Source organism: Scardinius erythrophthalmus (assembly GCF_964197995.2).
Source record: "Scardinius erythrophthalmus genome assembly, chromosome: 1".
Lineage (NCBI taxonomy): Eukaryota > Metazoa > Chordata > Actinopteri > Cypriniformes > Leuciscidae > Scardinius > Scardinius erythrophthalmus.
The window spans coordinates 63,432,712-63,576,890 of NC_138221.1; the positions used below are offsets into that span (position 1 = coordinate 63,432,712).

General features: G+C 39.6%; 2 protein-coding genes across 8 annotated transcripts in view; both read left to right on the forward strand.

Annotated features, from left to right (window-relative positions):
* The first annotated feature begins 32,075 nt into the window (after window positions 1-32,075).
* Window positions 32,076-88,257, forward strand: LOC308698346 (NACHT, LRR and PYD domains-containing protein 3-like). Of its 2 annotated transcripts, none has more exons than XM_081378344.1 (12): window positions 32,076-32,158; window positions 40,950-41,046; window positions 45,907-46,117; window positions 48,566-48,682; window positions 59,217-59,342; window positions 60,300-62,219; window positions 71,007-71,177; window positions 71,654-71,821; window positions 72,278-72,451; window positions 83,448-83,579; window positions 86,767-86,798; window positions 86,882-88,257. In XM_081378344.1, the coding sequence occupies exons 2-12, from the start codon at window positions 41,040-41,042 to the stop codon at window positions 87,409-87,411; spliced, it is 3,588 nt and encodes a 1,195-aa protein (XP_081234470.1). In that variant the 5' UTR covers window positions 32,076-32,158; window positions 40,950-41,039; the 3' UTR covers window positions 87,412-88,257. The 2 variants fall into 2 exon arrangements, with proteins under 2 accessions (XP_081234470.1, XP_081234471.1); XM_081378345.1 differs by having other exon boundaries at window positions 32,091-32,158; window positions 45,932-46,117.
* A 28,705-nt stretch (window positions 88,258-116,962) lies between these two features.
* LOC308698359 (protein NLRC3-like) overlaps window positions 116,963-144,179 on the forward strand; it is a 111,742-nt gene continuing 84,525 nt past the window's right edge. For 5 of the 6 annotated variants that reach the window (XR_014031051.1, XR_014031052.1, XR_014031053.1 and 2 more), the window contains exons 1-4: window positions 116,963-117,051; window positions 136,104-136,601; window positions 137,792-137,914; window positions 144,133-144,179. The exon at window positions 144,133-144,179 is cut by the window's right edge and continues 1,891 nt beyond it. Coding sequence is in view for 2 of the 6 variants with exons in the window: in XM_081378365.1 (XP_081234491.1) it covers window positions 136,159-136,601; window positions 137,792-137,914; window positions 144,133-144,179 (613 nt within the window). In the remaining 4 variants the exon portion in view is untranslated. The remainder of the gene's footprint in view (window positions 117,052-136,103; window positions 136,602-137,791; window positions 137,915-144,132) is intronic. The other variant, XM_081378364.1, reaches the window with a different exon arrangement.

Genomic DNA, 144,179 nt, shown 5'->3' on the forward strand with positions numbered 1-144,179 from the left:
ACGCTCAACATGTATGTCTCTGATTGGCCATTGCATTCACACACTCAACATATGTGTCTCTGATTGGCCATTGTGTTCACACACTCAACATATGTTTGTGATTGGCTACTATGCTTTAACAACATGTCTTCACCGAGCGCTTGGATACACCCGGGAGCGTTTTAAAGCAGGCTTCTTTCAGCGGATCCGTCTATCAGTGGATATATTAGGGATCCTCTGAAAGACGGCAGCTTTCAAATGCTCCCATGTGTATCTGTGCAAGCGCTCAGTGAAGCCAGTGAATGCCAACGTGTGTGGATGTGCAGTCGTCAAATCTGCAGCAACTGTGTGACATGCCATCATGTCGATTTAGACTAAAATATCTGAAGAATGTTTCCAGCATCTTGCCATGAAGAATTAAAGCAGTTATGAAGGCAAAATGGGGTCAAATAAAGTGTCCGGTAAGTGTATAAATCTTATGACGACATTTGAATTCAGAACAGCAATGTTCATATTGATCTCTGTTTCATATTTGATATTTATCCATCTCTCATTATCTTACTATTTCTTTGAAGCAATTGGAGAACGCTATACTTTTAAAGATGAACTTGGCAAGACATATGGGAAACATCAAATATAGTGCCAGACGGTTATTTTGAGGTTTTATTTTTGAAAAATAAATTGATTATTTAACTATTAATGTTTTAGGGCTAAAGAAAACCAACATCAGGTGTGTTTCCCAAAAGCATCATTATCCAACTATGATCACAAGGTCATTTAACTAACGCCAAAACTAATGATGGAACTTGCGACCATAGTTTTGATGTGCCACACTTTAGTACAAATCATTTTTTTTTTTTTTTTTTTTTTTTTTTTTTTATCCTGGTACATAAACTGCATGCCAACTTGGTCTTTGAATTGGTGGAATCTATAAGGTTTTTTTTTATTTTTTTATGCTGTAATGTAACCAAAATGCAATGTTGTCAAATGTCACAAAAGTTTGGAACTTTACGCTAGAGAGCACAATGGAAAACAATCTAACAATAAAACAAAGCTTTGAGAAAAAGCATCTGTTGGAATCAGAATTAGCTCTGAGCTCCTGCTGCTTGTCTGATTGAGAGTCAACGAGCACATTTAGACTGGGGCAAACTGAAGTGTCAAGGTGTAGTGCTCTATGTAGATGAGGGAAAGAGAGAAGGCTGTTTGCATGTCTGCAGGGATGAGAGTAGTATTCACAGAGCATCTGTCACGCATACTCACAGCTAATCACCAACATACGGCCTTCTCTGTAGTCAAACACAAGCACACAGATTGATCACTGTGAAACACACACCAGTACACACACATATATGAATCAGAAACACAACACATTAATAGAAAAGAAAGCTTGTTTGCTGAGTATTCATGATTTGTCAGGTGGATTTTATTCAAAACCCATCTGAGAGAAAATCACAAACGAGTTTGTTTTAATTTCTCAGTTGCTTCTAGACAGCGATAAGATTGAATAATAAATAAAGACATTTTCTGAAATCTCCTCCTCTTTAGAGTTTTGTTTTTCCTGAGAAACACCCAGTAATCTCACTGGCTCCCTTTCAGAGGAGATCTCAACTACATCTAAAAACTGAAGATCTCAACACTCTAAGCTGTAAAAAAATAGGGTCCAAAGGATTGTCCAATGTTAATGACCTAATTTTCTGAATTGATTTTCACAGCTATTTCCACATATTTTGAATTATGCATTGTATTGTGATGTACTAGGGTTTGAGGAAATTGCCAGTTCCTTCTGTTTTTGTGCGTTTTTTTTCACTCTCAGAAAAAAACCCCAAGACTCAATTTTAAAGAAAACTTTATGCCAAAAAGGTTCCATATAAGGGGATATATGTCTTAAATGATTGCATAATGCTGTTATGTTTAAAGTATGTTGTTCTCGAGCTGATGAATTAATACAATTGAATTATAATTAAAAATAAATTACAACTGAATTAAAACTAAATCCATTAAATGATCCCATGATGGGAACCCCTAAAAGTTTCTTCTACATGAAAGCCTCTGACAGAACACTTTAAGATTATACTGCAGAACCTTTTCTTAAAGGGTTAGTTCACCGAAAAATGAAAATTCTGTCAGTAATTACTCACCCTTATGTTGTTTCAACCCTGTAAGACTTTCGTTCATCTTCGGATCACAAATTAAGATATTTTTTTATGAAATCTGAGAGCTGGATCACTCCTCCTGTAGGCTTATGGACACCTTAACTTGCTGGCCCAGAAAATGTATTAAATACATTGTTAATATAGTCCAAGTGGCTCAATCTTAAGTTTATAAGCGACGAGAATACTTTTTGTGCGCAAAAACAAACAAAAATAACGACTTTATTCCACTTTTCATTTCCTTCAACAGACGCGCTACGCTTAAACACTACGTGAAAAGACTCGAGGTCCAGAGAGAAGGAAATGAAAAGTGGAATAAAGTCGTTATTTTTGTTTGTTTTTGTCAGAGATTTTAATATGAAAACTACTTCGAAGACAAAATAATTTGAACTACTGTACACATTTATTCATATCTTTACACACTTAATTTATCCCAGCAATACTAATTTATGCTTATATCCAATGGTATTTTGAGAACAAAAGTGTCAAATAACAATTTTGACACAAATAAAATGGTCAGATGAATATCAGCTTGCATAAAAAGCCTGTAGCATATGGTCAAGATGATTTTCCTTTACTGTAGGTTTAGGAAACAGTTACTTTTGTCGTTACAGTTGTAAGAATAGTTGCTTCTAATCTGTTAAAAAAATATGCGATGTGTGTGTAAAATCTTTGGTTGTAATGGAAACCTTGTCGTCATTATCCCATAACGAGTGTCCTGAATTCGCCTTCTGCTTGGCAGAAATCCGTCTTTTGCTGTCCTCAGCCTCACCTCCTAATTCCATTACTGCATTACAGCTAAAGCACATGGGTCACGGAAAAACATTGCCACGGGATCAATCAGAGTCTACATGATGTCCATCTTCCTGCCGCCCCCCGTTTCCCCCTCTATCAGTGTGTTACTCCATATCCGGAGTAATATTCTTCACTATTCTTGAGTAGCTTGAGTTGGTAGAATGACTGAATGAGGAAGCAAGTGATGGTTTTTAGATCAACACAAGGCCGCTCAAACAGAGCAGGGGATGCTTAAGCCTGTGACTGTAAACATACGAGGACACAAGGTACAAGCTTGAGTTAATCACTGGGAATGAGCAAACCACTGGAAATGACAGGAACCATAGTTTTAAAGACGATGATTAATAATTAATCAGATTTTTGGGGGAAATTCAGCGTGACTGAATAGAGGGGGCGTTAACATGAAACTCTTTTAAACTAAAAACGGAAAACTTTTTATGTGTTTAGGTCGTTCATTTGCACAACAACAGGCCTAAAAAACAACTAGGGGGCCTGAAAACGGCATTTGAAAATGGGTTTCATAGTGCAATTTTTTTAAATCTATAGCAATATCTTCTCTGTGTAAACTACAAAACCGTGAATTTGTGCAAACGGTGATATCTTGCGCATGCTTATTACATGTTCAGTCTATTAGTAGGGAGGTTAAGTGACTTTTGACTTCAAGTCATGATGCAAAGGTCCCCTTTGGTATGGAAGTACCTTAGGGCCATAGAAATAAATTTATCCTAAGACACACGTGAGATCACATTTTGTATCTTATATACGCACATTTTTTAAAAATGGACGCCAACCATACTTGAGAGGCCCATATCTTTGCTTCTGTTATAGCTATAATGACAAATTTGGTATCAACGTGTACATTTTTGGGGTCAAGGAGTCCAATAAAATAGGTTCCAAGACTAAAAAACAATAATGTTGTCCTTACCATGACAATTGGAGGTGAAGTATGCATTTTTTTATTAAAAAACACATGCCAAACACACAGTGTTTTTTTCCTAAAATGTTCGATTTTGACATCTTAATTTCAAAAGGCTATATCTTAAAAGTGATAAAAGATAGAGACTTTCTGTAAATTAGAGAAATATTAAGGATGACCCAAAGTGTATGTAGGGATTACATTTTCCCATCTAATTTGCATATTATGACGTCATTATGGTGGCGGCCATCTTGGATTATAGAATTTTCATGAAAAGTCACGTTTAAATGATAAAATGATCAAATGCAGCACTTCTTTCCCCCCAAAATGTCCCTCACCTTCTGTATGCTATATTGCACAATACTGAATGCTCAGGTATATAGTAAGTAGTAAACAAACTGTGTAAATCATTACTAATAAATGGTAGAAACAAACCGAATGCAAGTAGCGGTTGGCCTTTTGCTGTTGAGATTTTCTATTTACTACATATAGTAAATCATCCTCATTGGCCAAGTACTCAAAAGCCGGCATTCCCATCAGCTTGCGATAGACTATGCATAATAGCCCCTCTGCCCCGTGTCACACCGTCTCTGCTCCTGCTGGGAGCAGCGCGGCCAGATCTGCCGCGCGCGCCAAGTGTGCACAGCTCGGACTACTGTCATTGTCATTGCGACTCCCCACCCTGCCTCCACGTTTCCCCCTAACTGTCCTATGAAAACTTCGACCTTGTCTAACATACCCAGTGGCATTAGACAAACAAAGTCTCCACCACAATACTGTCGCCGCGATTGTGGAGAGGCACACACGGTAAAAATCTCCCGCCTCGTTCCCCACAACACTAACACGCCTGCTAACATCGCGATGAACACTCCGACCCCGAGAAACATTGTTCCCACCACTGACATTGGGTAAAGGACCATCTAAATTGGGCAAAGGATTCACCGTTTGTGCTTGGTGTAGGGCTATACTTTCACTTTCAGAATCAGGCAGATATTCCCCTTCATAATCAGGGTCCACGAATAGAAGACCCAACACTTCATTGCGGGTAAGCTTTATTGATGCCATTAGATATAATAATAATAATAATAATAATAATAATCTGATGCAAATACTCGCTGACGTTGACAATATTGCTCTGATAAAATGGCTCACTCGCACACTAGCTCCGCTTTTGTTCGCACTGATTCAATGCACTCTAGCTTGAAGATTTTGTATAGAGGCATGACGTTTTTTTGAGTCGCGGATGAAGTATGACATGTCTGCCATCTAATGGAGGGTAGGTTGAACGAAATTTGACACCCTATTTGACAAAATCGGCCGTTTTATTCAGTGGACTGCCTGAGGTGGGACCACCACACCAATCTGCTCCTAGTGACTGATCACTGAATTCGCTATATCTATGCTAAATGTTTTCAAGCGGTCATATGACACACATTCCTCTTTTATGCAATGCGCTCGTCATAGAGGGCTGTCAAGTCAGACATTGCCAGTGATTCCCCTGAGCAACGATAGTCCTCGATGTATTCGAGCAACTCATTGAGGACATGTGCTCTGATGACCTGAGTTGCATTACTTTCAGTTGAGTCACATCCAACAGTTTCTGCTTTTCTATAGAGCCTAGTCAGGCATGCACAATGATAAACAGCATTAATAGCAACCATGTCACCAGCAGCTAGTTCAGCCAATAGATGCCTGTCACCCACCACCTGAGCACATTCTTTCACTTTTCTATCCAAGCCAAGGGTGGCAGCCCTCCTCAGTTCCTTTTTTTTGCCCACTTCACCACAGAAGAGACACAGTTTATCAAATGATTCACATGATGATGTTGAGGGTCTGGGTAAAGCGAGTGTGTTGGACTTGTCACTCATGCGCCATGTTTTTACTGGACTTACAGACTCTTCATGCTTTTTTCTTTTTCTTGCTCTCTCAACTTTTTGTTTATCAATCGCATTTCTGCAGCTTTTGTGCCACACCATAGGATTTTGAATCATCAGCTGAACTACATCCTGACTACCACCACTAATGTCCACTGTAAACTCAGGCAGATCCCCTAATGCCTTCAGCTCCTGGATGTTATCTAAAGCTTCTTTGTAACATGATTGCCTCTTTCAGGATTGTTTCTCAGTTTGAATGATGAAGAGGGATCTATCCATCCATCCATCCATCCATCTTCTTCCGCTTATCCGGGGCCGGGTCGCGGGGGCAGCAGTCTAAGCAGAGATGCCCAGACTTCCCTCTCTCTAGACACTTCCTCCAGCTCTTCCGGGGGGACACCGAGGCGTTCCCAGGCCAGCCGGGAGACATAGTGACTCCATAGTCTGTCCTAGGTCTTCCCGGGGGTCTCCTCCCAGTGGGACGCGCCCGGAACACCTTCCCGGGAAGGCGTCCAGGAGGCATCCGGAACAGATGCCCGAGCCACCTCAGCTGACCCCTCTCGATGTGGAGGAGCAGCGGCTCTACTCTGAGCTCCTCCCGAGTGACCGAGCTTCTCACCCTATCTCTAAGGGATCGCCCAGCCACCCTGCGGAGAAAGCTCATTTCGGCCGCCTGTATCTGGGATCTTGTCCTTTCGGTCATGACCCAAAGCTCATGACCATAGGTGAGAATAGGAACGTAGATTGACCGGTAAATCGAGAGCTTCGCCTTGCGGCTCAGCTCTTTCTTCACCATGACAGACCAGTACATCGACCGCATTACTGCAAAAGCTGCACCGATCCGTCTGTCAATCTCCCGTTCCATCCATCCCTCACTCGTGAACAAAACCCCAAGATACTTAAACTCCTCCACTTGAGGCAGGAACTCTCCACCAACCTGAAGTGGGCAAGCCACCCTTTTCTGGCCTCGGATTTGGAGGTGTTGATTCTCATCCCAGCCGCTTCACACTCGGCTGCAAACCGTCCCAGTGCATGCTGAAGGTCCTGGTTTGATGAGGCCAACACGACATCATCTGCAAAGAGCAGAGACGAAATCGTGTTGTCACCAAACCTGACACCCTCCGGCCCCTGGCTGCGCCTAGAAATTCTGTCCATAAAAATTATGAACAGAACCGGCGACAAAGGGCAGCCCTGCCGGAGTCCAACATGCACCGGGAGTCCCGCAAGCCAACCAGGCCCGATAGGACTCCTTCTTCAGCTTGACGGCATCCCTTACTTCCGGTGTCCACCACCGGGTTCGGGGATTGCCGCCTCGACAGGCACCGGAGACCTTACGGCCACAGCTCCGAGCGGCCGCTTCGACAATGGAGGTGGAAAACATGGTCCACTCGGACTCAATATCTCCAGCCTGCCTCGGGATCCGGTCGAAGCTCCACCGGAGGTGGGAGTTGAAGATCTCTCTGACAGGAGACTCGGTCAAACGTTCCCAGCAGACCCTCACAGTACGCTTGGGTCTGCCGAGTCTGTCTAGCTTCCTCCCCCACCATCGGATCCAACTCACCACCAGGTGGTGATCAGTTGACAGCTCCACCCCTCTCTTTACCCGAGTGTCCAAGACATACGGCCACAGGTCAGATGAAACGACCACAAAGTCAATCATCGACCTACGGCCTAGGGTGTCCTGGTGCCACATGCACTGATGGACACCCTTATGCTTGAACATGGTGTTCGTTATGGACAAACTGTAACTAGCACAGAAGTCCAATAACTTAACACCGCTCGGGTTCAGATCAGGGGGGCCGTTCCTCCCAATCACGCCCCTCCAGGTGTCACTGCCACTGCCCACGTGGGCATTGAAGTCCCCCAGTAGAACGACGGAGTCCCCAGTTGGAGCACTTTCCAGCACCCCTCCCAGAGACCCCAAGAAGGCCGGGTACTTTGCACTGCCGTTTGGCCCGTAGGCACACACGACAGTGAGAGACCTACCCCCGACCTGAAGGCGCAGGGAAACGACCCTCTCGTTCACCGGGGTGAACTCCAACACATGGCGGCTGAGCTGGGGGGCTATAAGCAAACCCACACCAGCCCGCCACCTCTCACCATGGGCAACTCCAGAGTAGTGAAGAGTCCATCCTCTCTCGAGGAGTGTGGTTCCAGAGCCCAAGCCGTGCGTAGAGGTGATCCCGACTATCTCTAGTCGGAACCTCTCAACCTCACGCACAATCTCAGGCTCCTTCCCCGCCAGCGAGGTGGCGTTCCACGTCCCTAGAGCTAGCTTCCGTGTCCAGGGATCGGGTTGTCGAGGCCCCCGCCTTCGACTGCCGCCCGATCCTCTCAGCACTGACCCCCTTACGGTCCCTCCTGCAGGTGGTGAGCCCACGCCGGGAAGGCGGCCCCACGTCGCTCCTTCGGGTTGAGCCCGGCCGGACCCCGTGGGGGGAGGCCCGGCCACCAGGCGCTCGCATACGAGCCCCGGGCCTGGCTCCAGGGTGGGGCCCCGGCTGCGCCATACCGTGCGACGTCATGGTCCTCGGTTTAAGAGGGATCTAATGTTTTTTCAATCTTTAGGGCGGACTGACATAGGAAGCATAAACTCCAGTCACGGCATTCCATTATGGCTAATCTGAAAAAAGAAATGAAGTTGCTTTAACATCATAAGAGAGATAATATGAGTATTAACAAGCATTCGCAAAAGTAAAAAAATATCAAATAATGAAGCTAACTAACTAGCTAGCAACATGTAGGCTATGTGCTTGCTTCAATAAAAATGACACTAACTAGTCACTAGCTAGTTATGATGAAGCTAACTAGTTACTAGCGACCTAGTTATAATGAAGCTAACTAGTTACTAGCTAGCTAGTTACTAGTTATCTAACATTAAAAGCATTTTTCTATTTAATGAGGAAGTCATACGAACCTCAAAGTGTTTACCTGTCACCTCTGACCTTCAACAGCTGTCACAGCTCCTGGTGCATATACTGTAGGATGTGTTGTTGCAGGAACTGATTTGCTATAGGCTATTCCTGACTGGTCGAAATCTCATGCTACTTAGGACAAATGTAATGTACAGAAGTAGCTGCACTGCTTAAATACAAAATTAAAGTTTTTGAAGGAAAAGATAAGTAAAGTCACTCTGATGACACAATTTTTATGTGAAATGTGCATATTTACCCCCAATTGTCATGGTATGGGAAAATGTTTTGTTTTTTTAAACTTCAAACCAATTTTATTGGATTTCTTGACCCCAAAAATGTACACTTTGACACCAAATTTGTCATTATAGTGATAACAGAAGCAAAGATATGGGCTCTAGAGTATTTTCGGCACATTGGCGGCCATTTTTGAAAAAAACTGTTTATTTCTGATACAAAGTGTGATCTCACTTGTGTCTTAGGATAAATTTATTTGTATGACCCTAAGGTACTTCCATACCAAAGACGACCTTTGCATCATGACTTGAAGTCAAAGGCCTATTTTTTGGGCTTAACCTCCCTACTATATAGGCGTGTAATGTTTCTTTACAAAGTGACATCGCCAACTACTGGCCTGACATGAATAATATAGCATATTTAATCGTTTCCGCGGATCCGTTGTGAATGCCACAAGCATTAGCAAAAACAGGTTACAATGAGGTAATATTATTCTCCTCACTCCTCAACCATCGAACATCAAAAGGAAACTTGAAAGTGTAAAATTATATATATAAAAAAAAAAAAACTTTCAGCAGACCATGAATAACCTCAAAAGCTCAGATGATATTCCACTTCACCTTTACGGACTAAATGCAAGTCTAAACTAAATGCAAGTGTATATAATGTTAATCTAAAAAGTTAATTAACTGGAACACTGATGGATATTTCAAAGTGCTTTCTGTCATTTTGACAGATATTGTATTTTCCTATATTAGTAAATATTTATAGTAAGGATTAGAAGTGAAAAAAGAAGAAAATTATCTTTTAAATCACCCATGTGGAAAAATAACTGGGAAAGAGAAATGAGCAAAGATTTGAAAAGGATTGATGAGAAAAACAAGATTATTAGTGCATTTCGGTGAATTATTCATGAGACATCATTTATTAAATCTGGGGATAGCAAACTACAAATATGCAGGATATGTTGTCCTTTTCATAAAACATTAGAAATCAAAGAAAAGAGAAAATAATCAGGAGGAACAGAACACAGTGGAAAGAAAAGAGCTCTTGCCACAGTTACTTTTGATACCAATGTAACATTAAAATACCAAGTGTTACATCATTTTCATGATGGATAAAAAAAAGAGCATGAATGAAAATGTCCGACTCATTCAGTCAAAACAACGAATAAGGATTATTTGTAGTGCAACCTTAATATTTCAGTCCTTTTGGGTGGAAGTTCCCCATTCACCAAAAATGCCACCTATATTTTAAAACCCAGTTGGTGTAGTAAAGTGGATAGTGAAAGGGTATGGATTTATTTATTTATGTATTTATTTATTTATTTAATCAAGCAATCTCCAGCCCATCGTAGATGACCCTTAGTAGGAGACATGAGTTTAAGGGCTCAGTTCATCTGACCTGAAGTCCGACTCATTTATCGCAGGGCAGAATCCATAAATCAGAGTGATTTGATGAATCTGAGCTTAGTGTTATTTGAAACACATTTAGAAGTTGTAATGAACCATTCTGACACTGTTTAAGAAGAACAAAAGTTCATGACTGGGTGGAAAAACTGGGAGGAATTGGTCTGCCCTCAAATAATTCTTCAAACAAACTTTGCCTAGAGTTAGGTGATGATCCAAAATCTGGTCACATGTACTTATTTGTGAGGGTGTAACAATAGCCTCATGTCACGATTCGATACATATCACAATACGATATATTGTGATACTCCAAGACATATGATAACAGGTTAAATGCTATGTTAATTAAAATGCTGAATTAGAAATTACATTGTGGGTGTAAATTATTAGGCTTGTACTGGAAATTCAATGCACAGAACAATAGTGACACCAGAATAAAAATATTCATGATTCTGAAGCTGAAAATACAGAAATATTTTAGAGAAATATGCTTGCACTGTCACTGACTAGATATATTTAAAATAATGTAGGCCACTTTTTTGCTGGTAACATAAGACATTTGGCATTATCAGGACCCACAAATATTTCCCCATTGCATAAGTATACATTATATTCAACATTATATATATAGTAGTTTAATGTAGTATTGACACTAAAACTCTGAAAACGTCATTTTTATTTTGGATGAACTATACACAATATACAGTATATTGTCACTATCCATGATACATATTGTTGCATTTTTGTATTGCGTTATATTGTGACACGATATATATTGTTACGTATAAAATGTCTGATTATTCAGTGGTGAACCTTTTGACACTAATCTCAACTGAAACATAATGGAAAAGGAACAGGGACTCGGGGCCCAGATGGAATTGGTGGACTTTTTTTTTCACATTGTAAAATTAGCCAAAATATTTTATAAATGAACACACAAGGGGCAGGGGACACTGTATGTACAGTATATCTTTGTGAATAATGGACATTCAGAATCCATGGGAATCTGTGGAGTTCTGCAGGCGTGTAGTGGTGTGAGTAGTGGACTACATGTGACTGATTCCTAGAGTAAAATCTGGCATCAGCTGATGTCCGGCTGCCAGTGATCAGGCTTTAGTAGCCTTTGGCTCTGTTTCACTACCTTTGAATCTGAGCCAACATGCTATGAGTGCTGTGATGTCATCCATTCATCACACCTCTGACCGCTGGTCAACCGATCGGATATCTGCCAGACCTTCAGTATCAGCACTGGCCAATAATATGATAATAATAATTGGGCAATCAATTGGCCACAACAACTTTAAATCCCAGATTGAACATGCCAGAGTAACCCACCACTTCCATTTTGACAGAGTATTCAGGATGCTGTTGAATATAACTTGTTTTCACTGATAGATGATGAATCACTCATGGAACACTGGACTAATCAGGCTATGAGTGATTTGCTTTCATCCCTGTTTATCCTCTTCCTCCTCTCTTTGTAGATGTGATAGCTAGATGAGCCAATCCGTCATGGTTAATTATAAACAAATGACAGGAACGAGACTTGTGTCTTGGATGCTCATTTGACTAAAACTGCTTGTACATCATGCATATTATAAACAAGAGCATAATAAACAGGCCTTTGTTATTTCACTTTTCTGGGAGAAATGCAAAAACTTGCTGTAGCTAAACCCAAACTTTAGTTTACCGTATGTAAAGTAACCCGTGTCTCCACATTAAACCTCAATCGGAACTAAAAGAAACCTAAATGCTTTGCTTAGTACTGTGTAACTACATTATGAAGAGGAGACACATGACTTGCTTGAATATTGGACAAAGAGCTCTAACGGTTACAGGCACACAGGACTCGCAGCTCTCCAAAAGTAGTTACGGAAAAATTACATTTGAGGTGTACTGTATCCCTTTTGGAAATATTACAATCAAATTTGGGACATTTTTCACCTACGCCTTAGGCAGCACAAATAATGAATTTTTATTGTTCTGCACAGACAATCCGTTCTGAATCTAGTGGAGGCTGGAAGCTTTTTAATCTCTGGCTTCATTTCCTATCACAGCAACTATTTAGAAAAGTTCCTCGCAGCCTTGCGATCATGTTACAACCCTGGGGAAGTGAGCAAGCGATAGCACCATGCTGTAATAATGGATTATTATTTCAAGAATGTGCATTTATGCGCAGTAAGTAGACATTTTCAGGGTAACAAAGGGGTTTTTACTTCAGATAATTTGGTTTTCCTCTTTGCTCGGCTTTGGAAAACGTTCCCCAGACTAATCAGGTTAAGTAAGGAAAATCCCGCCTTGGCAACACCTACAGCCTCTGATCCTTCTTGAAAACATTCTTGAACTGCTGAGCCACAGTCACTGGCCTTTGATCTGCAAAGCAAACTGCAAATGCAATCTGAAATTTAGATTCACCTGTGTTTGATCTGACTCCAGCAACTACTGATGTGACTGACACTATGCGAGATTGGAGTGAGAGGTCCTAAGATTGGCCTGTATAAGTTAAGAAGACACAGCTAGAATTCATACTCTTAGGTGGGTTCCTGAGAGAGAATGTTGACTAAAATACTTTCATGGCTCCAGTAAAGGGCGCCCCACTGTCCAACTCGAAACAACTTGTTTTTGATCTGGGGTATCAAACCTACCAACCACGTTTGCTGAAATCTTGCTCTCCTCTGCCAGTACTCTCTCACTAATCAATTAAGAAAGAAAGATGAAAGACTAACACCTGCTACAGAATTCACAATATCGGCAACCCTATAAAATCATTACAAATCAGACAGCGACATGGATCTATTAAAGTTGGGTATGTAGACTGTACGATGATGAAACCTGTTGAATCGTAGGCTACGACGCAAGTTAGTATAGAGTGGTAACCAAATCACTAGTGGTAAACAAATAAAGCAAGACAAATCGCAATTTGGCAATTGTTGCTTTTATGTGCGCTGAAAAAAGATGAGGAAGTGAAAGAAGAGAATATGGACGTGGTTATGGCTAGACAAAATAGGCCAACTTACCCTGCCAATATTGTGTGTGTAAGTTGTATTGTGTAAGTGGAGCTTGAGGTAAGTAGTTTTGAGTTTTAGCACCATTTGACTGATCAATACGCTATTTAATGTTGCTTACATTGGTTACTCAGTAGATACATTTCTGTTAGAAATTTATGTCACACTGTCAGAAAATTATAGCTATCTCTGACAATGGCCCACTTTGAACCTCTCCCACTGTATGATGTAGGACCACCGTTTAGGAGCCATGACCACAGAAATCGCCACGATTAGTAATTTTTTGCCTGGGACAGCCCAAAAATCATACAATGTGTACCAGGCATAAATCTGACCTTTCTCCCCATTTTCCCTCTCAGACTGCAATTGTCTCATTTGCCAGCAAATCCGTGTGAAGCTCACCGCAATAAGAACAGGAGCACCATGCAAAAATAATTGTATGAAAGAGGTATGATTCATGAAGTAACTTTACTGTAGAAAGAATGTCAAAACTTCTGTGAACAAGACCTAAATAAACAGTTCTGCTTCTGAAAATTGACTAACATAACGCCGACCAAAAAGCAATGCTCTTTTGACTTTTTGTTCAAATCAAGATCCAAAAAAAATGGTGTAGGACATAACATGAAGATATACAATTGTCAGCTCAAGTCTGTTTACAGCACATTAAAAAGGATTCAAAACCCATTTTACTCTGTATACATAATGCATAATTCAGGGTGAAAGATGACATTCAATGAGAAAAAAAGTAGGATTTCATTTTATCCAGTTGTATTCCAAAATGATGGTTAGAAGTTAGCTGTGTGTAAGTGAATGTTCAGAACAGCCTCCCATATGTGTGTATACTGTACAGTGAAACAGTGCAACCAGGTGGCAGAAGCTTATCCAACATGCATTAAACTGATTATATTTACTGGCTGAAAACTGTCAATAAATACAGTACATCTGGGGGTTCAATTAAAAGGATAGTTCACCTAAAAAAAAATTATTGGGTCATTTACTAATTTCATGTAGTTTCCAAATCTGTATGGCTTTCTTCTGTAGAACACAATAAGACTGTCTTTCAAGCTTTAAAAAGAATACATAGACAGTAAGAGACCATCATAAAAGTGGTCCAAATGACTACATTCCAAATCAATTTGAATCATTTTTGTTAACAGGCTCATTAAACAGATTTCACTCAAAAGAATAATGTGTTCATGAATCAGACATTGCTGCTTCTCTCATGAATGTGTTAAGGTGAGCTAAGGTATATGTCAAGATTTTAGTTTAAAAATATTACATTTCTGTCTGTTGCTGATACTAAGCTATTGCATGACTTTCAAAATTTAAATATAAAATATGTGTCATATGGATAACTTCAGCCTCAATTGCATGGCGGCCAGTGACTAAACAATGAGATAATTTTAATTTTAGCGTAATTTATTCCTTTAGGATTTTGATGACAGTGATGTACCAATGTTTGGAGGAGATCTTGGTTCTTCAGTGACTGGAGCATTTACATATAGAAAGGAGTGATTGATAAACAAACTGCAGGTGGTATTTCCTTCTCAAAGGTGTCAAAATGCCATTTTCCCAGACCAATTTTGATTACCATCATTGCTTTTGAGTGAATAAGACTCTCACAAGTTGAATAAAGACCACTGATATTTGCTGAATAACAATTCTGATCGTTATGTTCTGTATGCAAATGATATGGTTGATGCAACTGGTTATGCTTCAAGGCACAGAGTTTTACATTAGGCATGAAGTGGCGACCCAATACAGTCCCAAAATTGTTGTTGGCCTTGCATAGACCCTACAATATGCTTCTTTTTCTTTTCTTTTTTTCAAATGACACAGGCCAAATATAGAATTTCTGCATAATTCACCACCCAAAAATACACAAAACAATTATAAACATGGATTCATTTTCACAGCAAGTATTTGATTTTTAGTAGTTTTGTTCATGGTTTTAGAGGACAAGGATATGTCTGTCAGCATGCACATATTGGCATATGCCTACTATTTACAGTTAGTCAAATTTGTGCCCAAAGTACTGTTGAGTTTATTTGGACAGACAGCGTTTTACATTATGTCAGTAAGAGATATTGGAAGTGTTTTCTCCTCCAATTGTGGGTCGTGACCCACCAGTTCTAATGGAGGCTATTTAATAAAGTACAGCTGATCATTTTCTGTTTATTGATGGTATTTACAGCAATGGATTCCAAAGCGGTGTTTCTATTCTCAAGGTCAATTCTGTGCCTCCCACACCTGAGTTTAATATGCCTTTAAATGGGACATTGAATCAGTAACCCTCCTCTGCAAGTATAAATCACAGACATCAGATGTCAAGACTATGCATTTGCTCTGCCATCATCCCCCAAATCCTGAACACATTTAGCTGGCTGGCTGTAAATAGGGTCAAATAAAAGGGCTATATTCCGAACGACAACAAGGCAGAGAGAGTTACAGCCATTTGGTTAATGAACTCCTTTCAGAGTGAGCTACTGTCGTACTGACGATGATAGAAAGACAGAAATCTGCCTATTTCCGCTGAAACTTCCCACGTTTCAAGGGTGTGGAATGAAATGAGATTTTAATTGAACAACCATAAAAAGAGGAAGAGTAGTTAATATAAATTACTCATCCCTTGCTCTCCAAGTGCTTGTTGCTGCTAATATGGCTGTGAAGTGGACGAATGATTGGAGTGACTCTAGTGACAGTTAAAGTGAAGCTGTAACATTTGATCGCCTTCAAATCTTAGTTTCAGAGTTATTTTTGGGCTTTTGGATCATTCGATAGATAGCCAAAGTATAGAATGACAAGAAACTGTTTGGAAGAGAGGAGGAAAATGGGATCAGGACACATGACAAAACCAGATTTGACCTTGTGTCACCCATATGAGCACCACAACTCAATATGTCAAGAGGACACTCATAACTTGTTCATAACGGCACTTCACAAAGACTATAACTACTAAAAAAGGCTCTAAAAACATAAAACCACCATATAAATAATAATAATATGACTGATGCACTATATAACTCTTATACCTAGTAACATAATAACTTGAAATAAAAACCAAGTTGATTAAAGCTGACAAGTTGAAGGTAAACTTTGTTGCACTTGCCAACAGTCGCTGCTGCTCATGTCACTGAAAAATCACCAGCTCCCTCTTTATATACTGTAAATTTCAATTTGTTAACTTTACTCGAAAAAATCTTGCAAACTTATTGCCTCAGAGAAATCTAGTACAGTTTATCAATATATTATTCAAGTTTTCATAACTTTGCTTTTGAGTTTTACAGACTATTTATGAGTAACAGCGCACTCCCAGAGTGCATTGTGGCATGAATAAATTAAGCCATTGCCTTGTTTTACTGTTTTTTAGCTTTATTTAACCATTTTATTTGCTGTCTTGTGTCATTATTAGCACAATAAAGACAGCAAATAAAATTGTTTAGTGTTATTAATTAAAGAAATTCATTTAATGGTTACCATTGTTGTGTTTTTGTCTGCTGAATGTCTGTGTCACTCAAACAGGGTTGATTGCATGATATTGGCACAATTAGAGGGGAATCAACACCTTAAATGTTTAATGTTTCACAATAGTATGTGGTGTTTATGACTTGGGTATTAGCAATGCAATTTTTAATAGACTACAATTCAACATGAAACGCAGATTTATTGAAAAGTTTGGTCATTAGTAAAAGCAACCTATTTATTACTTATCTTCCTCTGAAACCACAAATAACTGTGATTTCTTGTTGCATTACTGCCTGCATCAATAGAAAGAGAGTTAAAATAATTTTAGTTCCAAGTACCCGACCAAAGGGAACACTGATTACCATAATGGTGACAACCCATTTTAGGAAATCAACATCAATTTAAATTGTATTAAACATATGTGATGTTCTCTCAATATTTTCAGTTGTATTGACAATTCTACATTCAAGATGACCTTGGAAAATGAGCGAAGGCAACTAAGAAGAAAGATAACTGCTGAAAATGAGTGGAAAGAATTTCCCCACCTCAAAAACTCATTTTTTGCTTTACAAAATGGTACTCAAACCCATCAAGTAATCTTAACTTGGGTTTTCTGAGTACCAATGTCATATTATGTGAATAGTACAGATTACTAGATTTTTACAATTAAGTTCAACAAATTGTAAATAAGCAAAGATAACTAAAAACTTAGTTAGAACAACTGTTAGAATACTATGCCACAGAAAGTCCTTTTGTGTTCATCTGCAAAAATAACAACAATATACAGATTCTGGAATGATATGAAAGTAAGTAGATGCTGATAGATTTTTGGGTCAATGATTCCTTTAAGGCAAGTCAGTTCATTCGGCAGCCATCTTGGCTTTCTTTTTGTTCATCAAATATACATGTTTGTACTACAGTGCTGTTGAATGCTTGATTCTGATTGATGAACATTCTACGGTGTGCAATTATTTCTTCAGAAAACATTACAGTTCAGTTATGTCAGTTATTCCAAAGGTCCTTAACAGCATAGCTTACAACAGCAAAATAACCAAGACCCAAAATACACTGACAAAGCAAACAAATATACAAAAAGTATAAAATGACAAACAGTTTCCATGTTTTCACACATTACCTTTTATTATCTATTGAAAGAGAAAGTCCTACACACAAGAGTGTTTTAAAGACAGAAACCTGACAAATGTCTTAAAATAAAACATTTGAACAATGTTTTGAGGTGTGGTAATAGAAGTATAAGCAGAATAATTGACTGTTGAATTATGCTTTGCATCATGGCCTCAATGCCACCTCAGGTGTGCATTATTTTCTAATAATATCCCGATTATTCTTACATATTATATTTCTTAAATGACAAAGTCGTTGTCCAAAAATGGCATAGGGACTTTTTTGTATAAGTCCTTACTTTGCTACTTTAAAAAGTATGTTCTATATAGTTTGAATGTGTGTAGTATGAATGTAATCTGGACAACATCTTATATTAATCATGTTGTTATTGTCATGTGACCTATAGCGTCAGAAGCGTGACTCTCCTGTGGCCTCGTGGGATAGAATTGTGCCTGAAGTTGTAGGTAATCCGGGTACTTTTTACTTACTTTTTTATGAATTCTATGAATGCTACTCTTCTCACATAAATGTTTTTTTGTCTATCATAGGGAAGTATGTGTTTCGGATGCTGCCAAGGTGCTGTCTTTATACATAAAATAGTCACTGGAAATACTGCAACTGAAAAAAATTGGTTCAGGGTCTGGTTTGCTTCAGCATCTGCTGGACAGAAAGAAAAAAAAGCATCTTTCTCTGTTGATGGTCATTTAAAAGTAACCATCTATTTTGATGATTTTTATTTTTTGTGTGTGTGCAAGCAAAAAACAGGCCTAAATGAAGAAAAGAAAGAAAAAAAAAAGAAAAAGGTTTAGGGAAAAAGTCTTTCCAGAACTGATGACAGCAAAGATGACAGCATCCAGGTGGCACACTTCTGGGGTGGGTTGCACCAGACGGGCAATTGCCATGGCAATGAATGGCAATGCTAACGTCTAGCAGGTACTAGAGGTCATCGGAAAAGTGTTGTTAAGGTTGTTTCAGGTCAGTAGACTGATCGAGCTTCATTTTCTCCATCCGTTACATCATAGGCACCGGTCCCATGGGTGCTCAGGGACTCGAACATCCATGAAAAAACATGAGATATTCTCCATTCATTTTATCCAATCAAAAAAATAATAAAAACATTGAGATTTGGAAACCTCTCTGATTGTTTGATGTCACATCGGGTCCCGTCAGCTCATAAATACACACAATTACTGTTATATTGTTCATTATAACATAACCTGACACGCAAGCTTTTCTATAAATTTTTTTTGCACAATGATAAATTGCATTTTAACTCCAAAATCATCAAAAAGTATATTAGCGAGAGAGCAACTCGCAACAAAGCAAGCATACTGTATGAGGCGTGGGCAACCACCTCAACACCCCACAATCCCTCCCACATATAAACGGTGTAGATCACGTTGTGCTCAGAAAAATCTGATCATGTAGGCCTATGTGTTTATGTAAGTGTGTCTTCATTTCACAAGTGACCTACACCAATGCAAAAGTTCATTTAAGGACAACAAAGCCGTTTTCTGTGGTGCAAGTATACTTACCCATGCAGCTATCAGACAGGATTGTCTAACACATAACAAGTGCATAAAAGGATTAGAAGATCTGCACAGCTTAAAGAGTGCAGATCCATGGTCTTATCCTTCACTTAAGGGCTAATGCTTGGGCCCATTTAGACAAACACTCTTAAATTGGCCCATCCATGACATTCCAACCATGTGGGTGTCCACAATCCTTGAATCAAAGCGTTTCGCATCCATTGCAACTTTTGCAGCTAGTGTCTTTTTTTTTCACCTTTGACAGTGATTTATTCACACTTGTCTGTAGAGTATGTAACCACAGCAACCGATATTTGAAGGTTGCAGAAAAAGCATACCTTACAATGTCACACAAGCCCAGGATAATGGATACCAACTAATTCGGTCAAATTAGAATAGTCTGGCGCTTGTACAATGACAATCATGATGCAATGTGTCCTTGATTTCTAAGTATGTTTGAGAACTATATGTAAATGAATAACATTAGACTTTCATTCTTGATTGTTCATTCTTCATTCTTGACAGTTGATGTGAATATTCTGATATTTTGGTTTGTGTCCATTCAGTTATGAATGAAAAGTAAATAATCAAATGAGATTAACTATCTATCTAATTCAATGTATTGTCCATAAATCAGCATTACTTGAATAACGCATGAAAATAATTGTATAATGATATATTGTTGACATGGGGCATGCAAAATCATGTTTATTCACTTAATGCTGACACATTTTTCAGGTTAAATAAAACAAACATTACTTACACTATTAAGAAAACAACAACAACGGAATTTTGTATTTTTACATTAACAATGTAATTAATGATCTATTTGTTAAAAAGAAGTATGATGCACAGTGCACACAAAAACAAATGCAGACAAAAAGAAATGATCACGTGATCAGTGCCAAACTTCCAAGAACAAACAAGAGAACAGGTCTTATCGTATGTGCTTTTCGGAGAAAGTGTTAATGAACTGATGGTAATCAGCTAACCAAGCTGTACAATCTAATTAGTTGGACTTACTTAAAAAAAGCATGCAAACCAATTGCCTAAAAAAATAAATAAAAAGTAAAGTGAGATAGGAATAGTATGTGGTACTGACAAATACTTAGTTAGTATAGTTCACTTACAGTTCTAGTAACTAAAAAATAACTGTAGAGTACTTGATAATTTACTTTAAATAAAATATAATTGTTACCATTGTTGTGTATTGCAGGCTGAATGTTGAAGTCTGTATGATCAATTGCAAGACTGTCACAAATATAGAGGGATTATATTAACCCAATTAAAAGTTTCACAAGGTTTTTAGGACATAAGTGTTAGCAACAAAATTATACAAGATCATTAATTGACATGCCATTAAGATTTTCCCCGCCTCAAAAACCACACTCAAACCAATCAATTAACCTTAACTTGAGTTTTCTTAGTAAACAAAACATAGTATGTGAATAGTGCAGATTACTAGATTTTTACAATTAAGTTAAGACATTAAGTCAAGTTAACTAAAAAGTGTTAGTTAGAATCACTGTTGGATTTTACAGTGTTATATTTATTGTTGGCTTTTTATTAGATTTTTTGTGCCCCCGATCAAAGTCATTGAATATTAAGTATCTGTCGATACCAAGTCCCAATCCGATACTTGTATTCTCCTAGTGGTTAAGGTCAAGGTATTGTCTCCCATAGGAGAAATTTGTCTTGGATGGGAGAACTCCTACAGCATCAACCCACAACAACCTACATCATACAAACATTAACAAACCATCACACTTACAAATAATCTTCCCTATAAAAAAAACAAAACAAATTCCTATAAAACAATACCATTTGAATTCATAAATTACTTAGATAACACACAACACCCCTAGCTGCATGACATACAATACAGCACATGCGAAGAGTCCACTAAAATCTTGGCCTGGTGGATCATGGACAGCTCAAACAAATATTGTAAGGTACTGAGTGTCTGCATTCCCATGATATTCCCTGCCACTCTCACCAGGTAACGTATTTGAGCTTTCATTTTTACTACTAGGCTCCCAAAACAAATGATTATAATGGTTATCATAATATTGCTACTCACTCTGAATAATCGTAATCCTCTTAAAAAGTGCAGAGTGGTGAACTCTTGTGCAATATCACTCGACACGTGTATGCCACTTAAGCTCAATATCGATATGGACCCCCCCAAGCACTAGTAACCTGTTTAATGAACTACAACAGAGCTCCGATCCCCCACTGGTCTGGGGTCTATGATGATCCCAGATCAGTTTAATTGACATTAATCTGCAAGTGGTCGATAAAGCAAGGTCATCATTAGAGAGTGTATATTTGTGGCTCATGTACAAAACATGTGCAGCAGACACACATGGAAAAATTAAGCGAGCGTGCCATTGTTACATATTCTAAGTGTCTACAAGCCATGCAATGGATTAGGTATAAAAGTACAGAGAATAAACAAGTAATAAGATCCTGGTTGATGAGCGATGACCTTGCAGCGCAGTTTCAGCTGTGCACTCCAATTCTATCCTATGGTAAACCAAGACCTGTCAATCAGAGCGATCAAACCAATCCAAGCGCGCTCCAGCAGTAAAAAAGTGTCCGATTGGTCTCTAGACATCGTCCCTAGCCACTATACCTACACACCACACCCGAGATCCAGTTTCCATTGGTTGAACCTTCAAATGACATTGGAAAACACTGCGTTATGATCGCGACACGATGCCGGAAGCTTTAGCCAAGCAGCATGTCGTCACTTCGCGATCTATGGAGTTTCTTATGTTGTGTTTTGGACTCGTTTGAAACCATATGTCCAGCAGTGAGCAATGTAGCCATTCACAGACATAGTTGTGGATCTCTTAAACACAACGGCCAATCAGAGCTGTTTAAATTAGTCAGAATTTATTCACTGCTCAAAACACCAGAGATTTTATTCAGAATCAGTGCTGACATATGCAGGCACGCAAAACCTCTCGTTAACAAAAAGCGTAGACACGATGTAAGTAAGAGATTTATTGTGCATTGTTGGCAGCTTCACTGAACATTGTGAGATCGTGTTGAACTGACACAGCGTTTAGTGATTTTAAACACTAAACAAGTTTAGTGATTGTAAAGAGAGCAGTCTTGGCTCCCTTTCGAGGCTACAGACTATATAATCCATTGAATAAAACTTGTTTTTCATGCTGCTAACAGGACTGATGGCCAATTGCATGCTGCAAAGTTTCGGAAGTGACTATGATCTACACATAAATGTTGGATTCACTCTGCACAGGACAGAAATATGCAAGGACAACTTCAAGTAAATGCAGTGCAGGAAAACTTCAAGTAAATTCTTAAATAATACAGCACTGTAGATTAAACAGATCTAAGTTGAGAGCAATAATAATACAAATTGAAAGCATATTGAATTGGCTCTTACAATTCCGTCTTATCCCATTGCTTTGTTGGAATGTAAAGTTGTTGTTTTTTTAAAAAACTTGGATTTATTAACTCTTTCCTCGCCACTGATGAAAATTTCCATCATTAATGAGACAACGCTTCCCCGCCATTGACAGAAATTTCCGGCTTTCTGTGTTTTCACTGTTATTCGGTAGGGGGCGCAATTACTCATCTTCTGAAAGAGTGCAGAATCTCCTGATCAAAACACAGGCGAAGATGCAGAAACAAGCAATATCATACAGTATGCAAGCAGAAGATGCATATGTAAAATAACGCAATCATCAACATTAAACAGAATATAAATCAAAATTGCCTAATGTTACTGAATGAAATGTCAACCCAGGATGAGCTATATGACTGTTAAGTTTTGGAGTGTTAATGGACTCGATCTACTCCATCTGTGTTTTGATCATCATTCTGAATCCGATCCAGATGTTTGACAAAAACGCGATTTTCTCAGCTTATTGCTCAAAATGTTTTTTTTTTTTTTTTTTTATGAAACTTATCCACATTCAAGTGTTGATAAAAAAATAAGAATGCATCAAGCTAGAACAAAACAGTTTTTTTTTTGTTTTTTTTTAAGCTGAGGGGCTGTTCTTTCTTTTGATATATTGCATATTCAGATATTCATAAAACAAAATATTTTAAAATAGTTCAGTTCATTTGCTCTATCAGATTTATTGCAGGCAAACACTAGCTTCCTTTTTCGGGGTCATGTCAGGCGTTCCCCGGATTGAGTTCCACAGCTCTTTTGTATCTGATATTGACAAATGTTGTTCAGCCCGTTCTTTATATTGTATCTGTGATGTCCTCAGTTTCTGGTTAAGATCCTTTTGTGCTGACCTAAGTTCCACAATGTCCCCCAGCCTAAAAGCTATGTTATTCCTTTTAATGCAGTCTTTAATTCCCTGCTATATACGGTTTGCTGTTCGGGTACCTCTAAACGACTCTCTGAAGTATAATTAAATCCACACAAATGAAATGTACATAGTAATTGATTTAGTAATGTCTATGTTTGCATCCTGATAAAAAATGTCCCAGTCCGTGCAGAGAAAACATCTTTTCAGCTCTTCAAAACAGTCACTGGACCACACATTAACAACAACCAAGGGAGTTGGTTTACTTGACCGGTAGAGAGTCTCTCTCTCTCTCTCTCTCTCTCTCTCTCTCTCTCTCTAGTAGAGAAGAAAAAATGTATTAGAGCAACTTAATAACTATTATGTGTTAAGTATGTTGCTGTGGATGAAAAGTAATGCAGATAAGAGGAGAGGTGCTCATCAAATGCGGAGGGGAAAATATAAGACAGGGCTTTTTAAAGGGGGCGTTCCCAGTCTGGATGACCTCATTTGGAGAGGTCACTAATTTATCTTTAAATATCCGTGACGAAGACACTGACATCAGATGCTGCTTCATGACCACCTAAAGAGCTTCTCCAGAGCCACCGCTAATATTGCCTTGATTGAAAAACTTGTGATGCCTTAAAATAGCTTGAATGTAACTCTACACCCTTGCCTCATTTAGTATACGCAGTTCTATGAATATGCAAATTAGCCCCGCCTCCACTCACACCAGCTCAGAGATCGTTCACATGTTGACAATCACACGCTGACCTGATTGGTTACAAGGTAGTTTGTAACTAGAGCTGAACGATTAATTTGCGATAATATCGCGATATGATGAAACGTGATTTTTTAACCGCAAAATCTGCGATAACACTCTGGTCACGTGACACACGAGAGTAAAGCAGTCTGCACTGCAGATGAAGCATGAACTTGGCACGCTAAGCAGCATATAGGCCTGGCATACAGGAAAGCACAGTTTGTGTTTAATTTATGTGATATTGTGCTATAGATTCTCTCTCCAACGATTCTGGATCGATTCAGAGAATTTCAGAATCGAGTCTGAGCTTAAGTTTTTAAATGCAGATGCGCAATGACTTTTTAAACGCAGTTTAGTTTTTAAACGCAGATGCGTGATGCCGCTGCATGTGCTTTAAACAACCGTATTATCTACGTATCTATCTATTAGATAGATAGATAGATAGATAGATAGATAGATAGATAGATAGATAGATAGATAGATAGATAGATAGATAGATAGATAGATAGATAGATAGATAGATAGATAGATAGCACTTTATTGTCCGTGTACACGAAAATTTGTCTTGCAATACAAGCTCCAACAATTACGACACAACGACCTAAAAAAGCTAAAAACATAAATATATAGATGAAAGTGAAATTAGGGGGGAACTATCACTTCTTTACTCTCCTGTATTGATTTAGCAGAGATATTGACAGAGGAACAAATGAGTGTTTATATTTGTTCTTTCTGCATTCTGGGACCCTGTATCACCTCCCGGAGGGCAGGAGTTGATACTCCCGTGCTGTGTAATTATTTTTAAAAGTACTTTTAATTACATATGTAATTAAATAAATATTTTAAGTTTTATTAATAAGATTAATTAATACGTAAACAAAGTAGATCGGATCATGAGATATTGCTTGTCTTTGTTGAATAATACAGAAGATAAATAGCTTAAAAAAATGTTTTCGCATATGAAATTGCAATCGCAATATTGCTAAAATAAAATAAAATTTCGCAATTAGATTATTTTCCAAAATCATTAAGCCCTTTAAGTGATGTCAGAAACACCAGCGATTTCAAACTGTGTTTTTGAGACTGTCTTTGGTTCACTGCAGTTTTAAATATGCTGAGAAAATATTCAGCAATGGTGTCGACTTATTAATCTACACATGGTTTGACTTAAAGCATATTAAAAACATAACACAGACATATAAACAACATTAAAAACTTGATTTGCATCACAGGGGGACTAAAAAAAAAAAAAGATTAATCTACCCCGATACCAATCCTTGAGATCGGCTTGGGACATCACTGTGTTTGTACAATGTAGGGTCGCAAAAAAGAAAATCCTGTTTACAAATTTATTTTCATAAATGTATTCAATTACTGTTGAGATTTATTCTGATCTGAGGAAGCGACCTACTTTCCAGCAAAGACTGAGAATGAGAGAGAAGCCCGAGTCACTCAGGAACACGTGCGGATGGGGAAGAATAGGGATTCGCACTGGGAGTGCTCCAGGCACAGACGTCGCCTCAGGCTACGACAGCAGGAGCTGGAAACTCACTAGAGACTGGCGTCTGTTTCATCAAACTCAGAGACTCCAAAAGGTTGTGTTCCAGAGGGACAATGATCCCCAGAGGACCGCTCACAGCAGCAGATTCAACACAATCCTTTACCTCCTCCTCACCGTTAATCTGTCATCATCTATGTACAGTAATCTCAAGATGTGGTTTGCAGCAGTAGGTTGAGCTAAGGGGAAATAGATGCTAATACCTACATGTGGCTGATTAACCGGTTAAATAAACCGGAAATGTTTCAGTCAGTTGAAATTCAAGCATCGTTCATTTGAGTTTGCAACGTGAATCAGCTGCACTTCATTTCAATAATCCGCTTTAGACATTCTACTAACTATAAGTAACTTTGCAACTACATGTCAACTAACTTTGATTAATTTGCAATGACATGTCAACTAACTCAGAGTATTAGTAGACTGTTAGGATTAGGGTTAGTAGAATTAGTTGACGTAGTTTCAAAGTTACTTATAGTCAGTATAATGTCTTTTGGGGAGCATCAAAATAAAGAGTTAGCAGATATTAAGCAGACAGTCTACTTACTCTAATGAGAGTTAGTTGACGTATAGTTGCAAAGTTACTTTTGGTCAGTAGAATGTCTTAAATGTCAAAATAAAGTGTTACCATTTAATATTTATATTGAGTTATCAAGAGCTGAATGCAAAAATAAAAACATGCATAGTCAATGGTAATACAATACAAAAAGAAACAGCAACACTATTTTAGGGTTCAATTCTCACTATTAAGATTCATTACTGGTCTTATATAGAGTAAAGGCGCTTGCTGTTAAACAATTTTTACAACATTTTAGCATTTTTACACGCTTTTACTATTAAAATTAAGATCATTTTTTTAAAGCATGCCTCTATGATTTACAATGGGATCTGTTTCATGGAATCAGCATTCTACCCACTGTTTCCCAGGTTTATAATCTTCAGCTGGCAGTAATAGAGATATTCAGGAAACTGCTGCAAGCTCTTTGAATGGCACAGACCGTGATTACAATTCAAACACAGGGATAATTGAAATGTGTCTGGATAGCAGTTAGGGTAAAACTTATGCCCTCTTTGTTATTCGAGTGTCAAGGTATGGGAAGAATTTTCAATTAAACTGTGTGGATTGCGGCCAACAAACAGGAGAAGAGTGCAAGGCTGACTACTGGCCTGACACTTGTCTGAGGTGGGAAGATTGATGGCGGCATTTTTAACATTTTAGAAGGGGCTCACCCTCTGTTAAAAAGGGAGCACTGAGGGAAATGTCAGCGAATGAAAGCAGTCAGCTCGGAAATCCTCAGTGGAACAACAGCAACATCGATCCGACTAATTCAGGAAAACAAGAGTGGGTTTGGAAAAGCCAAAGACAAACACAAGGGACCCTAAGACTCTGGATTAAATTGAGGTTCAAATAATAATGCTTTTACAGCCTTAAACACTGAGCTACGGATGACACTACAGCTCTGTTCCAAAACCTGCTCGTGTGTAGCCAAAACTAAACAGCAAAAGGTCAACATTGCAGCTTGTTCTGGCCAAAAACCACCCACTTCAACAGAAAGAGACCGCCTGACCAAGATATAAAGCTAAAAACCACAGTGCAACTGTGTATTGCCAGAAATAAGTACACTTTAGCATATTTTACACTTATTACAGAAATAATATACTTTAAAATGAACTGAATGGACACTTAATTGCAACTGAATGAAAAGGTATTTTAGTTTAAATGTATTTGAAATTAGTTGAAATTAAGAGTTCTTTTTGACCCACTTAATTGGGACTTAAGTTCATATTTATATGTAGTTTTATAATTATGTCTTTGAAAGTGTACTGATGGATGTACTGACGACAAACATTTATGGTAAACTAAAATATACTTTAAAGGGTTAGTTCATCCAAAAATGGAAATTATCCCATTATTTACTCACCCTCATGAGTGATAGGTGTATTTGACTTCTTTCAGCCAAACACAATCTGAGTTATTAAAAAATACCCTGTCTCTTCCCAGATTTATAATGGGAATGAATAGAGCCTGAGCTTTTGAAGTTCAAAAAAGAGCATCCATGATGAATCTTTGTAAAAAAAACATATGTATAACTTTATAAACTACAATCACTGATTTCCAGTAAAACATGAGTTATCAGGCTGACATTTCACAGTTGATCCCAAAATTAAGTTAGCACGTTGCTAAGCAAACCACCCAACATGTGCAAATACACATAAATATTCAGTTTTGTAATTTATGCTATTTTTAAACAATACCCTGAAGCAGTGTATATATAAATTAAACAATACATTTTGTGAGTGCCTTCATGAGTGACTTTAGACAAATCAAAGTATTTTTGAAGGATGCATAATTTTGCAGAAATTATTATTATTTTTTTTTGCATCACACAACCTCTTAAATGTGCTCATTCTGAACCAGGTGAAAGTACAATTTTCAAACTAACAGCAACTTTAGAAACTAGCACAAAACTAGATAACTTTTATATGGATTATTACCAAATCATTCAACTAATCAAGCACCCAATGCAGTGCCTCACTGTCAGAGAGGCTCATAGATCCTGGCCGAGCAACAGTAACGGCAATATTTTGGTGGTAAAAGTGTAACTGTGTTTGTGCAACAGGGCTACAGTGCAGAGATGCTGTTTACCAGCATTTGACGACCTGAACTACATTCTCAAGACAGATCCGAGATATACAGACTACGACACCAGGGACAAGTGCATGATCCGGCATCAGTCTCCTCTCAGCACAACACTCATTAAACAGCCACAAATCAATAGCAATGGATTCTGGAGGTTTGGCTGGAGACCAGGGTCACCCTGCGTGTCAGGGGCAGTCGTCCCCAATTACCTTCTCTTTACTTCATTCCTGTTAAATGTCATCTCATATATCCCACTGCCGATGCAACAGTGCCTTATTTCACAATTACTATTAGTAGCCAGTGATATCCTGGCGATCCAATGGCAACTGATAAGACTAATAAGTATAATGTGCATTATAATGCAAAGTTTCCCTTTTTACTTTATGCACCAGTGTCGTTTTACTCGAGAGTGGACAAGGACTCAAGGTTGTCTAATTTTCGACTCCATATTTTTTATGACTAATTGAGACCAAGTCCAGGCCAAAATCCAAATACTCTTGAAAATATGATCTTGGACTACATTGCATGTCTATTTATGATGTGTTTACATGTACACAGTAGTCAACATTTGAAGTGGATCAAAAAATTTCATCAAAGTTGTCATCAAAGACAAGAACGCGTATTGTTCAAAATTCATGTAGAACTTTGATGAAAGGTTTTGATCCACTTCTGTAGAAAGAATTGGCCAGGAAAGTGTCAGTGTCTTGGTAGACTAATATATATTTTAAAATGTATTTATTTAAATGTTTTTTTTTTAAATACATTTTTGTCATTTATTTAATATAATTTAATATTTTTTTTAAATATTTTTGTAAATATAATAAATAATTACAACAAGACATACAGTAAATATTGTTCAAAATGTATTTCATAATATATGTATTTCATATTATATATATATATATATATATATATATTCAAAATATATTTAATTGAAATGATTTGTAAAACACATTTTATCCAACTTGATCCAACCAATATTCAATATCCAATTAAACAATTAATTTTTTTTTTTGAGTTAAAAAAAATCCTGATATTGTCAGAATTGAGAATAAGCACTGAAATGATATTCAGTATGGCATTTATAAGAAACATTAAAGTATGCCATGGCATTGACATGGTAAATGTTAAAAAAAAAATGGTATAATGATGATACTATTTCCAAAAACCATACTAATAACCATGTTTTGGTGGCAATTCACCAGCACTGTTTGGCATGTTATAACTGCACACTACAAATAGCTTTCTGTCATACCTACATGTTCATATATACTCCAACAGCACAAGCATCCTTTAGCTGATGAGTTTATGGAAATGACACTTTATGTAAATCAGTCTGCAGTTCTCATTGCTGAATGAAGATGAGAGACACACAGAACATCCAATTTGAGCACAAGATAACTCACAGATGCCACAGTTGAGACTTCATTATCATAACTTATTACTTTATCTTTGCAGATAATTCACAAAGTGTAAACCAGAGTTGAAGAGTGGATATGCAGTCACCACAAGATGAAGATCAGGGCCTACCTGAGAGATGCTTTCATCCCCACAACACAGTAAAATGAATTTGTAGATTCAGGATTAGATTAGGTCTCGTGTATTTTCATGAGGCGTGCAAAGTAACCCCTCAAAACAGAAGCACAGTCCAAACCTCACACGTGTTGAAATCTGCTACACTCTCGTCGATGGTTTTGGGTTGAATCGCTGACTGAAATGAGTGACTCCAAAGTAACGTGGCTCCATCTAGTGGAGAACATACGAGCACTTCAGCAAAACAACGACTAACTCACCCAAAACCAAGCATATATTTAGTGACAAGAATACTAATTTCTCGCTAGAAATGAAATGACAGTTGAAAAATATTAGGAAAAATCTACATCTTAAAACTGACTCTGAACTTCAACTTGCCTTTTTACCCTTTAACATGTCACAAAACCTTACACACAGGATAGTGGGATCATAGGCGGCGAAAGAGGTCTCAATCTGGAGGATCCTTGGAAATCAGCTTTCGTTCTGTGGCCTTCATTTTTTATCATCCAATCACCCAAAATCCTTTACACACCCTCTGTCTCAAAACATGTTTGCTTGCCTGTTTAGCATTTTTGGCCATTCCTAACTTGCTATCACCCAGCGCAATATAAACCCAATACACTGTGACACCAACAAAAGTGAAAGACTAAAACACAATGCATAGTACATCACACAATGTTTATGAAAGGATGAACAGAGGAGTCACCTCCCTTGTAAAGAAAATATAAATGAACAAATAAACGCATGAACCATTAAATTATTCAAATGTTCATAAATGTTAGTAATTCCAAGTTTGTAAAAAGGACATTCAATTTTATCTCATTGCAGAAGGATAGGCCTACATATGCAATAGCCATTTTGTGTACAGACATAAAACAAATAACATACAGCCTAACAATGCCTAACTCTAATGTAAAAAAAAAAGTTGGGTCAACTTAAAATAATATGACAACTTATCGGGCAACTAACTCCACGAACAGGGACTGAAGTCCACGCAACTCAAAATATTACGTTAAAATCATAAGTTGCCACAACATAAATATTCATGTTTACCTAATGAATTAAAGAACAAAGTAGCCTATGTTTAGTTGGCTGAACACAATAGGGCATATTTTCTATAGGCCTATTGATTCATTATATATTATTTAAATAGTTTAATGAAATAAGAGATAGACCACAGCACGAGTCAGATAACTTTTCTTTTTTTATTATTATTTAAACAATTTGTGTCCTATGCACAACATTGAAATTATAGTACCAAGTCTTGAATTTGTTAACTCAATGCATGATAAATAGAACATTAGCCTGAAGGTTTAGTTCACCATTTTAGTTTAGTTTAGTTAGTTTAGTTCATCATTTATTTACCCTTAAATTGAACACAAAATAAGATATTTTGAAGAATGCTGGTAACTAAACAGTTGACGGCATCCGTACAATATAGCGACTACTCAAAACAAGCAACTGACAGACAATTTTATAATGTGTAGGTCTATTAGGCCAATTTTTATTTGATTAAATGTAGCTCATATGGAGAGAGTTAGCTAGTTGTCATAATTTTACTCCACGATCCTTGTTCTACAAAGATGTACAGTATATTTGTGTAGTTATTTACAATCAAGACAAAAATATTTTTCCCCAGCATGAATCATGGTTCATGTTAAGGCCACTGTGGATTATTTCTGTTGTATTTCCAGGATTTTAATCATATGTAACAATATATAACAATAATATAAAATATCCTCATAATTGTGAATCTAGAATTTAATAACTATACTGTGAAAGACTATCTCCAGAAATCCCTAGTTATTTTCTTCATCTGAAACGCATAGATGATTGTGCCCAAAACCATACTGTCCATCACGTTCAGCCTGAGTCGCGCGGTGTGTTTTTAGCGGGAATTGAGTCTCATAAAGTGAAACCGGAAGCAGTCTGTGACTGTGTGTATTCACATATCCAAAGCAGCGCAGTATTCAGAGTCAGAAAACAACTTCACGTTACGGTAAGTTCGTTTTAACGTTTCATAGCTGTAATAATGATCTTTTGCGTCTAAATAGACTTTGTCAAACTCAAAGGACGTGTTGATGTCACTACTCGATACTTTACGGTGGAAACTGACACTCATAAAACGGTTACACTTCAGCAGTTTTTCTTTCCTCCAACAGGATAATATAGATACCATTTTATTTTAAACCCTGGCAGGGCTGGACTGGGACAGAAAATCGGCCCTGGCATTTTGGCCCAGACTGGCCCACTACATATGATTATAAACACCACCCATCTTTGCACGCCCTTGAATATGTTTTTGTTCAACTCCTATTCATTAAAACCACTAATGCCGTGTAATGAGTGAGTATAAACGAGTGAGAGTTAACAGATGAAATAAGTACAAAATTGTAATTTATTAATACAATTGAACTATACTACACAGTGATGCATCCAAAAAACAAGATATAAGCTGCATTGGCATAGCAATACCAGTGTTTCTCACAGGAATTTTGTTAAAAATGTGGTGGCGGACCTCAGTCTTTCTAGGGGGGTTCGGGGGCATGCCCCCCCCTTAGAAAATTTTGTGCATTTTAATGTTAAATTCATTAATCTGGTGCAGTTTGAGGGTTCAAAATTAAAAGCTCCAACCCATGTTCAGTGTGCAAATATATATATAAAAAAATTCAAACTGCTTTTAGTAACAGTGTCTGTCTATATTACTACATAATAATAGTTATAATATTAATCTCATGACAGTAGCCTAATAGCCATATATTGTAAAACAAATGCACTGAAAAATAAAGAAAACTTTATATTTAGTTTTGTACTAATTTCTATACTTGAAAGAGATCAGCACATGATCTTTTATTTTGATGGAAACTGCATCAAGCTTTTATTTTGGCGGAAAACATGGATAAAAACGTGTCTCCTTAAACTTCTAGTAAATTTCTGTAATCGTCAACTATGCAGATGTGGAAATAATGCGTAACTGGGTTATGGGTTCCTACACTCATGAGTCATGACATAGCCTAAGTGTTTTGAAAGTAGTTCTGCTTCCCGCGGATTGGACTCTACACTTTCTCATCTCTCTCTCCTGATCCTCCTCACTATCCTCCTCATCAGCCACTAGAGCTGATGAAGGTCCTGCTGCTGCAGAAAACATTTATATTTTGACACATTTTACAGCGTCTGCTATTTCTATTACACAGTATTTCTCTGCACATTCCTTGCGTTTCTCTCAGACTATTTTTTTGACAGATACACACTTGACACTGCACGCTCATTCAAAGCCCAAAGAGGGAGGTTTTTAAAGCTGTGATTAGGCCAGCCCAGTGTCAATCAAGAAAACAACCAATGGGCCGCTGATCTACGCGTTTCATGGGCCGGTCTGTCAGTGGAAAAAAAAATAACGCTTACTTTTTTTGACCAATGCATTACACCAACACTAACCCAGCGCCGCCTATTAAACAAAACAAAACGAATGGGCCGATGTACGAGTTTTACTCGATGTACGAGGGCCGTTAAAAAAAAAAACAACAACTATAAGATGTATTGGCCCAAAAAGCACGTCGGCCCACCGGGCATTTGCCCGGTATGCCAGATTACCAGTCCAGCCCTGTACACAGGGCAACTTTTTGAGCAATGTTGCTGGGCAATCTTGCCGAGCGATTGTTGCTTGGGCACTTTCCCATTGAAAATGGGCAATTAATTGCTATATGGATAATTTAGATCGGTCGTGGGCCCTGTGTCTCATCTGGTTGCCCGCTGACAGCAACGTGAACGTTGCCCAGCAATATTGTTAAAAAAGTTGCCCTGTGTATCATCACCTTAAGGGCCTGTTTATTTAAGTATGCGTTTTGCGAAATCACATTTATGTGACCAGGTGTAAATGGAATCGTTTTGATAAATCTGGTAGCTATCAGATCAGAAAAAAACGCATGAAGTGACCAGCTGTAAACATTTAAAGGGCCTGTCTGGGACTGTCATCGCCAGTGGCCCATGCATATGGACTGTCTGTCACTAATAATCAGTGGTAACGTGAGGAAATGCTAGATTATTTTTTTTTTATTATTATTACTGGCAAAGTTAAAGTCTAATGAAATACAGGGACACCTTATTTTTGTCCTTTCAAAAGTAACTGAATGCCCTGCTACATATATTAGCCTACAGTAATCATAATTGTATTTAAAACATATAAATTGTTTCTAAACACACTATAAATGCACATATTTGAAAATAATAAATTTTTTCGCTTAAAAAAAAACATTCCGTACATAGCCTAGATCTACGCGCCCCCTAAACCCACATTATAAAGATGGACAGTGACAGAAATTTTCACAAATTAAGCATAGGCTACGTTCCATACACTTGAGGTATTAGGCTATCGAAATATCTAAATTTTGATAACGAGTGATTATTTAGCAAAAGGCAAATAAAACAGTCAGGGTTACATTTTAGACACACACAAACACACACCTCTGAAGCGATAGAAAAGTCCTCGGTACCACATCACTAGACACAACCTGCATTGGTGTACAAGGCCAAAGTCCACCATTCTCCCGTTGAATGGTTGCTACACACACATAGTTTAGATGTGACCGTGGTTGATGGCCAACCAACCGCTCGCAGCCGGAGTCTAGCCCGGGCAGCATCGCGGGGAAAGATGCACTGGAACTTTTGCACCACGAAAACAAACGCGCGTCCCATCATTGCTCTCTCATCTACTAGGGTAAACGTACCTATTAAGCTCAAGTACCCATTAAGCACACTACCATCTTGGAGCTCAGATTATAAAAAGAAACAGCAATGTATTATCCTATTTGATGTATTAACCAATTGATGTGTTTGTTACTATTTACCTCCTGTAATTTTAAACCAATCAGACCATTGCACACTGAGATATGTGTGTCCATGTGTTCACACTGTCTGGCGGCTATTTTCAAAGCTGTCTGAAAACTTTCACCAGAAGAGGAGCCCCTCAGATGTGCATTTTTTATATGTTTAAACATTTATTTTGAAGAAGTACATCTTCTTATTGCAAAATTAAGAGATTAATGTTTAGACTTTTGAATATTATAACCTGGAACCTGGATGTGGGAAATAATTACAGTTAGATCTAAAAGGTAGTTTTAGCAACATAGCCCAGATGCTACAAACATAGCTAGCTTACTAGCTGTATAAGATTGTGTGCTACATTAATATATTACTTCACAGGAATTAATGGCTTGTACTTTTAAATCCATAATATTATAATTTTACATTTTATTGATAGTCTGTGGTTTTAAACTGCTGTAATTTTTAAAGAATTCATATTATTGTTAGGTGAGCTTAAAGGGTGCACTACTATGACAATCACACAGCTTCAGTGTGACATCAATTAGAAAAAGCATAATTTCATAGATATTGTCTATAATAGTTGTTCATATTAAAATTGGTATAAACTTAATACATTACCTAGATTATTAATTTAGCTAAATATTTTCCTTTAAATTTTAATTTAATATTTATTAATTAAAAAATGTTTTTGCTCCAATTAAGCACAGTGTGTGCTCCCTTTAAGCTCACCCACATTAAACGTCTATGTAAATACTTAATAATCAGAATTTAAATATTAACTGATGGTTGTCACCATGTTAATCTTCAAAAAAATGATTAATAAACTTATTTTCACAGTCTTAAGATGACAAAAGCTAGATGAAACTATAGTGTATGCCCAAAGATGAAAGAGGCATGTCATACAAAGAAGGAGCCATCAGAAACCTGTCGTATCTGTCCAAGAAGTTTGGAGTAGACAGGAAAGCTCTGACCCAGAGAGTTAAAGGGATACTCCACTTTTTTTGGAAATAGGCTCATTTTACAACTCCCCCAGAGTTAAACAGTTGAGTTTTACCGTTTTCGAATCCATTCAGCCGATCTCCGGGTCTGGCGGTACCACTTTTAGCATAGCTTAGCATAATGAATTGAACCGGACAAGACCATTAGCATCTCTCTCAAAAAAATGACCAAAGAGTTTCGATATTTTTCCTATTTAAAACTCGACTCTTCTGTAGTTACATCGTGTACTAAGACGGACGGAAAATGAAAAGGTGCGATTTTGAGAGTATAGTTCCTAGCCATATCAGCCTAGAAAATTGAAACTTTACATTTTCCGTCGGTCTTATTACACGATGTAACTACAGAAGAGTCGAGTTTTAAATAGGAAAAATATCGAAACTCTTTGGTCATTTTTTTGAGAGAGATGCTAATGGTCTTGTCCGGTTCAATTCATTATGCTAAGCTATGCTAAAAGTGGTACCGGCAGACCCGGAGATCGGCTGAATGGATTCGAAAACGGTAAAACTCAACTGTTTAACTCTGGGGGAGTTGTAAAATGAGCCTATTTCCAAAAAAAGTGGAGTATCCCTTTAAGGAGCTCATTGGTTTGTTTTGTTATTTGATTTTTCAATATGGGTTACATAGCTGAACGTGGACTAGTCTAGATGTTGCAATGAGTTTGAATGACACGTCACTATGAATAGGATAGGCTACCTGATCAAATTGAATGCCTTGTTGCTTGATTTTAGTGTTCTGTTTTTTTGTGATTGACTCTGTACCTTCAAATAAAACTTTTTTCAATTATTCCTTAAAAAGGTTGTTTAAAATAAACAAGAATTTTTAATAAAACTTGTTGTGAGCTTATTGGGAACAGGGGTGTGCTTAAAGGGTACAAAACGTACCCATTAAGCACAGCCAGACTTTTTATATTTAATGATGTACATCTTAATTGAAATACTTTTGTCATTTAAAATAAAATGAAATATTATAGTGTGAGAGATTAATATTTTATTTTAAAATAACTTCTTGTACTAAAACCAATATCTTGTGCACTAAAAATGTCTCAATGTAGATTTTGGTGAGCTTAATAGGTACGTTTACCCTACGCGATATCACAGTTTTACATGTCTGTCATTGGAAAGTTCCATGTGGTGTCATGAATAATTAAGAGCAAGTGTTTACTGTTACTGTGTTTGTGGATATCTGCTCAAACGTAGATATGTATATGTAGGGCTGGGCGATATGGGCAAAAAAAAATACAGTCGATATCGATAATTATCACGATAAAATTCAAATCTTTATTCCTTTCAAGTTTAAAGGCATATTTTTGCTCCTAAGTAAAAGCGTTAACTGTGGTTTTAAACTACTCTTTATTGTCAGAACATATCATGACAAACACTTGCCAAACAGGTGATCATTTCACAAATCTGAGGTAGAACATTCAAACATTTGTCATTTTTCCTTAACAAAATAAAAATATATTTATTGGACAATTTCTTAGTTTCTGCATGTGCTCATTTTTTTTTTTTTTTTTTTTTTTTTGGTAAAATGTAACATTCTGACTGTTTGAGTTTTATTAAACTTAACTATTGGTCATCCAGTATCATGTATTTAGATCATGACAACCACAGATGAAACCAGGCATAGCCTGTAGCACCTCACTATCATGGCAAAGTGTAACTTTATGGTTTCTATGGTATTTGTATGAAAAACAGCAGCCTAAATACATTATTAAATACTGTAATTATATTCCATTAGTCCATACATTGTCTACATTAATAATGTAATACAATTCAATATGTATATCCCACATTTCATGGTGCAGTTGATATTACTAGGCTAACGTTACGTTACAGTAAATCCATGGTAAATGATGGGAATTTGTAGACGGAAAAGCCTTCAGACTGTATCGCTGCGCACAGTGTTTCTCCTGTTTGTCAGTGCTGTTTCATCTGCCTTTAAACTGGTTCAAATCACGGAGACATTTGTGTTCTTCGCTGAACTCAAGCGCTTCTCACTGGATTTCGTGACCGAGACCGATCAGTTAACGCATCTGCTCTAGTGAGCTCGTGCTCGCGCTGCTGTTTGGACTTTGAGCCGAGCGGATAAATGGTCCGTGTGGCGAGCGGTTCAAATGAGTTTCGTTCCGCTTTTGGCGCATAAACATTATCGAACATTTATCGACCTCTTGATATCGTTTTATCGAGAAAAATTATATCGCGATAATTATCGTTTTAGAGCCCAGCCCTATGTATATGGTAACCATAATGTTTTATATTTCAGCGCGATCGCGTTTGAATGTAGGCTATCATATTTTGGATCGCGATCGCGTTTGCAAAGCAAAACGCACCAAATGGCTTCATGTTTTTACTATTATCTCATTTCATATCATCATAACGAATGGAAACATTTGAAGTAACATGGTAATCAATATATTTTTCTCTAGCTTAGTTGTTACTGAAATCTTTTGGAAGATTTATACTGCTATAGGTTATGTTATTATTATTTTACTTTATGCAGCACTGTGCATAGCCTATGCTTACAAGGCACAACAAACCTGGTGTTCATTATATTATATATTGTTGGAAACATTTGTGTGTGTGTGTGTATTCTGTTAATTTTAAAAAGCAATTTTAACCAGAAAAATCTAAAATTTATTCCCAATAAATTTTAGAACTATATTCCCTATAGTTTCTCTTAGGGCTGGGACGGTTACCGCATTACCGCAATACCGCGGTCATGTGACGCCTACCGAGGGTCTGAGCTCGTCACCGTCATCACCGCAAAAAAAAAAATAATAATAATAATAATAATAATAATGTAAAATTAACACTGGCCTTCACATGTGTTCACGTTGTGTCTAATGACATGGATTCATTGATTCTAATGACATGGATTGTGTCTAATAACATTGTGTCTTGCATGGATTCAAGGGTTTCTAAACAAAACTTATCATCAAAAGATGGAGCAAAACCGACCTTTCGCAAGTTGTTCCATGACACATAATAACATTCCATTCGTAGGCTATTGACTATAACCCCTTATTTTCACTCTGTGGCGCGTTACGGCTGCGACACGGCTACCGGAGCTGATCGCGCCCACTCTAGTCAATGCTTGTGTTTACAACAGCAGCGACGCGGCGCGTTTCAGAAGCGTCTCTCCGCGCCGCTTCGCTAAAGATAGGCGCCTAGTCTATTTTCGACGGACGCCGCGTCCAAGCCGCACCGTAAATAAAAGAAAAGTAAGAGCAGGACCTCAGCTTTTAATTGCACGTGCTTATTTAAAACAATTCTCTCACGTGAAGACCGCATTTGTCAACCCTCGCGGAGTCACGGCAAGTGCACACTCACAGCACCAGAGAGTAATCTTGACGGCACTTGAAAGAAAATGGACAAGTAGGCTACATAATCAAATTCACAAATATTACACCATTTAAACATTATCAGGGCTCCAGACTAACTTTTTTTATTAGGAGCGCTGTAGCCCCTGACTTAAAATTTTAGGAGCGCAAGCAGAAAATTTAGGGGCACACCTTCACATTTTCCCCCTAAATAACTATTACAGACAAATGCTTTGATAATAAATAGATTAAGCGTACAGAAATTATGGTGCAGTTTTATTTTAAGATCACAGGGCTCCAGACTAACATCTGAGGGCCACGGCTCTTAAGTTCTACAGAAAGTATTTGGTAGCACTGTGGGATGACAAAGCACTGAGCTAAATTTGAGGTGTATAGATAAAGTTAAATTTAATTATTATCCTTCATAATGTCTTAATATTATTTCAAAAGCAAAATGAGTGACAAAATAGATATTAGGGAGTGAAAATAGCCAATAAGCACCCTCAGCAGCTGTTTACAATGGTAATTTAGTCTTCTTTAAAAAAAAAATAAGTGTGAGTTTTCCTACTTCTTGAAACTTTCAGTTTTATAAATAGAGACAATCTTTAAAGGATGAACAAAAATGTTTTGGTCGACACATAAAAAAAAAAATATTTTAATAGGATATAGTTTTGAAGTGCTGTAAAAAGATGTGTAGGCTACTTTCATAACCACAGTATACCATAGTTATAGTTATGTCTGGTTCAGAATACGCAATTTTTTTGTCTGTTACTACAGTCAATGTATCAGATTACACGATTTCGAGTCTCGACTCCTAAAAATCTTGTCATGTCCTGGACAAGAAACATTGTCAGACTACACATTGCTTTACGACCAGTCATCTCGAGCCGTCTCACACACATATTCACTCGCACATGTACACACGCACGCACACACTCTCTCACTCTCTCTCGCTCGCTCGCTCGCTCACTCACTCACTCGCGCGCGGGCGCACACACACACACACACTCATTCACTCGGAACCCTTCATGGAGGACCGTTAAAAAATGAATTGTCGTGATGTCGTAAACAAAGCATCGCAGACGCGACGTCGGTTGTCGCCCACTATGAACGAGATGAAATTTACTGGTCGCACATGTGCGACTGGATGTAAAATTTAGTCGCACACTCTCAAATTTTGGTCGCAAAATGCGACCATTTGGTCGCAGTCTGGAGCCCTGATTATTAAAAATACATAGGCTACTGAGTTACTAAAAAAAATATTTGTCAAAGAATACACTTGTATGTTCACAGTTTGAATGTTCTTGTTTCCATTTGTTTAATTTCAAGATCTGAGGTGAATTATCCATTGTTGCTTTTACAGCTACAAAGCTGGAGCACTAAACGATATTCAAATACACATTGCATGCTTTTAACATTAAATAAGATTATCATTGCCACACTTTGTTTGTTGTTCCAGCCGCAACGTCGCAGAAAAAAAAAAAAACTGGGGGAGGGTGGGAAGGGGGGTTTAGGTTTAAAGCGGTTTACCGCAATACCACGGGAATTTCTTGCTTTTCAACCGCGGTAAGAAAAAATCCATACCGTCCCAGCCCTAGTTTCTCTTGATATCAGTATGATATCAGTATGTTCACTTTTTTATTTATTTCAGGGACCAGATGCCACTGAGTCCTGCTGACTTCAACGTTCACATGAGTCTCTGTATATGAACATGGTAAAGTGAAAATCAAACACCTTGGAAATGAAAGGTATGTACAATGTTTTTAGGAATGGCACAAAGGTCTCTGTCTTTTGGATCACTGTTTTCAATAGTGTGCTTTTTTGTCATTTGTTGTGTATATTTGGATTATGTTTTGTTGTAAATAAATCCAAACAATCAAAAAGCCATTCTTTTTTAAACCTCCTCATTCTTTGTGCAAGGTTGCTCAGAATGATAGGGCCTGATAGCTCCTAAAATAGGGCCATTAGGGAGTGTCTTTGTCTTTCTCAGGTGTGAAAAGCTTACATAAAGCTTTCTTACACAAAACACGTCTTACAATTTTTAAATCAATATATTGTCTTATCTGAATGAGCAGTCAGGGTGATTTTCACATAGTTTTGAAGCAAATATTCTAAGCTACGTGATACAATTTTCAAGTCTTGTGAATAAATAATCAGTATGGGTTTCATGGCCTTATTTCAGTGAGAATTTTTTTTTGGTATTTTCACAAACCACGCATAGGGTAAACGTACCTATTAAGCTCAAGTACCCATTAAGCACACTACCATCTTGGAGCTCAGATTATAAAAAGAAACAGCAATGTATTATCCTATTTGATGTATTAACCAATTGATGTGTTTGTTACTATATACCTCCTGTAATTTTAAACCAATCAGACCATTGCACACTGAGATATGTGTGTCCATGTGTTCACACTGTCTGGCGGCTATTTTCAAAGCTGTCTGAAAACTTTCACCAGAAGAGGAGCCCCTCAGATGTGCATTTTTTATATGTTTAAGCCTTTATTTTGAAGAAGTACATCTTCTTATTGCAAAATTAAGAGATTAATGTTTAGACTTTTGAATATTATAACCTGGAACCTGGATGTGGGAAATAATTACAGTTAGATCTAAAAGATAGTTTTAGCAACATAGCCCAGATGCTACGAACATAGCTAGCTTACTAGCTGTATAAGATTGTGTGCTACATTAATATATTACTTCACAGGAATTAATGGCTTGTACTTTTAAATCCATAATATTATAATTTTACATTTTATTGATAGTCTGTGGTTTTAAACTGCTGTAATTTTTAAAGAATTCATATTATTGTTAGGTGAGCTTAAAGGGTGCACTACTATGACAATCACACAGCTTCAGTGTGACATCAATTAGAAAAAGCATAATTTCATAGATATTGTCTATAATAGTTGTTCATATTAAAATTGGTATAAACTTAATACATTACCTAGATTATTAATTTAGCTAAATATTTTCCTTTAAATATTAATTTAATATTTATTAATTAAAAAATGTTTTTGCTCCAATTAAGCACAGTGTGTGCTCCCTTTAAGCTCACCCACATTAAACGTCTATGTAAATACTTAATAATCAGAATTTAAATATTAACTGATGGTTGTCACTATGTTAATCTTCAAAAAAATGATTAATAAACTTATTTTCACAGTCTTAAGATGACAAAAGCTAGACGAAACTATAGTGTATGCCCAAAGATGAAAGAGGCATGTCATACAAAGAAGGAGCCATCAGAAACCTGTCGTATCTGTCCAAGAAGTTTGGAGTAGACAGGAAAGCTCTGACCCAGAGAGTTAAAGGGATACTCCCTTTAACTCTTTTTTTGGAAATAAGCTCATTTTACAACTCCCCCAGAGTTAAATAGTTGAGTTTTACCGTTTTCGAATCCATTCAGCCGATCTCCGGGTCTGGCGGTACCACTTTTAGCATAGCTTAGCATAATGAATTGAACCGGACAAGACCATTAGCATCTCTCTCAAAAAAATTACCAAAGAGTTTCGATATTTTTCCTATTTAAAACTTGACTCTTCTGTAGTTACATCGTGTACTAAGACGGACGGAAAATGAAAAGGTGCGATTTTGAGAGTATAGTTCCTAGCCATATCAGCCTAGAAAATTTAAACTTTACATTTTCCGTCGGTACACGATGTAACTACAGAAGAGTCGAGTTTTAAATAGGAAAAATATCGAAACTCTTTGGTCATTTTTTTGAGAGAGATGCTAATGGTCTTGTCTGATTCAATGATCTATGCTAAGCTATGCTAAAAGTGGTACCGCCAGACCCGGAGATCGGCTGAATGGATTCGAAAACGGTAAAACTCAACTGTTTAACTCTGGGGGAGTTGTAAAATGAGCCAATTTCCAAAAAAAGTGGAGTATCCCTTTAAAGAGCACATTGGTTTGTTTTGTTATTTGATTTTTCAATATGGGTTACATAGCTGAACGTGTACTAGTCAAGATGTTGCAATGAGTTTGAATGACACGTCATTATGAATAGGATAGGCTACCTGATCAAATTGAATGCCTTGTTGCTTGATTTTAGTGTTCTGTTTTTTTGTGATTGACTCTGTACCTTCAAATAAAACTTTTTTCAATTATTCCTTAAAAAGGTTGTATAAAATAAACAAGAATTTTTAATAAAACTTGTTGTGAGCTTATTGGGAACAGGGGTGTGCTTAAAGGGTACAAAATGTACCCATTAAGCACAGCCAGACTTTTTATATTTAATGATGTACATCTTAATTGAAATACTTTTGTCATTTAAAATAAAATGAAATATTATAGTGTGAGAGATTAATATTTTATTTTAAAATAACTTCTTGTACTAAAACCAATATCCTGTGCACTAAAAATGTCTCAATGTAGATTTTGGTGAGCTTAATAGGTACGTTTACCCTAAATGTCATTATCTCAAAACTACAAACCTTTACATAAATGCTGCTGACATATTATTGTAGCAGAGTTTGTGCTGAATACAGTGTAATCAGACTTTAGCCATGAAAATGTCACAAGTAACAGAAATAAGCACAAATGTCAGAGCATGTCAGAACACCTCCAAGGCCAGAAAACAGCTCAGACCCCTGAGGGTTAACCCTCAGAGGTCGGAGATCATGCCGGCGTGATCTGCTCGCTTTTTTCCTTATGAGTTGAATTGAGACCCGAAATACTCTTTTGACTTTGATTTTACAAAACAAGTTTCATACATCAATCGATTCTGTTAAATGTGTATTATTTTTGTGTATACTCACAATAAAAACAAAGTGTTCAGCTTTTTGCCAAATAAAGAAAAATAAACACGTTTGAGTTCTGCCTTCTCTCTGCCAGTGTAGTCCATTCTGAAACGCGTCCGAAAATGAACAATAACTCAGCGAATACTCAGTCAATCAGGCATACAGACACACAGGCATGAAGCTTGAATTCTCTTCTTTTAAATGAAGTAATTTATATAAAAAACAAATATTCTCATCTTGTGAAATCTGTATTAAAAGAGAGCGATTCCAGTCGAGCTAATTACAGCTGATTCAGATGTAATGTGACTCCGCCCACGGAGAGCGCACGAGCGAGCTCTGTAAACCCCAACTGTCTCGTCCCACTTTTGGTTTGTTTGGCTTCCCATACATGTGTGTTGTTCATTCTACAGCGAAAGAGAACTTGATAGGCGCGCTGTCTGTACGATACTGGCGCGCGTCTATCTGTGGGTCGTGTGTGTGTATGTATGTGTGTGTCAGGAGGACATTCACTGACAGCGCGTTCTTTTTTGTCTTATCGCGCATTAATGATTTAAAAGCATTTGCATGAATAAGAGTGGGAACATGTAACACTAGCCAAAGGATGCCAAAAATTAACAGATGCTGTGTTAATTGCATTAACAGCGCTAATTTGTTTATTTAAAGGTGCATTAAGCAACTTTTCATGTTAAAAATACCCGTTTTCTAACCCAAACATGCTTAAACAATTGCCTGATGGGCTGAATGAGCCCTTTTCTGATCACTGAGATTGTCTCTATAATCCTGTAAAGTAAAATAAATAAAGAGGGATTCGGGCCGGAATTTTAGACTGGGCGTGACGGCATGCGCGTTCACGGCACGCTCACCTGGCTATGTCTGGCAGGTTTGTGTATTCGCCGCCATTCTCCGTAGAAGATGGATTCTAAGAGACCGGCTTGTAGTTCATTTCAAACACCAACGCAAACTCCACATAAGATAAAAAAAAGAAAACTTTTGTCCGTGAGCGTGCACACTTCTGGTTGCAGTTTCGCTTGCCGCCAGAGGGGGCATAGTTCTGCAAAAACTCAGAGACTTGCGCAATGCACCTTTAATATAAAATTGCAGCATTTTGCGTAATATAATCGCATAGGCTTGACATTGCGATTGCGATACGATTAATCGTGCAGCACTACTTACAGGTTGTGACTCATAAAAAAACAGCTTCTGTTTTTAAAGTTGGAACTGCTTGATCTTTCAGGACAAGCCGTTTGCGAATCCTGCATTGGACTCGCGTAGATTGAGGAAGCTTTCCTCCGGAAAATGTGCAGCACAGAGAGCGACATTTGGATTATAATTATGAGGGGCCGAGTTAAAAATAAATTGTAATCATAACTCCCTAACTCCACCGTCCTTAGGAGGACTGAACAAAGTGGACCTGCAATCTGGGTAAAAATAACAGCGTTTCGACGGCACGGCGGCAGCGATACTTTACTACCACAACAACTCTTCTCCAAAGCAACATAAAATGGCCTCGACCCCTTTGTTCCCAGAGGAGGGGTTTATGTAAATGTTGGGGTTAGTGATGTCACTAACCCTGGAGGAATGTCTTGTAGTCCCTACCGGCCGTTTGCTGTAGTCCTTAGAAATTGATTTCTTTAAAAGCAAATATCTCCCTTTGTATTGAACTTTGAGCGTTGTAACTTTGCAGATGTTGTTTATGCTCAAACAGCAACATTACACACTAGCTTAAGTTAAAAAAAGTGAAATCACATTCAACCACCCCTTTAAACTATACCCAATTAAATAGGCTTATCTAGTAAAACCCACTAATTTATTTTTAATTTCATGTCAAAATTCAGTGTATGTGTTATCTGCATCCACATACAGGCCTGAAATCAAACTTCTCATCTAGCAGGAAGAGAGAGAAGCAGAAGTTGGCCTGTGGAATGAGTGTGTGTGAGGAGAGCGAGGAGGAGGCTTCTGTTCACACTCAGAGAGCAGCTTCTCCAGAGTTCAGCTGTGTGTCTATGAAGAGTGACAACTCCATTGGTCTGCCACCTAATCTCAGCGATGGACCTGCTGTGACCTCTGACTCTGTGTGAGTAGTGGAAGTGAAATTATTGAATGAAACATGGTGAATCACTCACTGAGGTTCTTTTCTCTGAAAAGTAAATCACTTTAAAAGACAAAAAGAAAAGATGCTGGTCACCCACTGAGGGTCTAAAACTGTCTGAACTGAGTCCCAGTGAAGTTATTTAATGATCAGAGAAAGGTGTCAGGTGACTTTTATGTGAGACAATAGAGGGTTTGCACCTACGTCACGATTTGGTCAGTTACCCGGATGTGCGGCCATATTGGAGGTACTCGGATGTAAACAACGGCATGGATTGCACTGTTTATGTACGACTGAACACATTGTTACACTAATTTATGATGTCTAAACCACGGACAAAAACACATGGAAGCTGCAAAATCATATAGAGAAGGACTTGCAAGAATGCAAACCCCTCCATCAAAGCAACATCATTGCCGTATTGTCAAAGAGCTGCGTGGACACACAAATCGGATCTGAACAGTTGCGATACACAGTGTGGACATCATTTTAGATCATATTCCAATCGGATACAAAGATAATCAGATTTGGACTGACAGTGTGAATGTAGCCATAGTGAGCTACTTTACGTCAACATTTTAGCCATAGTCAACGCTTCATTTACACATGTGGCTGATGCTGTGCCTCTCTCAACCACAAATGCCATCTTTCATCAGTTTTTTGCACTCTTCTCTTTAACTTTCGGCAGTCTTTTGAACTCGAAATTTTTTTCTCTGTGCGACCGATTAGTACAGACCAAAACACTACCATTTCTCAGCAGCAATAATCGTCCAAGTGCCTCCAAAATGGCCGACTTCCAGATTGATGACGTGTAGTGAAAACCCTCTATATGTGTAGCTGTCTTCACAACAACACAGACACAGGTCGGCTCCTTGAAACAGGCATTTTCATTCTTAGGCTCGTCACTCACTGAGGTTTTCTCTGAAAAGTAAATCACTTTATAAAGACAAAAAGAAAAGATGCTGGTCACCCACTGAGGGTCTGAACTGAATCCCAGTGAAGTGATTTAATGATCAGAGGAAGGTGTCAGGTGACTTATATATGAGACAACAACACAGACACAGGTTGGTTCCTTGAAACAGGTGTTTTCATTCTTAGGCTTGTCTTGTTTACACCATGAGAACTGTTTTCATAAATGAACACATCAGCAGATATACATAGCCAATACATAGCAATACATAGTCTGCTTCCAATGCTAATCTGCTTTAGTCATGCTTTCAAGACATTCCATCTCCATCTTTTTCTTTTTTTTTTCCTCCAACTCACAACTAGCGTCTTCTCTCTCTCTGAGGCTTATTCATTTCACTTTCTTGCACCCAGCGCAATTGACTTTGTACACCAACGCATGTATCATTTCTATTTTGCACCCGCGCACAGCGGACTTTTCCCTCCACAGACGCACGTCAGAAAACTAGGAAATACATTTGCGCTCCCCGGGGCGGTTCAGTGCAAAGAGGAGGCGTGTTCTGGCGCAAACGTATTTTGCAGGTTTAGAAAACAATTCCGCCACTAACCAGGAAAAATCATTGTTGTGTCCATGAAAATGTGAAAAAATAGGCATAAATCTAGCTTACACATTTACCCAAATTATTATACATTTGTTTAACCGAAGCTAATTTGGGTGTGTTTCTCCATCCCCATACAATGTCACTTCTCTGTCTTTTACGGCCCTGACGAGAACGTCGGTCTCCTTGGCTGTGAACCGCTCCTGGCGCATGCTTGACAAATCCGCCGTTATAATAGCAATCCGCAATGGAACAAGCGCGTCTGCTCTTAAAGGGAATGTGAGATGTCGCTCTGATTGGTTTATTTCACGTTACACCCAAACCACACCTATGAATAATGAAGCTACTTCAGACCAACCCATTTTAGATTTGTGTCGGGCGCAAGAGTAATTTATCCCATCGGTATAATAGCAACAGCGCCCAAGACCCGCCCACAAAGTTACTTGTGTTTTGTGCTTGATACTTGCGTTTCAGATTGTTAAAATAGGGCCCATAGTGTGAAAATGCCTTTACATTAGCCAAAAATGAAAATATAAAACATGTTTTTTTTGTATCAATTTTCGAAACATAAATTATGATTTTTTCAGTCTTAATCGAAGGTCCAACCAAGACTTTGCATATCCAAAAAAGTAAAAGGACTTTTAATACAGATGAATTTTTAGGATTTGGAGTAATATTCACATAATACACATATTATGCTGCTGCAGGAGCCTAATCAGCTTCTTGGAACGTCTTTAGAAGAGACTGATGAGAACAGTAAAAAATACGTGTCAGTTGTGGCCAATTAATGCTTCCCCGCCATTGACGGAATACGCCATCATTTAAGTGTTCATTGTTCATTTAATAGAGCATACAGATACACTTTAAAGAAGCAATTTGAAATATGAATGTCCTTTTCAGCCTTTTTGTCTTATGTCTTTTTCATCAGCAAGCAGAGAAAGAGAGCTGCATCTCCGATATCTAGCTGTGTTTCTATGAAGAGTAACAACTCCATTGGTCTGCCGCCTAATCTCAGTGATGGACCTGCCTTGACCTCTGACCCTGTGTGAGTATCATGTGCAACTCTGTATTTCAGTCCCCTGAATTCAGAAATTGAGAAGTGCCCTTTGACAGTCTCTGAGTATAATCATTTAGGGTGGAACATTAACCCTCTGAGGTCGGCAATCACGCCGGTGTGATTTGCTTGGTTTTTTTCTTATCAGTTCAAACGAGAGTCCAAATACTCTGTTGACTTTGATCTTACAAACCAGTTTCATACATCAATCTCTCATGTTAAGTGTGTATTATTTTTGTGTATACTCACAATAAACACAAAGTGTTGTGCTTTTTGCCAAATAAAGAAAAGTAAACATGATGCGAGTTCTGCTTTATCTCTGTTAGTGAAGTCAATTCTGAAACGCGTCCGAAAATGAACCATAACTCAGCGAATACTCAGTCAAACAGGCATACAGACACACAAGCTTGAAGCTTAAATTCTCTTCTTTTAAATTAAGTAATTTTTATAAAAAAACAAATATTCTCAGTTTAGCTGTGTTTCTATGAAGAGTAACAACTCCATTGGTCTGCCGCCTAATCTCAGTGATGGACCTGCTGTGACCTCTGACCCTGTGTGAGTATCATGTGCAACTCTGTATTTCAGTCCCCTGAATTCAGAAATTGAGAAGTGCCCTTTGACAGTCTCTGAGTATAATCATGTAGGGTGGAACATTAACCCTCTGAGATCGGCAATCACGCCGGCGTGATTTGCTCGGTTTTTTTTCTAAAAAACAAATATTCTCAGTTTATGTAATCTGTATGAAAAGAGCGAGATGTCAGTCGTTCTCATCTCAGCTAATTATTTTGAATGTGACCCCGCCCACGGACAGCGCGCGCTATTCAAACGCAATATGCATTCAAATGCAGAGGCAATACACGCAAACCTGTGAACGCCCCCATATCAGCTCGAGAAAACACATCAAGCTTATTCAGATCATTGTGGCGCTGTGAGGAATAATAATAATAATGGAAAATGTACCTCAGAAGTGCTTCGAGGAGCAACGGATCGAGAATACTGTAGTAAGTTTTATTCATTCTCAAGTGAATCGCTTCTGTGTGTGAATGAATGAATGAATGGCAGAGATGCGCGCTGTTTACCACAACTCGCAAAAACACGGTTTGAATTTGAATCGCATTTCTGTGTGTGAATTAATGATCCGCTTTTAGCAAACTATATTGCTATACTGAGATGAGTAAAAATCGACTGAAAATTATGTTGAAATAAAATGTATTTGTATATGCAACATATTAAACTGCAAATTAACATTTATATTTCTTATATAAACGAAAGACCTATGTTACAGACATGTGAAAGACAACATTTCGTTGACTAGTTTTGGATAGATTATACATTTTTACTGTAAAATAGACTGCCACCTCAAATAAGCTTTTGTTTGCCAATTTTTGCTCATATGTTAAATATAGTATGTTTTGTCAAAAATAAAGTAATCAAATAATCAATCAAATCCTTAACTTTGAAATATGTATGATAAAATGTATAGCCTACTTTAGTTTTTACAAAGAAAGATTACACTTGAATTGTTGTTGTAATTGTAACCAAATATATTTACAAGGTAGATGTAAACAAACTATTAAAAGGTAAATATAAGCCTTTTCTGTAAATATTTTTTATTATGTTTTATTAGTGACAAATTTGGGGAGAGGATACATATTCCAAAACTGAAAATACAGTGGAAACTTTGTGTTCATATATACAATGAGTGAGTGCATCATGAACTTATCCTGAATTACTACGTTAAGCCTGCAATAAGCGTTTATACTCGGACTATAGGCTACTTTAGACTGGCGGATCGCAGCCGATGCGGAGTAGCCCAGTGCCTGCGTGACTCGTCATAGACATAAATAGAGAGAAGTAGCTCCGGTAACAACGTTCTTCCGCAAGACACATGCAGTTCTGTTTATTAACTGCTAGCGCTGATTTATCCAGTAATGAAACAAGTAAAGTCTTTATGAATGAATCATTCAAAACGATTTTAAAAATAATCTATTCTACACACATCTTACATGGGTGTTCAAGCATATTCTACCCCTTCTGAGAGGGTATTCTCCACTGCTGGAGATTATACAATAAGCTCTGAGAGGTCCCAAATTATTCTAGAGAATAAGGCCCCCCCAAACCCAAAAAATGCAGTTTTTCCTAAATAACTACCTGAACCGTGGCACCGAAGATGAAGAAAGTTTTATGGTATGTTGGTCTTAAGGGCCCACATCAACCTAGCCCATAATCACTCATTTGTGATTTGCGCCCCTTCCCATAAAAAATGAAAATGCAATATTATTCTGCTTTAATCGCCCCTATCTTGAGTTGAGATGTTCAGAACTGCACCATATTTCATGTGTATCATTCACGAGTTCACACTTACAAATAAGTCAGATAGAATAAATGCGTATTTGGCGTGCTGTCCGAGGAGAGGGCTCCGGGCTCGGTATTCGGCCCGAACCCAGAGTACTCCCCCGTATTCCTGGCTGTAAAAGATTGAGCCAAGAGTGAGGAGTCGGGGTGGTGGAGGGATGCTGAAAACGGTCAAGGAAGTTAGATGAGTTGACAGAGTGAATATATATATGCTTCCTCTCATGCTGATAGGGTAGACATGGTAATTGTTTGATGAGTTGATTGATTACTTGATTATTTGAACGTGCTCCTCCCGAACTTTGTTAATAAAACATAATTTAACTTGACATCCTCTGGGGGTATGCTAAGTTTCGTAGAATTTCATCCATGGGGGGGTATAAAATAAATTCATTTATGTGCACATTTAGTGACTGTACACTCATCGGCCTGTAGATGGTGCTGTTGAGCGAAGGGTTGCTGGTTTAGGATGATACTGTCACACACACACATGCAGGAATACAAACAAACGCAAGCATGCACACACACTGACATCCACACGCACGGACACACACCCATACACACACATACAAATCCACATGCACAGACACACACACACAAACACACACACGCACACACATGTACGCATGCATACATACACGCACAGACACACACACACACACACACACACACACACACACACACACACACACACACAGACACACACATACACAAACACACACACACACATACACACACACACAGACAGACATGCACATACTACTACTTTTTTTAGGTATCAGCCATATACCCGATTTACCAATACCCAATGTGTTATGCTTGGGCAGTATACTAATGAGGTGGGTGGGACATGTTTCATGCCATGTTAGATCACATCCTGAGAGTCTACGCTTTAAGAAAATATATAGTTTATATAGTTGAATCAGTTTTCTCTTCATGGTACAGACCAAAATGTATTATGTGTACACTTTCTTCACCTAAATCCATAAAATCCCACTAATTTCTTCACCTAAATCCATAAAATCCCATTAATTTCAATGGGACATTTACTTAAGTGTTCTACTAGGTACAGTGGGAATGAGTTTAATTTTGTTAACATTGTTTTTCTAAAACTCTGGGACCAGGGCTACAAGATAAAACCACTTTTTTGGGGAAAAAAATGTTTTTTATTTCAGTAAAACACAACAAACCCATGCCAAAGTCAGATAACTGACTTTTACCATCAACAGGCACTTCAACCGTTTGGTAGAGGTTTGTAGAAATTGTCTGTGAATTATTAAACAAACTGCCGATGTAGCATGAAAAAGACTTGCTTGAACACAATAAGTGTGTTTTTGAAACTCATTTTTGTAATACATTATGTAGGGAAAACCACTGTTATGGATGTGACGTTTTCACATTATGGATGTTAAAGGTATAGCGGAGGATCTTTCCGAATTTTAGATAAGAACCGCCCTCTCCACTTTTTGCAAAAATGCACATGCACAACACTCTACCTGCTCCCGAGACGGAACGCCTATTAAACGTGTGCGAGGTTCTCCTCGAGCACACTCTGTTTACAAGTTGCTGTCGGCATCGCTCATTCAAGATTACTTTCCAAAAGAAGATTTGCACTTTTTCTCCAAATAGCATGCCAAACTTTACCTGTCGAGTAGAAACTTCGCGACTGAGGCATCAGTGGGAAGCCCAACCTGTGTTTTCAGCGCACGCCATCGTGTGAAACAATCTCCCAAAAACACTCTGATCTTGTTTCTCTCTTCTGATGCCTTTCTCTTCTTCTCATACAGTTCGTACAAACTTTTTCTCTTGCGACCCTCAGACATTTTCAAAGGACCCGGTGAAACGGCGAGCTTCTATGAATGGCTTAGCTCTAGCTCACCACACACAAACACCTGAAAGTGCGCATGTGCAGAAAGCGAAAACTAAGGGACGAGCACGTACGACGGCCTTACGTAAACATATCACCAGAATGATTGACACTTAGGTGGACCAATAGTTTAGACTACCCACCCGGAAAAAGAAAATCCTCCGCTATACCTTTAAATAGTAATGGCAAATAATTACAAAACTCTAAATTATCCATGATCCACAGGAATACTCCAGACAGTCTTTTAAAATATACAGCCAATACAGCCAAATTGCTCCACGTCATTTATTTTTGTGGAAAGCCAGTGCAGGCCTGAGCGGCGGTCATATTTTGTACCGCCATGCGGTACATCTAGTTTTTCCCCAAAAATGCAATAAATTCATGACACTTTTTTTTTTTTTTTTTCAAAATGCAATTAATCCATTGAATCAATATAAAAGTTATTTTTCATATTGAAACTGTTTAAAATACACAACAAAGTAAGTTGATCCACATATGACAGCCTCTGAACTCGGTCAATACTAATCTTTTATACAGGCACGTACTGGACTAAACATAGGCTACATTCAATCAGCCTCAGCCATCGTGACAAAATACTTCCTGAACTTTTTTGATGGCGATCAGCTGTAAAATGGCTTGGTCCTGCTCGGTTTTCGTTGACTTGAGTACAAGAATTGAACGTTTTTTAAAAGATCCCCTGGGGTTAATGTGTCAGCATTCGACAGAAGTTTGACGCTGTCGTGTGAGAACAAGCAACAGTTGGCATTCCTCTTCCTCCCGCGTGCCTCATCTTCTTAATCTCCTCACATCAATGATTAGATTTCGATGGCTTACGTTTCTTCCCTACGGCAGAAATCACCACAGGTTCATCAATGCCGTCAAATGTTTTAATTTTTTTGTCTGTTTGTTGATCAAAAAGTACAAAGTAGATAAGGAAAACTAGGATGCCGGGTGTATTCAAAGCGCCGCCGTTAATGTTTACAATGCGTGAAATGGTGCGCTGTGAATGGTTGAGTGGATTTATCCCATTCTGCAGAGAAAGGAGAAAGGCGTTTGTTGAGGTTTGGAAAGAAAGGGAGAAAACATGACAGAATAACACGGCGGGCAGTGTGTGTGGCGAGCTGTACCTCTGGGAATGGTGCCAAAAAAATAAATAAATAAAGAAGCGTTGACGCAAAAAATATGACTCTGGGTTCGGGCCGAACTCCGGTTAGTTCCGAATAGTTGGTTAAAGTATGCATTTTAAGGCAATACTGTTAACAATGGTAAATGTTACTGTTAACAGTTGTTAAATACCTATGTTTTGTTGTTAAATATCTATGTTTTCATAGGTCAAGTCAAGTCAAGTCATCTTCATTTATATAGCGCTTTTAACAATGTAGATTGTCTCAAAGCAGCTTTACAGAGATAAGCGTATAATTTAAGGTAACAGAGATTGTTTCGGCTTTACAGCAGAGTTAAGTTATTTCCATCTAAAGTTAGTTTTAATTGATTTGCTTCCGTCGCAATGATCATTTGTTATTAAATTAGGGGCCGCTAAGACGACACCATTCTCTCTACACAGACTTTAAACGCGAACCTGTGAGAAACGCTGATGGCGTTCACATGCGCATTTAGAATGGGTTCTATAGTTATGTGCGTTTGAATATACGCAGGTTTGGAAGTCCCTACAAGCCAAGCCTAAACAAAATACTTGTCTTTCCTTATAAATTTTGATAAGGAATTTTATTTTATTTGTTGCTTTGGGGTAGGACCGCGAGACGAATTTTCCCGACAACGCCTTATCTGTAGAGTGGTAGTGGGATCCTCCATAGGGAGAGACTAGTTGGCACTTCAGCACTGCGTTGTCATCGGTCCAGGCGAAGGTCCTTCGTCAGATCTGGATACGGCCTGGATCCAGCAGGCTGCAGGAAAACCTCGGGATAAACACAGACACTAAAATTAGCGTAGATGCCATTCTTCTCATGATGTAACGAGTACATCAGGATTTTTGGGAAGTGTTCCCGGTTCCAGCTGACCTACTATATGCAGCCTAACATTAAATTATAGAAGTCTATAATGTATTATGTGAAAGCTAGGTCAAAGAGATGTGTCTTTAATCTGGCTTTGAACTGACAGAGTGTGTCTGCTTCCCGGACAATGGTAGGAAGACTGTTCCAGAGTTTTGGTGCTAAATAGGAAAAGGATCTACCGCCAGCAGTCGATTTTGATATTCTAGGTATTATCAACTGGCCGGAATTTTGAGATCGTAATAGACGTGACGGACTATAATGCGTTAAGAGCTCGCTCAACTACTGCGGAGCTAAACCATTCAGTGCTTTGTAAGTAATCAGCAATATTTTAAAATTGATGCGATGTTTAATAGGGAGCCAATGCAGTTTTGACAGAAATGAGCTAATATGGTCACACCCAGGTTCATAACCGACGACGAAGACTTAACAGAGCAGCCATACAGTATAAGTGTTATACAGTATTCTAGATTATTACGTGAGGAAGTTTTTTGTCCAATAATTAGAAACTCTGTTTTTTCAGAATTACAAAGTAGGAAATTACAAGTCATCCAATTTTTTATATCCGCTATGCATTCCGTTAATTTTGTGAATTGATAAGTTTCGTTAGGTTTTGAAGAAATATACAGCTGAGTGTCATCGGCATAACAGTGAAAGCTAATGCCATGTTTCCTAATGATATCTCCTAAGGGTAGCATGTACAGAGTGAACTGCAGTGGTCCTAGTACTGAGCCTTGTGGTACGCCATACTGAACTTGTGATCGATGAGACATCTCATCATTTACTGCTACAAACTGATAACGGTCAGATAAGTATGATTTAAACCATGCTAGTGCATTTCCCGTAATGCCAACATAATATTCTAATATATTTAAAAGAACGTTGTGGTCGATGGTGTCAAATGCAGCACTAAGATCGAGTAACACTAATAGAGAGATACAACCACGATCGGATGATAAGAGCAAATCATTTGTGACTCTAACGAGAGCTGTTTCGGTACTATGGTACGGTCTAAATCCTGACTGGAAATTCTCGCAGATATCATTTCTTTCAAGAAAGGAACACAGTTGTGAGGATACTGCCTTTTCTAATATCTTTGACAGAAAAGGTAGATTCGAGATCGGCCTGTAATTGACTAATTCTGAAGGATCAAGTTGCGTTTTTTTAACAAGCGGTTTAATCATAGCCAGCTTAAAGTTTTTTGGTACGTATCGAGACAAAGACGAATTAATGATATTAAGAAGAGGATCTATGACCTCTGGAAGTATTTCTTTCAGTAGCTTAGTCGGTATAGGGTCTAACATACATGTTGTAGATTTAGATGATTTAATGAGTTTAGTAAATTCTTCCTCTCCTATAGCAACGAACGAATCAAATTTTTCCTCAGGGAGACTACAATGCACTGCCTGATGTGATACTGTAGTAGACGGTTGCATAGTTATAATTTTTTCCCTGATATTATCAATCTTATAAGTGAAGAAGTTCATAAAGTCATTACTGCTGTGTTGCTTGGAAACTTCGGTGCTTGAAGCTTTATTTTTCGTTAGTTTAGCCACCGTTTCAAATAAATACCTAGGATTATGTTTATTTTCTTCTAATAGGGTTGAAAAATAAGCAGATCTAGCAGCTTTTAAAGCCTCTCTGTAAGTAATTGAGCTCTCTTTCAATGAAATGCGAAATACCTCTAGTTTTGTTTTCTTCCAGTTGCGCTCCATTTTTCTGGCTGCTCTCTTAAGGGCCCGAGTGTGCTCGTTGTACCACGGCGTTGGACTGTTTTCTTTAATCTTCTTTAAGCACAACGGAGCAACTGTGTCTAAAGTGCTGGAAAAGAGAGAGTTAAACGTTTCTGTTGTAATATCTAGTTCTTCTAAGCTATCTGAGATGCTGAGATGATGAAACTGATTAGGAAGATTATTAATAAAGCAATCTTTAGTAGCAGAAGTGATAGGTCTCACATATTTGTAACACGGAGTCGGCTTTGCAGCCTTGGCTAAATGCAAATTACACGAGACTAGGTAATGATCTGAGATGTCATCGCTCTGCTGCAGAATTTCAACGGCATCCACATCTATTCTGTGTGATAATATTAGATCTAGAGTATGATTACGATGATGAGTAGGTCCTGACACGTGTTGTCTAACTCCAATTGAATTTACAATGTCTTTAAATGCCAATCCCAATGCATCTTTTTCATTATCGATGTGTATATTAAAATCACCAACAATTAGTACTTTATCTGCAGTCAATATTAATTCTGATAGAAAGTCCGCAAATTCTTTGATAAAGTCTGTATGGTGCCCTGGTGGCCTGTATACAGTAGCCAGCACAAATCTCAAACGTGATTTATCGTTTACACTATATATTTTTACATTAAGCACCAATGCTTCAAAAGAATTATATTTAAAACTTGATTTCTTAGTGGTTTTGAAACTATTACTATAAATTACAGCAACACCACCCCCTTTGCGTTTCAGACGAGGCTCATGTTTATAACAGTAATCTTGCGGGGTTGATTCATTTAAAGTAATGTAATCGTTTGGTTTTAGCCAGGTTTCTGTCAAACACAGCACATCTAGGTTATTATCTGAAATCATATCGTTAACAACGAGTGCTTATGAAGTAAGCGATCGAATATTCATCAACCCAAGCTTTAGCATTTGCTCATCTGTATTATAGCTGTTTTTTATTTGTTGAACATCAATTAAATTTTTAACCTTAGTTGGGTTTAAACGTTTTTTTGGATTTCCAAATTCGGGGAACAGACACAGTCTCTATATGATGATAGCTAGGTGAAAGAGGTTCTATGTGATGGGATTTATCTGATTTATCTGACCTTGGTGATGCGAGGCCGCTAGCAGACAGTCGGTTAAGCCAGTCTGTCTGCTTCCTGACCTGAGCCCCAGATTGTCATGTTTGAGCTCTAAGACTATGAGCCATATTACTAGAGAGAAGAGCAGCACCATCCCAGGAGGGATGAATACCATTCTCTTTTCAACAGGTCAGGTTTGCCCCAAAAACTTTTCCAATTGTCTATGAATTCTATATTATTAAGCGGACACCACCGAGACAGCCAACCGTTAAGCGAACATAATCTACTGACTATCTCATCACTCCTGCGAACAGGAAGGGGGCCAGAGCAAATTACAGTCCTTGACATCGTACTTGCAAGTTCACACACCTCTTTAATATTAATTTTGGTGATCTCCGACTGGCGGAGTCGAACATCATTAGTGCCGACATGAATAATGATCTTAGAGAATTTACGATTAGCATTAGCCAGCACTTTTAAATTTGCTTTGATGTCAGGTGCTCTGGCTCCCGGCAAACATGTGACTATGGTGGTTGGTGTCTCTGTTTTCACGTTCCGTGTGATAGAATCGCCAATTACTAGGGCACAATCATTCTCAGTGGGTGTTTCACTGAGCGGGGCAAATCGATTTGTTATGGTAATCGGAACGGAAGAGTGGTTTTTAGATCTGCGACTAGAGCGATCCCTCACTGTCACCCATTTGCCCGGCTGCACAGGCTCTACTTCAGCCGGAACCACGCCATGTAAAGTGTTCACTATTCTATGCGCATCCAAAACATCTAAAGCACTAGCACTCTTACTATCCTCAATTAAAGTTTGGATGCGTGTTTCTAATTCTGAAATCTTCTCTGTCAACCTAACTGTCTCCTTACATTTATCACATATAAATCCTATATTGTCGACAGAGAAGCCTATACTAAACATGTGACATGAAGTGCAAGTGGAAATAACAGGACAAGACATTACTCACCGTGTTTGTTGAGTGATTCTTACTCACCTGAGCTTTTTATGAACTCAAAGGTGCGGACGCGCGAGAGAAAAATAAATAAATAAAATAGCTGAGCGCACGGGTGGCGCGATAACAGGCTAGCGAATTACTAGCGTTTTGTGCTAGTAGTACTAATAACAAAAGCTAGCGATGTCAGGTTAATCTGAGATGTTGGGTAAAATGTAGTAGTATAAACAACTAGAAATGGTAGTAAAATGATGGCTCAAAACAAAGAAATATAAGGCTAAGATGGAGCTTACTGCACCGAATCAAACAAACACACTCACAGCAGGCAGCGAGGCAGACAGGAGCAATCGATCAACAGCAATCTGTTTGATTGCTTTCAAAGAAGGTGTGTTATGTTATTTACCTATGTAAATACCTATGTTTTCTTTTTAAAAATATGTTATACAAATTCTAGCATTGACAGGTGTTCATTTAATAGAGCATACAGATAAACTTTAAAGAAGCAATATGAAATATGAATGTCCTTTTCTCAGTATCATCAGCAAGAAGAGAAAGAGAGCAGCATCTCCGATATCTAGCTGTGTTTCTATGAAGAGTAACAACTCCATTGGTCTGCCGCCTAATCTCAGTGATGGACCTGCTGTGACCTCTGGCCATGTGTGAGTATCATGTGCAACTCTGTATTTCAGTCCCCTGAATTCAGAAATTGAGAAGTGCCCTTTGACCCTCTCTGAGTGTAATCATGTAGGGTGGAACATTTTACACAAGAACCAAAGTTGTACATTAAGATTACGATATATTATCTCTGCATTACAGTTCTTTAGCTAGACCGAATAAATCAACTGATGTTTTTTTTTTTTTTTCAAATAACAAGTACATCACAGTAATAATAATCATTATGTAAAAAAAACTCAACTTTAAAGAAATTTTCAGCAAGGCCTTGATAAAAACATTGTTTTTCTTTTTTTTGTTAGTGCTTAAATATAAAGGTAAAAATATACAGGTCATTATTTGCCTTTAAATTCCTGCTGTGCATTATTAATCTACAGTATATAATAAACAATATTGGTTTTAGAACAGAACCTTGAGAAACTCAAGAACACAGAATTGGGTTACATTTTATTTTGATGGTCTGCTTTAGACATTCTGTTGACTATAGTAACGTTGCACTTACATGTCAACTAACTCTCATTAGAATATTAGTAGACTGGTAGGGATACTTTTCAGGTTGGTTGAATAAATTGATGTACTTGCAAAGTTACTTATAGTCAGTAGAATGTCTGTTGGGGAGCATCAAAATAAAGTGTTAGCAGATATTAAGCAGACACTCTAATAATACTATAATGACTGATAGTTGACATGTAGGTACAATGTTGCTTACAGTCAATAGAATATCTGAAGGGACCAACAAAATAAAGTGTTACCATAAATTAGCTGCAAAAGATAAACTCTTAAATGGACACTTCTTTCTAAATGTTGCATGTTTTTAAATAAGATTCAATACGTTTTCCAATATGACAGACAAATATTTTCTCTAATTTTATAAAGATCTGTCCTATTTGTTTTTGTCTCTGTGTTCATCTTAAATGTAAATGCAGTCAATAATGTCTTTTCAGTGGTGGGAGAGCTGACCAGATCTGTCAGACCAGTACATCCTCCACCTGTCAGAAACACATCAGTCATCATGACACAGAAGCAGCCTCGCAGCTCAATTCTCACCAGCCAGTGCATGATGATCTTCAGAGAGTCAAAGACCAGCACAAAACCAGCATGAAGAACAGATATGAGAGGATTTTTGAGGGAATCAAACTACAAAAGAATCAAACCCTCCTGAACAGGATTTACACACAGCTGTATATCATAGAGGGAGAGAGTGAAGGAGTGAATGAAGAACATGAGGTGCTACAGATGGAGAAAAGTTACAAGACACTCCAAGACACTCCAATCCACTGCAATGACATCTTTGATCCTTCACCTGAACCTGGATATGAGGAGAAGAGAAGAGAGAAGAAAGACCAAATCAAGACTGTTCTTACTAAAGGCATCGCTGGAATTGGAAAAACAGTCTCTGTGCAGAAGTTCATTCTGGACTGGGTTGAGGGAAAAGCCAATCAGGATGTAGATTTCATGTTTGTGCTTCCATTTAGAGAGCTGAACTTGATTAAAGATCATCAGTACAGTCTTCACAGACTTCTGCTGGACTTTCATCCTGAACTTCGAGATCTGGATTCAGAGATGTATGATGAATGTACAGTTGTGTTGATCTTTGATGGTCTGGATGAAAGCAGATTGACACTGAAGTTTTCAGACAGTGAGAAAGTGTCTGATGTGACTGAGTCTTCATCTGTGGGTGTGTTGATGTCAAACCTCATGAAAGGAGATCTGCTTCCCTCGGCTCTCATCTGGATCACCACCAGACCAGCAGCAGCCAATCAGATCCCATCGAACTACATCAACCGTGTGACAGAAATTAAAGGATTCAATGACCTTCAGAAGGAGGAATATTTCAGGAAGAGAATCAGTGACAAGCGTAAAGCCAGCAGAATCATCTCACACATTAAAAAAGCAAAAAGCCTCCACATCATGTGCCACATACCCGTCTTCTGCTGGATCTCAGCCGCAGTGCTTCAAAACATCCTGAAACAAAATCTTAGAGTAGAAATCCCTCAAACTCTGACTGAAATGTACATCCACTTCCTCCTCATTCAAACTCATATGAGGAACCAGAAGTATGAAGAGAGAGATCCAGAGAAAATCCTGCAGTCCAACAGAGACGTGATTGTGAAACTTGCTGAACTGGCTTTCAATCAGTTGATGAAGGGCAATGTGATGTTCTATGAGGAGGACCTGAGAGAGAGCGGCATAGACGTCACTGATGCCTCAGTGTATTCTGGAATTTGCACTGAGATCTTCAGAGAGGAATCTGTGATTTATCACAGGAAGGTTTACAGCTTTGTACATCTGAGCTTTCAGGAGTTTTTTGCAGCACTGTATGTGTTTTTCTGCTATTTACACAAGAAGAGTGAAGTTCTGAAAATGTTCCTCACAGGAAAGTCCAGAACTCAATGTGAGAATATTCCTCTGGATGTGTTTCTGAATGGAGTAATGAATAAAGCTTTGAAGAGTAAAAATGGACACCTGGATCTTTTCCTTCGATTTCTTCATGGTGTCTCACTGGAGTCCAATCAGAGACTTTTACAGGATGTGCTGATTCACACAGAGAACAACCCAGAGAGCAGAGAGAAGATAATCTACAGCCTCAAACGAGGTCAAAAAAACAATGTCAGTCCTGAAAGATGGATGAATCTGTCACACTGCTTGATTGAGATGAAGGATAATTCTGTTACTAAAGAAATGCAGAGGTTTTTAAAGTCTACAACGAAAAGCAAAAATCTTTCTCTTGCACAATGTTCTACTTTGGCAAACCTGATGTCAGAGGAGGTGCTGGATGAGCTTGACCTTAAAAAGTACAAATTCAAATCAAAAGAGGGTCGATGGAGACTGTTACCTGCTGTGAGGAACTGCAGAAAAGCTCTGTAAGTGTGAAAATATGAACATACAGTAGTTACATTTGACATGTTGATGATGTATTATGATGAGTATTATCTGGGTTTGTGTTCACAAACATAAAATATACATTATTGCAGTGGTAGAAGTATGCATTAGTGCAGAAGTATTGTATTCATTCTCTACCAAATTAATATACATTATTGCAGTTAATCTGAAATAAATATCTCTTATCTCCATAATACAAAAATACCTCAATACTAAATCAGTAAAAGTAATAGAAAAATTTGACAGAACTTACAAATCATTTTTTATAAATCATATTTTTTTAAATAAACTCACTTGACCAGCATGTTCCTGCCCTGCTTTTACATCCTTACTGAGATGTTTGCAACATTGATATTATTATCAATCATGTTAAAATAATTTAATATCTTTTTAAATGTAATTTTATAATTACAATATAGATAATTCATTTAATTTTATGTCTGTTATTAAAAATAAGCAAAATAGAAAATTACAAACAATATGTGACAAATACTATGAGACAAATAAAATAAACAGTGCTTCATTTCTTTTTTGAATGCTACTGTTAAATAGACCTACTGCAGCTGAACAAATAAAGTATTCACTCTATAAATTAACTATTGACTGATTATTAATAAATAGATACAATTTATTCAGTCAAACATTGGGTGACTGTCTATTTTCCTTTGTTGTTGGATTGACATTAATCGTGCATTTTTACATAGAATTTTGAATATTCAAACCTTATAATCAGCAAAAGAGAACTGAAGTTTCGATCGCATGCTATCTGAAAGGTGTATGCGCGTGCTTCAGGTCTGAGCCCAGCAGCGTGAGCATGTCCCACGTTTGTTTTTTTTTGTTTTTTTTTGTCATTCATGCATGTTTCTTTGTCAAGCGCTGCGTGTATATATATTTTACTGTTCTGCTGTATATTATGTGACATGAAGAGCTAAAACAGCCCGTCTCTCAATAAGCTCTGTCTCTCCTCTTTCTGATTTGCGTCAGAATAACTCATTGCGCATTCATTCGTTCTCTACTACTAAGGGTGTAATGATATTCAAACCGAACCACCACCCACGATACGTATCGTGATACTCTCAAGGCATACCGAAAAAAAAACACCCCCTGCTGCCTTGGCCAGCCCAGGCTCATTGGATCTCATGTCTGTGTACACAACAAATACAGCATTAGCCTTAACCACCAATAATTGTAATAAGCTCTGCGTTTTGTTACTTTCGATAAGAAAGTAATCCCTCAATCAGTGTTTCAACCACGAAAGGCAATGAAACATCTTGTAAACAATGTCATGTAGCATATTACCTAGACAAGTCATTCAGTGTCCACAGCTTATTAGTTCGCCAGAGAAATTAACTCTTTTGCTAAATATGTACACTATGGACCCTATCTTGCACCCAGCGCAATTGACTTTGTGCACCAACGCATGTATCATTCCTATTTTGCACTTGTGCACAGTGGACTTTTCCCTCCACAGACGCACGTCGGTAAATTAGGGAATGAACTTGCACTCCCGGGGGTGGTTCAGCGCAAAGAGGAGGCATGTTCTGGCGCAAACGTTCCCTGGTGCTATTTTGCAGGTCAAGAAAACAATTCCGCCACTGACCAGGAAAAACCTAGTCAAAAAAGTGGTGCGTTATTCAAATGCTATTTTAAGGGCGTATTCTTGGCCATAATGTAGCATGTGCACAACGCGCATACACTTTGATTCTCTCATCTACACAGAAGCAGCAGTTTTCATTTTTGCAAATCATAGGCTACATTATTACAAGGAAAAATATTAACACACGAGGGAAATCATTGTTGTGTCCATGAAGATGTAAAAAAATAGGCATAAATCTAGCTACACATTTACCCAAATTATTACAGGCCTGTTTAACCGAAGCTAATTTGGGTGTGTATGCAATACAATGTTTGGGTGTGTATGTCATTCAATGTCACTTCTCTCTGTTTTATGGCCCTGACCAGAACGTCGGTCTCCTCGGCTATGAACCGCTCCTGGCGTGCGCCTGGCAAATCCGCCATTATAATAGCAACCCGCAATGGAACAAGCACGCCTGGTCTTAAAGGGAATGTGAGATGTCGCTCTGATTGGTTTATTTCACGTTACACCCAAACCACACCTATGAATAATGAAGCTGCTTCAGACCAACCAATTTTAGATTTGCGTCGGGCGCAAGAGTCATTTATCCCGCCGGTATAATAGCAACAGAAAGTTACTTGTGTTTCGTGTTTGATACTTAAGATTCAGATAGTTAAAATAGGGCCCTATATATCATTATATTTACTTAACCTATTAGTGATGTCTTGATTACTTATTGTATGTTTGAATAAATCTCTCATGAAAACAGAACTCGCACTGCATCGATAACGACACTATTGGGAACGAATACCCATTATGCAACAAACCTGCCTGTCCTAGTGTGAAGCTGTCTCAGGCACAACTTAGGACGAGAGCACTCGTGCGCCTGGTGTAGAAGGGAACAATTCAAGTTCCTAAGGGACAAACAACACCAAATAGACAGACAACACAACAGACAGTGCTTGCTGAACAGCGAAAGCTAATGCTGTTGTGTGCCGGCGTCCCTTTGTAGCTTCCGTGTATATCGTCACACGTTACGTCCTCACGCAGCACCAATAGAATTGGAGCTATTGACATTTGCTGTACAATAATGAAACAACCTAATATTTGATGTAGTTGAAACTGCATGTTATAGTAATAGGCAAATTTTATTATTAAATAAAGAAATTAGGGCTGGGCGATATGGACCAAAAGTCATATCGCGATATATTTAGGCTGAATATCGATATACGATATATATCCCAATATTTTTTTCCTCGAAGTGAGAGCAAATGTTCAGTCAAAGTCAAAGCCAAATATGACATGTCACAAGTAGTTTTATTGAAACCAACTATTTCAGTGAACAGTTGCAAAATCAAATGAACAAATAATAAACAGGTTTCTTCACCTAAGTTAGGGCTGCACGATTATGACAAAAATCATAATTGCCGATTATTCTCTTCGAATTGTAATTGCGATTTATTAATTATGATTATCAAAGTTTACATTGAATATATATAGGCTATAAAAATGTTTGTGTAAACATGTTATAATTTGCCTATATATATACATACATACATACATACATACATACATACATGCATACATACATACATACATATACATATGTATAACATAAATTGTAAGAATATGACTATAGTAAAGACTAGTACTAATAAATCAACATTAGGCCTATGCTAAAGTTATTAAATGGCAGTCCCAAACTAGTTTTTGTTAATACAATGTTGGTATGAGCCACTACAGTCATTTAAAAATATAAAAAAATAACTCAAAGAAAAATAGTGGCATTTTGGGTTTAATATGGAAACGACTGTTACCATGGTTGAATACACGATATTAACAATAACTGTTAATGAAACATGGAAACTGCTCCTGGTGAATAGAATGAAAATCATACCTGCATTACTTTTATTTCGAGTAATTTACAACGTAACTGCGTTGCATGCTCGTAGTTTCTTTTGCACTTGATCAGTGAGGCGATACAGCGCGCGCCGCCGCATTTGCGCGTGCAATTGAAGAGTGTGCGCTACGAGAAGAGGATAACGGAGATGGCGCGAGGAGCAAGGATCACAGCGCAAATTTGAACTATATCGATATATGCAATATGGCCTAATTCCATATCGCATTTAAAAAATATATCGATATATTTTTTATATCGATATATCGCCCAGCCCTAAAAGAAATACAATTTGGTTAATGTTGTTTAACCCCCTGAGGTCGTCTGTCGCGCCGGCGCGATAGGCTCGTTTTTTTCGTATGAGTGCAAAAAAAAAAAAAAAAAATAAAATAATAATAATTTTTATCTTATATGCTTGTGTTATACATCAATCGATCCTGTTTAGTGTGTATTTTTTTTGTGTATGCTCATAATAAAAACAAAGTGTTGTGCTTTTTGCCAAATAAAGAAAAATAAACATGATGCGAGTTCTGCCTACTCTCCGTCAGTGAAGTCAATTCTGAAACGCGTCCGAAAATGAACTGTAACTCAGCGAATACTCAGTCAAACAGGCATACAGTCACACAGGCATGAAGCTTGAATTTTCTTCTTTTAAATGAAGTAATTTTTATGAAAAACAAATATTCACAGTTTATGTAATATGTATGCAAAGAGAGAGATGTCAGTCGTTCTCATCTCAGCTAATTAAGTTTTAATGTGCTCCGCCCACGGAGAGCGCGCGCTATTCAAACGCAAATGTGAGGCGATCCAAACAAACCTGTGAAACGCCCACATCAGCTGGATAACACACACCGCGAGTTCACTTTCAGACTTATGTACTTTACGATGAGGAATACTACTATCTTGATAATAATCCTGCAAAAATTTACCTCAGAAGTTCTGGAAGTATCATTTTGAGGAGCAAACGGATCCCGCTGAGGAATTAGGTCAGTTCTGTTTGCTTTGTTCTAATCTGAATGAATGAACGCAAAGATGCGTGCTGTTGTGGAGCTACTACAGCTGGCAAAAATACTGTTTAAATATGAATTGCGTTTCTGTGTATGAATGAATGAACGAACGAACGCACAGATGCGTGCTGTTGTGGAGCTACTACAGCTGGCAAAAATACTGTTTAAATAATATGAATCGCGTTTGAATGAATGAACGCACAGATGCGCGCTGTTGTGGAGCTACTACAGCTGGCAAAAATACTGTTTAAATAATATGAATCGCGTTTGAATGAATGAACGCACAGATGCGCGCTGTTGTGGAGCTACTACAGCTGGCAAAAATACTGTTTAAATAATATGAATCGCGTTTGAATGAATGAACGCAAAGATGCGTGCTGTTGTGGAGCTACTACAGCTGGCAAAAATACTGTTTAAATATGAATTGCGTTTCTGTGTATGAATGAATGAACGAACGAATGAATGCACAGATGCGCGCTGTTGTGGAGCTACTACAGCTGGCAAAAATACTGTTTTAATATGAATCGCGAATACAAAGAAAGATTACACTGGAAATATTGTTACAATTTTAAATGTTGTTGTAATTGTATAACCTTAATTGTATATAAAAAAAAAATATATATATATATAAGGATAGATGTAAACAAAATCTTAAAAGGTCATTATAAGCCTTCTCTTTAAATAATTTTATTATGCTTTATTAGTGACACATTTGGGAAGAGAATATATTCCAAATCTGAAAATACAGTATGAGAACAATTAACTGCACAATTACTAGAAATGTTTACCTTGGATATTGTACAATTTGCAAGCAAAATTTGTGGAAAAAAACAACAAACCAGTTATATATTGTCCTTGCATTCTTGTGGCTCATTCACACACCTGAATGAAAGGCTCATTACGTATGCAGCCTCATTATGCGGGCCCCATTGACTCCACAGGTGTGAATCACGCCCACCCGCATATGGCCTTTCCAAACAAAAAGTGTTTTACAAGATTTAAATCAATGTATTGTGTTATGTGAATGATTAGGCAGGATGATTTTCACATAATTTTGAAGAAAAAATTCTAGGCAACGTCATCCATTTGTCAAAAGTCTTATTTACATATATTTAGAATGTGTTTTATGGTCTTATTTCAGAAACTTTAGTTTTTTGTTTTTGAAAAAACCATGCATAAACATTATTCTATCAAAAATACAAACATGTACATGCAAGTTGTTCATATATTATGGTAGCCCTGTTTGTGCTAAATAGAGTGAATTTACACCTTTGCCATTAATATGTTTATAAGCAACTGAAAAAAGCACAAATGTCAGGGCATGTCAGAACATCTCAAGGACCCCAAAAACCCCTCAGACCCCAGAGGGTTAAACAAAGGATACATACATATAGGGCCCTATATTACGCCCGGCGCAATGCAGAGCCAAGCATGACGCAAGTGTTTTTTTTTTTCTAGTTTCAGTCCGACGCAGTTATCATTTTCACGTCCTGTGCCACGTTGTTTAACCTTCTAGGGTCTGAGGTGTTTTCTGGGCCCTAGAGGTGTTCTGACATGCTCTGACATTTATGCTTATTTCTGTAACTTATGACATTTTCATGGCTAAAATCTGATTACACTGTATTCAGCACAAACTCAATAAATTTAATTGTCAATTGTCAATGAAATAAGATCATGAAACCCATACAGATTAGAGTAGAGAGAAGGTATAGAGGATGAGGAGATTATGAAATAGGCAGAAGAACCCAGGGCGGTGATGATGGTGATGGGGTCCAGGGAGGAGCCTTGAGCCAGAAGCGGCAGATGGTGACCCAGGCCACAGCCAGGATGGTGGACCACGGCGGTGGCACTGGAGGGAGGAGCCATGGTGGTGAAGGCGACCGAGGGTGGAGGTGGAGCCCGAGGGAGGGCGGAGCGAGCCGGAGCCATAGGGGTGGAGGGCCGGAGGGCATATGATGGCCCGCAGGTCTGTGGCGAAGGTGACGTGATGTCCGACTCGGGTGAAGTCGACGGTCTGATGGAGCTCAGCTAAACTGAATACTCTACGGTCACAGCAGACATCGAGGAAGGGAGGAGTGCAGGTGCAGGTGGAGGAGTCAGCCGACGGGTCGAGGTTGAATGACACGAGAGGGAGGCTGGGTGGGACCAGTGAATCCAATATATAAATTATCAGACAGATTAAGGGTTAACTCTAAATTATAGTCCAGAAACTCACTCTCAGTGACGGGAGGGTGGTGGGGATGGGGGGGTGCCTAACCAAACCCTCAACTTCCACACATACTCCCTCAGTGCAGGATGGGACAGCTGGCTCACACACCTCATTTGATGGGCTCCCCTCAGGCTCCGGTGTGATATCAGGCCCGATCGCTCCACCTAGCGCGGGCTCCAACATCGCGGCAGGCTCATGCTGTCTCCTCTCACTGTCAGTGGGTCTCTGGCTGGGCACTGGTTTAGTTTCGGACCGGGACGCGGCGCTTTCCAGACACCGAATTAAGGTTTCCTCCTGTCCATTTGATTCACAGCTTATTTAGAGTTTTGACCTCGACAACCCAACTGCATTTACCGCAAACAGTCTAAACTAAAAGATTATTTTGGTAATTGTTCTACACATTGTCATATAGATAACCTGAAAATACAGTAGTTTATCAAGGTTAAATCTTGCTAACCACTCTTACAAAAAAAAATGGGGTAAGCACACTTACATTCTCATTTTAAGAGGTGTTAATGTGGTTTGATTTGTTTACATTAATGTATTAGACTAACATGAACCATGAGCAATACATTTGTTACTGTATTTATTCATCATTGTTAATCTTAGTTGAACAAACAATGAACAGCTGTATTTTTATTATGTTTCTTCACACAGTGCATTAGGCTAACTAATGTTAACAAGTACAACTTTTGATTTAAATAATGTAGGCTACTAATAAATGGTGAAATTACCATTAATAAAGATTAATAAATGCTGTAGAAGTGCAGTTTATTTAATGTTAACTGATGTAGTAAACTAGAGTTCAATAAAGGGAACCTTATTGTAAAGTGTTACTGATTTGTTATATACCAGGTCAGTGTTGGACAGATCAGTTGTTTTAACTATTCATTACATGGAATCGGTTCAAAGGAGCCATTAGTTCGCGAATCGGATTGTCATTAGCGTACCACGACATAGCCTAGGCCATCGCACAAGATTTGTGTCACAGAAAACATTTCATATTTGGATAGGTTGTGTATTGTTTATTGAAAGTGTTTTTTTTATGTCATCTGACTCCTGAATGGGCAGAACATTGTTTTTTAAATGTTTTTCAGCACAATTCACATCCAGCGGTAATTCAGAAAAAAAAATCCAAATGCTCCACGTAAAACTTTGGTCTTCTGATCTTTTACCATTGTGTCAATTCTCAATTGCACCGCTACAAATTATTCTATGTGTGGGAAACACTGGATTTGATGCAGCAGATATGCTGATTTTTGTTCAGAAAACCTACCTGCTTGGCTATTGGTTATTGTTAGTTTTTTAACATTGTTTATTGCTTTTGTTTTTAGGTGGTTTAAAGTAGCCATGCAAGTAGCTCACCATTTTTTTTTATTCATGTATTTTTTTATTCATGTGTTTCCCTTCCCCCTTGAAAATGAATCTCTTCTCTGATGGCGTGAACACCAGTTTAGTAGCGAAACAATAAGTATGTCTAATAGTCAGAAGAGTTTCAGTCCTTCCCCTCCAGCAACCTGTCACATGTGAAAGGATCACAGCAATGAGTTAATGACAACAGTCTAATCCAATCAATCCCTGATGAACGAAACCAAGTCCTGCCCTACTTTTTTTTTTTTTTTTTCTCATTTGAGTCTAACAGTAACAGTCCTATTCAGGTAGGGAATATTGAATAGTCAAAAATAAAATAACACTGCATGGTCTTTTACTGTATAAATTAAATATAGATTACTCCTTATTAATGCTAAAAAAGCTATTCAGTCTAGTGCAGTAAGTTTTTTATTTTGTTTTTTAATTAACATTAAGGGCACAGACTGCAGCAGGTATATTAGATGGTTGTCACGTTAAGACCTGATGTACATGATGCAGATCTGACATGCATCCATTGTTCTCCCAACTCTTTACGTTAATTTAAGACTTTTTTTTAAGTAATTTAAGCTGTGCTTAAAGGACACGGCCATTTCAACATGATTTTGTTTTATGTAAGGTCGGCTAGAGAGGGAAGTCTTAAGTCTTGTAATCTTTTGGAGACACCTGCTCAATAACATACCTTTTCACCTAAGTCCTCTCTGTTTTCAGATTGGCAGACAGTAAACTCACTGTTCAGCACTGTGAAATTTTGGCTTCAGCTCTACAATCATCAAACTCCCCACTGAGAGAGCTGGACTTGAGTAACAATGACCTACATTCTGGACTGAAGCTGCTATGTGCTGGACTGAAGAGTCCAAACTGTCAACTCAACATACTGAGGTTTGACTTAAACATTGATTTTTAAAAAAAAGAATAATGTGTGATGTACTCTTTTAATAAATGTACTCTATATATTCCAGAGAATATAGAATATTATTTCATGTGTTTTTGCTTGTACAGCATACAGTGCAAGATTTATTTCACCTGTAATTGCTTTCTCAGATTCATAAATCTTTTATAAAAAGGATGAAAAAGACATGATGATAATGTGGCCATTGATTAATTATTTATTTTCAGTTACTCTATATATGATGTTGTCATCGTTACTTTCAGATAACTAACTAACCAGTTAATTATTTATATTAAGCTACTCTATATAAAATGTTGTCTATTACTTTCAGATAACTTTTGATGCAAATATTTACATTCATGTTCTATGCAGACACCTTATCAGAAACATGAAATGATGCACACTGTGCTCTCAAACATCAATGTCTATCTATAAAGTGTGTAATTATTATTTTTTCCCATATTAGATTGGCTGGCTGTAATCTCGCTGATCAGCACTGTGAAACTGTGGCTTCAGCTCTACAATCATTAAACTCCCCGCTGAGAGAGCTGGACCTGAGTGACAATAAACTGCATGATTCAGGAGTGAAGCTGCTCTCTGCTGGACTGACAATCTGTCAACTCAACATACTGAGGTTTGACTTTACACATTGATTTTATATATTTTTTTTATAATAATGTGTGATGTACTCTATTAATAAATGTACTCTATAAATATTCCAGTATTATAAAAACAGCTAGAATATATTCTTCTTTCATGTGTTTTTGTATTTATAGTTTATAGTGCAAGTTTTCTTTCACATGTAATTGCTTACTCATTCATAAATATTTTATACTCAAGAGTTATTGCAAGAAAATAGTATGAAAACAAACTTGATGATAATGTTGCAATTGATTAATTATTTATTTTCAGTTACTCTATAGATGATGTTGTCATCAGATAACTTACATATTTATAAATATTTACATTCATGTTCTATGCAGACACCATATCAGAAACATGAGACAAAGCACACAGTTCTCTCAAACATCAGTTTCTATCTAAATAGAGTGTATGTAATTAATTATTTTTATTTTTTTACTGTATTTAGATTGGCTGGCTGTAATCTCACTGATCAGTGCTGTGAAATTGTGGCTTCACTTCTACAATCATCAAACTCCTTCCTCAGAGATCTGGATCTGAGTAACAATAAACTGCAGGATTCAGGAGTGAAGCTGCTGTTTGATGCGCTCCTGACTCCAAACTGTCAACTCAATATACTGAGGTATTTAGGGGGGTATTTTACTGTTCTGTGTAAATTCTACATGGATTATATAAATGTTGCATGTAATACTGACATATTAAATAATATATTTTTTAAAAATGTCTGTTTTATAGAGATGAATTGAGTATCAGAGCACTGAATAGACACATCTAAATATATTTGTGATTGCAATAAGTTTTGACCTGCTTCTAAAAAGAAAAATACCTGAAACGCTAAGCCCCGGGATTGCAGAAGTTTTTTTAAAGAAACCCTACCATTCCACATGAAGGTTTGCTTTGAAGCTGCAATTTTGTTTCCAGACTCTGTTTAATTATTGCACAGAAAAAAGACATCCGAACAGTTATCTAGATAGCATTGTTGGCCAACTATGATCACAATTTCCATTGAAATCTATTGGTAACGACGAAACTTGCAACCATAGTTGGCTTTGGGAAACGCACCCCTGATTGGTTGAAGCTCTGATCTTCTTAATCCGATCACGATGATCACATGTTAATGTCAATAAACACTAAACATAGCCACAGACTCATGCTCAGCTCACAAAAGGCTGCAAATAGTCACTGATGCTCAGGGAGAAAAAACACTTTATATAAAGAATCATGAGTATTTTCTTTTCAAACGGGATAATTTGTGTAAAATAAAGATATTATTTTGTCTTGTGGAATACAGGCAAATATATGTGACCTGATCCAGCAAAATGAGTCACAGTGACCCAAATTTCAAAATTGAGATTTTGGTATTAATGGAAAGAGGCTTTCCATAAGCTTTCAAATGATATCCTAGTCAAAGTCATACCTTGAATGGTTGTAATGATATATACATTTGAATTATGGTCGTCTGTCCTCTTTTTCCAACTGAAAACCTGAGAAAATCGCTTTTAAAGTTTTTTGCCCGTTTTTTGTTGATATCTTTCAAAATCCATTGCATTTAAAGGGATATTTTATGGGAACTATTTATTGTAGTATTGTAGAGAGAGAGAGAGAGAGAGAGAGAGAGATGCAGAGAGACAAAGAAACAGAGAACAAATAATGTTAGCCTATGCAATCATATCTTTGTGTAGGCTAGTTGACAATAACAGTGTAACATATTCATAACGGAGATACCAACAGTTAAATATTGGGTTAAAATAAATCAAACACATTGTAATGGATTTTCCTTGCAGATAAATACACTCACAGAATAATTGCACTCACTCACATCCATACACGTTAAATACCACAGGGCTGTCACTTTCGCTGTCACTGTCATCAGAGGATGACACGTCTCCAGATCCAAAAAAATCACTGACTAGCCTTAGCCACTCTTGATGACCAGCATCAGAACTTAGGTTAGAAGCCTCCAGTGAGTTCAACGCTTTTGGCGACTTTTTGGCGACTTTGCTCTCTTTTGACAGCGACATTTCGCAAATTAATAATATTTAATCTTTCTGAGGAGATCTGCTAGCTTCTTTACACAGAGCGCTGCGAGTCTGACAGGAGGATGGCTGGACCAATCACGTGCCGGTCAGTCGAAACGGGGCTTCCCATTGACAAATGATCAGCGTTTGTGTTCATTTCTAAGCTTTTTGATTGGTTCTATACAACGTGTAACACCATATTTGGAGAGCAGAGACGTTTGAGGGGATTCCTGGGAAATGCTCAGAGGTGACAAGAGGAGTTGAGAAAAGCAATATTCATTTCCAGCGAATTTAGTAAAACTTTGTAAACTGTAATAGTCATTTAAATACCTTTACTCAATTATCTGGACTACGAAACTTTAGGAGATTATTTTTGAATGTCTGTTCTTTGAAATTTAGCACATAAAAAAAAAAAAAAAATTATTTCATTGGTTTTCCACATAATCGGCCCATATCTTAAAATGGAACGTTGCGACTTCCGACTCATTTCGCCAGATCGGGTCACATATGTTTATACATAGCTTCATTACGGCAGTACTAAATCTTTTTTTCACCAATTTTGCATGGTAAATGCATGAACTCAACTGTACATTAAAATAGTCAGGGGTTAAACTCTATTTTGTCCCAGCTACTGTATAAATTCAAAAGGTCTTGAGATAAAATATCAAAACATGACCTCACACTCTAAACCAGAGGTCTTCAATCCTGCTCCTGGAGAGCCACTGTCCTGCAAAGTTTAGTTCCAACCCTAATCAAACACACCTGAATCAGCTCATCAAGCACTTCAGAATCACTTGAGTATTCAAAGGCAGGTGTGCTGAAGCAGGTTGGAACTAAACTCTGCAGGACAGTGGCTCTCCAGGAGCAGGATTGAAGGCCTCTGCTCTAAACTAACAAATATGTTATAATACACTTAATAAACTTGTATTCAACTTTGAAAACAAAAAGATAATGACAATTTTAACATGAACTGCTGTTGTTAAATCTGTTAATCTTAATTTTCTAAACTGTTTCAGTATTTCAATATTTCAGCTTATATAGGCCTACCTGCTTATTTACAAACCACCTACAATCCAGTTTAGTAGGTGCAGTGAAATTACACCTATGTAAATGAGGCTGATTATAGATTATCACTCATTGACAAAAATTGCATATTAGCGTCAAACAAAACGGTTAAAGGGTCATGAAACCCTAGAACTCATTTTTTGAAATGTTAACAGATCTGTACAGGAAAAGTGTTTTTTATTTGTTTTTGTTTTGTTTTGTATTGTTTTTTTTAGCTATTTTGTTCTTCTGGATTAAAAAGCACAGTTAAGAAAAGTGATATCTAGTAAATGTGTTAGTTCGGAGTGGTGATTGGCTGCTGTGTCTATGTCATCAGTTTCTGAGCTTTTCTCTGCATTATTCATGAGAATGAGCTCTTTTAATCCAATCCCTAGGCTGTATTTTGCATGAAAAAACATTACAGTGGATAATTTAAATGTTACTAAAGACTGTTTTACTGTTCCTTCACTTCTACCTCTTCAGCCTCTTCTTCTGTTGGGATACATGTGTCATAAGTGTATGCTTACTCAGTACTAGGGGTGTGACACGAGATCTCGCAAGACTAAAATGTGATGAGATTTCTCGTTGAGTGAAAAGGTGTCTCATGATATTGCCATGACGGCACATGAGGCAGAGGGTGAAATTAGCATAGAATATGCCAACACTATTTTTACATTACATTATGGTGGCCACCGCGGTGACACCGCCTCCACTGTCGTTTAGCTGTTTTTATAAAAAATAAAAACCATTGTAAACGTCAGTCCTGTTTATCCAGCAAGAATTGCAGTCACACACAGTGCAACATGAATCACAGTTCACTGATCGCGTGACGATGGCAGAGGATTTGTTGCGCAACAGAGCCTAAGCGTCTGATAAATGTCTTATCTTGTAGAATGCGCGCTCAGCACCGCCACTCCTTGTTCACAGTATGTGCGATTGTGAATCCGAAAGCGAAAGTAAAACACGAGCCCCCTGATGGGCACAAATTAGGCTGTGTTGCTCTTTCAGGAAATGGGACCCATCACCAGTTCCAGAGCACAGGGAAATGACCGTGGCAACATTGAACAGTGAACTGAAACTGAAGCACTCACTTTTCCGCCCTCTAACCAGCCGTCAACAAACACAGAAATTCGATGCTGTTAAAACAGCAGCTGAGAGCTTAAAGCTCGCCATCACCGCTGCACTTGCGCTGTAGAACCACCAGCACTGAGAGAGTCTTCCTAGAATAACACCGACACACTCGCTCATTGTAAACAACAGCACTCATCAGAGACATCGACGCCGATCAGCTCCGAAGTGAAAGACAAGTAGTTTGTGCATCCGCTTCCGTTTTTATACCCGCGCTGCGGAGCCGAGCGCGAGATGCAATTCACGGATGCCAATCTGCATTGGCTCGTTTTAACAATACTCGAAGATGACAGGCTCCCTAAGCGTGATCCCAATCAGTCGACACGTCGACTACGTCGAACGTGAGCAACTGAAAGGGAACCACCATCTGTAGGCATTGCAGCGAAAATAACAGGCTCCAGCTAGCATTCTAAGGTTTACAACCGCTGTAGGCATCATTTTAAAGTGTTAAGAATACTAAATGTTCCCGTTGTCTATTGAAAAGATATAAAATTTACAGAGCAGCTCCCAGACGCGCCTCACTCACTCAACTGCATGCCGGAAGTCTCGATGGTTTGTAAATGTATACAGCTTTTAGGACTGCTTAAAGTTACTGACACAAGCGATAAAAAAAGAATGAATGGATGAATAAGAAAATCACGAGCTTGACATGTTTGATATTAAAAGGAAATAAGCCCGAAAGAGGCCGACGCCAACTGCAATCTGACGGCACTGTGGTCAGCAGTCGAATGGCACACTGTAGCGACACCAGCTCAATGAAGGGAATGTACAATTATTGATTATTAATCATCAATTATTAATTTTTAATAATCATACTGGCTATCACTTACACACTTTAAATCGCCCAAAAAGGGAATGCAAAGCCCATATAGTTGTATATCTATATATAAATAATTAACCACAACGAATTACAATTAATTATGAATATACAGATGGGCTATATATCAAATTTGTGAAATCCTACAAAATTACAAGACTTAAAGTATTCCGGCGGGGGACCAGATTTCCGGCTTGAGGGCAGGTCCGGCCTCCAGCGCAGGCAAAATTTATTTATCAGGCTGCAAATTACAGTCGGAGGCTTGAATGACTTGAATAACACACCGCTCCCCTTCAACCTACCTGTCACCACTATTGCCACCCAGCCTCGCTCTAACGTGCTTCTCTCTGAAACCAAAACAATGACTACGCGGATGCTGTAGCTAGTGTTAATGGCTTATTTACAACTTTAAACATCTAAAAGAAGCGCCGATCGATGGCGCAGGGCAGGTGGAAGACAGGCCTGTTGTTGTGGATTATGCAAAAGAAGTTTTGCAAAATGATCGACCAGACAAGTCATCGGATAAAGAGACGAAGAGCAGCAAGTTCTACGACTGATCCAACGTGAGTGTAGAGTTTATATGCTTATTCTGTGGAGTAAAGTCGGGCGAACGGGGTCGCTGCGTTGCCGCGCTTATCACCGGCGCTAAAATAAGCACTAAAAGGCTCTGTTGCTCTCATGAATTCATTCGCTGCATCGGATCTGTCCATCCCAGGTACCCCGCACGAGAGCACGATGTCGGACCATCCCCGCTCCGCTACGTGCCTCCTTTCTGCAGCCGTGCGCGTGGTGAGACAGGTGTGCACGGGAAAAACATGCGGTGTAACACATGCGCACACGTGTGCACGCTCCCACATGCACGTCAGTTCGAGCCGGTATTGACCCACTGGACACATGGTGAAAGTGGCAGAAAACAGACTGTGGCTCTAGTTCATTATATTACAGCTCTAAATTTTCATTTGGGCTCAGTCCCACAGCTACAGCCAAATCTAACCAACAGCCTGATTAACATAACATGTATGAGACTTAATCCTTTATTTACTAGATAATTTTGAAAAATATTAACTTCACATTTTGGTCTATACTTGTATTTTACCTCCCATATATTAAGTGTTTGCACAAATTGGAAATAAATTAGGTCCAAATATAGAGTAAATGTGTAATAAAAAGTGTAATAAAAAATAAATATAGGCCTAGGCTACATTGCCTATATACAGTAGTCTCTATCTAACTTTTTTTTTTTCCTTTTAAAGTACCGGATCGATAAGGAGTATCGATAAGAGGAGTAGTATCGATAAATACTTAACGATACCCATCCCTAACAGTGACAGTATCATATTACTTAGTTTGAGGTTGAACTGGAGTGACAGACTGTGAAAAACTTGCTTTTCTACAGTATGTGGGCTCTTCGACTTGCTCTTTGTGTAACCCGATTTGGCAAACCTTATCAATAGAGGATGATGTAGCTGCAATTTGTTGCTGTCAAGTGCAGCTACAATATGCTAATGAGACTACATGAGAAGTAGGACATATTATTTATTATTGTATCAATATGAACAGTTTAGATGCCCTTCAGACTTGCAGTGTAGAGATGTAGGCCAGGACTATATAAGATTTTATAGAGCTGTGCTTCCAAAACAGTGGACCAAGCCCAAAACATGTAGTTGACAGTTATTTAAAAATTTGGTTTGGCTTATTAAAAGTGGTCAAGAACCAACCTCACCCCCTGCCGCCTCAAGTTGCCATCCCACTCTGGGTAGTGCCACCCCTTTAAAAAAAATCCTTGCTCCGCCACTGTGCTGGAGACCACTGTATTGTGTGTTTTAGGTTATCTTTGCCAATAAAATGTATTCAAATCTGAATTACATAACATTGTATTGGCTGTCAATCACGATGGGTGAGTAGACGAGTTACAGCATGTCCACAATATCTTGTGGGGGTTTTGCATTAAGCCATTTGTGGTGCCCTTACCACATTGTGCCTCATATACTGTGAATGTTAGACCCAGTGACAGGCTGGCATGAAATGGCTTGCATAATACTAAGTAAGGAGGCCATAATATTTTTGACTCATGGCTGAAGTTAAGTTTCTCCAGCTCTCCCAAGGTTGGCAAAAAAAAATGCATCTCAAAATGCATCAGATTGATGCTTTAAAATATGGAATTTTCAACATTTTCTTCCTGGGGATCATGCCCCCGGACCCCCCTAAAGGGGTAATATCCTTCTCACCTTTTTCACCCCTGACCCGTTTTCATGCCTGAAACGGGCTTGGTAAAAGTCCTGGTTGAGCCACAGAAAGTTCAGGCTCAGGATTTTTTTTCACTTTAAGCCCTGAAATTAATATCACATCAAATAATTTGTTTGTCTGCCAAACGAATCATGCGATTTCTTATCGACTCTCAAGGAGGATTCTTATAAACTGTCAAGAAAGGCTATTCCTCTGGCCATGAGGAAGAACTTTCTTGTTTTACAAAATGATTAACTTGTAGTCTGATCACAATTACAGCTTGTAGCTAAAGATCGTACACATTTAAGAGGCTTTTGTTCTGTGAGCAGCAAACAGAGACAATCAAGCGTATCATTGTTTTTTAATAAATTAAACTATAAACTTACAACTACATCTAACAAAGAATACATATATGAATAGTATAATGAAAGTAAATAAAGAAAGACAGGAAAAGCAGATCACAGAATGGCAAACAAATAACAAACAATGAACCTTTGAGAACCAGCAAAGAAAATCAAAATCACCTTAAGCAGGGGCAGACAATCTTAAGCATTTAAATCTTTGTAAAAGAATACTTGCATTGATCTTTTGTTGCTGATGCGTGTGTGTGAGTGTCCGTTCTCGGTGTGTCAGTTAGTTGGACGCGTTCTTTCGTTTCTTCCGGAGCTTGCGTCGTTCGCGGGAAGTTCAAACAGTTTACTTGTAAGAGTTACCAGAAACTTAGTTTAAAGTCTGTTTCACTCGTAGGTAGAAATGAATGAACACGAGACTAAACAAGACAAGAACGTAAAACAAAACGGAGATAGTACAAACTTTAGATAACGAAACCAACTTGAAGAAAACAAAAGCTTAAAGAAGCAAAACGAAGAGCGACGAAAACATGAAGAGACAAAACGTGAAGACGAGAAGAGCTACAGAACGAAGAAAAAGCAACCAGCTATGGTGTGTGTCTCCTTCTTTAAGCATTTCAAAGTCCACCCCTTTTTTGAGTAGTTAGACTAATCGGATCAAGACATTCTGAGCGCGAAAAAGTTTCTTTGTCTCAGCTCGCAGCTTAATTTGCATTTTTTATGATAGTGTTAGGATTTTGTCAGTTCTACTCCAAATGAGGGTAAACACAGTATAATACATTTTATCATAACCCTAATACATATATTTAGCCTAAGCACCCCGAGAGGTTTAATTAGAGACCAAGATTGATATAACTGGAAGATACAACATAGAGATACATTCTTATTCTTTAAAATAGGCATTTAAAAGTTCAACTAACAACTAGGAATAACACAACTATGTCCATATAAGGGCAAATAATACATGCATACTTTAATACATCATATACAGATTTTGAATCCCTTATATTCTGAATTAAATGCAAGGAATCTTTGTGTGTGTGTGTGTGTGTGTGTGTGTGTGTGTGTGTGTGTGTGTGTGTGTTAGTGTTGTCAAAAGACCCGGTACTTCGGTACCAAGTCGGTACTATTTTTTTTTTAAACGTCACGGTACCAGGTTTTCTCAAACCCGGTACTTGATGCGCGTGCATGCCCGAAGCGTGTGCGGTTGCGTCCTCTTTATAAAAGCGCTGATGCCGATCGGCGGTGCTGCTGCTGTTGTGGTGCTGATGTTTTTGCGCGTGCAGATACGTTATTTCAAATGGCGCGCGGCAAGCGCGCTCATAATAGAAGCGGCGCGCTCGTTTTTCCATGTGCGCCTGTGTTCATGAATGCATAGCAACGACAGACGCCACAGGAGTACAAACGCTTGTGCGATCTGCGCTCTCCATGACGACGAGGAACTCTTAGCAGGTTTAAAAAGCCCTTTAAAAGTTAAATATGAATGCAGTTTTGGATTAAATAAAAGTATAGTCAAGTCAAATAAAACATAAAGTATCTCCTGTATAGTTTGGTAATGCTACAATAAGATACCATTCATTAACATTACTTAATGCGTTATCTAACATAACACATTGAGTGAACAATATATTTTTACAACATTAATTAATGTTTGTGAATGTTATTTAATACAAACACTTGATTGGTCATGTTTGTTCACTTCATTCATTGTGCATTAAATAATGTTAACAGAAATAATGTTAACTTTTGATTTTAAAAATGTATTTTAAAATTAACCCCTAAAGGAGAATAATTGCGACAGTATATAACTATTGTTTTTTTTGTTAGGTCATTTTATCTAATGTTATCTAACAAATGGAATCTTGTTTTAAAGTGTTTTTAATACTACAGTTTCCATCTTTGTAACTGTGATATACACTTTAATATAATTATGTAAATTTAATCTAAATTAAGCTTTGGTACCGAAATTGGTACCGAGAACCGTGGATTTTCACTGGTATCGGTACCGAATACTGAAATTTTGGTACCGTGACAACACTAGTGTGTGTGTGTGTGTGTGTGTGTGTGTGTGTGTGTGTGTGTGTGTGTGTGTGTGTGTGTGTGTGTGTGTGTGTGTGTGTGTGGAATGACATCTCTGAGGTCTTCTGGCTTGCCCGGATTTCTTCCTCACAGAGAGAGAGGGGGAGAATAGATAACGGCTCTCTTTGAAACTGCAAGAGAAAAGCTTGAAAAGGGTTCTGTTCAACTTTACTAGGTAACCAACAAGTCAAAAGGGCAATTTGATCCCGACTCATCGGCGCTAAGCTGTGATTTACATTTTAAAAGGTTAATGGTTAAAAGCTTTTCTGAATCTTAATTTGACAAGTCACTGTGAGGTTGTCCATATGCTACAGCACATATCACACAAATTACTTATTACTTATCATTTTACACATACACTATATGACTTGAGGAAAATAAAACTATTGGCTGCCATTTGATAATTATGTGGTAACTGGGAAAACACAATCAAGAAACTAATGAATGCACAAACTAATGGTTCTACAAAACTTCATACTGGGTCCTAAAGCAAAACTTTGAAATTTGTGAGGATGAACATCTGTTTTTCCTCTTGGGAATGATATTTGTTTCGGTCTTCAGCAACAACTGGTTCTGCTCCGCTCGCTTTCCCATGCATCGGCACTTTTAGATTTGGATAGATTGACTGAGCACAATTAAATATGTTCGGTGAATATACATTTTTAAGTGAAGACCTTAAGCTCTGATTCGTACAATGCATCTTTTTGCATTGGGGTAATTATTTGAAAGTGATTTATTTAGCCAATATTTAATTGTCAATTTCCCAACAAATTATATATATATATTTTTTTTTAATTACAGTGTACTTCATTCTCCGTTTTAAGGAAATCTGCATTTTAAAGACAATAGCAGATGCACAATGTGAAAATAATGACAAATCAAAAACTATTGTGATATTAAAAACTGGCATAAATGAGTTTGAAATTCAGCCAGAAAAAAAAAAATGGTGCATTAGCGCAGGCACAGTTAGGCCGTGTGTCTACCAAAGCGTTTTTACCAAGCTGAAAACGCTAGGCGCTCTGCTGAAAATGCCTAGCTGTGAGCGCTTGAGAGTGTTTTGGCAGCGTTGCGTTTTTTTTTTTTCAGTTGAGACACGTTGCTCGTTATGATGCGGAATATCCGCGAAAGTGTTACTAGTATCTCATTTTGTTTCTGTGTTGAATGTTGATTCTATATTAAAATGTCTATACAATGTAATGTATTTTCTCTGTCTCTTGTTTTAAATGATTTTGTTCCGTTATTATGCTTGTTGTTGTCATCTGTTGACGTTGTACAAGCAGAATGTGGCGGTTGGTCAGTGTGGTTTTAGTCCCGTCCCTCCTCCATTGTGAATGGATGGTTGGGTAAAAAGTGACAGTGATGAGCGGAGCGTTTTACCCAAAGTTGAACATTCTTCAACTCTCGGCGACCTGTAAAATACGCCGAGCGTTCGGCGCTTCAGTGTGAAAAAAACGCTCAGCGCCTCGCTACGCTCATGGCGTTTTAAAAAGCGTGAAAAAACGCTTTGGTGGACACACGGCCTTAGAGTGCAGAGTGATGTCTATTATCTAATTTCCTTACATGTGGCACATACATTTTCAAGCAGCACTGATTTAAGTTTGTATGTACATTAACATTAACATGAGTGGCATGAGTAATTGTAGTCGGTGTGTACAATGAGTTTGTCTTTTGAAAAGGTGACGTGGCGTGACATGGTGACATCTTCTCTTTTGTTTGACTCCTTTGCCAATGCCAGTACGAGGACTTCTAATGGATATACTGTATAAGTAACTGCATTTCTGTGTGGGCAATTCTGCAACTGCATTAGATTTCAGTTACTTTGACTTTGAGACGCCTGGAATGATCAGACGGGCCATTTGCGTTCTATAGGCTGTATGGTTTGCACCCTTGGTGTATTGTATATTTTATATCTCTTAAAATGAAGCATAGTAACATGAAGACCTCCTGTTGTTGTAGAATATCTGGCTGTATGGTGACAGAAGAAGGGTGTGCTGCTCTGGCATCAGCTCTGAGATCAAATCCTACACACCTGAGAGAGCTGGGTCTGATCTACAATCACTCTGGACCTGGGACTCTGGACAAACTCAAGTATGTTGAGCATAATTATGTCTGCTGTGTGTGTGAGAGAATTTGTCATTGGTTTTGTGTTTGTCAAGAGATGCTTCCTTGGTTCTCAAAAAAAGATTGCAACAAAAAAAAAAAAAAAAATAGGCAATGCATTTATATGAAAGTAAAATGTTGTGCTTCACTGGGGGTCTATGAGAGGATTCTGAATGTTATTTGCATTTAAAAAAATAAATAACATCAACGGCCATCTGAATATCTTTGGATATTGAGCTTTAAATTATATATTTTTGTCCCATATGGAAGCTCATCTTCTCTATGATGATTGGATGAGCTTTCAGATTAACAGGACTTTTCAACAAACAGAAATGTATTGTAAAGTAATGTACTGTAAAAAAGTTTGTACTTCTGAATATTCACAAAATATATTCCTCAGTGTTCTCAGGCTCCCTGGCCCACAAAAATTACAGTAAGGGTGGGTGATAAACACATAACATGTCGTATGCATGTGGTTAATTATGCTCTGTGGATAATTTTAAAGTGGATGAAAAGATGATTAGGATCCATGGATGCATGGAATGTATTGTCCCAAGATAGCTGCAGAAAAGGTTGTCCGGAAAGTAAAAAAGCTGAAAGCTGAAAGCTTTCAGGGGAGCCCAGGTCCTTTTCAGGGGAGCCAAGCTCCCCTTAGCTCCCCCGTAATTCGAACCCTGATCTTACATATAAGTGTACATCATTCGATCCTGTTAAGTGTCCTGTTAAGTGTTAAGTGTTTTTTGTGTATACTCACGATAAAAACAAAGTGTTGTGCTTTTCGCCAAATAAAGAAAAATAAACATGATGTGAGTTCTGCCTTCTCTCTGTCAGTGAAGTCCATTCTGAAACGCGTCCGAAAATGAACTGTAACTCAGCGAAAACTCAGTCACACAGGCACGAGAGATATGTCTTTATAAAGCTTGAATTCTGTGTGTGAATGAATGAACGGCACAGGGACACGCTGTTGTTTACTACAGCTGTAGTAAACAACAGCGTGCAGCTGTGTCGTTCATTCATACTCACATTTAACTTGCATTAGTAAAAATGTTATTTTTACATGAACACATCTACTAGTTTAGCTTTTACCAAACTATATTGCTATACTGAGATGAGAAAAAATCGACTGAAATATGTTGAAATAAAATGTCTTTGTATAAGCAATGTATTAAACTGCAAATTATATTACATTGATATGCTAATACAGTATATCATAAAAACGATATGTTACAGACGAAATATGAATGTTTAGACAAGATTTTGTTGACTAGTTTTGGATAGATTATAAAGTTTTTACTGTAAAAAAACAACTGCCACATCAAATAAGCTTTTGTTTGCCAATTTCTGCTCATATGTTAGTTATATAGTATGTATGTTATATGTTAATATATAGTATGTGATATTTTGTCAAAAATAAAAGTAGGTATATTGAATTATCAACTAAGATGTTATTATAGTGTTTGTTCCAATATTCAAACTAATGTATCCTTAAAGGACAAGTTCAGTATTTGAAGTATTTGAAGTATTACACTTAAAGCCCTGTTTTCAGATAGTTTCTGATGAAATACAATGGTTAAGATTGAAATTTAGACAAATGCTGCTGGCCCGAGAATTTTCAGTTTTTGTGGTAGCAACCCCCCCCCCCTCCACCTCCACCTCCACCTCCACAATGGCTGCATAGGTGCACTGGAACAATACTTCCTAAAACGCATTAAACTTTCGTTTGCAAAGACGTGAAACTCACCGAGTGGTCAGGGGTGTTCACTGATACTTATACACTGATGCTTTCCAACAGGTGTTTTACCATTCGTTGTAAAACTGTGGACCTATTTTTCCAAACGCCTCACACCCGAACATTCTTCCGTTGAGAGCTTGAATAATAGACACTCCAGCCGGCAGTGGAGTAATACCGTACTTCACGGCACATCCAATACAAGTCAATGGAGTTGGACAAAAACTATGATAAAACCTGTTGGAAAGCATCTTTTGCAGCGATTTTTGTGTGAGCATATCAGTGAACACCCGTTTGTTTGCAACACTTGATTATCTACTCAAAATAACAATAGGTATTACAGTGATAAAAAAATAATAGAATCAAATGCGTTTCTGATTTGTTTATGTTTCTGTCGGCTGCATTAACATATCAATGTTGAATGAAAGCAATCTCGTCAGCAACTTTAAATATGCAACTTCGCTGGCTAATGAATGCATAAAAGTGACTAGATATAAACTAATGCAAATAGATGGTAACAACTGCAACATTAAACATTTGGGTCAGGTTTGCGTGTGTTTTTGTCACTTTGTTTTAACCGCTTGAGGTAAGCTATTAATGTGAGTCCTCTTAGCCTCGACGGCAAACATACTTCTGTTCTTTCTATTTTTTCCTGTGATCAAAGCTGAATTTATCACTTTCAAGCCCCAAAAAGCTAGTATAGACATCATAAATGTAATCCATGTGACCAGCATATCAACCTTAATTTTATGAAGCGACACAAGTGCTTTATTTGTGCAATACATAATTTACCACTTTATTTACAAAATATGAATCTCCAAAGTGTTTATGAGAGCACCCTGACTTATGCGTGTTGTGTTGACGTGAAAGCAGACGTTGTTGCATGAACCTGCGTTGGAGATTAATATTTTCTAAATAAAGTGGTAAATTGTTTTTTTGTGCAAACAAGGCACAAAACAACTGAAGTTGCATGGATTACTTTAATGACTGGTATAATTAAATAATGGTAGTAATTACTTTACTACCTTTTTGGGGATTGAAAGTAGTATTTGCATAGGCTGTCAATGGAGGGACAGAAAGCTCTAAGCCTTTATTAAATACATATTAATTTGTGTTCCGAAGATGAACGAAAGATTTACTTGTTTGCAATGACACAAGGATGAGTAATTAATGACAGAATTTTCATTTTTTGGTGAACTAACCCTTTAAAGGGACTTTGGTACTGTTGGGCACCCTTACTTGACAAAGGCAGTGTCACAGTAATACATAATTAACCCTACTCAAAATAACTTACCTACAAGAAAGAATGAAAGCAAGAAAGAAAGAGATAAAGTTTATGTTCACAATATGATAAACTGGGTACATAACAGACACCCTCTCTCTCTCTCTCTCTCTCTCTCTCTCTCTCTCTCTCTCTCTCTCTGTATTTTCTATTGTGGATCACAGAGGAGGGATCATGATTTCAAGACTACACAAATGTAAGTCCTCAAAGACACAGTTTTAGTATTTGTTGTTTTGTGGTTGTAAATGTTGGTGTTGTAATGTGTGTTCTTGTGTTCAGATGCCGTTGATCTCACACTGGATCCAAACACAGCAAACTCTCAACTCATTCTGTCTGAGGAGAACAGAAAGGTGACGTGTGTGAATAAGCAGCAGTCGTATCCTGATCATCCAGAGAGATTTGACAAGTGTTTGCAGGTCCTGTGTCAAGAGAGTCTGACTGGACGCTGTTACTGGGAGGCTGAATGGAGTAGAACTATTTATATATCAGTGTCATATAAAGGAATTGAGAGGAAAGGATGGAGTGCTGACTCTATGTTTGGACAGAATGAGAAGTCCTGGAGTCTGAAGTGCTCTGATGACAGATTCACTGTCTATCACAATAAGAAGGAAACTGTTGTTTCTGCTGGTTCAGGATCCTGTAAGAGAGCAGGAGTGTGTGTGGACGTGTCGGCCGGCACTCTGTCCTTCTACAGCATCTCTGACACACACACACTCACACACTTACACACATTCAACACCACATTCACTGAACCACTCTATGCTGGATTTAGACTTCATTACAACTCTTCAGTGTTTCTGTCACATTAAACACACACACACACACACACACACACACACAAAATCATGGGTTAAGACAAATGGGGGTGTCACTGATACAACACACAGTGCATGCGTGCAATGAAAATACCGTAATACATGTGAACAAGGTTGCACCAATATACCAAACTCCTCCCTTTTTAAACTGGAACCTAACATAGACCAAACTTAATATGGTCTAACCTAAAACACATGCATTATTTTAAAATTTAAAGTGACCAACAAATTGAACTATTATGTTGTCTTGCACAATATTTATCTATTACTTAGACCTAAAGATTTAAAGATTTTCCACTTAGAGCTTTACGTTGCCTTTGTAGATTGCGACGTTCTGTTTGCTTCCTGAATTTGATCAGGTTGACCTTCTGGGTCAGACGGTTCCAGCTCTCTGCATTCCACCAACTGGCAAGCAATCAAAGATGTCATAATTGATCCCTTTTGGTTGCTGTTCTGAAAACCTTGATGGTAGCATGTGATCGACATCCACTTTAACATGTTGATGGCCTTGCACATAGTAAGTCAGAGGTATTGTACAATGCAGAATAGTGCCTAGTATTCAGACAGTGCCTGTCTGAAGTCTCGTCCCAACACCATCTCCCCCAAACTGAATGTCCGGAGTAACTTTTGATTTATTATGCCCTTTCTGCTGTTGCATCTGGTGCTTGGATATTTTGTGGCGGAAACAAGCTTCCATAGGTTTCAAAAGTAAAAAGGGATATTAAATAAAACATTACAAATATACCAAAAATACAAACAAAAACATTACCTCAGGAGGTGGGCCTAAACAAAAGAAAAAAAATACCTCTAAAGGGGAAATTAACATTAACTTACCTATACATAAAAGAAAGAAAACAAAACAACTTATACCTTCCCTCACTCCCTGACTATCCATTAAACAGGAGAAACGACACAGGTATCCTCCTGGCATACAAGTGTATCCTTGCATGCAAGTTCAAGGCCAAGAGCAATTTTACAGGCTTGTCTGAAAGTCAAATTCCTCTCGGATAATGGTAAGCTTCATCTGATAACCACAGACAAGCTGATCCCTCTGAGCATCATTGAGGAATTGGCCAAACTTGCATGTGCTAGCAAGTCTTTTCAAGTCAACTATGTAGTCTGTTAACGTTTTACCTTCTGTCTGATATCGTCTGTGAAATCTGAAGCGTTCAGCATATTGTTTTTGGCTTAAAATGTTTCAATCATATCTTTATAAGTCAGTTCTATCACCATCCTTGGTGGTTCAAATTCTTCAGTAGCCCATACTCTGTGGGACACAAGACACTCGGGAACATATCAGCTTTTATTTCTGCTGCAAAGTCATTTGCTGCCAGCCATCTTTCAAATCATTCTAAGTAAAAAAATTGTTCTTTCAAATTCAGGAATGCGGCCAATCACTGCCATTTTGCAGTCACTTTCATTTCCATTTATCACCTCCATATAAATCTGAATTATTATTTTTTTTTTTACTCCAGTTTATTTTCTCCCATATCTGTTTTCTTGTACTTGTGATTTCTCCATGAAGTACTAAACATGCCAACTAGATGTCAGTCTTTTCTGGAGTTGGTTCAAATCCCTCTCGGAGCTTTACAAGTTGGACTGAAGGGGTTACATATACACTACAAGAGCGGGAAAATTAGGAACTGTGTGACTGAGAAATATCAGACGTTTCTCTGTTTCAGAGCATCAAGCGGATGTTTCTCCAGATGTTTCTTGTGTCTCAATAAAGAGGGCAATTAGTTGTCTTCTGCTCTCACTACATATTCAACTTTGAGGAAAATCCTTGAGTTTCTTCATCTAGCATGTGTTGAAAGCTGATTCTTCCAACATCCTGGACATACTGGATGAACTCATGTGCTTAAATGTGTTTGAACACACTAGACTCGTCCTTCATCAGTGGGGGTTTTATAGCACTAATGAAAATGATCTTGTAACGACAAACTGATAGGAAACAAGTGCGAGTGCACAATAAGTTTATTTTGTAATAAACACTCAGGGTAAATGACAGATACAGTATTCTTCTTGATGAGATCGTCAGTGCACAGCCAACAGGAGATCGCCAGGAACACAGCAAACAGGAGAGCGTGACACAGGGGCTGAGACAGGCGATCCTCAGTGAGTGGGTGAGTGAAGAATCCGTAGTGAGATCGACCGTGAAGAATCCGTGGTGACATCGACAATGAAGAATCCGTGGTGAGATCGACAATGAAGAATCCGTGGTGAGATCAGCAGTGAGGAATCCAATCCAGCACAGTGCAGGCGAAACACGAGGAAAACAAACAGGAGCAGGCACGCATACGGGGATTCATCAACAACGATCTGACAAACATGGGACGAAAGACAGGGCATTAAATAGGCTGTGATAATTACAATCAGCTGTCGCAGATCAGGGTGATAGGGAGATCAGTGACAACGCCCACATGAAACAATGAATGAACTGAGACACACCCACACACTCACACACACACACGTAAACACACAGACTAGAATGAGACAGCGGATCTACCAACCGTGACAGTACCCTCTCCCCTAGGAACGCCTCCTGGCGTTCCCAGACAACCCTACCTGTCGATTGAAATCATCGATGAGGGAGTGATCCAGGATGTCTCGAGCAGGTACCCAACTCCTCTCCTCCGGACCGTAACCCTCCCAGTCCACCAAGTACTGAAACCCGCGTCCCCTCCGTCTCGAGTCCAGGATACGATGTACCGAATAAGTAGGTTCCCCATCTACGAGTCGCGGCGGGGGAGGAACCGGGGCAGGCGGATTAAGATGAGAACGAAACACGGGTTTTATTTTGGATACATGAAAGGCGGGATGAATTCTCCTGTACGCTGGAGGAAGTTTGAGGCGGACTGTCACCGGACTAATAATCTTGGTGACAGTGAACGGGCCAATGAATTTGGGGGCAAGCTTATTAGACACGGAGCGGAGAGGAATGTTCTTAGTAGAAAGCCACACTTTTTGACCAGCGACGTATACGGGTGGCTTACACCGGTGGCGATCGGCTTTAGCCTTGGTGCGCGCCCCCACATGGAGCAGAGTCTCACGGGCTCTAGTCCATGTGCGGTGACACCTCTGGACGAAGGCGTGAGCGGAGGGGACCGCGACTTCGGGTTCCAGACTCGGAAAGATAGGTGGCTGGTATCCTAAGCTACACTTAAACGGAGAAAGGCCCGTGGATGACACTGGCAACGAGTTATGTGCGTACTCAACCATAGAGAGTTGTTGGCTCCAGGACGAAGGATTCTTATAGACCAAACATCGCAACATTCTCTCCAGGTCTTGGTTGGCTCGCTCAGATTGACCATTGCTCTGGGGATGATAACCCGAAGACAGACTGACTGTGGCCCCTAATAATCTACAAAACTCTCGCCAGAATTTGGACACAAACTGGGAACCTCTGTCAGAAACCACGTCCATCGGGAGGCCATGTAACCGAAAGACGTGATCAATGACCGTGACCGCTGTCTCCTTGGCTGATGGTAGTTTGGGCAAGGGAATGAAATGTGCCGCCTTCGAGAACCGGTCCACTACGGTTAAAACAACCGTCATGCCATTAGAGGGCGGGAGGGCGGTGACAAAATCTAGCGCTATGTGGGACCAGGGTCTAGAAGGGACAGACAGCGGTCGAAGTAACCCATCAGGAGGTCGGTTAGACGTCTTAGCAGTGGCACAAACTGAACAAGCCAAAACAAAATCGTGAATGTCGCGAGCCATTAATGGCCACCAGAATCGTTGCTTTATTAAGTAGCTAGTACGACTTACTCCTGGATGACAAGCCACGTTGGAGCAATGACCCCATCGAATAACGTCGGACCGCGACCCCTCCGGCACAAACAAACGATTCGGTGGGCAACCGGGCGGAGGCGTTACCCCTTCTAAGGCCGTCTTGACCTTCGACTCGACCTCCCATACGAGTGTGGAGATAACTACTTTCTCGGGTAAAATACACTCGGGAGTAACCGGGCGTTCGGATGGATCAAAAATACGAGATAATGAATCGGGTTTGATGTTCTTGGAACCCGGGCGGTACGAGAGAGTAAAGTCAAAACGTCCGAAAAAAAGTGCCCACCGAGCCTGTCTGGAGTTGAGTCTTTTGGCAGATCTAATATATTCAAGGTTCTTGTGATCGGTCCAAACGATAAAAGGTACCCCCGACCCCTCTAACCAATGACGCCACTCCTCCAACGCTAACTTGACGGCCAACAACTCTCTGTTACCAATGTCATAGTTACGTTCGGCAGGTGATAAACGATGGGAGAAAAACGCGCAAGGATGCATCTTGTCATCTGAGGACGCGCGCTGGGATAGAACTGCTCCTACCCCCACCTCTGACGCGTCGACCTCCACCACGAACTGACGTGTGGAATCAGGGGCGACGAGGATGGGAGCCGAAACGAAGCGACTCTTGAGGTTGGAGAACACAGCCTCAGCTGTGTCCGACCACCTGAACGTCGTTCTGGGGGAGGTCAAGGCAGTCAGAGGCGCGGCTAGCTGGCTGAAATTGCGAATGAAACGCCGATAGAAATTGGCGAACCCCAGAAACCGCTGTAGGGCCTTACGGGAATCTGGACTTGGCCAATCCATCACAGTCTTAACCTTGTCAGGATCCATGCGCATTCCCTCAGAAGAGACGATGTATCCTAAAAAAGAGACAGACTGTGCATGAAATTCGCATTTCTCCGCCTTGACAAAAAGCCCATTCTCTAGCAGCCTCTGAAGCACTCGTCTGACGTGCTGAACGTGTTCCTGGAGAGACGAAGAAAAAATCAATATGTCATCCAGGTAGACATATATGAACTGATCAACCATGTCTCTCAACACGTCATTGACGAGTGCCTGGAAAACCGCTGGGGAGTTGGAAAGCCCAAAAGGCATAACCAAATATTCAAAGTGTCCCCTGGGGGTATTGAAAGCGGTTTTCCATTCATCCCCCTTCCTGATGCGAACCAAATGATAGGCATTACGTAAATCCAATTTTGTGAAAATGGATGCTCCCTGCAACCTCTCGAAAGCTGAAGACATCAACGGCAAAGGATAAGTATTCTTTACCGTGATGTTATTCAGCTCCCGGTAATCAATACAAGGCCGCAGAGAACCATCCTTCTTACCCACAAAAAAGAATCCCGCCCCCGCGGGAGAAGAGGAAGGTCGGATGAATCCGGCTGCTAAAGAATCAGAAATATATTTCTCCATGGCCTCCCTCTCAGGAACCGAAAGAGAGTAAAGTTTGCCCTTAGACGGAGACTTACCTGACACTAGATCTATTGCACAGTCATAGGGACGATGCGGAGGGAGAGAAGCAGCCCGAGACTTACTGAACACTTCCTTCAGGTCCAGATACTCCGCAGGCACGTTTGATACATCCACCGCCTTCTCCTGTAACACAGAAACAGACACAGACGGACAGGCAGAAACAAGACAGGACTCATGACAGGACACGCTCCACATAGAAATAGTGTTGGAGCCCCAATCCACACGAGGATTGTGTCTGACGAGCCAAGGGTGACCCAACACCACCGGGGCGACAGGAGAGTCCATAAGGAGGAAGGGAATAGTCTCAACGTGGTTGCCAGAGGTGATGAGGGTTATGGGACCAGTGGAGAGAGAGATGTTGGGGAGCTGTTGACCATTTAGAGCACTGACCGAAATCTGATGGGGAAGAGACAAGATGGGAAGGTGTAACTTGTGAGCTAACTGAATGTCCATGAAGTTCCCCTCGGCCCCGGAGTCCAAAAGTGCCTGGCAAGTGTGCGTGCTGTTGGCCCATCTCAGCCTTACCGGCAGGAGAGTGGATGGTGAGGACTTCCCGGCGGAGATCCCACCCGATAGTAGCCTCAACTTTACTATCGGGCTTGCTCCTTTTACCGGGCAAGAGTGTAAGAAGTGTCCATGGCCGCCGCAGTAAAGGCAGAGTCCCTGGGATCTCCGCCTTTCTCTCTCCTGCCGGGAAAGCCGGGCTCTCCCTACCTGCATGGGCTCGGGATCGTTGGTGGGTCCGACCGTGCTCTCCTCCAGGCTGCCCCTCGGCTCGACTCCGCCATGGATGCGGCGGGGAGGGAGGTGTTGGTCCAGCTGGTTGATGCGGGCATCCACCCGCAGAGCCAGGTCGATGAGTCCGTTGAGCCGAGGAGGCAGGTCCAGCAGGTAGATCTCGCGTTGAACACGGTCGGACAGCCCATGCAGGAACATATCCCACTGTGCCTCCTCGTTCCACTTGCACTCCGCCGCCAGGGTCCGAAACTCAATCGAGTAATCCGCCACCGAAGAGCTTCCCTGTTTCAGGTCGGCTAGTCTTCTGGCCGCCTCCCGGCCGGCCACCGCACGGTCGAAGACCCTCTTCATCTCTGTGGAGAGTGCGTGGAACGAGGCGCAGCATTGGTCCTGGTTCTCCCACACCGCTGTTCCCCACAACGCTGCTCTCCCCTTCAGCAACGTAAGGACGAAGGCCACCTTGGAATTCTCAGTCTCAAACGTCTTCGGCTGTAGAGCAAAATGCATAGAACACTTTGTGAGAAACGCTCTGCAAAAGTTTGGCTCACCAGCATAGCTCTCAGGAACAGGTAGTCGTGGTTCTGGACGATCTCTGACGTCTGGCACGACGGGGGGAACAGGCGGTGTGGGCGGCACAGTGGGAGGGCTCAGCAGTTGGATTTGCTGAGTGAGCCCGGACACCTGTGTCACGAGCGCTTGAACCGCGCGTCCGGTGTTAGAGATACTCTCCTGTTGCTGATCCATCCTGGCGATACTGTGGTCCACAAAATCCTTGAAGGACTCCGCGCTCGCTGCTTCCATGGTGGTCAGATCGTTCTGTAACGACAAACTGATAGGAAACAAGTGCGAGTGCACAATAAGTTTATTTTGTAATAAACACTCAGGGTAAATGACAGATACAGTATTCTTCTTGATGAGATCGTCAGTGCACAGCCAACAGGAGATCGCCAGGAACACAGCAAACAGGAGAGCGTGACACAGGGGCTGAGACAGGCGATCCTCAGTGAGTGGGTGAGTGAAGAATCCGTAGTGAGATCGACCGTGAAGAATCCGTGGTGACATCGACAATGAAGAATCCGTGGTGAGATCGACAATGAAGAATCCGTGGTGAGATCAGCAGTGAGGAATCCAATCCAGCACAGTGCAGGCGAAACACGAGGAAAACAAACAGGAGCATACGGGGATTCATCAACAACGATCTGACAAACATGGGACGAAAGACAGGGCATTAAATAGGCTGTGATAATTACAATCAGCTGTCGCAGATCAGGGTGATAGGGAGATCAGTGACAACGCCCACATGAAACAATGAATGAACTGAGACACACCCACACACTCACACACACACACGTAAACACACAGACTAGAATGAGACAGCGGATCTACCAACCGTGACAGATCTTTGGGACGGTTGTCTTCACTGCGGGTCTGAGCGGCTCTGCTCAGTTTCATCCTTGCCACTGAACACTGATACATTATACATGTGGAATCCAGATGTTTCTCATGGTGTTTTTGCTTTTCAGAAGATAATCTCATTTTAGTTATAAAATTCTCAAAAATGTTTATAATTTAATGGGGTCATTAGATGTTTGAAAAAGATATTACACATTACTGCTAGAGAAAAGAAGTATTTATGAAAATAGACTTCAGAATGCATTACCTTTTAGTTTAAACCATATTTGTTTGATTACATTTGATTCTTAATTTTTGTTATCTGTCAGATAGGCCTACTGTAAATGATTTTGATGTAATCATATATTGTGTTTTATCAGTTTTAAACTTAATAATAAATTGTACTTTATAAAAGTTGTATAATTGTTCTTGCCTTACCTTTAAAGAATTAATAAAATCATGAACAAGTCTTTACACAGACCCCACGCTCCCTGGAGATTCAATGATTTATGTGTAAAACCACATTATCAGAGGAAGAACTACCTTCACATACAATCATACATCAATAAAACTATATTTTATTGTGATATTTTAATGACTACCAACTAGGGATGCACCGATTGGGAAATTCTGGGCCGATACCGATACCGATGTTTAACATAACAACTTGGCCGATGGCCGATGCCGATGCCGATGTTTTTTCTTTTTGTTATTTATTCCTTCTTTTGTGCCACTGAAACATACAAGTCTTTCAGCTCTTGATCACACTATCCTAGAATGAGCACAAATTCAATCAGACCAAGCAATTTATGAAACAAAAAAAACCTTTAATGTCACTTTCTGGTTGACAGTTATAACCTTATTTATAAGTTCTTTTTCAGTTGTTATGAGGAGCAATATGAGAGAGAAATTTGGTAATCATTGTCTGACCCAACAAAAAAAACATTATAATATTCATTTTATTTTTCGTGTTCGCATTTATGAGGGAAAAAACACGGGTGAATGTTCATATTAAATTTTAAACGCGCACGCGCTCTTCTGCGAGAGAGAGAGAGAGCCCCGACCGCGCGCGCGCTCTCACTCACTATTCAGAGCGGTCAAGCTTCCCCGTACTTTTTGACAAGCGTCCTTGACAGGGAGGCCAGAGCTTCTTTGCAGCTCAAGTCGGCGGCGGTGTGTACAGTTAACGCTCTATCTGTTGACGGCGCTGAGGGAAAAGCTCCCGCCACTGGAAGAAGCGGTCGCCGCCCATTTGTGTCCTCCTGCGCACCCATCAAAGCCGTGCAGAACGTCTTCAGCACTCGCGGATCGTGCATACTCCGCCGCTTCTTCTGCTACACACCATGGTCGTTCTTTTCTCGAGAAAAGGAGTTTTCTCATAGAAAAATAAATAAATAAATGCGTCATTGTACCCAGCACTTCTGAAAATGCACTTCCGAATGCGTCTCTGTCCCCAGCATATCAAACCAAACTGACGCCCATGTGACATCGGCGAATGTCATTTTTATTTCCCGATGGCCGATGGCAGTTAACGAGGCAAATATCGGCCGTTACCGATGTTCAGCCGATGCATCGGTGTATCCCTACTACCAACCTTTTCACACCCAGTAGCCCAAATAATAAAGGTTTAGTTCACACAAAAATGTCATTATTTACTCGCCCTCATGTCATTGTATAATCAATTTGTATCAATACTTTGTGCACTTCCTGTAACAAATGCCAAAAAATAAACAATCTTGCAAGTTTATTGGTGAAAAAAAAAACTTTTTCTATGTGTTTCCATGAAGACTGTGAACAAGGATTAAATCATTTCAGGACTGAGATCAGACACTACTTCATATCTATCATATCATATCTATGTCTAATTTAAAGCAGAATGCAAGATTTAACGACCTTGATTTAACGATTTAACGATATGATTAGTATGGCTGGATTGAGTTATCTGAGATAATTGCGCGTTCATGCGCTGGTTTAAAAGGGGATATGTATAGTAGAAACATTGATCAGCAACGCTGCTATTGGCTGTTCAGCATGACCAAAGAGCGCGCACAGGTTTTCTCCGCAGCAGAGCAAGAACCATAGACCATATATAAACTGGACACAGCGACCCCATAGGTTTCAACGGAGAAAAGTGAAGCAAATTAGAAGCACTCACTTCCTGATGGCTGAGCGTACTGCGCAGACTCAAACTGAGCTTGACGACGTAGATGTGACGTGAGCAACCCGTCCTCTAGTAACTGTGCCAAGAGAAATCTGAATCATTCCCTTCCGAATCTTGCAGAGACGGAGAGCGTGAGTAGGAGCTGTCCATGAGCTATAGGAGCAGGAGCAACGTCATGACTCTCTATGGGCTTCTGCCTTGACTTTATCGGACTTTATGCCTCCACGTCCCCCCGATTGACTGCAAGCTTCTCCTCCTGTCTATACGGTAATTTCCAGAGAGTCGCGTGGTTATGACGCAATCGTTAGCCTACTTTTACGGAATTCGAGCACTGGATTGACCCCCTGGCAAGAACTAATAGTCGAAGTTTATTCGGAATTTTAATGTTTAATCAAAACGCCAGGGAACACCTCAAAGTCTGCAAAAGCCAGGAGAGAGGGCTGGCAACAAGTAGCAGACAATTTAAATCTGTTAGAAGTGGCAAGTGTAGAAGTGTAGTTTAATAATTGCATAATTACTTTGTGCATTGTAATGTCAGAGTCACCACACTAGAACATGGGAACAAATAAAAGTGAAGTACAAAAATATTCTACATAATGGTAATTTTTAGTTTTATTATAGTCTCTTTTATAAAAGGTACTGTTAAATAAATGCTTGTCTGTTTATAAAAGCAACCAAGAAAAAGGCTGAGAAAAAAAGAAAAGATCTTAGTAGCCTACACTGTAAAATAATTTTTGCTGCATTAAATTAAGGCCATATAGTCATTTCAACTGTTAAATCTTGAGTAATGATGAATTGCTTTGACTTGTGAAAGTGAAAACTGATAAACTTATGTTAATGTAAAAATATTTTGCCATGCATCACTGATAACAATATCCCCCTGTGTGTCTGTGGTGTGAGCAGGAGCAGCGAGTAGTGCAGTGCTGAAGTACACTATCACACATGATCAGATACCAGGCTCATATTGAAGATAAATAAAGGGCGAATTAACCAGATTCTACTTCTGTGTTTTATTTAATGATTAATTTCTATAAGTTTTTACATAGATACATCAACCATATAAGTGACCACACAGCAAAATCCCCAGAGTAAAATTAACTCTGTTCAGAGAACATTTGGTCCCTCTCTACAGAGAGTTAAAATAACTCTGAATCAGAGTTAAAGTTAATGAGATACTTAAGTGATTAATTAAGTGATGATTGGGCATTAATGATGAACATCTGCTGTTAACAAGTTCTCAGCAGAGGAGGATTCAACAACTCCACAAACAGCATTACCAGCTTCACTTATTACTAACCAGGGGTGCGTTTCCCGAAAGCATCGTTGGCCAACTATGGTCGCAAGTTGATCGCAATGTCCATTGAACTCTATTGGTAACGACGGAACTTGCGACCATAGTTGGCCAACGATGCTTTCGGGAAACGCACCCCAGACTGACTTTATTTCTGTCAGACGTCTACAGAAGGTCTTATTAAGAATTAACAGAGGTTTAGATGTTGATGATTTATTGAAAATGTATGATTACCATTATAGTGATGAGTGTTTCCTTCAGTTGGGCAGTTTGACTCTTCTTGAGAGTTTAAGGTGTTTGTAACAGCTTTTATCAAAACACGTAATTTGTTACAAAGAAAACCAAAAAAAGATGATTGCGTGATTTAGTGTTTAACAGCAGATAGTAAAAAAAATGTGCTTATATCATCACTGTCCAAAAGTGGTCATTTGATGTTAATAGATTATATCCACTAACAATACTCTCTTGCTACAGATTGGACATTTTGAATTTTTAAAATACATAATAGGGGAATATTTTTTTTTAAAACAAAGACATCAATAATCAGCTTATGAATCTCAACAATGGTGACATGCTTCATGCTGCAATGCATGCTGGGAGCCACAATAGTATAAAACTCATGGCTCCCAGGATGCATTGCGGCATGAAACATGTTACCATTGTTGAGATTCATAAGCTGATTCTTGATGTCTGTGTCTTAGGAAAAAAAAAATCCCCTATTATGTATTTAAAAAAATTCAAAATGTCCAATTTGTGGCAAGAGAGTATTGTTAGTGAACATAACCTATTAACATCCAATGACCACTTTTGGACAGTGATGATATAAGCGCATCATTCTACTTTTTGTTGATGAAAACTAGATCACCTGAACATCTTTGCATATGGCATTCTTTGCAACAAATTACATGTTTTGGTAAAAGCTGTTACAAAAACCATAAACACTCAAAAATATAAGCTAGAGTCAAACTGCCCAACTGAAGGAAACATTTATCACGATAATGGTGATCATACATTTTCAATAAATCGTCAACATCTAAACCTCAATGCTCAATACGAACTTCTGTAAACGTATGACAGAAATAAAGTTAGTCTGGTTAGTAATAAGTGAAGCTGGTAATGCTGTTTATGGAGTTGTTTAATCCTCCTCTGCTGAGAACTTGTTAACAGCAGGTGTTCATCATTAATTCCCAATCATCACTTAATTAATCACTTAAGTATCTCATTAACTTTTACTCTGTTTCAGAGTTTTTTTAACTCTCTTTAGAGAGGGACCAAATGTTCTCTGAACAGAGTTAATTTTACTCTGGGGATTTTGCTGTGCACTATATTGCTTAGCAACAGCCCAGCAACCACCCAGAAAACCCTAGTAACCACTCAGCAACTGCCGGACAATTCCATAGTTACTATACAAAACGCCTAGCAACCGCCTGGAACACACTAGCAGATGGCAAACAATTAGGCTATATTTTTATTTTTTTATTAATGTACACTATACAAGTCAGACGTTTGGAATAATCAAGATTACAGTACAAACAGTAATGTTGTAAAAAAAAAAATTCTTACAATATACTGCAATAGAAAATCTGTTAAAAATTAAAATGTAAATGTATTATACTGTAAATGTAATTTATTCCTCAAAGCTGAATTTCAGCATCATTACCCGGGTCTCCAGTGTTGCATCATCCTTCTTATATGATGATCAGTTATTAATAAATGTTTGTATTATTATCAATGTTGAAAACTTGAAAGCTTAATATTTTTGTGGAAATTGTGGTACATTATTTTTTCCAGGATTCTTTGATGAATATGTGACAGGTTGTGTGTCTCTAATATTTTCTCTGGCTCTTGGTTCGTTAGTTTTTCTATCTTGTTTGTGTTTGTGCTCTTGCCACATTTGTATTTCAGGTGCGTTACTGTACAGTATCTGTGATGTGAAGTGTTTGATATACAGTATCTGTGATGAGAAGTGCTTCATATACAGTATCTGTGATGAGAAGTGTTGATATACAGTATCTGTGATGAGAAGTGCTTCATATACAGTATCTGTGATGAGAAGTGCTTCATATACAGTATCTGTGATGAGAAGTGTTTGATATACAGTATCTGTGATGAGAAGTGCTTCATATACAGTATCTGTAACGGAAAGCAGATGATCAGGTCTGCCTTTGTGTTGATCAATCAAATCTAATCAACAAACAAAAGGTACTGATTAACCCCTCAAAACAAAACAACAGTGTTAGCAGATGCTCGGTCAGGTCCCCTGAGTTAATCTCATCAACTCAAGAAGATATTCACACTGAAAACGAAGGACAAAGTTCGCCACGCGGTTCCACGTGTGCACGACTCTGCATACACACACACAAAACACAGACTCCTTATCATGCCCGACCACTTGTGGTCAAAATTACCTTTTTAAAATGTTTAAAATGTATTTCTTGCTGTGCTTATGATACTTATACCCGAAATACGATATCTATAAGCTTTATTGATATGTAATCAGTTTAATATGCATGTAATCACGAGAAATCCTGTTTCTTTGTGTTGTTGACTAACAGAATTGTCATTCGCGGTATTGTTTTGTTCAGAAGAACACAACGGTGTTGAATATTTAGCACAGAATATTAGAGGATGCATTATTTGATTAATACCAGTTTTATAAATGTTTATGAACGAAGTTTATTCCGCCAGCATTAGTTAGAAGAGGCGTGTACCTTTCCAAATGAAAGGACATGACCACAATACGTCCTCCCAGGCGATTGGGTCACGCACGCAAGGGGGCGTGACTTGAGCTCCTTCAAAACACAGCGGGCTCTCTCACCTCTCTCTCTCTCACCTCGCTCTCATCCTTCCTCCTCTTCTACCGGCGCGACGCTTCCCCGAGGAACATCCCGGAAGGCCTCGGACAAACACATGTTCGAGTCGTAGCAGCCGTTCCTTTGCAACTAAGTTATATTTGCCTCTTCCTTCACGGAAGATGAAGACGAACTTTCTCGGTAACGTTACATTTCAGTGAGCCTTTTCAAGCTTCCCGCGACACCGGAAGACGCAGTCGAAACAGGACCTCGTCCGCGCTTTCAGCATCAACCAAACAGAGAACAGACTTGCAAGTATATTTATCTGATAATAGCTGCTTTTCTGGGGTCCGGCTTTTAGGTTTCTGTATGTAACAATTACTAGCTTTCTTTCTTTCTTTCTTTCATTTCATTTTATTCTTATCACGTATGTTATTATTGTTTAAATGTTTGTTTGTGTTTATTGTTTGCATTTTTACGTACGTTTCTATTCGTAGCTCATATAATTTTTAGTCACATTTATTAAAATCCATTTATACTTTTCACTGTCTCTGTGTTTGAAAACCCACCATTCTAAAGTCAATGAAACAAAAGATCCAGCTACAAGCTCGATATTAGACTACATTCAGTAGTTTTAATTAATAAACTCAGAAGATTTGATGTCCGTGGCCAGGAGATCAAACTTTCTTGGAGTTTGTAAAGAGATAACCCTTCTTAACTGTGATAATCTCACCTTTATTCGCTGGACGAATAACGATTAGATCAGTTACAGAACCAGTTAATCTCTATAATTGATAAAATAAAGGTACATGCGACTTATGAATTATTAATACTTATTAATATTTCCACAATTCCCTATATTCTTGAGCTAATTCAAATTTACCCAAAGTCGTATTCGCTACATTTTGGTGGAGAATGCGGGCAGTTTCAAACTTTATTTGGTGGGCAAAATTCAGTTTCAGTGAATGTGTATTATTGGTATTAATATTTGTAACGTTACACGCGCGTTTTGAATTGTGAGGTAAAGTCTAAGCATTTTTAATCACTGTTAAGAGCTAAAACTGCAGTTCATGACATTACATTGTGTCTCTGTAAAGACGAAGCAAAACTCTTTACAGTTAGTACATGTAATATGATTTAAACCGACTAAATGAAGACGAAGGATCTCTTTTAGGACGAGGACGTAAACCTGATCTGAACAGTGCTTCAGTTTTCAGTCGTAATAGGCCTTATACAAAACGTTAACGATAAACTCCTGGTTAGACATTGGCGTCGCGAACCAATTTTGAAAAACCTACGCATAAAATCATAAAAGGGCTATTTTGATTAATGCTTATGGGAGATGAGTAGATGATAATTCCTGCTCATAGCTGTTTGATGCATGTGTGCTCACGGCTTAAATTCACAGATGTCTAATTCCTGTCGTGCTCATAGCTCTAATTAAGTAAAACAGAAGAATAATCCCTGTTCCTGTAATGAACAGAAGATAATACCTGTTCATAGCTGTAAGTAAACAGAAGAAGAAAAATTCCTGTTCACAGCTGAAATAAACAGAAGATAATCCCTGTTTATTCAAACCGTTTCATGTATAATGTGTAAGTAAACCGAAGTCTAATGCCTGTTTACTCACAGCTCGATTAATTAAAAACGGAAGTTTTAATGCCTGTTTTATTTAAACCGTTTCATATATAATGTGTAATTAAATAGATGTGTAATTCCTGTTAGTCACATGTTATGAAACTCGTGTAATTTTCCACATGCAACAGAGCGCGAAATACTCGTGATTTCCACAGATAAAAAAATCTGCTGTCTAAATTGCTGAATCACGTCACCGACACTAGAGGGCAGCCTCTAGTGTGTGGCAGTTCTCAAATCACGTGCCCTCACCGACGTCATCCTGCGTGAGTGTCGCCTCCCACTGACGTCAGCCTGCGCGAGCGCAACTACGCCATCTCGTGGCTTTATAAGATAATACCTGCTTTCAATTTCTTTTTCTCTCTGCATTCATTTTCTCTCTCAAATACTTAACTGCATTCAAGCTTAGCTTATGCTGATATTATTTGGAGTTAGACAATTCCTTTTTCTGTTTTTGACTGTCACACTTTAAGTTAAGTTCGGAAAAAAAGAAAACTTTTCAAATTAAAAACTTAGATTTGATTCACTCAGTTCATTGATAGGTCCTCCTAGGAAGAAGCACGCCACCGTGTGGCCATCTTGGGTCGACTTATCAATATCTGTTTAACCCCCAGTCTGCAATTGAAGTGTCTCATTGCTACCCTTTTCGTTTGATTATTTTTATAATCAATACTAATAACTTCAGTGTTATTGTAAGGATTATAGGAAGTCATTCTGAATTTCAGTTTAATTAATTTTAGTATTGATACATCACTGTCATCATTCTAATTTTCTTTCCTTCCTTATTTTTATTATTTTGAACCTCCCCTTGCATGCTTAGTTGAATTCCAATTCAAACTAGTTTGAATTTTAATTCAAAATTGTGTCTAATCAGCCAGGGAAGACCACTGAGAAGACATACGGCCCTCACCCTAGTGGCACAAACCCACTGCCGGGGCCTATCCCTCTGCCTGCGTCTCAAGCCTGTGTTGTTATTCACATTTTCTTTCATTGATAATTTTCTCTTTTTTTCCTCTTCCCTCTTTTCTCCAAAGGGAGGGGGTAGGTTATTCTGATAAATCACCATCAGTTGTCATAATTTCCCTTTTGTTGTATCACTATTTTAGTAAAACCTTTGCCTCGGACTCCTGCATACATATTTACTCAATTTGATGACACCAGAAAGCCTTAATTTACATTAAGTCTAACACCTTAATCCCTTATTGTGTATCTATTGGCAGAACTCAGTCAGTGTTTATAGGCTTAGGCCTCTTTATTTTTATTTTTATAACACTCCCCGTGTTATTGCTTGTGACATTTCATTACAGACCAATTCACTTCCTTGTGTTGTGTTTCCCTTTGATCTTCCCTACCTTCAACTTTGTTTTTATTTAAATTTTTCTCCATTTCTGTTGTGATTTGTTTCTCTCATTTCACTTACAGACAGAACCTAAGAGAGACCCCAGGAAAGTGAATAGAGTAACGATCAAAGCCGGCGTCATTAGACGACCCCCAGGTTACCGCCTGTCAAAATCTCTATTGTGGGCTTTATCCATACCCACGAAATTGGCTCCGCTAACTGTCGGCATCAGTTAGCCCCGAAATTCTCATAAACGGCATAGCCCGTATGAGTATAGCTCATTTGACCCTAAAACCAACTTGCATTTTGTCTCTTTTTGTGTGTGCTGTGCTTCTCTCACCACAGTAAGCAAAGATGTCGAGCTCATCCAGTCACCCAGTCCGCTGGCGCACTCTCGAAACATGGCTGCGAGAAATGACAGCAATGGTTCTGCCCCAGGACGCCGCTGACCCACAGTACCTGGACCAGTTTGAGACCTACGATCCAACCCAGAAGTACGACCATGAGCAGCTGGCTAAAATCTTTGGAGAACTCGCACTCAACCTCGTCATCAAGGCCCGGGCCAGCGAAAGGACCAACGCCGACCTGCAGCAAAAGACAGCCGCACTACAGCTCCAGGCCACAGAGGCCCTGGAGGACCTGGCACACACACAAAGCCGTCCAGAACTCCAAGCCCAGACCGTCGAACCTGGAACCACTCTCCCCAGAACACTGGTGAGCCAGAGTCTTCTTACACAACAGATGAAGACAGTGCAGCCACGTCTGACACAGACACAGAAAACGAACACTGACACCTGCTGCCTCAAGGTCCTGGACTGAACTGCAGTTGAGTAACCAGACCAATGTCTGCGCCACACACAGACCAACCACCCTCACGATTGCAGTGACTACACAGCAAAAACAAACTTTACCAACTACACTGCACGCCTCAGAGCTGCTTACGCTACCTCCGCTGTGTTAAAAGGTCATGCGGGCCTCTGAAGAACAGACTTTTTCTATGCCGCCACTTACCCCTCCACCACCCTCGCAAGCCATCTGAGCTCACTGGCAGCCAGTGCCTCAGACAACTGTCTGCCACCACGCACAAGCTGCGTTCACAGGACTTCTGTACGCATTGTGCACCTGTGCCATCACAGCGCCACAGCTTGTAAGGCCACAGCGCACAAAGGGGGGTCAGGCGTGCCGAGAACACATCATGTGCTGAACACCGCAGCACCAAACCCACGATGCTGTGGTGGTTCGCTAGAAAGCAGCCACAATCGGACATCACCAGATCCGGCATCCGGCATCGCATGGAGAGAGAGCAGCCCTGAGTCCTGATTACCAAAGCAGGACTCACACTCCGAAAGTGTACATTCGACTTAAACCCAGCAACGTCGAAAGAGCACATTACCTCAACGAAATGTGAACATCCACAGCCAAGCTCACAACGCCGTGTCCGGCGGTTTCCTATGGAACCCCGAAAAGGGGGGATCCCACACTATCGACCCCCCTCAACCTCATTTGAGCTGAGTCATCAGCCTAGCAACCACCTGCCATCTGACCATTGTTACCGTGATGAGTCAACTAGGCCCATACACGCCCTATCAACTCATCAAGGGGGGACTGTAACGGAAAGCAGATGATCAGGTCTGCCTTTGTGTTGATCAATCAAATCTAATCAACAAACAAAAGGTACTGATTAACCCCTCAAAACAAAACAACAGTGTTAGCAGATGCTCGGTCAGGTCCCCTGAGTTAATCTCATCAACTCAAGAAGATATTCACACTGAAAACGAAGGACAAAGTTCGCCACGCGGTTCCACGTGTGCACGACTCTGCATACACACACACAAAACACAGACTCCTTATCATGCCCGACCACTTGTGGTCAAAATTACCTTTTTAAAATGTTTAAAATGTATTTCTTGCTGTGCTTATGATACTTATACCCGAAATACGATATCTATAAGCTTTATTGATATGTAATCAGTTTAATATGCATGTAATCACGAGAAATCCTGTTTCTTTGTGTTGTTGACTAACAGAATTGTCATTCGCGGTATTGTTTTGTTCAGAAGAACACAACGGTGTTGAATATTTAGCACAGAATATTAGAGGATGCATTATTTGATTAATACCAGTTTTATAAATGTTTATGAACGAAGTTTATTCCGCCAGCATTAGTTAGAAGAGGCGTGTACCTTTCCAAATGAAAGGACATGACCACAATACGTCCTCCCAGGCGATTGGGTCACGCACGCAAGGGGGCGTGACTTGAGCTCCTTCAAAACACAGCGGGCTCTCTCACCTCTCTCTCTCTCACCTCGCTCTCATCCTTCCTCCTCTTCTACCGGCGCGACGCTTCCCCGAGGAACATCCCGGAAGGCCTCGGACAAACACATGTTCGAGTCGTAGCAGCCGTTCCTTTGCAACTAAGTTATATTTGCCTCTTCCTTCACGGAAGATGAAGACGAACTTTCTCGGTAACGTTACATTTCAGTGAGCCTTTTCAAGCTTCCCGCGACACCGGAAGACGCAGTCGAAACAGGACCTCGTCCGCGCTTTCAGCATCAACCAAACAGAGAACAGACTTGCAAGTATATTTATCTGATAATAGCTGCTTTTCTGGGGTCCGGCTTTTAGGTTTCTGTATGTAACAATTACTAGCTTTCTTTCTTTCTTTCTTTCATTTCATTTTATTCTTATCACGTATGTTATTATTGTTTAAATGTTTGTTTGTGTTTATTGTTTGCATTTTTACGTACGTTTCTATTCGTAGCTCATATAATTTTTAGTCACATTTATTAAAATCCATTTATACTTTTCACTGTCTCTGTGTTTGAAAACCCACCATTCTAAAGTCAATGAAACAAAAGATCCAGCTACAAGCTCGATATTAGACTACATTCAGTAGTTTTAATTAATAAACTCAGAAGATTTGATGTCCGTGGCCAGGAGATCAAACTTTCTTGGAGTTTGTAAAGAGATAACCCTTCTTAACTGTGATAATCTCACCTTTATTCGCTGGACGAATAACGATTAGATCAGTTACAGAACCAGTTAATCTCTATAATTGATAAAATAAAGGTACATGCGACTTATGAATTATTAATACTTATTAATATTTCCACAATTCCCTATATTCTTGAGCTAATTCAAATTTACCCAAAGTCGTATTCGCTACAGTATCTGTGATGAGAAGTGCTTCATATACAGTATCTGTGATGTGAAGTGTTTGATATACAGTATCTGTGATGAGAAGTGCTTCATATACAGTATCTGTGATGAGAAGTGTTTGATATACAGTATCTGTGATGAGAAGTGCTTCATATACAGTATCTGTGATGTGAAGTGTTTGATATACAGTATCTGTGATGAGAAGTGCTTCATATACAGTATCTGTGATGAAAAGTGTTTGACATTTTTGTCCTTTGTGTTATTAAATTAAACCAATAGATCTGTATTCTGATTCACCGAGGTGAAGCTGTTTGAAAGATTTTAAATATTATTATTAATTGTGATTTAATTTATTTTGAGGTTGGACTGTTGTATATTTTTATTTTATTTTCCTTTTTTTATGTTAAGTTTCTTTACTGGTGTAAATGCATCCACAGGCATATATATAAATATAAATCCACATGTTAAAGGGGGGGTGAAATGCTCATTCCCTTTCATGGTCACTCCGAGTTACGTCGGATGACGACGATTGGGGTTTCGCTTAGAAAGCCTCTCACCTTCGAGTATATAAAACGAGCCAATGGCAATGAAATGCCATGGGTCTGCGGAATTTGCATAGCGTATCTCCGGGGGTATATAAGGAAGTACGCTGCAATATGCTGATATGTTTTCGCTTCGGAGCCAAGTTCAGTACTTCACTCCACAAGCCTTTTGAGTGTCATCTCAAATCTCTTCGAGACGAGCGGCTCTTCAGTGTGTTTGTGTGACGGCGCTTTCCAGCGAGATCGCATTTCCTGCTGCTGATTTGTGCAGTAATCTGCCGACAGTGAGTGTGTTTCTCCCTGGGCGCTTCAGCACTCTGCTGAGCTTTTCCACTCTCTAAAAGAGCTCCACGCGGCACGTCTTTTTCAAGACGGTTCGCCCGTGTATTTTCTGGATGTGTGTGCGCACTGTGCGTGTTGGGCTTAATCACGCTTGGCAGCGCTCGTTGATGAGTCATGTTTTCATTGCGGGAACATGACCATCGCGATGTTTATAGATCAAGACTCAATGATCTCCATGTGAGTAGAGTCCCCTCTGCCACACCCCAATTTATCTCTTCCTCGAGAAGGGATACTTTGGCTGGTGGCCAGGGTGATCTGAGGGTTTGGTGTGGCACAACAACCGACGAGTCAATTCCTCGGGCCACACCCCCCTCCACATCGCAGACCATGCACTCACAGCATCACAAGGCGGGCTTGATTCAGCTGGAAATGAAGTTTCGACTGCGTTGCCTCCCACAAAAAAAAAAAGAAAAAAAAGAAAGGGGAGTGCCATCGTTGCCGGGACCGATCCAGAGCTGTCAGCCATGCTTTCCCGGGCAGCTGAAAGCATCGGCTGGAGTGGCCCCGCCCTCCCCCCGAGCGCTGTAAGCTTCTCCCGGACGTGCATCAGGACGCCTGCGCTGCGCGAGACTCCACGTGACTTTCGCGGCTCGCGGGTGTCCTCCGCCATCGCTGCTTTCGATCGCACGGCGATCATGGTCTGTATGTTCCCTGTCACTATCGTGGCACGGTCATGCAGTACTGTGTGTCGCCTGCGCCTTCGATGCAGTGCTGTCCCGGGAGTTCTGTCGAACCGGCCGCACTGGAACGCTAGTCCTTCCCTGGCCAACCCTGGCAGAACGCGGAAAATTTTAACCACGCCCCTATGCTGGGACGCTATGCCTCCCATGCCCGGCCTGGTTGTTCCGCCACGCACACTACTGACCTCGCTCACGGGCGACATCGGTACCTGCGTGATCCTGGGTCAGGTGATGTCCACTATGTGGTCCAGACATGGGCTTAGCCAGGTTGATGTGGTAGGGTCTGAGAATTAATTTTCTCAGCTCCCCATGTCCCAGGCTGAGCTCTTTGGCGGCGTGGCTTCAGCCACCTGAAGCAGACTCAGGTTCTGTACCGATGGTCATCCATCCGTGCGGTCTCCTTAGTCTTCTTCCCGCCAAGGCCCCCTCCATGCGGCTGCTCCCCTCGGGCCTTCACCAGCTCTGAGTAGGAGGAAGTCGCAGGAGGGTGGCGCTGCCCGTCTCCGCCCCTTAGACTGCCACGTCAGCCTAAGCAGCACCCTTGAGGCGGGCAGGCTGGTCGGCGGTGTGGTTGAGGACTGCGCCCAACAGTCTTCGATCACTCCAGAAGCGGACTGAGGCTCTGCACTGACGGTCATCCGTTGGTGTGGTCTGCTTAGTCCGCTTCCCGCCGACGCCACCTCCATGCGGCTCCTTCCCTCGAGCCTTCACCGGTCCGAGCACGAGGAGGTTGCTGGAGGCTGGCACCGCCTGTCTCTGCCCCTTAGCCAGCTAACACCTGGCTAAGCAGCACTCCTGAGATGGGCAGCTTGGAGTTAGGGCTCAGTTCTTCTGGGAGTTGGGAGCAGGACCACTCCTTCCCCCAGTGGAGGGCTGGGGGAGAATCTTGTTCTAAAAGAACTGATGCTCTTTCTCTGAGCTTTAAGAGGCAGTGGATGACAGCATGCGCCGCCCACGGGCCACGCTCCTCTCATTCCCCCTCTGTCGCCAGACCCCTGCCAGAGCACGCCCCCGTGGGACGCGCGCCCTCCCCTGGCCTCCTCTGGCAGGACGCGGTTTATGACCGTGCCCCCGCACAGGGCCGCTATGCCACCCTCGCCGGTGCCGGTCATTCCGCCTCGCTGCCCCACCGACGGTACGTCTGTGGTTCGTATGACCCCGCTGGTGCACTTTCTGGAGGCCTGGCTAGAGCTTCCCAGACTGTCCCGCTGGGTCGCGAGAACCATTAGATTCGGCTACGCGATTCAGTTCGCGATATCTCCTCCCCGCTTCTGGGTAGTCCGCTTCACTATGGTCGGGGGCAATGCCCCTGTCATGATAGCGGAGGTCGCCAGAAGGGTGTGATCGAGATTGTCCCTCCAGCCGAGATGAAGTCCGGCTTCTACAGCCCTTACTTCATTGTACCCAAGAAGTCCGGTGGGTTACGGCCAATCCTCGACCTGCGCGTCTTGAACCACTCCCTTCACAGGCTGCCGTTCAAGATGCTAACGGCCAAACACATCCTCCAGTGTGTACGGCCGCAGGATTGGTTTGCAGCGATCGACCTGAAGGACGCCTACTTCCATGTCTCCATTTTACCTCGACACAGACCGTTTCTACAGTTTGCTTTCGAGGGGCAGGCATACCAGTACGCGGTTCTCCCTTTCGCGCTAGCCCTGTCTCCTCGCGTCTTTACGAAGGTCGTCGAGGCAGCCCTTGTTCCCCTCCGGGAACACGGGGTTCGCATCCTGAACTATCTCGACGACTGGCTAATCCTAGCTCACTCTCGAGACCAGGTTTGCGAACACAGGGACCTAGTGCTCCGGCACCTAGCTCGTCTGGGCCTTCGGGTCAACTGGGAGAAGAGCAAACTCTGCCCCGTGCAGAGGATCTCTTTTCTCGGTATGGAGATCGACTCGGTCGCCATGTGCGCGCAGCTTACGAGCGAGCGCGCGCAGTCACTGCTGACTTGTCTTCGCCAATTTGAGGGCAAGAGTGCGGTTCCACTGAAACTATTTCAGAGGCTCCTGGGGCATATGGCATCCGCAGCCGCAGTAACGCCGCTGGGATTGCTTCATATGAGACCGCTTCAGCTTTCTCAACACGGGATGGCAACACGGCATGGCAACACGGCACGCTTCGAGTCCCAGTGACTCCAGCCTGCCGTCAGACCTTCACCCCGTGGACGAACCTCAAGTTTCTACGGGCCGGAAGGCCCTTAGAACGAGTTTCCCGGCATGTTGTTGTATCAACAGATGCTTCCACCACGTGCTGGGGCGCCATGTGCAATGGTCATGCTGCCGTGGGCTCCTGGATAGGACCCCAGCGCCATTGGCATGTCAATTGCCTCGAGTTGCTGGCTGTGCGTCTCGCCCTGCACCGCTTCCGTGCGCTGCTCAGGGGTCAGCACGTACTAGTCCGATCAGACAATACCGCGACAGTAGCGTACATCAACCATCAAGGTGGTCTACGCTTCCGCCGTGTGTCGCAACTCGCTCGCCACCTCCTCATATGGAGTCAGAAGCATCTGAGGTCGCTTCGAGCCATTTATATCCCGGGACACCTGAACCAGGCGGCCGACGAGCTGTCTCGAGTTCGGCCTCTCGCTGGAGAATGGCGGCTCCATCCCCAGTCGGTCCAGCTGATTTGGGATCAGTTCGGCGACACACAGGTAGACCTGTTTGCCTCCCACGACTCGTCCCATTGCGACCTGTTTTATTCCCTGACCGAGGGCACGCTCGGCACGGATGCACTGGCGCACAGCTGGCCGCGGGGCCTACGCAAGTATGCGTTTCCCCCAGTGAGCCTTCTTGCGCAGACCTTGCGCAAGATCAGGGAGGACGAGGAGCAGGTCATTTTGGTTGCCCCGTATTGGCACAACCGGACCTGGTTCTCCGAACTAGTACTCCTCGTGACAGCACCTCCCTGGCCAATTCCTCTGAGGAAGGACCTCCTTTCTCAGGGACGGGGCACCCTTTGGCACCCTCGTCCCAATCTTTGGAACCTCCACGTGTGGCTCCTGGACGGGACGAGGCAGGTTTGAGTACCCTACCACCTGCGGTGGTGGCTACCATCACTTCCGCTAGAGCACCGTCCACGAGACATGCCTATGCGTTGAAGTGGAACCTCTTCGTCAACTGGTGTTCTTCTAAACGAAGAACCCACGAAATGCCCGATCAGTGTCGTGCTTTCCTTCCTGCAAGAAAGGTTGGAGCAAAGGCTGTCTCCCTCCACCCTGAAAGTGTATGTTGCCGCCATTGCCGCACATCACGAAGCAGTTGATGGTAAGTCTTTGGGGAAGCACGACCTGATCGTCAGGTTCCTGAGGGGAGCGAGGAGACTAAATCCTCCTCGTCCTCCCCTCGTACCTTTTTGGGACCTCTCAGTGGTTCTAACTGCCCTGCAGAGTGCTCCATTTGAGCCTTTACAGTCAGCGGAGCTTAAGTTCCTGTCTATGTAGACAGCGCTCCTGGTTGCATTGGCCTCCATCAAGAGGGTAGGGGACCTGCAGGCATTTTCGGGTACGAAGCGTGCCTGGAATTCGGGCCGGCTAACTCTCACGTGATCCTGAGACCCCGGCTTGGATACGTGCCCAAGGTTCCTACCACACCCTTTCGAGACCAGGTAGTGAACCTGCGAGCGCTGCCCTTGGAGGAGGCAGACCCAGCCTTGGCACTGCTCTGTCCAGTACGCGCCCTTCGTGCTTACGTAGACAGAACGCAGTGTTTCAGGACCTCAGACCAGCTCTTTGTCTGTTATGGTGGGAAGCTGAAGGGAAAGGCTCTCTCAAAGCAAAGGTTATCTCACTGGATAGTGGATACCATTGCTTTGGCATACTAGCAGCAAGGTCGTCAATGCCCCCTTGGTGTGAAAGCCCACTCCACTCGTAGTGTGGCTTCCTCTTGGGCTCTAGCGCATAGCACCTCGCTAACAGACATTTGTAGAGCTGCAGGCTGGGCGACACCCAACACATTTGCGAGATTCTATAATCTCCGAGTAGAGCCAGTTTCTTCTCATGTACTCGCTTCAACCAGCCGGTACTAGATTCTGCTCAGGTGTCTTCGCTTGCTCGCCATTCCTCTCCACGGACGGGATACGTGCGATCATCTTCTCAAGTGAGTCTGATAAGCTCTGAGTTCCTCCAGCACTGGTTACGTCAACGCCTGAGTTATGCCAATCTGCCATAACACAGCTCTTGCGCTTGACTAGGTGCCTCCATGTGCATGGTCCCCCCTTTGGGCGACCCCCACATGTGTATTCCACTGTAAGTCCCTTAATGGTTGGGCATAATTGCATATTTCTCCTGAGATATGCTTCCCAGTGTACCTTGGTATTCCTGTGTTAACTCTTCCGAGTCGCCGATCACGCCGGCGTGATCAAATCACATGACCAGTTTAAGACGTCGAAGCATAAAAACAAAGTCACGTTGAGCGCTGCTGTCCACTTCTGTCGAAAGTGCTGGCTTGAAACTCTATATTACTTTTTGTTTTGTGTTGATAGACCAAGTAAAAACGGAGATATGATAATTTAAACTTTATATAATTTTTTTTTTAAAATATTGACGCGTTCGTAAAGGAACGCAAGATGGGATGCGACAGGCGTTGCATTTATTCTCATAACTTCGTCGGTTTTTGTCATAAAACAAAACGGAGAAAAATGTGTGAATCTGCTGACTCTGCTCTTCAGGCTGCACATTTTAGGGAGTGGAGGAGGAGCCAACTGAGCAAAGAAGTGAAATTGAAAGGCGCCCGCGGGAATCGGGAGATTGACGGAGTAGACAGAGAGACATATATATAGAAAGAGAGAGAGAGAGATATTATTGCTAGTTTTTGGAAAAGTTTGAATAGATTTTGAGAGTAGTTTAGGAGTAGTGTAGATAGTTTAGGTAGTTTTTTGTGTAAGGAAAATAAAGCGAATGTCTTTGGTCTCATTGTTGACAGAAACTGTTTTGAGGAGTGGCACAGATAAATAAATAAATACTCACCTGATATTCGTTGTAAATAGTTGTATATATAGTTTGATTTTGTGTTCATTTTACCTTTTGTATAGTATATTTGCACTTTTTAGGAACCCCTCTTACTCAAGGAAGGAAAGCCCTGTAATGTAGCTGTCTGTGTAATTGTACATGAAGTGTTTTGTAGAATTTTTAAGCAAAAAAGAAAAGAAAAAAACGCCTATTGCCACACCTGCTTTTTGCTGTATATAGTTAGATTTTATCTCAATTGTAAATTTTTTTATGTTGTATTTGCACTAATTGGGAACCCTCATACTCTGGGAATGCAAGGCCTTAAATATAGCTCTCTGTATAATTGTGTGCATAAACTTTTAAAAAGTGGCAAAGCTAAAAAGAGAAAAAAAAAGCCTATGGCTACACTCGCTTTTTTTTTGTAAATCATATTTTTTTGTATATAGCTTGATTATATCTGAATTTTACCTGTATATGTTGACATTTACAACTTGTGTTTACATTTTAAACCTTTTAAAATGCTTCATTGAGCATATTTGTGTTTTTTGTAGTAAAAAAACTATAATTTTTCTATTCGGATTTTGTGTTTTTTGTGTGATTTTGGCTCCAGTATGTTGATACAGAACATAAAAGTGAAAAAATAATTGTCTGTTCATATAGGTGATGTTGTGCTGAAAAAAAACAATACCAAACATTGGTATGGTAAACATTTGTTTATGTCGCAAAATAAAAATAATAAAAAGTACTCAAAAACGGCCAAAATAGCCCAAGACTCCGAAGAGTTAAGTAGGACTACTTCGTTCGTGCTATTCTCACAACAGGGAGCTCAGACTTACGCAGGGCACTGGATGACAGCCGAGGTGGCGTGATTAGACTGGAACCCCAATCGTCGTCATCCGACGTAACTCGGAGTGACCACGAAAGGGAACGTCTCGGTTACGGATGTAACCCTCGTTCCCTGAGTAGGGAACGGAGACGTTACGTCTTCCTGCCACTTCCGCTGTATCGCTGAAAAACGCCTGAGTTCAGTCTCGGCTCCTCAGCGAAGACATATCTGCATATTGCAGCGTACTTCCTAATATACCCCCTGCGGTGGGCGGAGATACGCTATGCAAATTCCGCAGACCCATGGCATTTCATTGCCATTGGCTCGTTTTATATACTCGAAGGTGAGAGGCTTTCTAAGCGAAACCCCAATCGTCGTCATCCGACGTAACGTCTCCGTTCCCTACTCAGGGAACGAGGGTTACATCCGTAACCGAGACGTTTTCACTCAATCTCCTGTTATTCTTGCGTACCTATAGAGTAATATTGCATCCTTCATATCTCCAAAAAGTCTTTTGTTTTATTATATTTTTAATTGAAAGATTGGCTGTACCGAGTCTTTCCGGAAAAAAACGAGCGGCTGGGGGCGGGCCGTGTGGGCGAAGCTAAAGCTGTGCTAACGCGCCGAGCTAACAACACACAGAGACATTTGTTCAACAGTTTTACTCACCGTTCCAACGCACGACCGCGAACCTTTATTATTGTGACTGCTCGATCCTAAGCATTAGACGATCTGGGCTTTGTTTATAAAACAATCATCGTCGAAATGCAGGGAACAACAGTCTATCACAACTCTGTTTATGCTCAGGAAAACAAACTCCATCCACGGGGGCCTTAACGCCGGGTTCTTTGGGAATCTGTGCAGGGTTGTCTTGCCCTGGCAACCAAAAACACACTTCTTTGGTGACATTGACTTCCCAAAAGCCGGGCAGGGCGCTTTGATGGCGAACTGCTTTCACTCTCTTGCTCTGTTTTACGAGTGCGCGCGCGCCCGCGATCTTACCGGAGAAGTGCCCTTAGGACCCATATAAGGAAATTCCGCCCTCTCTTACGTCAGACAGAGCCATACTCGAAAAAAACTTTCCGAAACCTGTGACAAACCGGAAGGACAATTTTTGGAACAAAAATACTCCTTCAAACGTACAACTTAACTTTTGAAACTTTGACCATGTTTAGCATGGGAATCCAACTCTTTAACAGTGTAAAAAACTCAGTATGCATGAGACAGTAATTCACCCCCCCTGATGAGCTGAGCTGTGATACTGAAGCTTGACAGAAAGGCGAGTTTATTTGCCCTTTTTATTGTTTCCTTTTTTTTAGTGTTGTCACTTGCTTTAAGAGTGTTTATGCAGTGATTTGATGTGTAATTTTGTCCTTTCTGTTAATGTTGGATTTATTATAGTGTCTCATTAACTGGGTATTTAATTGGTAAACTGTCAAGGGTACACTTTTAGAAAGCTTTTAGTTTAAGCTTTTAGTTTTAGCTTTTAGTGAGTGCAAGCGCACCTTGTACTTTTTGCACTTTATTTGTGGCCTCTGGACAATAAAATCTTGGAGCTTTTTGGCCAATTTTTGTGTGTGGATCTTTTTTTTTTTTTACACTTTGGGACTAGTGTTTAGTGCTACGCCTCTCCATTCTCCCTAGAAAGCTTTTAGTGGAAACTTAAAACTTAAACTTAAAACTTGTATTGTTTGGAAGTCACATCTCTGCCTTTTAATCCAATTATTAAAAGCAGGGTCCAGAGCAAGCAGGGTCCTTCATATCATTGTAAACACATTTGGGGTGTTTTTATTTTATTTTCCTGGGTGGTGAAATAACCCATTACCTGTAGTCTTGCTTTCTTAATACTTTTAGCCAAATGTTACAGAGAGATCAAAAGTTCCCCATTTAGCCTATTTGAAAAATTGAACAGTTGTAACATTATAAAATGTCTTTAATGTCACTTTTGATCAATTCAGTGTCCTTGCTGGATAAAAATTATAATTTCTTTTTTTTTTAAATAACTTCACAATGTTAATTTACATGTTATTGCATGTATGCAAATATTTTATTTGCATGGGGTTCCTGCTCTTTGACAACTGTCCCGCTCTCCTCAATGACATGAAACACACTTTACAATCCAGCTATAATATGGTGATATTTACATAGACCTGCTTGTGGTGTAGTAAGAGATACCTACATATTAAGCTTAGGTGTACCACATCGCCCTAATTAACCCAATTCATCTATCAGTTAAAAGGCGATTTATTCATTTATATTTTTTACTTTTGAAATGAATAAGTACTCACATCAATATTTGGCACTTTTCTCCAGTCCAGTCCAGTCAGTGCAGTTGCAGTAGAGTGCGTAGAGAGCACGTAGCTCAACGTCATCACGTTCAGTCAGTTTGGGGCGGGGCTTGATGTTGATGATGACGCGGAACTCCTGTCAACCAATCAATACCTGTCTGTCTCAGAGTGAAACCGAAAGCGGTCGATTCAGACAAACAGACATGTCAGAGAATTCAAGATCAGAAATGGCCTCAAATCTCACGGTAAGTTTGTTAAAACGTTTTATAGCTATTATATCAATAGCATTATCAATCAAATCTACCTATAGATAGAGCATCTGCGTGTAAATATATCGAACTCGAGTACATTAATTGTTAGCTAACTGCTACTTCACGGTGGGGACTGTCATAGCCTATCTTAACTCATGAAAATGGATAAACGTAACGTTACACAGATTGTATTTCTGATTGTAACTTGTTATGCTGTTTCCTGAAAACATTAATAAACTAAATAAAACGATGTAACGAGAAACAAGTAAGAGCAAAACATATTGGGCTGAGAACAAGGCCGTAGGCCTAAATGTCTTATAGCCTACGTACATTCACTCTTATTTGTATGTCTAATATGTTAAAAACACGTTTCTTGTCTCGTCACATTAATTTATGAATAACATGGATCATGTAAATTATAGCATATTTTCAATTGCAAATAGCGAAATTCCATAAAAATGTTGAGTAGTTCACATCACTGTATCCCAGCTAACAGGAAACATTCTCATAACTCTGGCTAACGTTCTCTCAAGGTTCTCTCAAAGTTATGATCAAAGTTCTTCCTGTAACGTTAATATAACGTTTGTTCAATGTTATCTATTTCTATGTTATCTGTAAACACTTAATTTATTATGATTTATAAGCTGTTTACCACAGTGGGACCAAAAAAATCTAAATTTACAGGTATTACTATCCTTATGAGAACATTTGGTCCCCAAGTAGGGAAAACACAAACTCACACACACGTTTACTTAGTTTACTTAGCTATCTTAAAGGGGATATTCCATAGACGTAATGGTTTCTATCCCCTTTCACTAACCCTACCCCCCACACAACTTTCTGCATTTTTACATAAAAAAAACAACCTTTAATTAGGCTACTTTATTTTTATACTTAATTTACAAAGGAGGACATGCAAGGACAAGGGAGGTTTTTGGAAATTGTGTCAGGTTTTTGTCCCCAACATTAAGTACACACACACACACACACACACACACACACACACACACACACACACACACACACACACACACACACACAGGGGTACATAAATGTTGAAAATACAAAACTTTACCACACAATGTGTAATATATTTTGATAGGAGGCTGACTCGGGAAGAAGAACGAGAGACACTCGCTTTGCATGTTCACTTATTTTACTGAGTACTTCAACAACTACGGACCACTCACTTATAAAATATTGGGCATGGCTTAACGTACCCGTCACTTAGCACATCTATTACTCTCCTTCCCCTTTAGATTTGAAACACTTTCTTTAGAAAAAAAAAAATAACATCTGTGCAACAGGGAAAACACAATCAGTTAATAATTTTCCGGTAACAATATTTCACAACATTACAACAACCTGTTCCTTTAACATCAAAACAATAGCATCAAACCCATAATAGTAAAATACGTATAAATCCAGCCTTTTTGGAGCAGTGCGAACTCTCTGTGGGTATCTGCGAACAGCTTTCACTGAGGGTGTTGCACTCACTGGATCGTGTGCAGTGAAGTTCTCTGTGTTTCCAGTGATCTCAGGCTCAATGATTGGCATAGAACTGTCTCTGATCATAGGAAAGCTCAATGGTCCACTGAAACCATCAGTGACAGCTGGATTCGGGAAATCTAACACACCATGCAAGGGAGATCCCTCTGCAGCTTTTCTTGGTCACATATTAGGGATCGACCGATATGGATTTTTTAGTGCTGATGCCGATACCGATTTTTTTTCATCAGCCTTAGCCGATGACCGATACGGGCTGCCGATTTTCTTGGGCCGATATTTGGAGCCGATACTGCTTTTGCTCACTCAATTTAAATCATAAAAATGACACAATGATGATAACAAATGTTACAAGTCTCAATTTAAAAAAGGAACATTTATTGAACTTAAAAAAAAAACAATATTTGACAAATAGTAAAAACATGTGAGGTAGAACAAGTAAAAAAAAGTTCAGTGCTAAAATTACTGAAAATAAATATTTAAGCATAATTCAAATTCTTTAAGTAAATTTTGAAAATAAATATTTAAGCATGAATAAAATAATTACACTATTGCACACAGTAGCAACAAGCAAGCAGCATAATAAACGTCTGTCTTTGCTATGCAGCCATGAACTGCGCTCTCCATGATGACAGGGAGGAAGGATTCATTTATTTCCTGCCCTTTACGACTACATATATTTATGGAGATGAGAAATAAAAACCCGCCCTGTCCAGCTATGATCAGCTGTTCGTCCGAGCTTTCGATGTTGTCGTATTATTACACCACGCTTGCGGCATTCTGAAAAGTTGAGATGTTTTTATCTCGATGCGGTGCGGACGCGCTTGGAAAAAACGAGCGCGTCGCTTCCATTATGAGCGCGCATACCGCGCGCCTACATTTGAAATTACGAACTTGAGCGCGCAAAAGACGCGATATGTGAACAGGCCCTAAAAATTTTAGATGTTTTCATCTCACCACGGCATAGGAGCGCCTGGACAAACGAGCGCGCTGCATCGCATGCGTGTCGCAACCACGTCGCTTCTTTTATGAGCACACGATTAGGACTTCCTGTTTCGAATGCGCATGCGTCGCGTCTGAGCGCGTTGTTGTCTTTGGAGCTCCATCGATTGATTTATAATTCTTGTTTTCTCTTTAAACTCACTTACAACGAACATTTTCTACTTTTCCTCACCTCATAGTTATAACGCGGATTGTTGAGCAGACGCGTCTCAAGCCTTGTGATCCAACGCTGGATACTCTTATAGGTTACGTCCGTGGATCACGGCTGAACGCGTCTTCTCCGCACTCATTTAAGTTACAAACAAACATTTTTCACCTATCGTGCGTCTACTCTACACCCGTACCACTGAAAAGACGGATTATATCCAAGACTTAAGCCATAAATTAGTATTAATATTGATAGCACCACTGGTAGCGTCGTTGTAACTTACTGTCCATCTGTTAAAATGGCGAATATATCAAATGTAAGTAGTCTACCTTTTGGTGCAGGTGAGGACACATTTGAGCTGCACGCGGTGCAGTCTGAGCTGGAAGCTGTTGAGAAACAGATCCACGACCTTTTAGTAAGAAAAGCCGAGCTGATAGACCGGCGTTTGGCTCTCGAAACATCGCGCGCCGAGGCACACAAATCAGAGATTAATGTTACTAACCCGCTGACTCCGACCTCGTCTACTCCGTGCGTTCCTCAACATCGGTCCCGAACGTCGAGGTCGCGATCAGCCATGGTCTCGTTCACTCCGGCTCCAACATGCCATCACGAAGCCTGGATTTTTCCGCAGCGGAAGTCGCGAGTCAGGTCTAGACCAAGAAAACTCTCTCCGACCCTCCCGGTTTTCGAGATATCCACACAAAACCGCTTCTCCCCTCTTCGCGAAACAGAACGCGATGCTGTGATCATCGGCGATTCCATCGTTCGACACGTACACGTTACGTTAAATAAAAGTAAGGTGCATAGTCACTGCTTTCCTGGTGCTCGTGTTTCTGAAGTCGCTGCTCACGTTCCCGAGATTCTGAACGAGCGCGTCGGAACCGTTGTCCTGCACGCGGGAGGGGCCGACATCAGACTGCGCCAGACGGAAGTTTTGAAGAAAGACTTCAGGAATCTGATCGATACGGTACGCAGCACATCGCCTGATATAACGATTATTGTGTCAGGACCGCTTCCCACATACCGACTAGGTCATGAAAAGTTTAGTAGATTATTTGCGCTTAATGAATGGTTAATGTCATGGTGCAATGAGCAGAAACTTCTCTTTGTAAATAATTGGAATCTGTTTTGGGAGCGTCCTAGGCTTTACCGTGCTGATGGCTTACACCCAAACAGATTCGGATCGGATCTTCTGTCAGATAACATCTCCAAAATGTTAAATACCTTTTGACTAGTAAACAAAAGTCCAAATCATAGTCTCTGCTGCACCAATTTAACTGATATAAATAGTGTAGAACATTGCATAGAAACTGTGTCTATTCCTCATTTAGTGAGATCAAATCATAAATCTACTGCAGGATCTAGAAAAAATCTAATTGTTATTAAACCAGAAAATGTTGCTATTGGTAATCAAAAACAATTTTTAAAGCTAGGTCTTCTAAACATTAGATCACTCACACCTAAGGCAGTTATTGTAAATGAAATAGTCACAGATAATAGCTTCGATGTACTTTGCCTTACTGAAACCTGGCTTAAACCAAATGATTATTTTGGTTTAAATGAGTCTACTCCTCCTGGATACTTCTATAAGCATGAGCCCCGTCTGAATGGTCGTGGCGGCGGTGTTGCAACAATCTATAGAGATTTTCTCAATGTTACTCAGAAAACGGGTTATAAGTTTATTTCATTTGAAGTACTTGTACTAAATGTTACGCTCTTAGATGATAGAAAAACATCCCTATTATCTCTAGCCTTGGCTACCGTATATAGACCGCCTGGGCCTTACGCTGATTTCCTAAAAGAGTTTGCAGATTTTCTCTCAGACCTATTAGTTAACTTCGATAAAGCATTAATTGTTGGAGACTTTAATATCCATGTAGATAATCAAAATGATGCGTTAGGGGCTGCGTTTACTGATTTATTAAACTCCTTTGGGGTCAAGCAAAACATTACCGGACCGACTCATCGATTTAATCATACACTCGATTTAATTATATCACATGGAACCGATCCAACCGATATAGATATCATTCCACAAAGTGACGATGTCACTGACCATTACATGGTAACTTGCATATTACGTACTCCTGTAATATATCATGCTGCGCCGCGTTATCGATTAGGCAGAACAATCCTTCCATCCACCATAGATAATTTTTCAAACAGCTTATCGGATCTGTCTCAGCTGCTCAGTGAACCCAAACAAACAGATGAACTTGAGGAATTAACTAGCACTATGAGCACCATTCTCTCTGGATCATTGGATATTGTTGCGCCCATTAGATTAAAAAAGGTCAGAGAGAAAAGTAAAGCACCATGGTACAACAGTACTACGCGTGTTCTAAAGAGAGAAACCCGTAATTTAGAGCGTAAATGGAAACAAACCAACTTAGAGGTCTTTAGAATCGCATGGAAAGACAGTATGTCACGTTATAAAAAGGCCCTAAAAGCGGCCAGGGCTGAGCATCTACGCAAACTAATAGAAAACAACCATAACAATCCTAAGTTCTTATTTAACACCGTGGCGAGACTAACAAATAAACAGATGTCTCCTGAACAAAGTATTCCATTACAGTTTAGTAGTAATGATTTCATGAAGTTCTTCACTGAGAAAATAGAAAACATCAGAACCACAATTGTAAACGTTCAATCCTCAATCGCGCCTTATAATTCAGCCTCAATTATCACGCCGCAAGAACAATTACAGTGCTTTTCAACTATAGAACAAAAAGAGTTAAATGAATTTATCATTTCCTCTAAAACAACAACATGTTTATTAGATCCCATACCAACTAAACTATTAAAAGAAGTGTTACCTGTAGTGGAAGAGCCTCTCCTCAATATTATTAACTCGTCTTTATCTTTAGGTCATGTTCCAAGAACATTTAAATTGGCAGTTATAAAACCTCTCATTAAGAAACCACAATTAGATCCGAATAATCTAGTAAATTATAGACCCATTTCAAATCTACCTTTTATGTCTAAAATACTAGAAAAAGTTGTGTCCGCTCAACTGGGCTCTTTCTTACAAGAAAATGACACCTATGAAAAGTTTCAGTCTGGATTCAGGCCGCATCATAGCACTGAAACTGCGCTCGTTAAAATCACAAATGATTTACTTTTAGCTTCTGACCAAGGCTGTATCTCAATATTAGTTTTACTTGATCTTAGTGCTGCGTTCGATACTATAGATCATACAATACTCTTAGATCGACTACAAAATTATACTGGTGTTCAAGGACAAGCATTAAGCTGGTTTAGATCGTATTTATCTGACCGCTACCATTTTGTTTATTTAAACGGAGAAAAATCGATCATAACTCCAGTAAACTATGGAGTGCCGCAGGGATCTGTGTTAGGCCCTCTATTATTCTCAATATATATGCTGCCACTTGGAAATATTATAAGGAAACATGGAATTAGTTTCCATTGTTATGCTGATGACACTCAAATCTATATTTCATCACGGCCAGATGAAAACGCTAAATTATCCAAATTGACAGAGTGTGTTAAAGATATAAAAGATTGGATGACGCATAATTTTCTTTTATTAAATCCAGACAAGACAGAGGTACTACTTATCGGTTCAAAAAACCACCCACAAAACCTCTCACAATACAACTTTAACATAGTAGGATGTCCTGTTACTTCATCCTCTACAGTAAAAGACCTGGGTGTTATATTAGACTGCAACCTGTCTTTTGAAAATCATATTTCATATGTTACAAGAACAGCCTTTTTCCACCTTAGAAACATTGCTAAGCTACGTAATATGCTATCAGTTTCTGACGCAGAAAAGTTAGTTCATGCATTCATGACCTCGAGACTAGATTACTGTAATGCGTTATTAGCCGGTTGTCCTGCATCCTTAATAAACAAGCTACAGTTAGTCCAAAATGCCGCCGCTAGAGTTCTAACTAGATCAAGAAAATATGATCATATAACACCGATTTTATCATCCCTACATTGGTTACCTATAAAGTCCCGTATTAATTACAAGGTATTGCTACTGACTTATAAAGCCCTAAACGGCTTAGCTCCAGTCTATTTAACCGATCTTCTATCGCCCTATAATCCATCGCGCTCTTTAAGATCACTAAATTCGAGGCTTTTGGTCATACCTAGGATATCCAGATCCACCAAAGGAGGGAGAGCATTTTCACATTTAGCACCAAAACTCTGGAATAGTCTTCCGGATACTGTTCGTTGCTCAGACTCACTCTCCCAGTTTAAAACTAGATTAAAGACGCATCTCTTCAGCCAGGCATTCATATAATACTTTTAATCCTACAGTTAAATCCGACCTCTAGTTCATAAACGCCAGAGGAGAACTGGCCCCCGACTGAGCCCGGGTTCTCCCAAGGTTTTTTTTTCTCCATTAGGTCACCTGATGGAGTTTTTCGGTTCCTTGCCACTGTTGCCTTTGGCTTGCTCAGTTGGGGATATTTGGGGATATTTAATTGAATTAATCAATCAACGATACTATTGATCAGCATTACCGAACGTAGACGTTCCACTAGAAACAAACATTGATGTATTGTTCTAATTTATTACTGTGAAGCTGCTTTGATACAACCTGTGTTGTGAAAAGCGCTATATAAATAAACTTGACTTGACTTGACTTGACTTGACACGTCCAAACCTCAGCCAGGTGGTCGCTGAATAAAACTCCAACAAATATCACGGAACAACAAAGGCATTATTTAATTATAATACCAGTGTTCGTTACAGCTGCCGTATGCATATGGATAGCCTCAAACTTAGCTATTTGCAGCTCCCTAAATACAATGACAAGCAGTTTTATAGATGAGGCATTCGCGTTTTCCATTTGGACCCACAAACTTGCTTAGTTGCACACACATATAGAGCAACGTGTTTCCACTTTTAAAGTGTATGTCAATATTTCAGCTAAGCCAAACAGTTAAAAGATGCTTTGAAAGTTTAAAACTCGCTGTTGTCTTGAAGAGGCTTCCAGCACTCTGCTAGTGTAGGAGGGGCAGTGCATGGGCTGCACGTGAACTGCAGCGTCTCCAGCAACACAGAGCTTCCTGCAGACGCCTGTCTGTAATTAATGCCGGGAAAAAAACTATCGGCGAACGCAGCAGCCGCGTATCGGCCGATGCCGATACACGTCAAACCCGCAAATATCGGCCCGATTTATCGGCCGACCGATATATCGGTCGATCACTATAACATATGGTCCACATGCCTTCCCTGACCCCCTTGCTCGATGTAACTTACAGGACCCTTTTGTTCGATCACAGATGCGCCCAGCCATTTCTCCTGTCCTCCTCTGAAATTTCGAACTCTTACTGGTTCGTCCTCAACAAAGGCTCCTAGGACTCTTTTCCCCCGATCATGCTGTTTCTTTTGTTCCTGCTGTTTTTCTTGAACAGACTTAGCTAGATCAGGCTTCAAGAGTGAAAAGCGTGTTCGGATGTGACGCTTGAGGAACAGCTCCGCTGTTGTCTTTACTGTGACCGTTAGGGATGCACCGATATTAAAATTTTGGCCGATACAATAACCGATAATTCTTTACATTTGAAAGCCAATAACTGATATATTATAAATTCAAAATTTGATAGCCTGAATACATAAAACAAAAGGCTCACCATCAAAAGCCATGTCCCAAACACCAACATAAATCAAACATATACAATACAGTAGCCTAGTTTGAACCAGTATAAGAATCCTTAACTTTTCAAATTAAGTTACACTCCAATGGCCAACTTTCTTTATTAAAAAATGGTAACACTTTATAATAAGGTTTCATTTTGTTAGTATTAGTTAGCATGAACCAACAATTAATGAACAATACTTATTAATCTTAATGTTAAGCTCAACATTTTATAAGAAATTTTAAAGATCCAAAATTGTATCTGTTAACCTTAGGTAATGCACTGTAAACTTACAGGAACACAAATATTTTATTAACTAACATTAACAAAGGCTATTGCTCTATGTTAGTTCATGTTAGTTAATGCATTAACAAATGATACCTTATTGTAAAGTGTTACCAAAACTAGTCATTGGAAAACATTGGGCTGCATGTAAAGAAACATAATGTGTGCCATAGATAAATAAAATGGAATCGCCTCTGCACGGACAAGGAGATTATTTTAATCAAACCATATTGTTGACTAAAATAATACGAGTTATTAATATAATGCATCAATGTTTTTGAAAAATGTTTTGTGTTGCTGTTTGATCGCGCGCGCTGAACTTTTCTAGCAGGTTGTTAAAATCAACGAAACGCACCCTACGTGAGACTAATCAGATATTTATATTACATAAACTTTACGACTTATAATATAGATGCACAAAATGACGTGAATGCACAAGCGAACTTGACTGCGCTGGTCAGAACATGTAACCCCTGTTCTGGAAGCGCTATTCCCACAACAACGCGCTGAAACATGGCTACTAAACCCAGAAAATTCACAAAGTTTTATTACAATAGTGTTCTCATTATAATGGCATGCAGCCTATATGACAGTCCCAAGTTATTAACCCTCTGGGGTCTGAGGGGTTTTTGGGGTCCTTGAGATGTTCTGACATTTGTGCTTTTTTCAGTTGCTTATAAACATATTAATGGCAAAGGTGTAAATTCACTCTATATAGCACAAACAGGGCTACCATAATATGTGAACAACTTGCATTTACATGTTTGTATTTTTGATAGAATAATGTTTATGCATGGTTTTTTCAAAAACAAAAAAAAAAAAACAAAAAAAAAAAACAAAAAAAAAACTAAAGTTTCTGAAATAAGGCCATAAAACACATTCTAAATATATGTAAATAAGACTTTTGACTAATGGATGACGTTGCCTAGAATTTTTTCTTCAAAATTATGTGAAAATCATCCTGCCTAATCATTCACATAACACAATACATTGATTTAAATCTTGTAAAACACTTTTTTGTTTGGAAAGGCCATATGCGGGTGGGCGTGATTCACACCTGTAGAGTCAATGGGGCCCGCATAATGAGGCTGCATACGTAATGAGCCTTTCATTCAGGTGTGTGACTGAGCCACAAGATTGCAAGGACAATATATAACTGGTTTGTTGTTTTTTCCACAAATTTTGCTTGCAAATTGTACAATATCCAAAGTAAACATTTCTAGTAATTGTGCAGTTAATTGTTCTCATACTGTATTTTCAGATTTGGAATATATTCTCTTCCCAAATGTGTCACTAATAAAGCATAATAAAATTATTTAAAGAGAAGGCTCATAATGACCTTTTAAGATTTTGTTTACATCTATCCTTATATATATATATATATATATATATATATATATATATATATATATATATATATATATATATATTTTTTTTTTTTAAGGTTATACAATTACAACAACATTTAAAATTGTAACAATATTTCCAGTGTAATCTTTCTTTGTATTTGCGATTCATATTAAAACAGTATTTTTGCCAGCTGTAGTAGCTCCACAACAGCGCGCATCTGTTCGTTCATTCATTCATACACAGAAACGCGATTCATATTTAAACAGTATTTTTGCCAGCTGTAGTAGCTCCACAACAGCACGCATCTTTGCGTTCATTCATTCCGATTAGAACAAAGCAAACAGAACTGACCTAATTCCTCAGCGGGATCTGTTTGCTCCTCGAAATGATACTTCCAGAACTTCTGAGGTAAATTTTTGCAGGATTATTATTAGGGCTGTGTATTGGCAAGAATCTGGCGATACGATACGTATCACGATACATGGGTCACGATTCAATATATTGCAATATATTTCGATACTGTGCATAAGGCGATATATTGGGATTTTTTAAAAGTAAAATATATTAAAAAGATTTAAAAAAAAGACATGATGTGCATAAAAGTCAAAGAAGTTTACTTTAGGTAAACAATTCAGTACACAGAAAATCAAACTGCCAGTTTGGGCTTGTGGTTTACAGGTGCTTAGTGAGCAAATTTGTATATGCTCAAGTAAGCCATAATATAAGAAAATAGGTACATAGCCCCTGTCACAATACAAAACAACAACGTGAACTGGACGAAAATGAATGAAAGTGGATGAAAGTGAACAAAATAAATGTGTCATATTGAAATCAAGTTTTATGTGATAAAAGATTTTAAAAGAACTGGACGCGCGAATGAGGCGAACCGCGCCGCACTAAACGCCTCGTGCCGCAGGACCTCCAGACGCGCGTAAACGCGTCTTTGCATTGACTTAACATTGCAATCACTCGCGCCAGACGCTCTATTCGCGTTTGTTGTGAACGATGCACGCGATAACATTTAGAAATAGACAAGCTTTGGGATTTTTTAAAAGTAAAATATATTAAAAAGATTTAAAAAAAAGACATGATGTGCATAAAAGTCAAAGAAGTTTACTTTAGGTAAACAATTCAGTACACAGAAAATCAAACTGCCAGTTTGGGCTTGTGGTTTACAGGTTCTTAGTGAGCAAATTTGTATATGCTCAAGTAGGCCATAATAAAAGAAAATAGGTACATAGCCCCTGTCACAATACAAAACAACAATGTGAACTGGACGAAAATGAATGAAAGTGGATGAAAGTGAACAAAATAAATGTGTCATATTGAAATCAAGTTTTATGTGATAAAAGATTTTAAAAGAACTGGACGCGCGAATGAGGCGAACCGCGCCGCACTAAACGCCTCGTGCCGCAGGACCTCCAGACGCGCGTAAACGCGTCTTTGCATTGACTTAACATTGCAATCACTCGTGCCAGACGCTCTATTCGCGTTTGTTGTGAACGATGCACGCGATTACATTTAGAAATAGACAAGCTTTGTTTCCAAATGCACCAAGCAAAGATATCCTTTCAGTTGTATAAACTTTTATAAAACCAGCCAATATAATCACAATAAACACATCCAAAATGAAATATTTAACATATAGGCTAAATAACAACTGCACAACGTCTAATTTGTAAACAAAATGATTTACGCACTAAATCCAGCATAAACTCCGGCACAATTTGCATATGTTTAAACTCTCAAGACAGACGTCACATCCCGAACCTCACAGCAATTGGCTGCCGACTGCATTTTTCGCTTGATATTTGTATAAAGGAACTGCCCAACTTTTTGACGCTCTCGGTCGCTCTCAACGCTTTCTTGCTTGTCATGAAGGCTTAAAAGCATCAATGTGCTCAATGCGCTGAAACACTGGCGAACACGAATTCACAACATGCTTTTACAGGCATGCTCTTATTATAATGTTATGAAGCCCATGTGACAGATTTGTGCTGCACTGAACTATCTTCCTTTTTCTAAGTGATTCCAATCATTCAAAACCATCATGGCGAACAGCGTGCATCTCTCAACAGAAGTAAATAATCTATTATCTATCGGCTTTGATATATCGGCCTAATTTTCTTATCGGATCGATAACGATAACATCAAAAATGACCATTTATCGGCCGATAACGATATGTGGTCGATATATCGTTCATCCCTAGTGACCGTATGAGGTGTACTACGATACATTATCAAGAAGTTTGCCAATCTTTGCTTGAGTGAAATCATCTGCTTACCCTGTTTCTCGCAAACACCTTTCAGGAGTGGCTGTTTCAGTATCTGAACAGCTCTTTCTCCAGCACCGTTTGAGGCCGGATGGTAGGCAGGGACTCGTGTATGTTTTATTCCATTCCCTCTCAGGAAATCTGTGAACTCGGACACAAGCTGCGGCCCGTTATCAGAGACCACCTCCTCCAGTAACCCATAAGATTCAAACAATCCTCGAAGTGGGTCAATGGTGAGCGAGGATGTAATTGATGACATCGGCACAACCTCAAAACTAGGGATGCACCGAATATTCGGCCACCGAAAATTTCCGGCCGAAAATGGCCCAAAAGTGCATTTTCGGTTTTCGGCCGAAAGACTTTTATCACCGAAACAATACGACCGAAATGTAGTGATGACGCAAACAGCAGATACCGCGACCTACGTGCTTGTTTGAACTTGCAACATATCTGCGGTGTGGACGTATTTCTATATATATGAGAGTGACCCACAGACAGCGATTTTCAAAACACAGACATCCCAAACAGACATCGTATTCGTATTGATAGCGGCTCCCTGATGCCCGCAAATTAGTTTCCCGGAATCGCGAGCGAGCATTTGTAGCGCGCGCGGTAGAGAGAGGGAGCGAGAGACCTTGCGTGTGTGTGCAGAGCAGCCGTCATTTCTCAGAGGTGTGTGTGTTTACCTTAGCTGTTTATGGTTTTTGCAGCTCACGTCCATGAGCATATAGCTGCAGATATTATTATGGGCTGTGGCAGTATTGACCTAAATGCACTTTGTTTTTATGAGAGAAATTTCATTTTTAAACCTTTCTGCAGGCCAGTATACTTTTACATTATTATTGAATGTACACATGAGTGGGGTCAAGTTAAACATTTAATTTTATACTTTGCAATGTGCTAAATAAATATTTGCATACAATTTTAATTGATTTATTCTTTGAAACTTTAATATTAATTTATGCAATTGCAATGCCTTGATTTTAGTAAAGTTAGTACACAGTCATAGCCATAAATGCGATGGTACTAATAATTGGCATAATTTCTTTCGGTGTTTCGGTTTTCGGTTTTCGGCCTTGGCTTCCTCTTTTTTCGGTTTTCGGTTTCGGCCAAGAATTTTCATTTCGGTGCATCCCTACTCAAAACATTTCGAATGGCTGTCGATCACTACTAGGAAAAACTGCTTATCTTTTTCTGCGAAATCAATGTGGATCCTCTGCCATGGCCACTCAGGCCATCTCCACGTATGAAGGGGTGCCACAGCTGGCGACTTTTGAACTGCCAGACAGCAGCTACAGGTCTGTACTCTCTCTTCAATGCAGCCGTCCAAACCTGGCCACCACAGGTAGCTACGTGCCAGGGCCTTCATATGGCAGATTCCTGGATGTTCATGGTGTAACTCATCCAGTAATCTTGATCTGTATTTGGGGGGAATTATGACATGCATTCCCCACAACACACAGCCTTGGTCCTCCGCCACTCGTGTCTGTGAGTGAAGTATGGTTTCAGACCCTCCTCCGACACATAGTTGGGCCAGCCGTTCAGTGTATAATTCCACACTTTGCATAATGTCGGATCTTTTCGTGTTGCTTGAGCTATGTCCCTTGCAGACACAGGAAGGTCATCAACCTTGGAAAAGTAGAATATGATACCAGAATGTTACTTTCCCCAATACAGTCTTTACCCATGGTTGGCAGTCTGGACATTGCATCGGCATTCATGTGATCAGCTGATTTTCGATACTAAGTGTCATAATTATAAGACATCAGCACTAATGCCAAAGCTGCATTCGAAGATCTGCCAAGGTTGGTATTGCTGCCTTTTTAACCCCATAGATGATGGACAAAGCTTCCCGCTCAATTTGAGCATACCCTTTTTCTGTCTCAAGTCAGTGTGCGGGATGTGAATGCTATGGGGTGCTCTTCACCATAGTCCATAATGTGCAAGATTACAGCGCCCACCCCATAAGGCGAGGCATCGCATGCTTATTTCAGGGGTCTGTTGCCATCATAATGCACCAGCACTGTGCTACCAAGCAACAGCTGTTTAGCCTCCTCAAAAGCAGTCTCACACGCAGCAGTCCAGCTCCACGGTTGCTTCTGTTTTAACAAATTGTGTAAAGGCTGAAGATTTTGATTTTGCAAAAACCGACCATAATTATTTATTTAATAATAAGAGGTCCAAAAAAGGGCCATAGCTCAGTGACATTATTTGGTTTTGGGGCATTTACAATCGCTGCCACCTTTTGCTCAGTTGGGCGCAGACCCTCTTTATCGATGCGGTGCCCTAAATACTCAACACTGCCTTGCATGAACTGACATTTGGTCACTTAGTCCATACGTCTCCAATCTGGAAAGCACTTTATCCAGTCTCCTGATGTGCTCCTCTTTTGAGCTAGCAGTGACAAGAATGTCATCATGGAAAAAGGTGACATGATCTAGCCGTTGCAAGATTTGATCCATGACAGCCTGGGAAATAGAAGGAGCACTGGCCACTCCTTAACTGAGACGATGGTACTTGTACAGGCAACGGTGAGGTATTTTAGTGCTGGTCTAATTTTAATTGCTGATATGCATGCACCAAGTCCAGTTTGCTAAACAATGTTCCGCCAGCCAACTTAGCGAACAAATCTTCTGTGTTGGGCAACGGATATGTTTCTTCCTCTAAATTCTGGTTTATAGTGACTTTATAGTCACTTATAGCTCTTTGGCACGACTACAATTGGCTTCTTTCAATCTTAGATATTATGCCTGTTTTTTCCAGTCTTTACCGCTCCTTTTCCACCGCTTCTCGTAAAGCATAAGGAACGGGTCTCGCTTTCTGAAAGATCGGAGTTGCATCAGGACGGACTCGGATAGTAGCTTTAAAATCTTTAATTGCACTTGGTTTGTCAGAAAATACCTCTGAGTGTCGTCTCAAAGCTGCTTTTACTGCTGGGTCAGAGGCCAACTTCAGCTTTCTGCACAATGAAAATGTTTGGCCAATCTAACTGTATTTTTTCCAGCCAGTTTCGGCCCAGCAGGGCTGGTCTTTCCCCTTTGACGATGACCAATGGCAGTGTCACTTTATGCTTTTCATACTGCACTGGCACATCTATGGACCTCAGCAATGGAATTCGCTTAACGGTATGTGAGACAGGAACTCCTTGTATGACAGTTCTGAAATCAGCGACTCTGCAGCCCCGTGTCCAACTGGATGTCCACGCACTTTCCATCCAATTTCACATTCACCACAATTCCTTTCTTTCCATTTGAGGTTGTATATACTGTATACACACCAAATAACTCTGATTCATCCTCTTTTCTTTCATTTGAACACTCTGCCTCCACATACTGTCTGTCCCACTGTTCTCTTAGTGTCCATTTTTGTAATATGCATGACACTTCTCATTCTTGAACCTGCAGTCTCTAGCTGAATGTTTTCCAGCAAATCTGTAACATTTATTGTTATCTTCTTGTCTCTGGTCTCTTTTCTGGTATTTTCCTTTTTCAGAATCTTCTCTCATTCATCTTCCTTTTGATTTGCGTTTCTGAAACCTAAAACGCTCCGCGATCACTAATGGTTGCGGCCTGTAATGCGCCAACAGCTCTGCTTTCAGCTCGTTATAGGACATTCCACTTGGCTTTGTCGGCGTGACTAGGTTCTTTAACAGTCCATATGTCTCTGCCCCGATCACGGAGAGAAACACACTAACCTTTTTCTCACTTGCATTGTCATTCGCCAGCAGCCACGGTTCAAAACGTTCCATGAACGATTCAATATCCTCCTTCGATTCCTTGTATTCATCCACACGGCCAAACTGTATCGCTCTCATGTTAGATCCGTCTGTTAGCAGTGTTTCACTCGTGCCTTGTTCCTTTTCTTTAGTTTCTTTAATGTAAAGTGCAACAGAGTTTCTCTACAACTAACAGTCTCCAAAATAACTTTTAATCCCCATCGCCACTGTAATATATTTTGATAGGAGGCTGACTCGGGAAGAAGAACGACAGACACTCGCTTTGCATGTTCACTTATTTTACTACTTCAGCAACTACGGACCACTAACGTACAAAACATTGGGCGTGGCTCAATGCACAATAGGAAAAAACATTGTTAAATGAAACAGTCACGGTCAGAAAGTTTATGAAATTAGAATAATCTAGTAGTGCTCGGCGGTATGACCAAAAATTTTAATCACAGCATTTTTCTAAATTATACCGGTTTCACTGTATATGACGGTATTTTATTTTTATTTTTTCAAGCATGACCTGGTGTTAACCACATTTTCTACTGATTGAGATAGGAAAAATTGCAGTAGATTGACTTAGGTGCTGTTTACACCTGGCCACTTCATGCGTTTTCTCAGATCGGATAGCGATCTGATTTATCAAAACGATTCCATTTACATCTGGTCACATAAATGTGTTTTTGCGAAACGGATTTAAATCCGATCTTCAATTCCCGCGCTATATGCAGATTTAATGTAGTGCACTTCACGAAAGCAACAGATATGAGCTGCATTTTTTCATCATCAGCTAAAATTTCAAAATCAAAGACCGCAATAAGAGAGAGCAGCAACAGCCCTGGTAAGATCATTTAATTTCTTTACTTGGTAACACTTTATAATAACGTTCAGTTGTAAGTCATCTATAAGTGGTTAGTTAATGATGAGTTAATCATTTACAGAACATTCATAAATGATTAGCAAGTGATATACTAACTTGTAAGTGATAAAACATACATTGTATGTATGTTTTGTAGATTCAGTTATAAGTAATTTACAATTGATAAGTAAATGATTAACTAATCATTTACAAAACATGAATATGCGTTTCATAAATGTTTAATAAATAATGTTTTTTTTTGTATGTATATAGCAATTAGAGGGTGCTGAAAGTGTTGTACATGCCTTGAATAGATCATTTATAACAGGTAAGTGTCACACATTTACAAGTGATGAATAGTTTACACTTTAGATTAGGGGATGCGGAAAGTGTTATAAATCATTTACAACACTTTCTGCATCCCCTAAATCTAAAGTGTAAACTATTCATCACTTGTAAATGTGTTACATATACATTCGTAGATTACATTCGTTGATCTTATGCCTTTTTGATTCTTGAAGTGGTAATCTACGAATGAAGTGTAAGACATTTACAAGTGTGAATAGTTTACACTTTAGATTAGGGGATGCAGAAAGGGTTGTAAATGATTTATTCATGCATTTACACATCTATAACAGGTGTTGAACACTGTAGTGTGTACTGCAGTGTAAGTGCTGACTGGTGAGGGTATAGACAGCTGTCTTCTCTGAAACACATGGAGTCTTTAACCACTGTGCACCTGATGTGAGCAAAACATACAAAAAAAGTAACATAATTTATTATACATTTATGAAATGTGTAGTCATGATTTGTAAATGACTAGTTAATCATTAACTAATCAGTTGTAAATGACTTATAACTGAATCTACAAAACATACATAAAATAATTAACATATCACTTATTAATCATTTATGAATGCATAGTCATGTTTCATAAATGATTAGTTAATCATTTACTAATCACTTGTAAATGACTTGTAACGAAATTTACAAAACATACATAAAATGGTAGTATATCACTTACTAATCATTTATGAATGTTTTGTAAATGATTAGTTCATCATTAAATAAACACTTATTAATGACTTACAACTGAACGTTATTATAAAGTGTTACCTAGCCTTATAACACGCTCTCACACGTTTATTTTTTAACATTTTTGGGAGGAGTACAATTTACATATGTGGTTTCAACAACCAGATGCATTTACACTTGTCCAGTTTTGTATGGAATGCGGCCCAGACCTCCTCCTGAAGTGGTTTGAGCGATCGGATTCAAATCCGTCTCAAATGCGTTTCGGAGGACATTTACACCTGGTCTTTTCACGATCAGATAGCTATCCGATCTGAGAAAACGCATGAAGTGGCCAGGTGTAAACAGCCCCTTAGAATGCCCTATTTTACTGTCATGAGTGAATATTGTAGAAAAATTCCACACTAGTATTAATACAGGTGTGTAGTGTTTACAAAGAGGTGCCAGCAGGAGGCGCATTAGGAGCGGTGACCCAATTCCGATTTTTTTGCTCACATGTGACACAGATCCGATGTGTTCTATGACAGTGTAAACAGGAAAAAAACGCATGCATTCGGATATATCGAGATCAGTTTCAGGCCTCATTAATATGTGGAAATAAATCTGATATAAATCGGATATGTGCCAATGCGACTGTCATGTAAAGGCGTTTTCTGAGGCATATTAGGCAACGTCTCCGCGGTTTAATGACGAGAGAAACCCACGCGCATCTGCAAAGGGACGGATGACCCGACGAAACGTTGTGTCGTAGGAGAGGAATGTGGACAAACATTGACACAACATATCGTTGCACATAACAAAATTTCGGACCCACTGCTCCTCGTTAAAGCCAATATTTAAAGCCAGTATGCTCCCACCAGTCCTGAGATCTCTCTCACACACAATAACTGAAGCATATGCGCAATGGTGGCACTTTTCATCCTCCTTCGCCTCAAATTTGAATTGCTCCCACACTCCACTCCGTTTTGACCGCCTCATGTTTGGTTTCTTTTTTGCCGCCTCAGGTTTGTGTCGGGTCTCTCGCCGCCCGCGAGAATCTCGTGTCACGTTCGCAATGTTCAATTAGCCGACAATTAATTTAATTTAATCAAGTAAATTCTTGTCGACAATTAATCGATAATCGTTTAACCGTTTACATCCCTAGTATGAACTGGTATACCACTCAGCATCTAGTAAAACCCAAGAAATTAATTTTAATTTAAGTGTCAAAATTCAATGTATTATTCTTGTTTTTTCTTGCCACATACAGGCCTGAGATCAAATCTGTCATCTAGGAAGAAGAGAAACAGAAACCTGCCTGTAAAATGAGTGTGTATGAGGAGAAAGAGGAGGATGTGTCTGTTCACACTCCGAGAGCAGCATCTCCAGTATTCAGCTGTGTGTCTATGAAGAGTAACATCTCCATGCCTCTGCCCCCTGATCTCAGTGATGGACCATCTTCAGGATTCAGCTGTGTGTCTATGAAGAGTAACATCTCCATGCCTCTGCCCCCTGATCTCAGTGATGGACCATCTTCAGGATTCAGCTGTGTGTCCATGAAGAGTAACATCTCCATGCCTCTGCCCCCTGATCTCAGTGATGGACCATCTTCAGGATTCAGCTGTGTGTCTATGAAGAGTAACATCTCCATGCCTCTGCCCCCTGATCTCAATGATGGACCATCTTCAGGATTCAGTTGTGTGTCTATGAAGAGTAACATCTCCATGCCTCTGCCCCCTGATCTCAATGATGGACCCCCTCACTCTGTGTGAGTATCATTCATATCTGTTAGAGCTGCACGATTCAAGGCTTTTGAAGTGAAATTATTTAACAAGATAAATCACTCACTCCCTTGGACTTGGTATGGTGACAAATTTTTGAGTAAAAAGCTTTTCTAATGTGAAAAACTGTAGAGTGGGGTTTGGCTTTATCCACTGATAAAAATTCAACCAATAACCAGGTTATTTTGGTGAATGGAAACAGGGTATTGGGATCTGAAGAGATGAAAATCCTGTTTTGCTCCTGTTTTCTCTATATTTGCAGTGCGTTTGTGTGGGTTTTATATGACAGGTGGTTGGCTATAGACCTCGGTCAGGGTAGACGCCATATTGAATGTTACATGGATAAAAACAAGGCTGTGAGGGACAGACGTACAGTATTTACAATGGCATTCAGTGCGTATAAAAATCATAGATAAAAATAGTTCAAAACTATCTTAGACTAATTGTCTACTAAATTTTTGGAAATGAAAACAGTTTTTTCACATTTACAAGTCACCTGGTGTAACGCCATCATTTCGCAATAGTTTTTATCAACATTTAGAAAATATCGCAAAAGTTTTGTGCAAATTTATAATGGAAACACGGCTAGTAAGTGTTTTTCTCTTTTCTATCTTTTTTTGTTTGATTTAATGACACAGACAGCACCAGGGTTATTAGGCTGCTGTCACTTTAAGACCTGATGGACAGATCTGATGTGAAACCATATATTTCCCCAACTGTTTACTTTCACCTAAGACATAACCGACTGTGTTTACATTAATACGAACTGTGATGGGCATTTTCAACACTTTTTTTGTGTATTTGATCATGTAGAAGCACAATAAGATGCGTGTGCTTCAGTTATCTTTTGCGTCTTATTGTGCTTGAAGAATTTAACATTGCTTGAAAGTTTAAACTGCCTAGACTTAAAAATACATGCAAATATAGATGTTTTGTAACGATGCAGTACTGACACAATCGGGCCAGTGAGATTTTCATCTACTGTCCCGAGTTCTCAGGAAGAGACATGGGCTTACAAATGCAAAGCAATTGAAGAATTAGTGGTAAAATTTGTCCTCAACATTACAACCACAACCTTTTGTTTATAGCTCTTAAATTGCATTAATAGCAAAAGGGCCAATGTGGTATATTTTTCTGGCTTCAGAAATGATCTGAAATATATCTCTGTTTTCCTCAGTATCATCAGCAGGAAGAGAAAGATGGCAGCCTCTCCAGTATCCAGATGTGTGTCAAAGCAGAGTAACAGATCCGTGATTCACCCCACTGATCTCTGTAATGAAGCCGTGTCCTTTGACCCTGTGTGAGTATATTCATCTACACTTAAAAATGAATTCATTATCCTTACTTAATTTCATTTAGTAACGTATATTTAAACTTGATTTAATTTACTTCATTCAAATAAAGTCATTTTCATTGGGTCAACACAATTTGGTTGGATTACATCAACTTTATTAGGTTTGTCAAACTAAATCTTCTTGATTTAGTATCTTCATTTATTCTAAGAAAAGCGTATCTTTCATGGCCACCGAAAAATTATTATTTCTTAGCATGTATGGCGCTTAGAGCATGTAACAAGATCAAGATCGTAAAATGGACTTTGCTGCAAGCAGAGAATCAGCACCAATACATATTGTGCACAAGTTTTATTAACTAAATCACAAACATAACTAAATTAAGCAAACATGCATACATGCATGTATGCATGCATAGGTAAAATGGTGAGTGATAGAGTGGAACTGGAAGCAGGAAATGGAACTATGGAAAAGATCCATTTAACTATGAAAAGAACCATCAGCTTATCATTTTCAGAGCACCTCATTAAATTGATACTTGCATGGTCTGTGCAGTGTACACAATTCTTGAAGTGGTTGAAAATTGAGCTTGTTGATGGGTCTGTGAGTGTCAAATGTTACTGTACAAGTTGCAATCGTTTTCTTCTCCGCTTGATGGAGAAGATATGATGAACTTGCATGGTTATTTCGATGCTGTTCTCATGGCTGGAGGGCAGATTGTGACCTGCCGGCCCTGGGCCGGAGAGAGCACACGGCAAATATTGGGAGTTGCGATGGACTTCTTCTGCATTGAATGAAGACGTTAAACTCCTGAGGTTGTCCTTGATGCTGTTGTGGTTGAGAGAGTCCTCTCTCTCCTGAGTGAGGACATGGCTGTGGTGAGTCGAAGCCTGCTGCCCTGTGGCCTGCTGAGGCCATGCAGGACAGCACGGCACCCTGAACGTTACGAAAAGCCAAGAGTTGATCATTGCAAGAGTGTTGGTAAGGTTACAGTTTTCTTCTTGGTTGAAGAAAAGACAGTCTGACTCCTTTGGGAGAGTGAAAGGATAGCAGGCGGTGGTCATGGCCTGCTGGGGCCCTTGGGCCCTCGTTGGGGGGAGTCCCCACAGGATCAACCTGAAGAAGCAGCAGTTGAGGCCAGAAGAGAAGAGAGATAAGGGTAACTGTGGATTTGTCTCTAATAAAGCCTGAGAAAGGCCCCACCTCTACGGGTTTGCTTGACCAATGAAGAAGGGTGGAATTTCCAAGCGGGTATATTCCTCTGTGGTTGATTTATGAATCTTTGTTCTAAGCGTGCTCATTTGCAGTGGCAGCTGGATTGGTTTCTGATGACGAAACTAAGAAAGATTCTTGTAATACTAATATGTTGCACAGCTATCGGCATATCATGTACACAATCATTTCAATCTTCAAAGTACCAATTTATAGAGACCAGAGCATGTGAGCGGAGCGCGAGCGGAGCGCGAGCGGAGCGGTAATACTTCCTCCTGAGCGGAGAGCGCCTATCTGAAGATTCCGCTCCGCTCGCTCCGTCCGCTCAGCGCCGCTCGCTCAACCCAGAATGCCCTGTTGTGATTTGCTAGTTCGAGAATCTGTGTGTGTGAATTAGCTGAAGCAATAGTGGGTTGGTTATGGAGTTCAAATATTGTTTTAAGGAAGTTGCGAGCCTTATGCATAAATGCACAGTGAAAATAACAGCTAAGAACGAGCAGGGAGAAGAAATTGAAAGGCAGTGTGGAGAGACTGTGAGAGTTAGCAAAGATTCATATTGGAATCTTAAGCATCACATTGCCAGAAAGCAGACGATGTGCTACGCAAACATGGTAGTGCAGCAAAAGGTGAGCTATAGCCATACCACTCGAGAATAAATTAATAGATAAATGGGTAAGGCTGTTGTACTGAGCCCCTCTCATGACATACAGACTAAAATATATTGTAATAACATTTCGTTCCCAACCATGAATTAAGAATTCGTTCTCTCATTTAGGGTGGCCACGAATTAAATTCGTTTCCACAAATTCTTAAATCGTTCCCTGGTTTAGTAAATCGTGGCCATGTTGAACAAATTCGTAGGCTACTCTCGTTTTATTAAAACAAGAAAACAAATTATTACAACGTGCTCACGATTTACTAAACCATGGATCGAAATAGTATATTGTTAATTTTGTACGATTTAAATAAAATGAGGAAATTAATTATTAAAACATACTGACGTCAAGTTGGAACGAATTGTTAATTCGTTATGCAATCATCATATCAGTGCAACTAAAAATAACCTATAGCCAACACACAATATTAATTAGCCTACATAATTGTAGTTGATGTAGCCTATTTTTAGGTTGAAATTAGACAAGTTATTGAACCACTTGTTAAATTTTAAATTTTTAAAAAAAACTCACCCGAATAAATAGGAAAAAATGAAGGAATAAAGGATAGGGAAATAGGAATAAATAGAAAAAATTACTGTACGCTATTATAATGTATGCAAATTTGTTTTTACAGAAAAAACTACCAATCAAAGGGAAATAAAGAATTTTTTCCCTCTCCTGCGTCCCCAGACTCCCCAGGTCTCTGTGTCTAATGCACGCAAGAAAGAATTAGATGACGCATTTTTTAAGATGATCTATGTGGATTATGAACCTCTCACAAAAGGTGAACGTGAGGGTATGCGTAATTTTGTCAGCGTTGCCCAGCCCGACTATACCACACCGTGCTACAGTACAGTACGTGACACTCTGATGCCGAATGCTCTTAGCGAGATGGAAGGCAGACTTAGAGAGTTGTTGCAGTTAGGAGATGGCTTTGCGCTGACTTTAGACATTTGGACAAATAGAAGAGGACACAGCTTTCTGGGTGTTGTGGCGAGTTTCATTGATGAAATGTTTTCCGGTCACACTGTGCTGCTGTCCTGTGAACATCTTAAAGGACACCACACCGCTGAGAATATTTTTCATAAATATGAAAGCATCTTGCAACACTGGAATTTACAACGGCGAGTTGTCAGGGTGGTGACTGACAGCGCAAGTAACATGGTAAAGGCTTTCGACCTCCCAGGGTTTGATGAAAGTTCAACTGAAGAGGAGGGCGAGGAAGAGGTCCTTGAGGAAGATGGCAGTGGCACAGAGGAAGGTCCACTTTCACCATTCCAGCCAGATTTTGCGCAGATCATAGAAAACATGAGCGCCACATACATCACTGAATCTAATCTGCATATGCGATGCCTCATCCATTTACTGCAACTCGCCATAAAGGATGCAATAAACGGTCATGCTGATGTAGACAAAATGATCACACGAACGGCAAAACTTGTAAAGAGTATTAGAAAAAGCACCTTAAACACTGAGGAGGCTGATAAACTAGGTGTGCGTCCCACCCCAGCATGTGTCACCAGGTGGAGCAGTCAGCTGCGCATGATCGAATCAGTACTGAAAATGTTCGAAAGAGACCCGCAATTCCAAAACAAGCTGAAAATTCCCGAGCACAGTAAGCTGACCATGAATGACGTACTTCATCTCCGAGCCCTGACTGAGATGCTATTGCCTCTGGCAGAGCTTACAACTGCTATGCTATTCTTCCAGCTGTAATGGAAATCAAACAGCTTTTGTCCAGTGTCCCTGACAACCGCTCCGTCAACATTCGAGCATTTGTGGAGACACTGTCAGATAATGTCTCTACTCGTTTTAACAGATTTTACTCTGACAAGCACCTTGTGTTGGCGGCTGTGTTGGATCCACGTTTTAAAACTGAATGGATCATTAGAGATGGTACAGTGAGCAATCAACTCGTAGACATTCGTGAAATGTTGGTAAAAGAGGCAGAATGCAGTGGTGTGGAGACTGCGGTGGACACAGTGACTGAGGCTAGAAGCGCTCCCAAGAAGGCCCGCATTTTCCGCTCATATGAGAGCAACTCGAGTGTAGCTGACAGTGCCAGAGGTGAGATGGAGGAGTACCTGGGCTCAATGAGAAAAGGTCCAAATGAAGACGTCCTAGGATTTTGGAAAACCAATGCTGGATCACTCCCTCGACTAGCCAGGGTCGCCCGCAAAATCTTCAGCATCCCCAGTGGTTCTGCCAGTGCTGAGCGCGTGTTTTCCGCCGCTGGATTACTGTCCCGGGCACACCGCATGAGCCTGAAACCTAATACTTTGTCCAAGCTAATGTTTCTAAAAGTAAATTCTAAAGTGATGTAAAGATTGAGACGTTTTTAAATAGACCGCAGTTACCCGAAGTTTTGGTCTATTTAAACTTTAGAACGCGCGTTTCTTTACTAATGCCAGTAAATCATCCAGGTGTGCTTTGATAAGATGTTGTTAAGTGCATTTCACCTGTGTGTGCTTTTATGAGCATGATAGTCCAGATGTGTTTTGTGAAGTTCTACATGCATTTCATCTTGTTTGTGTGTGTGTGTGTGTGTGTGTGTGTGTGTGTGTGTGTGTGTGTGTGTGTGTGTGTGTGTGTGTGTGTTTGTGCACGCGCGCGCGCGTTTTAATATGCCTGTTTTGCAACTGCATATATGTTCACGGAAATAAAATAATGAAAATCAAATCTACCTTTTCAGTTTTTGCTTGTAATAGGCAAGTTTGCCAAAGGGCTAGACATGTTTTTTTAATTAAGTTAATTTAATGCATTTAAATGAATAAAAAGAACAGACTTTTATTCAGAATCACCCCGAAATAACTTCTATTTACAATCCTAGCTACTGTAATTTATACATTTATTCCAGATATTCATTACAAAGTACAAACAGAAAGCAAGTAGCCTACAGAGACATTTTATGTCTGAGCGGGGGTTTTTTTACCGGTGAGCGTGAGCGATCCAGCAGTGGAGCGTTCGCTTGGGACGCGAGCGACTGAGTGGAGCGCACGCGCATAGAGCGGAATATTGAGCTGAGCGTCACACCGCTCCGCTTCGCTCACATGCTCTGATAGAGACCAAACATGGTATAGGTGAGGTTACATTGACCGTTGGTTCTATAATAAAATACATAGTATCAAAGAGATAATAGTATCAAGAGATAATAGAATTAAAAGACACAACACAAGACAGTAAATCATTCACAAAATGTTCAGGGATGCATGTTAATTTCATGTTAATCAGTTCATTGATAAATTAATGCAGGAGAGTCTGTTCTAATATCTGTAGGCCTAGGTCTTGTGGCAGAGGCCCAGTTCACATTGCTGAGAGTCAAAAAACCAGCTTATCTGATCGTGGTCATGGTAACTAAGACCTTCTTGTCCTGTTTGGAAGGATGGGGCCACAGATCCCAGAGTGAGTTTTAAATATAATTTGTTAAACTATAGGCTAACAAATACTTGTGTTTGACTTGTCGTTACACTCTATAATAAACACACATTAGTGAGCATAGACATCTAGGCAAGTACCTGACACTGATATTAAAATGGCAGTCTTCGTAGTTTCCACGATTTGTCTGGTTATTAATTTTCTAATTGTATTTTTTCGTCAAATTCCATCCATGTTGAAATGAAATGAAAGCATGCGAATGAGGAGAAGCGTTAGTATAATACAATATCGGCAATCACTGACATTCGCATTTGATGGTATTAGATTTCTCAGAGGACCGTTCAGTTTGCTGAAAAACATTAAGTAATTTTCCCTGGAATTTTTTGGAAGGTTGTGTGAGAAAAACACAGACATGGCAGATCCAGACTTAAGGATCCACCAGCTTTGATTGTCAGCTGTTGGAAGTGGTGATAAGCAAACCCTACAATAGGGACTTGTTGGACACCTTCGAGAGTTGTGAGGGATCATTTTGAACATTGTAGAGGAATTGCTTTAAGTGCCATGTGGAGACGTGTCTGTCCTGGATAACTCAGTGATTCTGGGTAAAATGCTGAAAAAGCTGTCGATGTTGCAGATCAGTGACTGCTGTTTATGTATTCTTGCAATTATAATTGACAGGACTGAATGATTAGGCTCCTTCCAAAACTACATTTAGAACTACATTTTTTTGTTGCATGTTACTTTCTTATGCATCTCTTTATCATTTTGGATGTCCATTTACACAGAAGCAACACACTGGATTTTTGTATATAGCCCCAAAACTTTGATTTATTATTATGTAAAAGAGGTTTATTAAACAAACACTTCTTTATCATTGTGGCTGTGGTATGATTTAAAATAACATCTTTCAATATTAAAGATATTTTAATATTTTCTCTATTTTGATAAATGTCTTTTCTGTTTGTCTCTCAATGTCTTTTCAGTGATTGGAGATCTGACCAGATCAGAGATGTGTCCTGTCAGACCAGCA

Excerpts from the sequence above, each read along its gene's own strand:
- LOC308698346 (XM_081378344.1), top strand. Across the intron at positions 46,118-48,565 it reads GCTGTGACCTCTGACTCTGT|CAAGCAGAGAAAGAGAGCTG; the intron begins GTGAGTAGTGGA and ends CTTTTTCATCAG. Across the intron at positions 59,343-60,299 it reads GCTGTGACCTCTGGCCATGT|TGGTGGGAGAGCTGACCAGA; the intron begins GTGAGTATCATG and ends ATGTCTTTTCAG.